This window comes from Syngnathus floridae, chromosome 2, assembly GCF_059516105.1.
Source record: "Syngnathus floridae isolate MCC-2025c chromosome 2, RoL_Sflo_1.0, whole genome shotgun sequence".
Lineage (NCBI taxonomy): Eukaryota > Metazoa > Chordata > Actinopteri > Syngnathiformes > Syngnathidae > Syngnathus > Syngnathus floridae.
Genome location: NC_142414.1, coordinates 24105218 through 24249396, shown reverse-complemented (window position 1 = coordinate 24249396; position 144179 = coordinate 24105218). Strand labels below are relative to the sequence as shown.

At 39.3% G+C, this 144179-nt stretch overlaps 7 protein-coding genes and 2 long non-coding RNA genes across 12 annotated transcripts; 6 read left to right on the top strand and 3 right to left on the bottom strand.

Moving 5' to 3' along the window:
• Window positions 1–5376: 5376 nt before the first annotated feature.
• On the top strand, window positions 5377–52696 carry cntn3a.2 (contactin 3a, tandem duplicate 2). 2 transcript variants are annotated; one of them, XM_088362167.1, is made up of 24 exons: window positions 5377–5637; window positions 5744–5927; window positions 10536–10672; window positions 13476–13611; window positions 18489–18664; window positions 20309–20404; window positions 20482–20685; window positions 21285–21387; window positions 21660–21844; window positions 22323–22459; window positions 24447–24576; window positions 24993–25143; window positions 25401–25528; window positions 35886–36055; window positions 38162–38279; window positions 41795–41953; window positions 43535–43684; window positions 45986–46056; window positions 46923–47157; window positions 47527–47636; window positions 49224–49410; window positions 49926–50038; window positions 51160–51328; window positions 52255–52696. In XM_088362167.1, the coding sequence occupies exons 3-24, from the start codon at window positions 10618–10620 to the stop codon at window positions 52350–52352; spliced, it is 3081 nt and encodes a 1026-aa protein (XP_088218293.1). In that variant the 5' UTR covers window positions 5377–5637; window positions 5744–5927; window positions 10536–10617; the 3' UTR covers window positions 52353–52696. The 2 variants fall into 2 exon arrangements, with proteins under 2 accessions (XP_088218293.1, XP_088218303.1); XM_088362177.1 differs by lacking the exons at window positions 5377–5637; window positions 5744–5927; window positions 10536–10672 and having other exon boundaries at window positions 13512–13611; window positions 17314–18664.
• A 38-nt stretch (window positions 52697–52734) lies between these two features.
• LOC148402707 (uncharacterized) lies at window positions 52735–58787 on the bottom strand. The gene is made up of 3 exons (XR_015854419.1): window positions 58573–58787; window positions 58340–58465; window positions 52735–52989 (listed from the first exon to the last, which is right to left on the bottom strand). It is a non-coding gene; the product is annotated as an uncharacterized LOC148402707 (long non-coding RNA).
• exosc10 (exosome component 10) lies at window positions 58701–66403 on the top strand. Its single transcript, XM_088362188.1, has 25 exons — window positions 58701–58892; window positions 59534–59670; window positions 60146–60269; window positions 60356–60460; window positions 60540–60699; window positions 60855–60963; window positions 61039–61114; window positions 61625–61735; window positions 61827–61970; window positions 62352–62542; window positions 62617–62773; window positions 62914–63062; window positions 63176–63226; window positions 63319–63430; window positions 63503–63550; window positions 63634–63691; window positions 64072–64181; window positions 64281–64373; window positions 64464–64532; window positions 64615–64720; window positions 65125–65198; window positions 65667–65841; window positions 65943–66007; window positions 66098–66174; window positions 66245–66403. Exons 1-25 carry the CDS (start codon window positions 58767–58769, stop codon window positions 66273–66275), a joined length of 2658 nt encoding a protein of 885 aa, XP_088218314.1. The 5' UTR covers window positions 58701–58766; the 3' UTR covers window positions 66276–66403.
• A 676-nt stretch (window positions 66404–67079) lies between these two features.
• Window positions 67080–71545, top strand: srm (spermidine synthase). The gene is made up of 8 exons (XM_088362199.1): window positions 67080–67315; window positions 67583–67703; window positions 67802–67894; window positions 68100–68253; window positions 68454–68537; window positions 70331–70476; window positions 70550–70672; window positions 70770–71545. Exons 1-8 carry the CDS (start codon window positions 67185–67187, stop codon window positions 70785–70787), a joined length of 870 nt encoding a protein of 289 aa, XP_088218325.1. The 5' UTR covers window positions 67080–67184; the 3' UTR covers window positions 70788–71545.
• Window positions 71546–72833: 1288 nt separating this feature from the next.
• Window positions 72834–74787, bottom strand: LOC148402704 (uncharacterized). The gene is made up of 3 exons (XR_015857239.1): window positions 74647–74787; window positions 74296–74456; window positions 72834–73358 (listed from the first exon to the last, which is right to left on the bottom strand). It is a non-coding gene; the product is annotated as an uncharacterized LOC148402704 (long non-coding RNA).
• A 104-nt stretch (window positions 74788–74891) lies between these two features.
• Window positions 74892–76903, top strand: sst6.1 (somatostatin family member 6.1). The gene is made up of 2 exons (XM_088369689.1): window positions 74892–75434; window positions 76360–76903. Exons 1-2 carry the CDS (start codon window positions 75327–75329, stop codon window positions 76591–76593), a joined length of 342 nt encoding a protein of 113 aa, XP_088225815.1. The 5' UTR covers window positions 74892–75326; the 3' UTR covers window positions 76594–76903.
• A 12097-nt stretch (window positions 76904–89000) lies between these two features.
• On the top strand, window positions 89001–92349 carry masp2 (MBL associated serine protease 2). Of its 3 annotated transcripts, none has more exons than XM_088362384.1 (6): window positions 89001–89127; window positions 89203–89422; window positions 89483–89660; window positions 90070–90201; window positions 91485–91681; window positions 91848–92349. In XM_088362384.1, exons 1-6 carry the CDS (start codon window positions 89120–89122, stop codon window positions 92004–92006), a joined length of 894 nt encoding a protein of 297 aa, XP_088218510.1. In that variant the 5' UTR covers window positions 89001–89119; the 3' UTR covers window positions 92007–92349. The 3 variants fall into 3 exon arrangements, with proteins under 3 accessions (XP_088218510.1, XP_088218499.1, XP_088218493.1); XM_088362373.1 differs by having other exon boundaries at window positions 89033–89127; window positions 89200–89422; XM_088362367.1 differs by lacking the exon at window positions 89001–89127 and having other exon boundaries at window positions 89134–89422.
• A 1902-nt stretch (window positions 92350–94251) lies between these two features.
• Window positions 94252–98767, bottom strand: dffa (DNA fragmentation factor, alpha polypeptide). Its single transcript, XM_088362360.1, has 6 exons — window positions 98153–98767; window positions 97432–97590; window positions 97155–97312; window positions 96677–96884; window positions 96110–96228; window positions 94252–95432 (listed from the first exon to the last, which is right to left on the bottom strand). The coding sequence occupies exons 1-6, from the start codon at window positions 98244–98246 to the stop codon at window positions 95205–95207; spliced, it is 966 nt and encodes a 321-aa protein (XP_088218486.1). The 5' UTR covers window positions 98247–98767; the 3' UTR covers window positions 94252–95204.
• Window positions 98465–142730, top strand: pex14 (peroxisomal biogenesis factor 14). Its single transcript, XM_088362348.1, has 9 exons — window positions 98465–98626; window positions 99728–99778; window positions 117267–117351; window positions 124514–124639; window positions 127278–127363; window positions 129022–129124; window positions 132328–132425; window positions 139537–139628; window positions 141885–142730. Exons 1-9 carry the CDS (start codon window positions 98504–98506, stop codon window positions 142318–142320), a joined length of 1200 nt encoding a protein of 399 aa, XP_088218474.1. The 5' UTR covers window positions 98465–98503; the 3' UTR covers window positions 142321–142730.
• The last annotated feature ends 1449 nt before the right edge of the window (window positions 142731–144179 follow it).

Sequence of the window (144179 nt, the reverse complement as noted above, 5' to 3'; positions counted from 1 at the left end):
GTGGTGATTGAGAAAATTGGGTCTATCATTGCCATGGCAACCCCACATCACCTACTCTAGTCGTCTACAACACAGGAGAACCAGCCAGGACACCCAATGTTGACTAAGATTAGCAATATTAGCACTGCTTGAGCAAAGACTGAATTAAAAAAAAAATAATCAATTGCAGCTCACACATTCAACCTTCTTTTCTTACCATTTTGGAGCATAAACTGGTAGTATGTGTGGCCAATTCCAATTTAAATCATTGCGTCAGAACATTGCAATCACATCAATTTGATGCACCTAACGCAGCATTTTTATGACATGAAACATGAATAAAAAGTGTCCTCTTACGTAGCCGCTCTCTTCTGCTTCCAGAGCAGGAATGTGGAGCTTAGAGGGGTTTGTTTGTCCAGTCAGATTTCATTGTGCTGTCATGTCAATTTAACCAGCCCAGGGCCTTCAGAATCAATAGTGCTGACTGATCTACATTAAAGACTTTCTTTGACCAATCAGATTCACTTTGGAGGGCCATGAAAGTAAAAAAGTAATGCATTTATTTGTCCTCTAATAGGTTATTCAGAGCAAGCCAAGTATGACAACAGCAAAACATGTCTGAAGCGATCTGCACACATTCATACATTTAATAAACAGTATGCCTGGTCAATATGATTTACCGTATTTATTCTAATTATCGCCCATATTCTAATGATCGCCCAGTGTGTGTTAGCGATGACATAAATAAAAAACATTGATACCTCTAATTATCGTCCATGCTGCTAAAAATTCCCCCCAAAACGTAATGTTTTCCCCCGCGACCGCATGCCGACGTTATTGCGCAAGTTTAAATATGACTGATTTGACAGAACGTCGCATGTCCCTTTTAAATTGTTTTTCTCCATAAACTATGATACAATTAGTTGTCACTCCGCTACAATATCCTCACACAATTACTTTATCGCGGCGTGCGCTTGAACAAAGCGATTGCGATAACATGACGTTGGCAACATGTGATGTGCGATGGTAACGTGTCGCATCCATGGAGCCTCAATTGACGCATCCCGCTGTTAGAGGTAGATCAAAACAGCTGCTGTTCTAGTGTTAAGAACACCAGTGAGATGCAGATATTGCATACTACATTAGGAAAACATACATATTATCGCCCATTTCAGTGCCCCTTGGCGATGGGACAAAAAGTGTTCTATATTAATCGCCCACCCTCCCTGTTGGACATAAACCTTCTCTAATTATCGCCATGAATAAATATGGTATGTATTGAAATGTTTTTCATTTCATGTTATTAGTTAAGTATTTACAGCATAACTGGCAGATTGCATTTTTGTAATATTTTGTAATGTATTGATGGTATAGTGGTAGTATTAGGAATATGATTGAATCAGGTAAGCCCCCATAGAAAGCCTGTGAGACATTTTTTATAGATTCGAACATCTATCAGATGTTTTAAGGGCGGTTGAAATAAGAACTGTTAACATCAATAACAAATGTGACACAATTAGAAAATTCTCGTAAAGATTAAAACATTCTACAGTGATGTTATAACAATTTCTTTGTGTGTTTGCACTTGTATATTCTTATTAATGGCAAAATACACGTGGTAACTTTCAGGGGGATCATTGCAGCAAAAAAAAAAAAAATTCCTGTTTGTACTTAAAAGGCACTGCATCTATTGGCAGCGAACACACCAGCACAGATAGCGGCACTCTCAGGGATGAAAATGATACCTTCAGGAGCTGCTATTAAGATGGTTACTCCACGGGGCTCAGGAGGAGAGTGATAAAGTATTCTGGGAGGAAGATTTTAACAACACGCGTCCAGGCTCAAGGGCATGAATAAATTACAGGTATAATTAACGGAAATGTCAGCTGGCGTCTGTATGGAGCTATAACAGCGCCCTGCTCACATAAAAGGATCCGGAGTCTGAGATGAAGATGATCAATGAAAGTTGATCAGGTTCACAATGTATTGATCCTGACAAGTGTGTCGGCATCAGAGGGGAAACAATCAGGTGATCATAAAGACAAGGGATTTAAGGAGGACTTACACAAGTCCAGACAAGGATGGGCAGGACAGTGGTGTATACAACAGACTGCTAATAAAGTGAGGGACAAAGGGACGGAGAGCTTCCTTTTTATTTTCTCTTTTTCTTTTTTTTTTTAAGTCGTGGGAAATAAGTTGTTTCACCCAAGCTATCAGCAGATGCTTGTCAAAAAACAGTGAACTGTGAGCTTTCTGTAACTCAGGGTTTCTTTAAGGCATGGTCCTGAAACTGCAATCAATTGAAGTGAAGTATATTTTCCTTACACAGTCCAGAATCCAGAAATCTGCTTAGCAAAGAATTTGAATTCTCTACAAAAAACATTCATCCCCAGATCTTCTGTCCTGATACAGCAGGAGAAAATAGAGATTAAAAGCAAAAAAGGAAACAATAGAAAAACCTCAGGACATAGCAAGGGTAGGATATTGCATGAAGGAAAGAAATACTCAAACTGATCTCGATTCGGAATGCTTTATTTTAACTTTGTGCCATATACTAATGAGTGCCAGTGTCACAGTATTGGCCATAACATTAGGTACACTAGCACGATCTAATAACATCCTCCACAAGAGTTGTGTCACGAATAACAAAGATAATATCAATGCCCAGTTTTGTTCAATGATACATTGAGTTATTGATTTGTTTTTGTAATCCACCGTATTCCTTCGCCCCATGACCCTTTGTGTAAAATGTGGGAGAACTTTCCGGACAGCAAAACCAGTGTTTTATTTCTGACTCCACTTTCTATGTCAGTGACAGACTTTGAATCATCCACCTGTGAAGCTAGTTCTGCAGTTACTTCTAAACATACTTTGCCTCAATCTTCTGCATGGACTCCATTGCTGTTTTCGCTTCCACAATGTCAAAGACTGTGCACCTCTAGCACATTGAGTTTAGAGGGCATGCGAGGAGCCGTTTCAATTGGCCACGTCACGATCGGAGTGTAAGTGGAGCAGGACGACCAAGTGCAGCTTGGACCAGGGTTTATTGAAGAACGCAAACTAACAGACTCGGCAACTGACATGACTTAACAAAACCTAACAACGAGACTGACCAAAAAGACGTGAAACAAAAAGACAGGGTAACATTACCAATGGCAGGAACAGGAACCAAAACGACACCATGACATGAACACACAACAATGATCCGACGGGGAATGAGGGGCAGACAGGACTTATATACACAACAGGTAACAAGCGGCAGGTGGGAATACTCATCATGGGCACACAGGAAGGGAGGGGCGATCACACAGACAGAAACCAAGACAACCGACACTTAGTGGAACAGCTGGGGCTAAGGCGTGACAGGCCAGGAAGCAAGTCTGCTCTTTAGGGATAGGGACCTGGTGATCCTGAAAGGGGGATCCTTCCATCTGTGGTCCCTTCTCAAGGTTTCTCATTTTCCCCTGGCAGGGGTTTTTTGAGTTTTTCCTTGCCCTTTTGGGAGCTTAAGATCAGGGGATGCTTTGAAAATAATTGTCAATTTTGGCTATGTGAAGCCCTTTGAGACTGTTTGTGATTTAGGGCTATACAAATAAACTTGACTTGACTTGACTTTTTGTTCACCGAGTTTGTCTGCGAAAATACCAAAAGAAAGTAAATCTCATGCATGCGCACAATTATATTGTGCTTTACGGTGGACTTGCGCTGGGGCACGACAATAGAGCCCATGTGATTCCACCCATGTCTTGGCTCTACTTGTCCGGAAAAAAAAAAGTGTTAATTTAAGGTGCAGCGCTTTCTTTTCCTCCCATTCATGTGGACATTAACCTGCAAATTAATTGTGGTAAGGTGTTCATTATAGTGGAGCGGGTACAGTGCAATTCTACACCGCTGAAAACTACAATCACAATAATAAACATATAGGTAAATGAATACCTCTTGGATATTCAAAGTTTTGATTTTAGGAAAGGCAAAATCCTCCAAATCCTCTCATTTGGTTGGGTTAAGAGTTATGGAGGTGTATTTTTAGTTGAGGCTCAACATTTGTGAGATGAGGGAAATAGGGTGAAATTAAGGCATAGCCTATTAGTGTGCTTTTTACGCGGGTTTGTCTGAATTCCCCACAAAAAAGCCTATTAAAATACCTTTATTATCAACTTCAACAGCATTGAGAGAGAGTTCCTAGTTTTTAAAATCCTGTGTATTGTTTGATAAATTTCACCACATCCAGATGGTCATACATGGAAGAATAGAACAGGTCCTCTTCAATCTCCTCTAAACAGAAACTAAATTTCCCTCGCCCCCTCCTATTCAGAACACGCTCTGCTTGCACACACACTAACGCACACGCGCGCGCCTGTACGCACACTCACTTATTGAGTAATTTTATCACCCACTGACGCTTTTGTGTTTTTAGTCACTTCCAGCTCATTATATTGGATTGCCAGTCCATGTACTGTATGCTCAGGTCCTGGTGGCGCTGTCTGACATCCCACATTATATCTGGTGGCTACTCACATCTCATAAATTCACATTTGATGTCACATTGACTGTGTGAAATGAAAGCTCGTTTTGAGTAAAGAGGGAGCGAAGAATAATAATGAAGAAATTCAGACTGTAACAAGCAAAATGGTCATAGATGACTAGAATGTAGCCTGCAAGAAATTTCCTCAGGAGCAAAGTGGATTTTATTTATTGGAGAATTTGGTAAATTGGTTTCTGCAATCCTTTTGAGTAAAAATATAAAAAATATATATTTTTATGATTATTTTGACCTCTATGCATTTTAGTTTGTCTCTGTGCTGTGTTTGATAAATTTCACTATTCCAAAAACCTCCTGTGAATCACAAAAGAGTTTCCCTCTTTATTAACCTAGACGGTCCTATTTTGGTGCATCTGGTGCAAAAACTTGCACAAATTTATTTTCGGGCTGGGGCAATTCTAGTTTACTACTGTGTGTGCGATTTTGGCACACCACTTTTCATCAGTTTGGGCATTCCAACACGGACAGATGCCGCTCCCCAACACACCTGACAATTTGGTGACATGGTGGAAACACGTAGACATACGTCACACTCCTGCACGGTAAAGTTTTTTTGTTCTGATATAAGTGTGTTTTATTGTCATGTGCACCTATAGGATTATCAATCAATATGAACCACCCCTCTTATTCTGAATAAAATCTTGATTGCAATGGGCTTGATCCAATCAGAATATTCAGAATGAGGTGTGTACATGACACATTTTGATTCCGATCAGGCTTTAAACTCGAATAAATGCGCCTGTGTAAACGTAGCCAGAGATTGGTGGTAATGATGTGATGTGGCGCCGGGAGGCGCAATTCCCTGCCAGGTGCCTTTCCCACCAGCACCTTTAAGTGGGTGCACATACATCCATGCTGCTGCTGCAGCTCCATTGCCTCGCCGCTGCTGTGCTGCCCACTTCTCCTTCCTTCGTTTCCTACTGCTCTTCCTCCTCCTTTTTGCAGTGGGAGCCGGCTTGATGCGCATAATAAATCACTTCTGCAAGATTACCCCTCCTCTTTTTGGTCTTTTCTCTCTTTTTTTTTTTTTCCTGGTCCAAGCCCGATTTGAAAGCTGCGCGCGTTGGATTGGAGACCGTGGAATCATTTCAATGTGATGCAGCGCCACAAGCAACGTGGGTGTAGTGCGTGTATGTGAGCTGTGCCTTTGCCTGTGTGTGTGCTGTTTTCCTTTTTATTTTGGGGGTGTTCATTTTTGTGTGTGTATGTGATGAGGAGTAGAGGAAGAGGCGGGAGCAGTAGCTATGAAGCGCGTGTCATCTCGACTCAATTTCACCTGTATGAACGACCTTGCCATTGTGACCGAAATATTCCTAAAAGGCTTTCCATGGAGGATACATGTGTCGCCCATTCCCTGAGAGCTGAATCTGCTCGCTGTTGGTCTCAAGACACTCAAAGATAAACGGTAAGACACGCACACACACGCACACGCGCGCAGAGAGAGAGAGAGAAAACAGTAAAATCTGTGAGCGCGCATGGCTATAATAAACGTGCATGTACGCTAAATTATTTAGTGTGGCATGTCTTTTAATATTTATTGCACCTAATAAGTCATACCAGCTCTCGTCTACTTTGTCGATTTGCCTCAGTCTAGTCATACTCACACGTATTGCATCATAATATAGTATAGAATAGTTTATTATAAACTAGAATATTGTGACATGCTCACATAAATGTAGCCAATTCCTCCACATAGGCTTCACCTTATTTTTGCTTGAGAAGGTCATGTTTTATACCATACATGTTTTAATGTGCATTCATTGCTATTATTTTATTTTTGGTTAGATAGTGATGTATGATGTTAAAATAGTCACAGTTGTTGAAGCTACAGGGGTGCCGATACCTGGTGTGATGCTTCACTGACTGCAGCCTCACTTGTGATCACTCTGTCAAATGCGTGGCAGGAACCCAACAGCAACACATTTCACGCCCAACTCGGTCTCAGTGGATTGCATTACGAATGATTTTATGCTCGGTACAATGAAGCACCACTTCCTCTAAAATCTAATGAGATGCAATGCAAGTGTTGGATATCTACAAGTCTGCCTTTACAAAGATAATATCCAATTTTGATTGAAGCTGACAGAAGTACTCCATAATAAGTTTAACGCCGTCACTCAGAGGAGGCAGTAAACAAATTATGGTTGAATAAAATTCCTTCTCATCTTAATTTTGTTCTTTCCTTTATATTTTTGAATCTAATAATGTCCATGATTTCATTGTCAATATTGCTAAATCTACATAGTTCATCTTCAATTACATGGTTGAGATGCAAAGTGTGGCAGCAAGCAGCTTCACCTCACCTCAGATTGTGCAATACCTCACCATCTGGGCCGGGGAGGCTCGTAATTGGCAAGTGCCTGTTTTTGTAGCTCTTTACGTCTCCATTAAAATATTTTCAGATACTTTTTATACACACTCCAATTTTCCATTTATTTAATATTAGTAGTTAATATTTAATTACTTTTGCTGCTTGTACAAAGAAGCAGATTAAAAAAAAGTGCAAGTTGGGGAAACAGTACTCTATACTGATGGGGCTCACGAAAGAACACAGTTTTATGTTCTACACAAAGATGAGACCCACTTAGCAGCTGCCTTTCTAAAATCAAGTGTACATTCTCATTCTAAAATGTTACAGTATATCCAAGCTCAAAGATTTCTCAAAATTGCAATATCAATAAAAATGGGGTCCAATTAATCAAGGAAGACCATCACTTGAGTTTAAATATCTGCTTTAAACATCAGGTCAGAAAATTACCTACTCTTTACAAATCAAATGGGACACCTATAAAGATGCTTATTAAAAAAAAGCACACTGCTAATTTGATGAGCAGACTATCGAATGAGTAATAAATTGTGATGGTACTCTTGAAAACTACTGGAAATTCAAGACTTGTTATGGAATGGAGGCTGATGTGTGAATGTGTGTGCATAATTGTTGTGCACAAATGAGATGTAATTCATTCACTTGTTCATTTGGCACATTAATAATCAATTTATTTAGAATTTGCAAACTTGGATGAAGTGGTGTGACATCACTGGAACTGCCGTTTTGTTGTTAGCGCGAGTCGACAGACCAGCTTGTGAGGGAAATGACAGTTGGGGTTAAAATCTATTTGCTACAAAGAAATCCCGTTGGCCGTCAACATAGATATCACTACATAGAGCTTTTTCTGCGGTGTTGAATAGTCAGTGGTTCAATGGTCTCTTTGTTAAACCCCGATTATAAAATGACGTGGCTTGTACCATAGCTGCATGTCTGATGTTTGTAACAACCCAATCCGCATCAAAATTGCAAAAGAATCAATGAGTTACAATGAACTGAGCCAAAACACTAGCTGTTGTACTTTTAGCTCCAGAGAAGAAGCATGCACGCTAATATCCATTGTTTGATCATTTATCACTATTTTGCATCACCAAATGTGTGCAATAACTGACCCACATTCTACCGTTGGCCACAATGCAATGTGAAATTCTACTTTTTAGAAACAAATTATCCCCACAACAATTCTCCAGTGAGAATAAAATGGCAGCAATGGGTCCGATTAATACGTTTTCAAATAAACCCCCACTCCAAGTGTACACATGCAAAATAGGCAGGGAGTGCATTACCCGGCGTGCCTTCCACACATCACTCCTCAGTCTCTAGGTGCCGTACATTGTGCTCCCATCACTGAGTTACGGAGTGCAGGAGTCTTTGCAGGAAGGAAAGAAGCATAAAAATCCAATTTGGCTGACTTGGAAGGGGGAGGGTTAAAAAAAAAAAAAAAAAAAAGGCCATAGCGCACATGAAAGGTGCTGAATAAAATCCTGGCTGAGACTCCACGTGTCTGACTTGACATCCAAGACAGCTGACAAACAATTAGACCCTCAACAAGTAGTGCTGTGAACCAGGTGCTCTCGGGATTAGACCACAAATGAGCCACATATCACAGCTTATGTCTTCTAAATGGAGAGTGAGTGCATGTGTGGAGGCACGGTGTTGTTGGGCGTATGTGTGTGTATGCGCGAGTGAGCATGTGTGTGTTCCTTGACATTTTAGCAGATTGGTGTTGATATCGGTCTGTGGGCCTTAATACATCATGAACCCCTCCCGAAGACTTTAATTCATTCTATGTATGTGTGCCATTGTGTCTATGTAGGTGCACACTTACGCCAGGGGTAGGTTACTCCGGTCCCTGGGAGCCGCTGTCTTCGATGTTCCCCTCCTCCAAGACACCTGATTCAAATGATCAGCTCATCAGCAATCGTTGTGGAAGCCCGATAATGATCCTAATCACTTGAATCAGCTGTCATGGAGGAGGGAAACTTTTCAAACAGGCAGGACAGCAGGAGTTGCCTAACCCTGCTTTATGCAATTGAAAAAATATATATATATGACTAAAAAAATCTTGTCTACTTGTTTATCAGATTATCAGTTTAGCAGATTCCATTATCAGTCATGGGAAGTTGAACTGTATGCATACAGACCCCTGTGGTTAAAACTCCTTCAAGTGACATTGTATGGCTTAAGCCAACATCTGCATTGGAGCATAGATAAAAAAAAAATTGGTTCCAAAGTAGGGTTTTAAAAGGTAGAGTTTCAATTTAGGGTTTCAAACTGGGTTTAAGATTTCAAAATAGAGTTTCAAATTAGGGTTAGGGTTTCAGTATAGGTTTACAAACAAGGGAAGGTTTTCAAAGTGGGGTTAGTTTCAATTTCGGGTGTTAAATCTGAACCGCTTCAGCGTGACTGAGATAATTTCCAGGTGTTGAATCATGCTTCGATACACGCAATCTTGACAGGAACAGGTGGATACACAGGTTAATTGTATCTTCTGCCATTTAGTGGAAAACAATTTCATTTTTCTACCTGTCACAATATGTCACTGATATTAATAGATAAACAAAGTTACATCATTTGTTGTAAAAATACATACTACATTTCTGACCAATCAAGTGAGCGTGGATCATTTCCAGCTGCACACCTGATGATGTTTCACAACACACTTGTTGGCTCAGGGGTTGCGAACCACTCTTTTAAAGGCACTGCTTTAAATCACACAGGCAATTCTAATCCATCATGAATTTGGCACAACATTCACATTAATTTGGCCTCTTCCTGCAAGGCAGAGTTCATAAGCCTATGAAAATGTTGCCATATGCCAGCCATGCCCTCTAAGGCTGTCTGAATCATGCTATTGGCACTACACTCCTGGAATAGGAACAGGGAACTCAGACAGGGAAAGACTCCAGAGGCATTACTATAATATTTTCAATGTTTTACTTGCACATATTAATGTCTCAATAAAATCATTGCCGTCCATAGAATATAAAATACATACTGGCAAAGCTGGCGGGTACCCCCAATGCAGTCGCCAATGTGCAAAAACAGAATGTCATGTCTGCGTGTACACCCCACTCACTCACCTTAATACAGTGTTGAGGATTTTTTGTTGTGTGTGTTTGACATTTTGTAATTGCATCAATACTCACTCCATCTGCCCCCACTCCCCTCCTGCCATAAGCAAGTGCATGGTAATTTGCAAACACATGCTCCAAGCAGACAGACACTTGTCCTTGATTACCGACCCAGGTGAAATGACTTCCACATGGGGACGTCCGGGTCCGCAGCAGAATGTGGAGAAGACGCATTCTGCCACTGCAGGTAGATCTAATTGATTGGATAGCACCCCATTGTAAGGGCCAAGTCTCCTCAGGCTGCCAGAAAGTGAACCCGTCCGAGTGACGGATGAGCTGTGTTGTGGATCGTTCCCCTAATAGTCTAACATTACCTAAGGTCCCATATACCTGCGGTATCTCCCTATGAGACACCTCTTGGTGCAACGTGAACACAACTGAGACAGAAACTGCAATGTGATGCATCGGTCCTCAAATTTGAAGTTCCATTTCATTTTGTCATTCTCTGCGCTTCCAGATTAGGTTATGACAACACATGAAACTGCAAGCATCACATAAAAATGATTGGTTGCTGAGTTTGGCATTTTAAGGGAAAATTATCTTTTTGAAACAGGTCAAACGCTGTCTCGCCAGGATCACAAGTGCCATTTCAAAGCTTATTGGATGAAAGTGTCCTTTGCCCTTGGTTGCCAAAGATGACGTTGCCATGGAAACAGATTCTACTGTTATCGATCATTGAGTGTTTGGCAGGTAAGCTGCACTTGTATTTTTTTTTTTATAGGTGCAATGATTCTCTCCCATTTAGACATTTACAGGTGCAGGATGCTCACTGAGGAGATGAAAATCATGTCATTGTTGGAGAGGATGGGCTGACTGTGGTTTAACTGGGGAAAAAGTCCTTTATATGAACATGTACTCACAAACACCCACTGCTCTTCACACTCCTCTTCATTCCATTTAGCTGATGAGCAGACATTTACCATTGTGCAGAAGCTCAACATATTGAGAAATAACTATAATATTTCTTCTGCTCAACATATAGAGCAATACAACTACTACTTCTTGTGCATGTTAATGACTGTTTTAGCGTAGTGAATAGTTGCTGTTCTTCACCACTCAACAACGATTTTTACGGTGAAATAGTCTATTTTAGAGCTCAGTGCAAGTCCAGCATGAGGAGTGGTCGAGCTCTGCGCTGAGGAGGGCTAGACCCTGTTATGGTATTTTCTAAGGGTGGTGAAATAAAATTTGAATTATGAAAAAGCCGGAGGTATTTTCTAAGGGTGGTGAAATAAAATTTGAATTATGAAAAAGCCACAATGAACAATAAGTCTGTGCAGATCGATCCAAGTGACGATACAATGGATACTAATGTGAGTATCGGTATTGCATCAATACCAAACGGCGAGTATATATTCTTTACATTTATTCCTATGATTTCAGTTATTTTCAAATAATTATTGCATTCAGTGACAGACATTTTACATTATGAGTAATATGCATTGTTTGAGCTTTTCTATCTACCAGATAGCTTCTTATTATTGTGGCACAATATAAAATATACTGTCTGAGTGAGAATAGCAAGTAAACTATGCTATGCAAGCAGCAGTGTGCGTAATTTCTCTCTCTGGCAGTACAAGGCCAGTGGAAAGGTAATGTTACATTTAGTATTGTTAGGTTAAAGCAGTGGTTCTTAACCTTGTTGTACCGAACCCCACCAGTTTCGTATGCGCATTCACCGAGCCCCTTGTTAGTGATTTATTTTTTTTGTTAAATTCTAGACATATTTTTTTTACTGGTGCACAAAATGAGCCATGCATGAACATCACCTTGTTCAAAGAACAAAACCAACACAATGCATGAACTCACAACAAATTACATACTGGTAAATCAGAATTTACACAATAAATCAGGTTCGTTCGGACCTCCTCAGTGGAGGCTCTGTCGAACCCCTGAGACCGTCTCACCGAACCCCTAGGGTTCAATCGAACCCAGGTTAAGAACCACTGGGTTAAAGTAATAAAAATACTCGTCTAATAATCTCCTAAATAAAAGCACCCGTTATTTAATTAGTTTAGAATGATGCACATACACTAGAGTCTCATAAGGACAGAAAATATGTGTATTGTTTGTATATTATATTATTTTATATATTATTATATATTAGTATACATTACATATATTATAATATATGTATTGTTTCTAGTATTTACCTGTTGATAGCCGCATGCTAGCGTCACATCTTCTCGGGTTAAACAAGTTTCCGTGGTAATCAGTACACCTCAGTCAACGACATAGCAATTTTTAGCAACTTGTAATTCCAAATTGACCGTTTTGTGTACCAGCAATCTTGCATTAGCGATATAAAGACTGTAGCGATGGATGTACCATGATGAGAGGCAGGGAGATATCGGAGGCAGGACGCACCCTGCTGAAATACGTTTTTCTGCCGTATGATGCACATGTTGTCATCTACTGTATCTATCTAGTAAGCTATCTTGTCTTATTGCTCCGAATGCACCGAACAGAACGCAGACAAATCGAGCCAAAACTGTTGAACTGAATGGTTTTGTCGGTTTTCAAAAGCAATCCCACCCCTAGAAAACACGCAGTAAGGCTATACTCAAGGACCAGAAGGTCAGGAACCCTCATAAAGGACTTAAATATATTGAATATATTTTACATATGCTGTTTACTATATTTTGCCCGACCACTAAAGCCAAATAAGCATCAGAATCATCTTTCAGTATGATGCAGTACAAAACCAAATACCTCTCTAACTCCGACAATCAAACAACTATTGTCTTTCTCAAGGTACATGTTTTGATAGAGCGACTGAATTTTTAATATTGAATTTTGTTGCCAGTCTGATTGTGTATTAACACAAAATCAATGATGCTTTTAAATAGCGACTTCATGAATATTTACCATCAGGGAGCAAATCTAGCATTTGAACCTCAGGGATACTCAGCCACCAGTCACAATGTTAATCATATAGCAATTTGCAATTTGTATTGTACTACAACAAAACAGAAATGCTTAAAGGTCAAGTGAGTTTGAATACAAAAAATATTTTCAAACAAACTCAATCATGGAAACATAGCCAGCTTTTGCACCTCTTCAAAGCTCAATTCCATTAGACACGTTTCATTATGGTACATGATTTAGACCATACCATTTATTTAATGAAACACTCTTTTGGCCATGAAGATTCCAAATGTTATTCATCTCAAACTCTGCTCACAGTATTTAATGTTACAGTTGAAATGCTGATTCTATTACTCATAACTCACAGTCAATACGAGCTCAAAGCTTTTCGACCTTTGAAGGCTACTGCACAATTTGAGATTTCACATTTACATAAATAGGCTCATAATTTTTACATTATTTTGTTTTACGCACGCATGCACGCACGCACGCACGCACGCACGCACACACGCACACACACACACACACGCCAATGGTCTCACATATTTATTAACTAAAACAAAAAAAAAAAACATACCCTGCAGAGCTACCTTAATTAGTTAATCAGTCTCACTGTTTCTCACAGATTGTCTAGACAGTGGGTTGTACCATGGTCCAAGATGGAGGATGGAGCCAGGTGATCTGTTTATTCCAATGGACTCGATTGAGGAAGAGGCTATTCTAACTTGTGACGCCAAGAGTACTCCACCTCCTCAGTACAGGTAGAAGTACATTCTATCCTTTCTATTTTGTCTACATTGCGCCTAACTATGTCATTTAAATCAGCGTCCTGTTGAAAACAGGATTAGAGCATTTTCATTTGCAGAGCACTCCGAGCTGTCAGTGCCACAAGAGGCTCGAGTTGAATGCTTCGTCTCTCAAAGCGCTATCGCAACACATCATGGAAGCGGTTCATCTACACTCGGCCGAGCGCGCCCAGAACTTAATTTGTGCTCTGTGCACCCAGGAATAATTTACAAGATAAACTCAAACCACAGATTCAATGTTGAGATATGTCACATAGGAATGTAATTATTCTAGACTGAAAGAAGACTCTCCTGAGTCTTCTCTCATTGTGCTCCATGTAATTGTTATTAAATAAGCTTTTCTGTTTTTCTTTTAACTTTATACCACTGATGGAATTTATTTTTGGACTTTTATATCCCAATATTGTGTTTCAATCCTGGCCACCATAGATATCATAAGATAAAAACAGTATGCAAAAAATATTTTAAATGATCAAATAGAGTTATTAGTTCAGACACACACACCAAGAATTTTTACAAAACAACAACAAGAAAACATCTCTTTAGACAGTACCCAATACCCAGCTATTGCCAGTTCCATGAAAGACAAGAAGGAAAATCAATGGGTTGTATCATGAAGGGATTCACTCTAACAACACCTGATGGGACAAGCCGGAGCACGCAGCAACACTTTTAGGCAGGACATTAATTTTGCAATTCAACCACTACTCTATGTTTAATATATGTTCTATTGTATACAGTTGGTGTCCCTTGTGCAGAGTCACCATCAGGTTGATTTACAGTACAGTAGGTACATTTATCTGACTGTGATGCTGGAAGTGTGGGTTCAGATCCCACTCGGTGACGCTGTGAATGGTTGTCTACTTCGATAAATGTGCCGTGTGACTGCCTGGTGATCAGTCAAGTGTCCCTTTCGCCTGAAGTCAGCTGGGATAGGCTTCAGTTCGCCCATCACACGGAGGAATGGGTGGATGGACGGACGGATGGATGGGTGGATTGGTTGGGAGAGCTGGGCAGGCGGTCGGACAAACGGATGGCTGGATAGATTGATAGGTAGATGCGTTTGAATGTATGAATGAATGTGTCAGCATCACATTAATACATTTCTGCTCAAAAATAGATGACTTTTAAATTCCTATGGCATTCAGGCATAGACATTGTAGTGATAAATTTGTGTAATGAACTATATATTTCCTAGGAAAAAAATTCTCCCCAGTAAGAGGATCCCTGGTTGCAAAATGCTTGATAACCACAGCGCTCGACTATGATAGACACCTGCACTGTGCGTTGAATTCTGAGCTGAATGATAGCGGAGCGCATTATGTAGGCTCATTATTTCTCACCGTGTGCCCAAGACCAGGTATCTCCATGTAGTGATTAAAGGTGAATGGAGCACGTTTCGTCGTAGTGTCTTGTCAAGCTGGCTGTGCAGGATTCTGCATGCCCTCAGCACCTCTCCACTTCTTCTCTTGAAGTGTAAATGGGCTCCTATTGCTCTGTCGCACAGCTTTCCTTTTTTTTCCTATCTCTTTCTATCTGATAGTCCTGTCACTCAAGCGGCAAGATGAAATTTACACAATAGGAAAACTGCAGCAGCAATCCTCTCTTGGGGGAAAAACAACTTGTACAAAAAGGCGTCTGTGTACTAGGTCTAAAAGTCATCCAAGATTGGTTCATTATTATAAAGGGACGAAACTGATCTCAAGATGACCCTGAATTTGACACACAGCTGTATAACTCACTTGAGCACTGTGAAGATGTTATTCAGTCTTCTGTCTACAATTGAAACATCCATTTAGTAAAAATTATTTTCATGTCCTCATATTCAAGTGAAGTATTTATGTTCAAAATGTGCACAATATTACGGTATCTAACAACCATACAGGTAGCCGATCATTTTTGGGAATAAAACCGATGACACACTTTTGATGTATAGGCACTTTGGCCTAAAACTAATAAAAATGTAGATTTTAGGCAATGTGTACCGCCTGAGAGGGTTTAATCTCTACAAATGATCCATAAAGTTCCACACCCCTCCATGCTGCCCAGCGACAGAAATTTAAAATGAATTATTGACTGCAAAGCATAATATTTTAAGGCCAATTTCTATGAAACAAGTTATGATCTTTACAATGCACTCTTCTAAATTACTAACACAGGACAATTAATGCTTTGTTCCGTTACTATTAACATGCAAATCTATGCTGGAGTTTATATTAGAAGAACTAGTTTTCATATAATAATATTGACTGTGATTTTTTTCGTCTATGTAGGGGGGCGGGGGGCTTTAGCATCTGCCTCTGGTGCCTAATGAGCTAGTTGGCTCTGCCTTCATCCCCTCACACCATTTGGGGTCTGGGGTCCTAAAGTTAATCTAAAAGCACACCAACATGCGACAGCTTTGACAGTGAGAACCCTTTGGCATTCAGTGGTTTGCATTTTTTCCCCAAGAATAAAGGAATGATTCAAGGTTATACCAGAAAGCTTTTGGAAGATTTGCCATCATGTCCTCCACATCTTTCTGGTCCAGGTGACAGAAACGAATAATGTGGCAAAGGAAAGGAACGTTTTTTATTTTACCGAGGGAACATTCTTGAATATGCTCTGTCCTTGAACTTATCCACAATTTGTTTTTGAATAGCATAAAAGACAGAAGATGCAGGGCCATAGTAGTAGAGATATTTTTTTAATATTATTTTGCAAGGAAATCACTAAATTAACATTTTTCTAGTTCAAATCAGTTAAAGTGCTCCCAGTAGCTCAGTTCGCATCTGTTGTATTATAGTTTTTACTTTACTGCTCTGTATGAAAGAGATGGCATGGACGATTAAAAGTAGTGCAAAGGCTATTTGTGTATGGTCATACCACAGTTGCCATTTGTTTTGGTCATGATGAGAGTTCAAAGGTGGAATAATATTGCTTTTTGTAAATCTAATATGGCGGAAAATAATTATTGGGGTTGATATTGATGATAATATCTGGTATGCCTTTTAGAAGTTAATGTTCTGCTCCCCATTAAAAAGCAGAGGACAGCTTTGTGTATGATACGCTAGGATTAAATATTAATGGTCCCTATTGGGAAACAGAGATTGCTGCCTCAGCAGGCCATGATAGTTGAAAGACACTGGATTAAAATTGATAGAAAGGGACTAAAACCGTATGCCTACTGTGTAAATAAAACATGTGTGCTATGGTTTTACATGAATTAACAAGAGTTGCAAATCTTTGGCCTAATTGAGAAATATCTCTATTGAATGGACTTGGATTAACACGAAGTAGTAAGTAGTAAACAATGTGTTTTATTCTGACTTTAAAAACAATAGGTGGTGCCGATTTGTAATACAGATAATATCTCTGTAATACTGAGAATAATGTCTCTGAAGTTGCCATGGTAACCCGGATCACCTTTATCAATGGTCCCTAAAGGTGCTATCAAGGCGAACTATTCAGACATTTTGCGGGGCACAAAGAAGACTCCTCAAGGGAAGTGGTCTTCTTGAGGGACTCAGGATCATTTTAGGAAAGGGGATATTATGTGAACAACTTATTTTCATACTTGTAATATTGCTTGACCAGTTGGGACACCTCTGAGCAATAGTGGTATTATTCATATAATTTCTTTAAATTTTTGACCATGCCTTTGTTCCCTTTTACCAGGTATTCCTGCAGACACCAACGAGAGTGCGAGTGCTCAGTCTACTGTGGAATAAATCCTATTTCACAGCAAAAGTGGGGAAGCCTGGAGCATTTTTTAATGCTTTAGCAAAATCGTTTTACTATTATAGAAGGTATTTAGGGAATATGGATGCCCATCAATTCTTATGGCAACCCTTATCCAATCTTCCAATTCAGCAAAACAATATGACTACGGCAATAAATCTGAAAAGAATGAAGTTTTAATGTTAAATAAAATAAAATTCTCTATGACATTAACATAGAGTACCTTGCTGTTGGTATCAGACGTTTACCTATATCCTTGGGGGATTTGAATGTTCTCCTTGTGCGTGTGTGTTTTTTTCCCTCGAAGGTTGGAAGACTCTAAATTATCCATAGAATGGAAGTGTGAACGGCCGTCTATGTGCCCCGTGATTGGCTGTTGAGCAGTTCAGGATGTACCTAACGCCCCAAATCAACTGTTCCCAACTCACTTTAGTAAGGATAAGCGTGATAGAAAAATCAATAAAAATGTGGCTTTTCTCTTAATTTCAGAACTGCCTTTTTTTTTTTAATCGCGGCCCCAATACTCCTGAAGTGGTGTAGAACTAGGATCATCAACTGGCGGATCCAGCCCACATAATCATCCAATCCAGCCTGCAACAGTATTCCATAATTATGAGGATGGGAACATGATTCATAAAGGCTAGAAATGACTTTGGTTTTGTAATGAATTGGAAAAAATATATTTAAAAAAAATAAACAAATGATAATGTTGTGCCAAAATTTGATTTTTGTTTAATTTTTATTCGATAGTCCAGCTCCCAAGGTGACTATCTGGTAGAATTCTGGCCCTCTGACAAATATAGTTGGTGACCCCTTGTCTAGACCATTTACAAAAAGAATAAATGTGCAGATAAAAAAAATGCAAAAAAGCTCAAAATATGTCTCTTCTGTTGTCATATTTATTAGATGTTTGCTTAAAAAGAAGCATTGAAACTGTGCTTGTAGAATTTATGAGAATACCTCGACCTTTCATTTCACATATTCACTATATTATTCAGAATTTAAATGACGTCTTTCCTACTCAACGTTTATGATAGCATCTTGCCTGGTTGTAGGAAGGAAGGTTGGATGGTGCATTTTGCCAGGGACGGCTTGTGTCTTTGCCCCCACAGATGGTCGCTGAATGGGACTTTCATAAATCTGAGCCTGGATCGACGGCGGCGTCTGTCAGGGGGCAACCTCATTATAAGCAGCCTGGACCGCTACGGGGATGTAGGCGTCTACCAGTGTATGGCCTACAACACTGCAGGAGCAATCCTCAGCAGGAGAGCACATCTCAAGTTTGCCTGTAAGTCACTCCCTGTCACTTTGTGTCAATCATCACTCAGCGGTGGCGTGGACATCGCACTCAGTCAGCAAATAATGCAGAGGTGCACGCAACAGGTATTTGCAATATTTATCAGACTGCCACTGCTTTAGTGTGAAGCTGCATTAAATGTTAAAAGTGTGTGAGGGGGCTTGAGTGTGACAACCTCTGACTCATCACTTTAAACTTCATGACTAGGAAACAACCCCAATGACTTGTTTACTGAAATCCAGGTGTGTCATGATATTGGATGATAGTCTGGGACAAAGTAAAGCACCAAGCAGACCATTTCTTTTGGAAAACAGTTACATGGTTTAGCAAATAGCATGTTTTACTAAATATATGGTATAATCCTATTTTTCACACAATGCGAATGTGTGACAATGACAGTGTTAGAAAAAAGGATTTCCACCACTCATTAGGGACTCTTTTCATGCAGATCACCTACGCTTCGAGCTGTATAGCCATGCACCAGTGGTTCCAATCAGCAAGCTTTCAACACATCTGCTGCTGAGTTTTGGTCTGATTTGTTGAAAAGATGACAAATAGATGTAAATGGTTTGATCCTTTTTGCAGAAATAATATTGGCCTTTACAACTTCTTTAAATTCACGATTGGAGCCAATGAAGAGAGCCTTCACTGTTTTTCAATGCAAACATACTGTGTTGCTACCATTAATCCACTGCGGCGAGCGTCAAGGATTATACAAAGCAAACTGTAGAAACTGTTTAACTTCCACGTGAGGTTCACAGACTTCAGAAGTAATGTTTTACTAAAACAAATTATTTGAAATGAATGTCCCTCTCATTGGACACCAAACCAGACATATTTGCACACCTACTACAGTCTACATATTTTTAGCCTGTGGCAAAGAAGTTAGGATGAAAATGAAGTTGCAGATTTTCTTCATGGTTATTTCAAACTTTAGACTTCCAACATGCCTGAAAATTTTATTTTAATCACAGGGTGACAAAAGACAGTGAGAACTGAATAGAAATCTGCATACTAAATGAATAAACTAGAAACATGGAAGCATAGAACCGTCACAGTAAAAGCTTTTATATTTGAAAGTGGGCAACCTCCAAAATCAGAATAAGTAAATTCTAACACGATTTGCAATGCAACATAAAACATGCCTTATAAAATGGCATAAGATGATTCATTGTGATGGTGCTGTCGAGTAGGCCTGTGGTATGGTATATATTATCATATTGCATGACATGCTATAGGAAATGATTGTGTCGTATAAAACTATATACAAGACAGCATGGTAGATTTTATTGTTTTAGTGTATGCCATGGGTTAGTATAGGATGACATATAGTATAAATTCCTATGATATAGCATTGTACTATTATTGTAAAGGATGGCAGTAGCTCTTGGTTACAATTTCAGGAAGGCAGTTTAAGTTTTCAGTTGGAGTGAAGTCTTTAGTGTGTCTATCTGTGTCACTCTTCCTCTTTGTGTTGCTCAGGCGTGGCTGAAGTGTAATTCCCCCAACAATCCTTTCTAATGGATTTGTGTCGGTGTGCTGCTCAAAGCTTTTACCCTGTCTCTGTTCCACTCACACTCAGTCTGTATGTCAGATCATGTCATCACGTCCCTTTTGTCTTCTCTTCCACCACAGACTTGGATCATTTCAAAGTCCACACCAGAAGCGCCGTATCCGTTCGAGAGGGACAAGGAGTGGTGTTGCTTTGTGGAACGCCCACGTCCTCAGGAGGTTAAAAGCAAATCATCAGATAAAATGAGCTCACCCGAAAAGTTCTATCATGACCAATTAATCCCCTCCCGTCACAGATCTTACATATGCATGGGTCTTTAACGAGTACCCATACTTTGTCCAGCAAGACAATCGCCGCTTCGTCTCTCAGCAGACAGGAAACCTTTACATCGCCAAGGTTGAGCCATCTGACGTGGGCAACTACACGTGTGTGGTGATGAACAGCATCACCAAGGGCAAAGTTCATAGCTCGCCTACATCGCTCATCCTCAGGACAGATGGTAAGAAATAACATCGGGTTCTGGTTTTGATGTGGCACGGTGTTATTCGTTGCACCTCCTTTCAGTATTCAGAACGTTTCGTGTTTCTGCAGTTGTTTGGCCCTTTGATAAATCACCAAGCACTCGTATGCCTTTAAATAAATAGTTGCTTGTCGCGTTTAGGGCAGGAAAACAATGGGCGGCAACTGGTTCCTGGTTCCTCACTTTACTGCTTGGTAGCGCGGTTTCCTTTTGGTGCACGTTCACAAAAGTAGTGACTAAACATGGGCTTTGAGATGAATTAAACATAACCCATACATCACTGGACCATTACATTGAGTGTTCCAGTGGCTCGACCAGTTACTTTCCACTCATTGCACAGTACATGTCTTCAATTCAGTCACAAGTTTAAAATAGACACACTGTCTAGCAGTCAAAATCTTTTTCACTCAAGACCAGATTAGAATTATTCCACACGACATTGTTGTGAATGCTCTCAAATGATTTTCTACAATGTGGTCATTCATGTGCTTTTTGCTTTTACGGCCTATAATTCAAACCATATTACTTGTAAATCCTGAATAATGAAAGAATGAGATCTTGTGCTTTCCTCTTCATAGGAGTGATGGGTGAATATGAGCCAAAAATAGAAGTTAATTTCCCAGACAATGTACCCGCCGCAAAAGGATCAACAGTTACGCTGGAGTGTTTCGCTCTCGGGAAGTAAGCTGGATTCCTCAACGCTTGTTTTCAATCCTTTGCCATTGGATGAGAAACTAGTGGATAAAGAAAAGTTACGGTGGCAATTAGATTTCTTAAAAGGTAGCATTTTCAACCTTGACAGGTCTGAAAACTTGTGATGTAAATCAGATTTATTTTGTTGACAGCTTCTGTCCCATCCCTTTCGGCTCCGTCAAGCACTTTAGTGCATTGCTATTAAACACTCTCAAACTTTCAGAGGAACTTAAATGAGAGTTTGTGTTGTCTCCTTGCAGTCCTGTCCCAGAGATCACTTGGAAGAGGGCCAATGGCGTTCCATTCCCCAGTAAAGTCAAAATGAAGTACGCCAACGCAGTGCTGGAGATACCCAGCTTCCAACAGGAAGATACAGGAGGATATGAGTGTGTGGTTGAGAACAAGATGGGCAAGAATACAGCCACAGGTCTCCTGACTTTCTTTGGTATACCACTTTTTAATTTCATATTAACTGTCAACCTTTCACCTTGTACAAGAGAGCTATATAAATGTACGGTTGTGTTTTGAAACCATGCTTTATAGCAGAGCTGGGAGTCTGTACTGTAAGTGTTACCCGTTCAAGATTCAAGCAAGTCCCAAGCGACTGTGGCAAAAATTAAGCTCGTCAATTGTCAACCCGTCAACTCATCATTACTTGAGCAAGTCTTAAGTCATACAAACTTGCTGAGTCACAACATACTGAAATACATTACATACCGAGTAGCTTTTATTGGTTCCAAAACCAGTCTCTGTATCATGTATATTGTCTTTTCAATTAAACGCATAACTCGGCCAGAGCTAACACAAATTGCAGGATGCGTATGCTCAAAATGAGCAGGCTTTCATTTGACCTGTTTTCAATTCAGTGGCACATTTTTGCCCCATCCAAATATCTACTAGGCCTTGTGTTTGTGTTCCTTCAGCCAAGCCTCAGTGGATTCAGACCATGAAGGACACAGCCCTGGCCATAGAAGAGAATTTGAACTGGGAGTGTCGCGCCAACGGCAAACCTAAACCTATTCACACATGGCTGAAGAACGGCCAGCAGCTGCTCTCCAGGGTAAATGTGCACTTGTCTTCACCAGTGATATATTCGCAAGATTTAATCTTCCCATTCAACCCACCCTTTGATTTTTTCTCCTCAATGTGTGCCATCAAATTGCTGCTTTTCCAAGTACAATTCAGGGTACGATGGAAAGAGAGTGTAAACATGTCACTGAGTGATGAGACATGGCTCACTGTCTACTCGGCAGATCACATAGAGTGCAGCACTGAGGTCCCTGTGGAGGTTGCTCCATTTCATCTGAATAGAGTCACTCGCAGCTCTTCATTATTAATGCCGCATATTTAAGACCCGCCTGATTAAGGGACAGTGAGCTTAATGTAGTCTGAAATACACCTTGCTACCGCAGCCTATGTTAGCCTATGTGAGAACCACAGCTTTTAGCTTGATTATCTAACATTACAGAGATTTATTCATGCGAGTCTTGAATAACGCCTAACCGCAGGCCTAATTCAATGAGATTGACCTCAACACAGCCTGTCTGACAAAAGCATTTATTTCAAGTGGACATGTTGTTTCATCATTCAACGGCATGTCTTTGAAGCTATTTACAAGACAAGCAAAAATGAAATGAGCTCACTGGACACATAATCAGTAGCAAAATTGTCAGCATAGGCGTTTAGAACTGCTCAGGAAGCATTATCTCATGGCTCATCTATGTGATGTTAACTTTACAACAGGAGAGAACATTATCGACAATGTAGTCGTGGATCAGGTAGACTTATGTATGTTAGGGCACCATTACACATACACTAACTGACACAACCGACAATTACTGGTGACGCTTTCAGGACTGACCAGTAAGGCTGTTGTCCAATCATGTAACATGAGCAGTTACAGAAATGTCAGCCCATCATGATACAGTAACACTCTTGCAGGAAGATGAAATCTCCGAAAATGCAAAACGGTAATCAAAATAATACGTAGTACATACTTTCATGAGGCGTTCATTCAATATTTGAATATGTTCGGTGTCACTATTGGAGAGGATTCCCCCCCAATAATTTTTTTACATCATTGAAAATATCAATATTTTACTTTACTATTTTATTACTATTATTTTTTTTCTTTTGTCCTTCTCTTCTTCCTTGTTATTCACGGGAAAGACAACAATAAGGAAAAGTAATGCTATTAGAGGTAACTACAAATCTTATTTTCTGTCTTAAATTTGATAGGGGGTGGGATTAAATAAATTTTACTTCTTCCCATTCCTTTTGAAAACAGGCAGGCTCTGCCTATTTGGTACAGTGGATTTTTTTTCTGTTTGTATTTGTTGTTTGTATAGAGTCATAGTTTTAATGACTTTCACCTTGCTTGTGCCTTTGAATGTATGTGTCTTCATTTGATTGGTTATGTGTGGTTTGCCTGTTTGAAACGAATTAATTCATCAAATTCATCATCATCAATATCTGAGTAACTGCATGTCCTAGGCAAAAGAAACTGATAGCCTTCAATTTGAAAAATAAAAGTTTTTATTCATCAAAAGTATTCCTTTTCCTTTCACCGACAGCCTTCGTTTTTGCATTTTTTTGTGGTTGCCCGAATCTGATCAGAGCTAGGTTTTTTTGTATTTTATTAAATTTCTGTGAAAATGAAAGCTTTTGACTCTTATTTGATCGTGATCAAGCATATTCTACCACACAAAATGCCTTTTTATCCCTAGTAAATGTTACGTGATCAAAATTAGACAAAGATTAAGAGACCATTTAATAGTCAACATAGAATATTTTTCATTTGAGTGAATAAGGCTGCTGGAAGAAAGATTGGCTTGCAAACTATAACTTGTGGTTTACATACTAATTAGCTTTTGCTGGGTTCTTTATTGCAACAAGAGATGTGATTTCTACCTGGATTAATTCATTTTTTATTTGTTAATCCAGTATTGATCTATGCCCAATCCGATGCCTATTCAAGTCCGTCCACTGAGCAAAGCTAAGGCTATCTTAAGTGTCAGGCAATAATTACTTTCTTTTATCCCTCACAGGACAGGATCCTTGTGAAGGACGGCGTTCTCTCCGTGTCTGTGCTAACACTTTCCGATGCCGGAATGTACCAGTGCGTGGCCGAGAATGAGCACAGCATTATATATTTTGCTGCTGAACTAATGGTTTTAGGTAGGGTGGCATTTATCTCTCCCTTAAATCATCAAATCATTATTGCTCCAGAATTTAAAGGTCATTTCACTGACGTTTTAAAAGGTTGCCTGGCTTGGTGGATAATGGGGTCAGTTAGGATGTTTTGTGGAGGTCAAACACATTTAAAATATATTTTCCGATATTTACCTGCCAAATGAGAAGTATGATAACAGTAATGATTAATCGTCAAAAAAAGCAAAATAATCGTCAGCCCGAATTCACAGTGGACACTGACGTTTAACACAATCCTTTCTGTGTGTTATAGACTTCAAAGTCTCTCTCATTTTAAAATATCTCCATGGAAAATAAAGTGTATTGATTAAGACTGTTATCGTTCTAAAAAGATTATTCAATGTAGAAAATGATTGACAAAAAGTATTTTTGTTCCTCATCAGCTTCTCCTCCAGACTTCACAGGGACTGTCCTCAGAGCTTTGCTTAAGGCCAAGGCAGGAAGCATGGTGACATTGGAGTGCAAACCCCAAGCATATCCCTTAGCGAGCATTTTATGGAAGAAAGGAAACCTTCCTATTCTCACCAACAACAGGTGAGAACTGAAGTCCTGATATTCATTCATTGTTTAGATCAGTGTAGATTCTTGAAAACATTCTTTTAGAGGACTCAATGAAATTCTCAGTTGAAACTTGAACAGCAAATTAAGCTCATTCGGTCATGCGTGAAGCGCTCATTGACAGAGCTCGGATCCTAGAGTCAAGTCATGACTCTTAACTTTATCACATGATAAAGTGACTTGGCATTAATGTTGGCTCAAAAACTGCTGTGTGTGTCATTGAAATCCTCTAGGATCACTCTTTCACCAGATGGAACGCTGAGGCTTGCCAATGTGAGCAAAGCTGATGCGGGCAGCTATACGTGCTTCGCCAGGAATAGATTTGGCATGTCGAGTACAACTGGAAGGCTCCTTGTCACAGGTAAACTCCGTTTAATCGCAAGATGTTGGTGCACTGCACAGCTCAGTGCCAATGACTTTTTCACTTTGACTTTTGGTTCATTTAGATATTCCCATGAGAAATTATCAACAAACCTTTAGCACAGCTAATGGAAAAAGGGTTGAAAAAACAAGGTAGCAAGTTACAGACAATTCTAATCACTATTGTTGTTAGGGTTTTACCACTAGAATGTGAATCATCAGCCACTGAGTTTTCATCTAGTGCAGGGGTGTGCAGACTCAGTCCTGGAGGACCACTGTCCTGCCTGTTTTCCAGGTTTCCTTTGCTGCAACTTAGCTGATTCAAATGCTCATGATCGTTATCAAGGTTCTTCAGAGCTTGCTGATGATGTCCAATTGAATCAGGTAGGTTGCAGCTAGGAGCTATGGAAAATGGGCAGGAAAGCGGCCAGAGCTGGACATACCTGATCTAGTATTACAATTTCCATCAATCAGTTAACTTTTCAGGACAGTAATGGGGCAATTTCTTATAGCATTAGATAATGACTATTTCAAAGAAATTAAATAAGTGTTTGCCAAAAGAGGGAAAAGAATCAGTTAACACATTTAAAAAAAAAAAAAATCTAAATAAAATGATGTATAGTTTTGAAAAATTAACCCTTAGAACATTGAAACTCCAAAGCTCAAAAACAAATATAGTAATAATACTGATGAATCATAAGCCTCCTATCATTGGGAGGATCACTGTTAAGATGTCCTTACATGATGGATACCTGTGCAAAAATTTGAATCTACATTTTGGCTCTATTGCTTTGTCAAGGTGGAGTCAATTCGCTCAACCCTCTCTGCAAATGGAAACAATCTATGGTCACTTTTAAATTTACATTGGTTGTTCTGTGTGGTTGCATTTTGTCACAGTTGCTATAAATCGCTTGGAAGGTGTTTGAGAAAAATACCCCCATCAAATGTTTCCCTTAGAGGAGGTGAAACAAGCCATTTTATACCTTGAATGGAGGCCATGAAAGTGTTGTGGGGAGTTGTTACAAATGTTATTGTTGAAGATGATATGTCATGATATCCGGATTCATTGGTTTGTCTATGTTCCCTGTTCCTCCACATTAGTAAACTTTTTCTATCATCCCTGATTAGGGTTACTGAGCTTAATCGGCTAATCATGACTATATCGCCAACCAACGGCATACGTACTTGGTAGTCGACATCATCATTTTTATTTTTGCAGTTTTGTTTTTCCTCTCGAAATTGCCTTGCCTCCTGCTGCTTTCTGTCTTGCCTGTCTGTGCGCAGTAGTGGTAATCCAGATCATCCGTGATGTAAACACTTCAATTTCATGGCTAATATCTAGCAACACTCTAAAGTTTCACCCAAAACAATGCAATGCAAGCTTGTCTTTTATGACAGCATGGCTGTGAAAGAAAAGAAAAGCAGATTGTGCCTGATGCATGATTACGTTTTTGACATAGGAACAAGTCGTGTCTGCAACATAGCCTCAACAAGGCCGGGGGAAACAAACAAAGCAACCGAACTTTACGACACGAACGCATGAACAAATGCATGGACCCTACAATTATTTCTGTTCTCGCAAAATCACTCACAGTTTCCTTTTATGAAAGAGCAGTAAAAGGTGTTTTGTGGATTTTTAGCTGGAAAATAGTTTTTTTTTTAACTTCCTAATTAGGATTTCCAATGCGGTGATTAGTGAAAACAAGTTTGGTAGCCTGCGCAAATTGCTACATCTACTGTGAAGAACTCCAAAGCATGATTAACGTATCAATTTGGTTTTATGCTGCACTGATCCCAAAACATGAACAGCACACATCCTCCCTCAACATCAAACCATCAACAGCAACACATAGCCCAGTTCATTACAATATACCGCATTTTAAAATGCTAAAAAATAGGTTTCTTCTAATCATTCAGGATTTTTTTTCATTTGACATGCGCAGCTCATTCTGATTTTGTAGATCAATTGAATACTTTTAAATTATGCAAACAAATGAACACGTTAGAAAGTAATGGGTTACCCGAATACTGTCTAAAAATCTTTTTGCAGTATAAGGACTGCTCAAACACATTGTTTTCTCAGCCTAGAAGTCTGTCTACAGTGCAAAGTCACAATTCACTACTGCTTAGCAGTTAACAATGCTGACAATCATCTCACAGAAAGCCAACTGTCACTCACCATTCACTATCAAGTGGTAGCGCCATTAACTGCCACTTGAGTTCAGTAGTGAGTGACATTTGACAATACTTGAACAGGAATCACATATTTTTCAGTCAGTTTTCCCTCATGTGTGAGCCTGGAACAAAACTAATAATTAACAGATAATAAAATACAGGAGGAGACCCCGTTCATTGGTCAAGACAGACAATAAACAACTCTACCCAATAGAACATATAGAAAGAGGAACATCAGTGCAAACGCTTTATTCTCACAAGGGCCGCAGGCATGCTGGAGCCTATCTGAGCAGTCTTTGGGAGGATATCTCTCTTAATATTTGTAAAGTGTGTTTCATCAGATTATTACATTGAACAACAAAAGTATTAAATAAATCATGAAAAAAAAATTACTAAGATACAAAATGGCCCTATAGCAGATGGATCCGGACATGGAAGCATTCCAATAATCAAATTGGGTGTAATATGTCTTGTCTCCACCTTGGGATAGTGGGAAACGCAATATCGATCTCTTTGTATGTATGTCTTGACATGTGAAGAAATTGACCATAAAGCAGACTTTGACTTTGATAAGATTGAATTTATAAACTGCACAGCTGTCCGATCAGTCGAAAATGTATGCACACACAAAACATCAATGCCTGCTTTGCGACTCCTCCTTGACTTAGCCAGTTAAGTTGTTTAAGTAGAGAATAAGAAATTGAAAATGGTGCGAGTGGGTACTATAGAGAGGGCGAGCTGTGAGGACAGTCAAAGGAAGGACATTCAATATAAACAATTGTAGCTTAATAGATCCTGTAGATAGATTGTTCACTTTTTCAGTTTTCATCACTGTCCATCATTTGTTTAGTTTTGCCTCTGTCTCTTTCGCACTCCCTTTTGTCACCCACAGATTTTTTTTAAATACTATATATATTGTTTTGCCCTTTTTGTGCAGCTGTGCCTTTAGTTCATTTGAAGCTCATTGATTATTACTAGCTTAAGTAGTAAGGGACAGCCTTTCAATGTCATTTTTTTTTAATCCTTTGGCAGACTCTTAAAGGTGCAGCATGAGAGCAAATCTTCTCTTTGTTCTTCAATTCTTTCCAGCAGAATTAACTTGCCTTTAAATGAAGACTCAAAAGCTAACTTTAAAGGAACAAGAAAGTAGAAAGTACTTTAGATGTTGCAGAACCTGGTAACAATAAGAGCAGCATCTGGGTTTCATCATGGTGAGGCTGGATTGGGGCAGAGACATTAATTAAGTAGATGAGACAAATTATTCTGGAGTAAGACAACTTGTACGGGTAAATCACCCTGTCCCTTTCAACTGCTCCTCTCTGTAAATTCCAAAGATGTAAATAACCAAAGCTTCCATTTTTTTTGCACATAAAACAATGACAGCAAAGAACAAAGTAGTCAGATAAATAAATTATTTTCATAATGAGTAGATTAAAATGCACAATAGCAAAACAGATCAAATAAGTAAATCATCCATGCAAGCAAGTACATTGCACATAAAATGGAAATTGAACTATTTTTGAACCGTTGTTATTATTATTTTAGCCCTGTCAAGTTCAATTCCTTTGATTCAAGGATATTGAGCGTGGATGAATACTCTGTAATATCTAAAAGATACTATGCTGTAGATAAAGACTTGTTTTGAATCAAACACTAACTCAGTCATTCCTACATTTTAAGAGTGCCACAGACCAATTAAAACATTCTCTGTGAGCCGACAATACTTTAAATAACTCCCAAATGTATTGTTTTTTTACACTATGTTCATCTACTATTTTTGGCAAGCAGTGAGCATTGATTCCAAGCAAAGACAAAAGAGTGTCTTTGTTTCTTGTATTAAAATCTATCAACCGAGACACCCACTGATAATCTGATACATGCGGTGACCCTGAAGTGCAAATCACAAACACAAAAAATCCAAGACAAGAAAAAAAGTAACTTATGATGAACTTTCAGTTACTAAATACACTGGCATTTGCGTCTCTTCATCTACCCTTAACACTCAATCATGCTTCTATTTCTCTTATCTTTAAAAAGCACAAAGACCTCTGTGCCTGCTTTTCCCACCACCTGTTAAAATTTTAAAAACTGTCCACCAACGTCATGTATTTATTACAGATCAGCACTTTTTTGTTTTTATTGAAGATGACTTTTTGATGTAATTTATCATCACCTTTCGGCCTCTCTGTTCAAAGGTATCATATCAATAAATGGAGAAATGGTGTTGAGGTATCCATTTTGGCGTTGGCAAGAACTTTGTCACATGGGTGAAACTACTGTATTCACACCCTCTAGCCTCAGTGAGGACAAACAATACACCCAGTCAGCATACTTTCCTCTTCATTGCGCTACTTGCCAAGGTTGCCTCCTGAGTTCACTTTTATTTGCCATTGCGATCAAGCCCCTCTCCGCTACGCTCCGTTGTGACCACGTCTTTTTTTTTTCTTCTTAAGAATAGGGTGGAACAAAGGTCCCTCTTTATGTGGACAATTTGCTCCTCAACACCTCTAATTTCCGTCTCTATCTCTGTGGCTCTGACCATATTTGTTTCAATTGGTACCATATTAGATAACCCCAATTTAAAAAGAAGTGAGTGATTTCCTCTGAATAATCCAGCACATGATAACCCTCTCCTGAGCTTGGCATTTAAAATCGCAGCGCACAACTTTACTTACTTTGGGATTCACGCGAATGACAATTTTAAAGACCTTAATAAAGCAAATTTTGTCCACCTTCTGAGCCGTTTAGAAGAGTAGATGGTTTATTGGTCACTGCTGAACATGTATTTAGCTGAAACTGTGTCAAATTGAAAAAAAAGTGTTCTCCTTAGCATGCCATTTCCAGGTACTGTACACTCATTAATCTCTGAGAAATTTTCTTTTGCAATCTCATGCCATCATTTTAGAATTTATCTGAAGTAAAATATTAATAAAATCAAACTCTTATTATCCGTAAGCAATTGATACAGGGACTAAAGACATTCAAGGAATAGCTGCAAAATGTATTAAGTAATTTGGGAAAAGGTATGCATGTACACTACCATTAAAAATTTTGGGATTACTTAGAAATGTCCTTTTTTTTAAAAAAATAAGATCTTTAATTAAACTAATCAGGAATAGACTCTATACATTGCTAATGTAGTAAAGGACTATTCCTGCTGCAAACATCTGGTATTTAATGCCATATCTACATAGGTGTATAAAGGCCCATTTTCAGCAACCATTCCTCCAGTGTTCTAATGCGCCATTGTATTTGCTAAACGTGTTAGAAGGCTAATGGATGATTAGAAACCCCTTGAAAACCCTTGTGCAATCATCGTAGTTTTCATGGAAAACACTACATTGTCTGGGTGACCTCAAACTTTTGAAGGGTAGTGTATGTGCACTGAGTTGTGTCAAAATTAACAGAATAATCACTGACACCTTTAGGGTGGAAAGATCCGTAAGGCAAGGGTGTCCAATGTCCGGGAAGGCGAGGCAACTTTATTCATACAGGTTAACATGTTTTCACACAACCAAAAGCGCAACATTTAAAACCATTAGGAGACAGAACAACTGAAGACTTTCATTGAGCAAGGAGAAGTAGGTTATTAAAATGCCCCTTGCCCCTCCCCCAAAAAATATTGACACTATTAAGGCACATTTACAACCAAAAGACTTAAAGATTTTTAAAAGCAAGGGGTTGCTGAATCACCAATCACCATGCTTTGAACTCCGGGCTCCACAAATTGACCTAAGTCTGCTGACCTCAGCCCTACTGGGCTTATATTGAATTAGCATCCTATTTATAATGTATCTAGAGCCTGAACCCTTCAGTGATTTATAGACCAGTAGCAGACTTTTAAAATAAAATCTGAGACCCACTGTAAAAAGCCTTTGGGACTGCTGTCATGTGTTCTGGTCTAAACCTGAGCTGCAGCATTTGGAATGAGCTGCAGCTGTTTGATGGTCTTTTAAGTGTGTCCAGTCAGAAGTCTGACGTATCCCATCAGTCTGGCCATGTTTTTCAGCACCGTTAAACTCCATACTCCAGCAGAACCTCTTACTGATCTGCTGTTAAACACTGGATAAATTGCAGGGATATTATATATTTCAGTATGCAGATAAGAATGGTGACAGTGAGGAATTGGGAGTGTCTAGTTGGCTGCTTTATTTTCCGGCAGCAGGGACAAACCTAAACAAATCATTTTGATTGGCAAAGATAGGATTGGTAGAGCAGAGTTGAAAGAGAGAGGACTAAACTCTTTGGTGTGTATTCACAAATAGAGGACAAGAAAAGAAGGGAAAGAGAGAGACAATATCAAGAATGACTAAACATAATTAGAAGAACAGCAGGATACTAGGAAAAAAAATGGGGATTGACACTAAGGGCGGTGGTATCATTTTACTTTAGCTGTCAAGAATGTTGCTAATATTGAAGTAATTTTGGTATTTGACAATTTCTTTCTTTGTTTCAGACCACGTCTGTAAATAAACAAATCCATTTGAGGAAAAAACATGTTTCCTCTCATGCCGCTTCAAAGCAACATTTGCCAAAGGAGCAATGACACAAATTGGGTTATTTAGATTTTAAAAGCTTTATGTCAGCCAAACAAGGACATATTTGTGTTGACAGGCTGGATGCCATTACATTATTTCTTTTTCAAAGAATTTCTGAACACTACCCTGCTTAAAGTATTACAAAGAGTGTCTTCAGCAGCGGTTACATCATCATTTTTTTCAGTCAACCAAACAAATCAAACGTTCAATGCAGGGGAAAGTCTTCTTAAAATACTGGACGCCAATTTAGCTTGAAACCACAAAATACTTTTTAACGTAAGTAGTCCAAAATGCTTCCAGCAAAATATGTTAATCACTTTTCAACCACCTCAATTTAAGTATAATGAAGTGGGATCAACATGAGTCATATTTCAAAATGCACATGTTTTCGGCAGGACAAATGATAGAATAAACAACGAATCAGTCATGAAGACTACACATTTCTCAATTAAGTTTAAGAGAGATTTACAGCTTATCTTCACGAGGGTCACAGGCGCACTGGAGCCAAATTTCTCGCCAGCCAATCACAGGGCACACAGACAACCAACCACTCGCAGTCACAGTCACACCTACGGGCAATTTGGAGTGGTCAATCGGCTTTCCAAGCATGTTTTTGGGATGTGGAAACCAGAGTACCTCGAGAAAATCCACGCAGGCACGGAGAGAATATGCAATGTATTGGCAACATTTCTTTGATAGATTTCATTAATTGAATAACTTCTTCATGCGGGAAGTTGAAGGTTTTCTGACTCGCATCCTTATTCAATGCATTTCCGTCGTGATTTCGGTGTACTCACGGATCAGTAGAGTTTCCTTTTGTTTTCTTGAAATCTTGAATGCCTTGGTTTTGTTAATACCTGTCCACGATTGTCTCGCGGTGCTCGTTGCGTGTGTGCCCACGACTGGCGCTTGCATGCGCGCGGTAGTTGGCGTCCTTGGCTGCTTTCCGACCAAGGTTTCACAGAATTTACGTTTCCTGCATTTTAGGATCGTTCACTGATGTACTTTCTGAGTGTCATGTTGATACAACACATGAGAAGGTTCCAATAATAATAATAATAATAATAATAATAATAATAATAACAAAAATAATAATAAAACAAATTCACTTCATCATACACGGTCAATCTCCTAAAGCACCGGATACAGACAAGGTTTAAAAAAAAAAAAAAAAAAAAGCTGTGCCTTGCTGCCGCTCCAGTGCTTTTCCGGGCGTCTTTTATACTAAATCATTTGTATCCATAGCAACGTAGTATAAAGAGTTACTAAACATTTCTCTGACATTAAACCTCCCCCAAAAAATCTAAACCACTTTCTAATAAATTGGCTCTATAATGCAAATTCCACACAGAAAGGCCATAGCTGGAATTAACCCCACAACCTACGCTCTGAGGCGGACGTACTAACCAGTGCACCACCATGCCTCATCCTCATTAGCAAAGTAACATGCGAGCTAACATTTTTTTTTTTAATCACAAGAGAACAATTATGCATAGCAGTGTTTCAAATTTGTAGTTTGCATCCTTTGAGTAATCCAATGACCTTTTAGACGTCTTTCAAATAAATGGTGCTAACGAGTGCAGTTACACTGATAACACAAGGGCCATGAAAATGGGCCAGAGCTACTTGCACTATGCAATTATCCATCCATCCATTTTCTATATCACTTGCTTGTCATTGACATGGTGGGTAAGCTGCAGCCTGTCCCTATTATTATTACCCTTATGAGCAATACTGTAGTCTTCAATGAACCTAACATGCATAAGTTTGGAATGTGGGAGGATGCCAGAGTATCTGGTGAAAATTTAATCAAGGGAGACAATGGGAATACAAGCAAAACTCAACACAAATTTGAATCAAGATCAAACCCATGCCTTCCCTGTGAGTCAAATAGTTTTTGTAATCGTTTTTATAATGGTCGGATAGTATGACAGTCGTCATTATATTGTGTTTTTATTAATATAATAATAATCATCATCATCTATTTTTAACAACTATTAAAATAAAGATTTATCAAATCAACTTTGGGGGATGTGTGATGGGCTGATACTGCTTGAAATGACAAGCTTGAGAAAATCAGATTACTTTGAATGGAGTTTTAACATGAATATTTTTTCTGTAAGAGGCACCACTGAAACAACTGTGAGTATAAAGACCACCCAACCAGGGAAATAATAATCCACCTTGAGTGGGAGAGGTCTGAGCGCTTCAGCAAAATTCATTGATTTGATATCAAAAGCTTCTTTTTGTCTTGTATTCCCTGCCTGAATTTGAAAGCAATCATATAAACCACTTTGAAGGAGAAGATTAATATATGATATTTGTTAATCTTTCCTAGTGACACTGTGACTAATTAAGCAAAGCGGTATCCTGAGGGCAGGGATTGAACTACACACGAGACGCTCGGTTCAACTTTACCTTGTGGATCAAGTTATTAGAGTATGATGAGTCATCAAACTCCATCACCATGCCACAGCTACATGCTGCAATGAAAATTAGGGGGGGGTTTTGGGGTTTTTTTGCAATATAGCACCATCGAACTATATGTGGTTTGACTTCTGTAGATGATAGACATGTTCGCAAAAAATGGATCACCAACTTCTTTGAAAGTGAGAGCTGCTTCTCGGGTACTGGTAAATGACTCGCACTTTGAAAATATTTTTTTTTCATATTACCTTTTAATCTTATTAATAACACTAACAAAATTAGGACTGTAAGTATCTGAAAACTTTTCAGATTCCAAATCTATATTTTTTCCTTTAACATATCCGGTTTTGTTCAAATTTCTTTATTAGGATTAACCTCGGTGGCACTGGTTAGTACGGCCGCCTCACAGTTAGGAGGGTGTGGGTTTGATTCCACCTCTAGCCCTCCCTGTATGGAGTTTGCATGTTCTCCCCGTGCCTGCATGGGTTTTCTCCGAGCACTCCGGTTTCCTCCCACATCCAAAAACATGCTTGGTAGGCTGATTGAGCACTCCAAATTACTCCTAGGTGTGAATGCAAGTGCGGATGGTTGTTCGTCTCAGCGTGCCCTGCAATTGGCTGGCAACCGGTTCAGGTTGATGACTGCTGGAATATGTTCCAGTACGCCCGCGATCCCCGTGGGGACAAGCGGTATAGAAAATGAATGGATGCAGAATTAACCCCTTGAGGTGTATCGCCTCGTTTTCAAGGGGGTGTCCCAGAAGAAATGTCAATAATAATATGAATAGAAATTACAGTAATAATAATAATTATCAATTATTATTATCTGTCATTCTGGAGTTTTCATGCATGTGTCAAATGCAAGACCCTAGTGAATGCTGAAAAAAAAAAAAATCTCACTTTTGTTTCACTTTAAATATTTTCGAGTCTTTTCTTATTTACATCTTACGTGACCAGATTATTTTGCTTTTGGTTATGTGACTACTGAATGTGAACTCAACCGTGAACTTAAACTCAAAGTATGCACGAGTCGTGATAACATCACACCCCGGCTTATGTACATTTATGTGGTTCAACCGCTATAACCGTCCACGTGCTGGCAACCACAGGGTCTGAGGTTTAGAACATGTGGATAAAAGGCACCAAACCCACTAATAGTTCTTTGTCATCCCAGCTGTCAAAAAAAATAGTGTTTTTTTTTTTTTCTTTTTTGTGCTAGATCCAACCAGATTTACCCAGGGCCCTGGAGACATGGAAATCATCGTAGGCGAGAGCATCGTGTTACCCTGTCAAGTAACCAGTGATCCAGTCCTCGACGTTTCCTTTTCTTGGGCCTTTAACGGACAGCTCATCGGCAATGATGACGGTCACTTCGAGCTGGTGGGCGGGGTGAGTGACCTTCTGCCGTCGTCCTCTTCAGAATGTGTGAATAGGCAGTTGGCACCTCTTTTCCACCCTTGCTTTCACTTCATCTGTGCTGTTCGTTTGAAGAGAGTGCTTGACATTGAAGTAGACCTTGAAAAAAAAGAGAGTGCAGCTCTTGTTTCTTCTAGAATAAAACCTATAGGCCGTGATGAGGGTCCTCAAATTTCATTTTACTTCCATGAATGGATTTGTGTCCCTTGCTCCGTCAAAATATATCTTTTGTTGCTCTTGTGTTCATTACTTTCTCAGTTCGGTTCCTCTTTTCCTTTCAGATGTTACTTTGTTGCATGCAACAGAAAGCGGATACACATAATTAAAGGTGTCTTTAAAAAGAACGAAAGCATGGCAAAGCCCCAAATGACAGTACACTTTGAGAACACCCTCACACGTTTTGAGATTAATCATTTTCTATGTGTGTATGTGTTTTCTTATCAGACTCCCTTCCCCAGAAATGCTTGAATGTCCCCCGCTCAGAGAGATTATCAACTTAACTTTGCTGCTTCAAGGAATTTAATTTCCATAATTAAACCATGTTGGCACAATTTACACATCTCCCTGCCAATGCCATGAGAACAATTCCCCCACTAATTTAACATTTGTTCTTACAAATGTACTCCCTCTTTTTTCCACTTCTCTCTATAAACCAGCAAACCTGCAAAAGTTCAAATATGAAAGTCCAATTGCTTGCAACAGACCTTTGAAATTCATGGGAATGACCCTGCAAAATGGAAAGGGGCACAGATAGCAGCAACATTGTCAAACATAAAAATTATATTCCTTTGCACATTTATAAATCTAGAAGTTTTATCTTTTTCATCTAAACCACAAGGTTATGTCTGGTTTGCCAATCCACAGGACTCTCTGGGCTCTCAATAGATGTGTGCAACGTAAATTACATTCTGTTAAGGCCAAAATGAGGGTGTTTTTTTTTTTATTTGGTGGCCTTTGGCTGGAAAAGACTGTAAAATACTGTGTGAGAATGTTTTTTAAAGGTGGTGTTTTCTGATTTTGATTAATTGTTTTGACCATATTGTTCATTAAACTACATTGTTGCAGTTTAATTTTCTGTCTGCTGCCTCTGCATACTATAGCAATGCTAAAAAAATGGATGGATGGATGGATGGATGGATGGATGGATGGATGGATGGATGGATGGATGGATGGATGGATGGATGGATGGATGGATGGATGGATGGATGGATGGATGGATGGATGGATGGTTGGATGGATGGATGGATGGATGGATGGATGGATGGATGGATGGATGGATGGATGGATGGATGGATGGATGGATGGATGGATGGATGGATGGATGGATGGATGGATGGATGGATGGAAAGATGCCAGATTTTTTTCATCAGCATATTAAACTATGTATTGGATGTATGATACAAATCCTATTTGCTCCAGATTATGTTACAATTTACCAGATCATTTAGAGCGGTGGCAAAGATTGCCATATCTCAATGGACAGAAGATAAAATATGTTATCATGTCTTTTTTCCACCTCCACCCAAAAGACACCTATTAACCAAATTACAATCGCTTTGAAATGGGCCTTTAAAGCAGCGGTCCCAAACCTTTTTAGGACCAAGTATCGGATAAATGTCAGGCAGTATTTTCACGGACCGGCTTTTAAGGCGTGTCGGATAAATACAACAAAACTAAAATGATCCGAATGGCATAAAAAGAATGGTATAATTTAATAATAAACGTGAATTCACTGTGTACTCTTATGCAACTTTACGAGCAGCGTCCTCATAATATCGCACAACCTAACATGATTAATTTGAATTTTTCCAAAATAAAAATCGCTCAGACTCAGATAAATAAAATGACAATAATGCAAGTTACTTATTCTTTCTTGTGTGGCCCGGTACCAAATGATCCACCGGTACCGGTCTACGGCCTGGGGATTGCTTTAAAGTATCTGCAGCATTTGCCAAAACTTTTTTGTCTTTCTTCATTTGGTTTACATCACCTTCAACTTGCCCAGCTTCAACCCTTAGTATGCTGTCACATGCTTTGTAATCTTTTCTGCAACATAAAGCTTCCTTTCCTCCTTGCCAGAGAGCTGCAGGAGATCTGATGATCAGGAATATTCAGCTCAACCACACGGGCAAATACATCTGCGTGGTGGACACGGATGTGGAAAGCCTCTCAGCCGTTGCCGTATTGATTGTGAAAGGTAAGAGAACCTCTCCACCGCTCTAGATGCGCTAATTAAAACGAGGCTCAGAGCACCGGGTCTCTTTGGAAGCTCTGGAAGGCAGATATTAAAAATCCCACCCAACTTTTATAGTTTCTGAAAGCCACAAATTGATCCAAAATACCATTTATGCCCTGCGTGTTGTCAAACTAAAACATACAGCACAATTTGCCTTAAGAGGCGCCATTATCCATGCATGCTCCTTTCTGGGTGTTCTTTGTTCACTCGGGCTCTTAATTTGAAATAGCCTTATTTTCAGCCGCTGAATGGAGGAAGGCTAATTTGCCCACCTTGTCACCAAGATCACTCCCCAGGTTTTATTTGCAGTTTTTGTTTGTAGTTTCACTTGATTACAACAGGCTTGTTTTTCTGCCAGAAGTTTTTCCTCAATTACAGCCAATTGTCCGCATGCATAACTATAAGGGCACCATTTATCATGAGCTACGTCAGGCTTTATCGGCATTTTTTTGTGTAATAGCTGAATTGTATGGCAGCTGGGTGAGAGGAGGTCGGCTTCTCGATTGGATCAATGTGCTAAATTACGGCGCAAATTGACACCACACAAATCTGTTAAATGCCAAATGAGTGAAGAGAAGATGTTCAGTATATGAAAAGGTTAGAGGCAAGCACCCACGGGCCACAATGTTGGGTATGTCCTTTGCCATATGTTTACCAAATTGTTCGTTTGTTTTTATCAAACATCTTGGAAAGGAAGAGCTGTCGTAGTTGAGGACTAAGTGGAAATAAATCTCAATCTTAATAGAAACAATGCAATTCATGTCAAGTGAAGTGAATCCTGCCTGTGACTCTGCATTATTTATACAGAACGTCCTGCTGATGGCAGCTGTCACCAATGTGTCATTCCACACGCATCAAACGGCTTCAAATGTTAGGCAGTAAACCATGAAGCTAGTGGCAACCAAGCGATGTGTCATTTCAGATATTACTTTCCGGTACAGCTGCCAGCCGATATGCTGTGCCGAAAGCTACCTTTCAACCTGTGGCCAATAATAATAAAAGAAAATAAGAAAATGCTCTTGAAAAAATATTAGAATACATACATGAATATAGAATAACCACAATTCTACTTTACAGGAAAGTCTCTTTCACAAAATAATATCATTTATCACACATACATGTCAAAAGAATATTTTATTTTCCAAATGAAGTCCAACCCGGGATGCACTTCAAATATTTTGCTGGCAGGCAAACTCACAGTTTACAGCAATAATTCAACTCCTTCATCAGCGACATAACCTGAATTTATTAATCATTTCAAGAATCAGTGTTTGTACGAAAATCCTTGCTAAATATAAAAAAAATCTTGTGCAGCATGACCATGTATTTTTCCACCGCTGTGTGAACAGTTTATTGCATGTCGTTCATAAACATATATAAATATAATACCTATAAATACCGTACTAAACAGTGCCCCCCCCAGAAATTTGTTACTCGATACCTGTTATTCATCTACAGCATGTACAGCAGCACCTATTTTGACCATCACATGCGATGAGTGAGAACAGTATATGTACCGAACAATAAATATTACTGTTATACTTGGAACAATATTCAGAATATGAATGGCAATCTGTACATGAATGGATACAGACGTTAGAAAAAAAACGATGCTTTGGATTAATAGTTTATATATAAAAAATAAATTATATATGAGAATGAAAGTGAAATCATTACACGGAAAGCAGCATGTAGTGACCAATACAGCAGTGTGTGATATCCTACATGCGCTATAAGCGGTTGTAAAAGGAACCAGCAATATTAACTGTAATCAGTGGAGTGACAACTATTCATGAATAAATCATACACAGAACAGTCATACAAGTCTGACAGCAGCAGGAAGCGGAGACATGCAAACTGGAAAATGTGCTTCTATGAGTACTGTAATTTAGGAGTGTGAGGATTTTTTATTTTTTTTTTTACACAGAGAAATGGTGCCAGAGAAAATAGTTTTTGTTATGTGAGTGGTGAAGCGGAGCACAGGCTCTGTACGTAGAGAGTGTCATCAAGAATTGAGGCACACTATATGGACATAAATATTGGGACACCTGTCCATTGCACCTAAAGAGTGTGAAAATTCTATGTGCCCTTTGTCACCTACAACAGCTGCTGTTCCTGATTGACTGATTCGATTGAAAGATGTGTCTGAAGGCTTTTGAGCAAAAAGTGTACATTGAACTGGGTATACAAGCAAAAGGAGGCTGGATCGTGAAGGTTTTAATTTTCATTGAACAGAGCACGAGGTAGATTTTTCAAATGTGATCATGGCACACAACACAAGGTCAATGATCTTGTCTCTTGGCACTCTGAAATGATCATCGCTCCCTCCCAAGCTCCTTCTAATTATACTTACCATGGGAGTGTTTTTGATCCCACTCTAGGTAGCACTTCACAACCACTACAGTGTGGCATGGTAGCCCTTGGGAAGGTCAGTGCTTAAAGGCGGTAATAATACCATGTGGATGAGTTCTAAAATGGTTGTCATTGTCCCTGTTCTCGCCACATGGTGATAATTTGATAATTTCACCCAGGTTGTAACATTTACCATGTCATTTCCATATTGCAAATTCCCATACCACATATGTTCACACACTTTTGAAATGAACAGTGTCAGCTTGCTTTCGCTTCATCCAACAAAATGTAATTAAGAAAATGAAGATTTGAGCGTTGATTGCTTTTGCTTCCTTATTATTTATTAGCAGGGTCGTACATTGTTATTTTTCATATCAGGAGCGACTAATGAGTTTTGCTTAGATCAATATCTGTTGTAGGTATAAGCGTATGCCAGCGTGGTGGAAAAAAACAGCGTCAATATAGAAATATTGTACCTCACTGAGGATGCATCTATTGTTTGCTTGTTAAAAAAGATTTTGCCCATTTGATAATTACAGTATATCATTTATATCATTTGCTTCTGTTTAAGAGCCACTAAAGTGGCTCTTAAACAAGCGGCATTGTTATTCTGCGGTGCACCTCATAGCTCTCCCGTGGTCTATTATTTCTGATGAGCTGACACCTTCATTAAGAACAGGAAACAGTAGATGACAATGAAACACTCCTCAAAAGTAGGCGTAATAGAAATAAACGATAAAATGCTGATCCTTCTCAATGATGAGACCCTTTTTAATCTTTAACTTTTTTTTTTCGTGACTCCCGGCATCCACTCGCATCTGCTCTTTCATCGATCAATTACCTGGAGGATGATGAAAGGGAAGTATTGCAGCTTGAGTGAATATTTGGGGATAAATTGTGAATTCAATTTTAATTCCTTGTGAAGGGCATCACCTCTCTTTGAACTTAAGAAATACTTCCTCTTGTTAATATCGATTCGAAGGTGTTAAGGCTTTTGGAAAAGGGCTGACAATCTCTGGTAGAAATATTTTATTCATACCAACATATTCCTTGGAGCTCTCTGAGTGCACGCATGTAAAGCCGTGTTGTGTAGGACTGCCTGTGCGTCTTTGTGCTCGAACTAGGCCCGCCCAGCCCACCGGACTCTGTGATGGTGGAGGAGGTGACAGACAGCACAGCCCAGCTGGTGTGGACCCCCGGACGGGACAACGGGAGCCCCCTCATCAATTACATCATTCAGACCAGGACACTTTTTACTGTGGGATGGCAAAGGGTTAACACGGGTAAGAAACCTTTCAAAGAAATATTCATTTAATTGCACACCTTCCCAGACATCTCGTGGCTCTCCGTAGGGAGAGTCAACTGTCGTGTGCAAAGTGTTAGAGGTCAGCTGCACAGTGGGGGATTCTTCGCTTAATCGATGTGGTGGTCAGTGGGGCTCACCAGAACCACTTCACACCTGTTTCAGTAGAACCAGCCCTCTCATCCTGTTTAGGTGAAAACGTTATTGTGCAAAGAGAACTAAAGTGGTGTTCAAAATCGGCTCTACACGCCTCACTAAAGTTAGGGAGGCACATACCAAAAAGCCGGGCCCAATTTGAGCATTTTCCCTCCCTCGCAATCAAAGTCAGCAAAGCCCCAATTGTCAGATATCCCTTTAAAACTGATCTGAGTTTATATCCTGTGGTGTGGGATATGTTAAGAAGGATTTTGTCTCCCAGATCTGCTCCGAGAACAGTCAGAGCAGATAATTGTAAATGATAAATCTCTTTATTATCTATGCTCTCAAATCAGTATGTGCTGTTTGTGGTCATTTCCAAGTTCCGCTGAAATGCAGACTCTGTGAGAAGGGTAGCTAATCAGAAGTGACATGAAGCTTGCACTGACACAAACAAATGAATAATTGGTTGTGTTGGTAGAGTGCATGTAGAATGTGTCTCACAAGTCATTCAGCACGATATAATTGCAAGGAGAAAAACAATAAAAGCACCATCCAGAGGACTGTATTAGAACTCATTTACATGTATGGCTGTACTGCAAAATGTGAAAATAATGGAAAAAAGGACCTTGAATCAGTGGTGAGTGCCATGACTGATTAAAAAAATGCGTTCCTAGTTCAATTGAATTATCCAATTCAGCATTCATTGTTGAGGGCCCCTAGGAGGCGGAAGACTCTCCTAGGTTATTTTGAGTGAGAAGCACCATACACTGTGGACTGATTCCCTGTTAATCACAGGGAACATCCTCTACAGTCCAACAGCCATACTTACTCAAAGCCACCCCTACAGGTAATTTAGAGATATTCAATTAATCACACTGGGTGGAAATGAAGTGCGCAAGCATGGAGGAGAACATGCTAACTCCATAAAGTGAAGACCAGGCCTCAAATGTGAATACATAAAGCCAAGAGCCTGTGAAACCAGTATGGTAGATTTTCCAACCATGTGCATCACAAGACTTGACTCTCCTTTCAATGCAAAACAACACTGCTGAGTCCCACAAGTGATTAGAAGTATCTCCTCAACAAACCTGGCAGTTTTGACACCAACAAGAGGGTCTTAGTACCACCATGAAGACACAAAAGAATACACACAACTCAAAAGAATGCCAAATATTCCAATCTGTATCCTTTTGAGAGGCTCCATGCTTTGCTAATCATTTTGCCCCACCATGCTCCCTGCAGTTTTGCAATATCAAAACAATCATATTATGTATTTTAGTTAATTCGGTACTCAGCTTTTCACTGTTAATTAATGTTATTTAACTGTTGTGAAATACCTCCTCTTGATTTGTCAGGTTTTCAGTATTCCGCCATTTCTTCTTTTCGTCTTGATAATGTTTTTTTTTTGTTTTGTTTTTTTTAGTTCCAGAGATCATTGATGGGAACACACTGACAGCCACTGTGGTGGATCTTAATGCCTGGGTGGAATATGAGTTTCGGGTGCTGGCTAGGAACAATGTTGGAGTTGGAGAACCCAGCCCAGTGTCAGTCAAGACAAGGACAGAAGATGCAGGTATACCGTGGCTTCAGTACATCGCAGATTCACCACCCCCCTACCCCCTAAAAAAAATAAAGAATTCCAAATAAATATTCTTAATTGAAGAATTATTGCACGAAAGTTGCCCGCTCGCCAGCAGAAGGCAGGGACTGCCCACACAATTGCAGTACGTACACGTGTACCTTGTTATAAAAGAAGTTATTATAATAAAACAGTTCTAAAAACATATTTACAGTATGTACACTTGTACCTTGTTATAAAAAAGTTGTTATAATAATAAAGGAGTTTTAAAAACATATTTACAGTATGTATAGTTTAGCTACATCAACATGTTACACTCACACACACACACACAAACACACACACACACACACACACACACACACACACATATCATATTTATATTATGTATACATTATTTTCTGTATGTCATTTATACTATTGATATAGTATTTACATGTTTGAAACTATTATTTAATGTTCTAATGACATATGCACTTATATGGTTTAATATACCGTAATTTTCGGACTAAAAGTCGCTCCGGAATATAGGTCGCATTAGCCATAAAATGCACAATGACGTAAAAAAAAACATATATAAGTCGCTCCAGAGCGTAAGTCGCATTTTGGGGGGAAATTTATTCGACAAAATCCAACACCAAGAACAGACATGAACGAGCAACAACAGGCTAAACAATAGGTATGCTAACGTGACATAAACACAAACGAAGAGCTGAGAACAGGCCTGACGTAACATTAAGAATTATTAAGAAAAACTATTACATAAATAACACGTTTATAAAACCATCTGTGTCACTCCAATTCATTAAATCCATCGATCGTCCTTTGTCAACAATAGGTGCGCGCCGCTGACGGCGCTTGCACTTCAAAATATTCCACAGGCCCATATAAGGATATATAATTTGGATATCAAATAACTATTATATGAACAATAATATTATCAAACCATCTGTGCGCTTTAAATCATTAAATCCATCGATCAAATTCCTCGTCCTTTGTCAACAACGCCGCGCGTGCACCCTGATGTCAGCCTCGCCGTTATTCCACAGATCTAGTATATAACTATATTGTAGCGTTAACAAAGTACAAGGAAAGACGTGGGTTTGGTAAACGGCTCTTTATTTAACAAAACAAACTTCCAGGCGTGTGGCGGCGTGGACTTCGAGCCACAGGGGTAGAAGAGAGATCCATTGAATAGGACCGGGCGTGCGTAAAAGCCAAGACCGAGCCCCATCCACCGTCCCCGGACCACCAACCGGCCAAGCGCTGGCCCCCGACTTCCATCCACGGAGGTGAAAGAGAGCTCCGTAGAGTAGGACCGGGCGTGTGTAAAAGCCATGTCCGGCCCCATCCACCGTCCCTGGACAGCCACCCGGCCGAACGCCGGCCCCGACTTCAATCCATGGAGGTGAAAGAGAGCTCCCTAGAGTAGGACCGGGCGTGCGTAAAAGCCATAATAGTTTTTCAAACCTTCTGTGTCACTCCAAATCCTTAAATTCTTCAAACTCTTCGTCCTCCGTGTCACTTAGAAACAAAGCCACTAATGATGCCGGTAGTACGTGGGGCCCTTCGTCATCTTCGTCATCCCGTGATCAACCTTTGTCCTTTTTGTAAACAACCGCCGCGCCACGCCACGTCGCGCTGCTGACATCACTTGAAAGTCAAATTACAGTAATCCCTTGCTACATCGCGGTTCGTTTATCGCGGTTTCACTTTTTTTTGGGGGGGTGAAAATTTTTGGAAAAAAAACACATATAAGTTGCTCCTTATTATAAGTCGCCCCCCCACCCAAACTATGAAAAAAACTGCGACTTATAGTGGTCTTGGAACCAATTATCCACGATAAACGAGGGATTACTGTGTTTTGTAATTATCTAAGATCATTTGGGAAGCGAACTCCACATCTTATTTGGGTGTAGTTTCCATTTCTGACATCATGAAAAAAAACATTTGCAATTTTTAAACATCTTTGTCAAATTTTATTTCATTTAAACTAAATTGGATATGTACCCAATAATGGCAAGCCAAGTTTAATCCAGACCTGTTACAGATAGTAGCAATCAAAACTCCACATTGAAAACCCCTTTAAGCATTTTCAGAGCCTAATAAAATTCATAGCAAATCATATCATGAGACTCTTATTAGGTTGTGTTCCTTTTAATCCAGAGAAAATTCTTATTCTGGTGAAATCTTTGCCTCCTTGAAGCCTTGGCATACGTCTTTACTCTCAGAGTGTTCTTGTTCTTTTTCAAAAGTTTTCTATGTGGAGGTGTTGACAAGTTCTCTGTTGTGCAGTCCCTGATGCCGCGCCAGGTGATGTGGGCGGAGGAGGCGGAAGCAGGTCAGAGTTGGTCATCACATGGGAGGTAAGTCATCGATCTTATGTTGTTCATTTTTAATACATCATAAATCCCAGAAGGGTGACACTAACAGCATAATAATTTCCGAGGTTTTGGTCAGTTTACTATTGCTCAGATAATTGCACAATGCAATAATCCAATGCAATGAAGTGGTGCAGGTAGTTTACAATCATTGTTGATTTTGAAGATACAGTAAGTTAACTGCATTAAGTGCAGCACACCAATGGATTGCACTATTGTATATTAAATACAGATCATTGATGAGGAAAATAATGTGCCTAATTAAATTGACGATATAATTGACCACACGCACAGTTCCATAAGACTGCCAGATTACCATTAAAAAAACAGTGGTCATAAAACATTTTCAGCGGTCTTTGTAACAATTATGATTGAGCCCTTTAAATTCTACCTAACACAAATGAGTCAGCCAAATGTGTCATTTTGTGTGGATGTTTGACATTCCTAAAATGTATTGCTGTTGTTTGACACTGGAAAAAAAATGGTATAGATTTTTTACTTTAATGACTAGACCCCAGTGAGGCGAACGTGGGTATAAAAAGGTGAAATCAGTTTATTAGGAAATTCCTCATTCCTGTTAAAATGTCGAGAGCTTCATTCTCTTTTTATGACATGGGTGCTCATAAATTTGTTAAGCACCGTGTATAGGGAGAAATAATGTTTTCATTTGAAAGATACACTGTTGTGAGCTTCGACACTTTTAAAGCCATTTCCTTCATTCCATATTGTCAGGTGGGTCTCTAAAGCAATTTGAGGGTCACACAAACCGATGGCGTCGGCCCAGGGGCGGGATGAACGTGAGTGGTTTGTATATGTTTTAATATCACTATAGTTTTGTGTTTCAATCTCAGCCTGTCCCCGAAGAACTACAGAATGGTGAAAGCTTTGGTTACATCATTGCTTTCCGCGCTTTTGGAGAAGTCAGCTGGACCCACGTGGCCACCTCTGCCCCGGGCGCATCTCACTATGTGTACCGCAACGAAAGCATCGCGCCCTTCTCCCCATTCCACGTCAAAGTTGGCACATATAACAGTAAAGGGCAGGGGCCCTTCAGCCCCGTGGTCACCATCTACTCTGCAGAGATAGGTAAGCCAAAGAGGACCAGAAAAAAATGTTTGCAAGGCTGCAAAACTTTCTGAATGCCACAAGAGGACAAAGATCACACAAGGGGTTTTGTTGAAAGCTGGAAGCACTTTGAGTAAACCGTACGGCGTGCTGTGCAACCAAATAAATATTTTTATCGAGGGTCGGAAAGTGTGAAAATATCATATATTGTTAACCTCAACATTCACTGACATTTACATCCACGCGCTGTGAAAGGTTTATTCTGCTGGATTATTGCCATCGTTTCGAGATGCTACCATCATTGCAATTCATGTTTGGAGATCAGATGTATTCTTTGTGCTGATATGAGAAGGCGGTGATGCTAAGTCCGTCTCCTATTGTCTGCTTCAGAGCCAAGTGGGGTGCCAGTGGGAATTTGGGCCAGAAGTGTCTCAGCCTATGAGATCGAAGTGAATTGGCAGGCTCTCTCCTTAACCCCCGAAAAGGTTCTCGGCTATGAGGTACATTTTAATCCATCCATCCATTTTTTGTACCACTTTGTCCCCATGGGGGTCGTGGGCGTGCTGGAGCCTATCCCAGCCGTCATCGGGCAGTAGGCGGGGGACACCCTGAACTGAATAATTATCATTTTAATTTTGAAAAGTAGAAATCACATGCAATACGATTCAGATGTTTATCTTCAACAAGGTCATTTGTTGCTAGGAAACGGTTGGTTCATTTTAGCTGCTTCTATAGCCCAAATTATATAGCGCTTTGTACCGTTGTGACAAGCAACATGACCGATTGTTTGCACAGGAACAAAAGTAAACTGCCTGACCACACTTTTCATGCTGGGTGTCAATTATGGGGTAACATAGTCAATACAGTGGCCGCACACAACACTGGATCACAGGTCAAAGTGCCATCAGCATGGATGAAAATCTTCATGCTCACAAAGCTTTGGATTTCAAAAACACTAAGAATTGGTTGCCCAAATATTTCCAGTTTATCACCCAAAATGAATTCTTGAAGTCTTGAATTCAAAAACATTTTTAAATCCATGCAAACAGAAGTGCAACATAGGCTGGGTAACATTATTATCATTTTTATTATTATTATTAAGGGTAACACTGCAATTTGATTTTCAAACCAAGTGTGCGTATGTTCTGCTTTCATGAATGTTAATAAATCAAATATTTTTACATTATGCACGTAATTTTTATCGCAGTTATTGCTCTCTGGAGCTTGGATTCAGAGGTCTGACTCAACAAATTGTGGCGATATGACGTTGTTCCCTAAAGAAGCCCAGCATGTTTGCTTAAAACTGTCCATCTCATAAAATTTCTTTTGGTGCCATTTCATATGTATCTGAGATGAGAGTATCAAGCGGGTAAATGGTAGTCTTATTACTTTCAGTGTTGTAGTCTGAACATGTGAAAATATCAATACATGCTTTGTGAACTAATTGTTACAATACCATATGAATGGACCGCGTTTATTAAAAAAAACATATGATTCGTTGAGCAATTGATGTAGTAGAGAATTTATTTCTAAAAAGGAAATAAAATGTACTTTACATGTGTCTGAAATTGTATATTTATTTTTATTGTTAATACATCTACTACACTAAAATGTATCTCTCTACATTCAAATGTCCAGCAGGTCACATTTCTGAGAATAAAAAATTATGTAGTTGAAATGTTGTGATTAAAAATATAATTTTGATAATTAAATTTGGTCCCTTCTGAGATATGGTGTGGTGATCCGATGCGACACAAGTAAACTGCTGCGTCCATCTTATTTAATGGTTGAATAGCTCTGAAAACCTCTTATATTCATCGCAGTCGTTTTCATTTCTGACATACTATTGCTCTTCTTTTTGCTGGCAAAATAAGCAAGTAAAATAAAATAAAGACCGCAAACCATCGGATACATCAATGCTGTGATCTCACTTCAGAGGATACAGTCAGAGCTGATCATTTAACAATAGCACATTCCGACACATCCCTAACAGTCCTGCTGGCTTTGAACCACATATAGAATGAGAATTTCTGTGACTTCAAGTCATGACAGTTTGTTTCAATCCATGTGAAATCGGTCGCACATAGGTGGTGTACTGGGAAGACGACACAAAACCAGAGACTATGGGAAAGGTTCGCGTTCCCTGGAACTACACCTCGGTTACAGTTAGCGGCTTGGCAGGGCACACGCAGTATTTCCTGACTGTCAGCGCCTTCAACACAGCGGGCACCGGCCCCTTCCTTCCTGCAATCAATGTCACCACAAAAAAAACCCGTAAGTCTTTGAGACCCCCTGCCGCTCTGCTGCTTAATTTTGTTTACACGAGGATGATTATCTCGAGGTACAAGCTATGGTGGCTGCTGTGTTCTGTTTTGTGCCTCTGTGTTGGTTTTTGATTTTCTCTGCTATGTCAAGGAAGACAAAGTCAATTACTGAGTACATGTAATTTATTCCCAGTGCAACAACAACCTATTCTGTGACCATTACAAAAAGTGACGGACACGGCCAAAATTTCCCTTCCAGAATATACATTTTGACTCCAGAATATTCCTAGTGTTGAATTATTTGTATTGTGAACGGTGGCAGTTAACATGAATAATATAATCATACATATATATATATATGATTATTATATTATATTATTATATTATTATTATTATTATTATATAAATATATATATTTATATACTATGACTACTACTCATAATAATAATTTGCTCATTCTTATTTGTTCCTTGCCTCACAGTGTTTCTTGTCAGTTTCTAACTTTGAAAATATATCATCTCACAGCACCATCCCAGCCGCCTATGGATATCGAATGGACCCTAATCGGCTCCCAACTTTCTCTCTACTGGGAGCCTGTGGTGGCACTGGAGTCTGAGTCAGAAGTTACAGGTTACCAGGTGAGTTATAGCATATTTTGACACTGCCATGTACGGTGCTTAACAATTTTGTTACATTGCCACCAAAGGTAAGGTTTACGACACAGTTTTGCTAAACTAGCAGCTTTGATTCAGTCCTTACTTTGGTGCAGGCCACGATGGTTCAGTTTGTTCTCAGTGATGGTGACAGAGTTACTGTGAAAACTTGTCTGTGCCTTGCCTGGCAACCTATGCAGGCTGCAGTCAGGCTTTTACCAGTAGTCAGCTGGGATTTGCGCCAGCTCCCCATGACACTGAACAAGATAAGAAGAAGAAAATGGATTGATTGCGGGTAATTAAAGTCCGATTCGCTAAAAAAATCAATTTCCGATGTTCTAATAAGCTTCTCTCCGCATTTTCTTCTTTCTCTTAGAAGCTTGGAGGTTTTGTGCAATCACTTAACTACTGCCATTTCAAATTGTTCTTAACTCCCTCCTTCATGTAGGTCCGTGTACCTTCTGTGCATTCTATTTTTACTTCTGAAACACAAATTAAAAAAAGAAAATTGTATTTTCCATTTCTTTTTTTAAACAAAAATAACAAGATAATCATTTTACTGACCCTTTTTCAACAAATTACATGGAGAAATATGGAAGGGCTTGAAGTTATGTGTTTATATTTTCATATTTCAATTTTGTGCTCTTTTACAATGCCTATTATTAGGGTATTACAAACTATTCAAAATCCATCCATCCATCCATCCATTTTCTATACAGCTTGTCCCCACGGGGCATATTCTGCTAATTTTATTCTTATGCTGTACGCAGTTTCAGTAATGTTGATAAGCTGTTTTGTTTCTTTACTTTGCTTTGCAATCGCTTTAACTCTATAGCTGCTTTTAAATGTACTCTCATTTACAGAAATTTAGCATTTGAAATGCGCTATAAATTAGAGAGTGTAGTATATTTTGTTTTACAACCTGTAGGTTTTTATTAAGCCCACTGTATAGTTGACCCCCTGATTTGATTTATTTTTTTTTTGCCTCCAAAAATGAGTTATAGTTTTATAACTATATATATATATATATATGTGTGTTATAATATTCACAGAGTTGTATAGTACATGATGGCCATGTTCATTTCATCCCATTTTTTCCTCTTCAGTTGTCATACAGGAGAAGTCAACTCAAAGAAGTAAATACGCTCACAACAACCAATTCAACAGCTGAGCTGACGCTCCCCGAGGTCGATGACGAGTACATCATTCACATTCAGTCCCTGAGTGAAGGAGGCCTGGGTCCTGCTTCTGATGCCATTCGAGTCCACCAGCTTAGTAAGCACCCGTTTCACCTTTGAATGGTTCAAGGGAACAGCTTTTGCTCTTGCATGAAAGCAAAACATGATTGCAACGCTTTTATTTACCCACAATAAGTGCAAAGTTATTACAATATTTTAATACTAAGCGCGCTGACCATGATTATTCTACTCTTCTTAAGTTTTTCTCAAAATTAAGTCACTTCACATTTTTTAAATCATTTTTTAAATAATTACATTTGATTTTAATATCAAACAACAATGCGCGAGTCCCCAGCGCACTCAGCGGGCCAAAGGGGTTTATATTTGGCTGAATATTGCTGGACAATTCTTCTGTCTCAGGGTGACTTCCTCTATTACCAAATGAAATGACTGTCGAGTGTGTGACTCCACGGGGGCTCGCCTTCAAGTGTAAACAATCATTTACACATAAAGCTACATTTTATGTTCAGACCCCCAAAAACACGTGTTGAGAGAGTCATAAGTCAAAATATTGTATGAAAAAAACGATTCCTTTAAGTGCTTTTATTTTTGATAAGTATGTGGCATGGGAAATGTGTTCATAGACACTCCTAAGCATGATGGGTTTTTCTTTTTATAAATCATATACTTCTCTTCATTATGAGCTCACTACATTTTAATTCTAGATGTTGGCAGTAATTTAAGCACGGATGGATTATTGGTAAAAAATGAGAAAAGAGTGTGAATAGTATTAAGAAAATAAAATATAAAATAAATCTTACCAGAACAAAGTTGTTGTAGTTTTCTGTGTATGGTGTTTTACACACAAAGCGCTTTTTTTGTCCCACCTCGCTCCATCAGCTGGGTCTGGCTGGGTTGTTTTAACCATCTGTATCTTCCAGTGCAATCACATTTAAACTAGCAAGCATTGATCAGCTCAGATAGCTTTTTAACATCAGTTTGTACCTTCTGTGTGTGCTCCAGGTATGAGTGCTCGCGGCTCGAGAGCCTCGAATGCGGACGCATCGCTGCCCTTCCTGCTCCTCGCCAGTGCAATATCAACATTCAGGTCGACACTGTGATGCATTTGCTCTGTCTTTTTGCTTTGGAAGTGTGCTATTTTAGCGGGGATGAGGTCGAAGAGGGGTCGAAGCACTGTCCTTCTCCATTTCAGCCTTTTGTTTTGTCTCTACTCTAGAATGATGCAGATGCCTTACTTCCATTCCGCAGTAGTTTTAGCCTTCCTATCATTTTGGTCCCAGACAAGGACTTTCATGATGATTTTTGTGTATTCCGGACAACGGCAATGAGAAGTGGCATTTTGTATTTAAGGGTTTTCCTCCCTTTGTCTCAATTGGCAAGCAGGAGCACAATCCTTCACGCGTCTGTGCCTTTCAAGCTCATTGACAGAGGAGAACGACACTCACAGCCATCTTCCTCTTTACTTGCTTGTTGGAGGTTCCGTCCCAGATTCCAACTCATAAAAGTCAATTTACCTTGTGTGATTTGATTATAGAGTGCTCCGTTTAGCATGAGGGTTCCTCAAGGATTTTATGCTTCAGAGCAGTCCTTGTACTTTCCTACAAACTGATGGATTGGACTTTTACTGTGCATCTGCAAGGAGATTGCGTCAAATGGATCTTCGAGTGCTTTTACTTCGGACTTGTACTGTAGCTTTGGTTGGAGGTGTGAGGATGAGGATCAATACATCACAGAGAACTGAAACAAATAGATGGCACTTTATATGACACCAGATCAGTAGATACATTCTGCCAAACTGATTTTCACAGTTAACACTGCGTTAACATTGACAATAAAGGAATTCAATTCAATTCAATTTTGAAAGATCACAAATGATGATGACCAAAATAATAGGTCATGTGCTGGTGTATTTTTGAGCTTGTGCACACGAGGGGTTGAAAACAAAAGGTTTATTGCTACAGTTTGTAAGCATTCAGTGTCCAGTAAACAGTCGTCAGTATCTTGTAACCATATGGAAGGTCTTGGTACTTCTGTGGGTATTCAGTACCATGTTTGGAATGCAATGGAAACAAAAGAATTATGGAGAAGTTAAGCATTTGGAAGTCATGTTTTTCTTTTTCTTTTTTTCCTTTTTTTTTTTATCACCGTAACACCATAATAACTTGGACAGTTTACACTTCCCATTACTGGCAAAAAAAATAATTAAGTTTAGCATAATTTGCAATTAACCAGATCTGTTTCACATGTCTTATTACCACCATTATTCCCTTCATTTTAACATTTCCTAATAACTTTTTGTTAATTGTTTTATTATTAACATGGCATAATCTTTTTGAAAAGCCAACTTTATTATTACTAGAGTTTGTCATTTCACCCTCGACAGTCTTTTAATGCATTTACTTACAGTATATTACCTTTTGTAATATTTTGATTGTTTCAGGTGAAATCCACGTATCTCCAAAGTTACATCTTTTCAGAAAAAAAAAGTTGTTTTGGTTGGGAAACGCTGCATCGTTGGTACAAAATTGGTATTGGACCTTATTGCAATCAAATGTCATTGGGCCTGACAGTGGTGATATCGGAAATAGTTTGTCATTTGCCCCTTTTTAATTTTGAAGGGTTGTAACGCTCCCAGAGTTGTCCCCAAACGCTTTATAAAATACAGCACAAAATGGCATTTCTTTTCTTTTCATTTAATGGTTTAAGTGCAACACTTTGGAGTATGGAGTGTGTCGTTAGCGGAATACAACTAATATTAGTCCATAAGCATAATGTCGGGCTGGACTTTTAGTGCATTGTTGTAGTAAATTATTGCAGGAACACATCACAGTATTTCATTATCCTGTCAATTTGCCAAAGCAATTTGAAAATGTCACTTTGAGTTCTGGGAAAACTGTTACAAGCCTTCTTTCTTTTCATCCCTGACATTTTTGTTCAATTAATAAGGCATACACTCAACACAGTAATCAATAGCGAAATCCATCTGGGCAATGCCATTGCCCAGCAACTCACTTGTTTGCAGTCAGCAGGGGAAGTTTCAAGAGCTGCCAAAACAACAAACAAAAAATACATGCCAGTCTGATCGTTGCCCTCTCGCCACCGGCTTATTTGGCAAAGTGTATGTTCAGCTGTGTTTATCACTTTGTGAATCTGTCCGTTGTTGTCTGTTGGATTGGCTTCTTTACAGTATGTGCAGTATTCGTCGTCATTGTTGGTTGTATTCAAGCCAGCCACATTTATTTCATGTGTTAAATGTCCTTTTAATGGCCAGTGGGGTTTACATCAACAACATGTGCCATGCGGCTCCGTTTAAACGCTGACTTGATAAATGGAGAATCCAGACAGACGCCATTATTGAGCAGACATCAAAGCATCTTAATAAATTTGAGCAGGACTGAGGGAAGTAATGTGCCAAGATTTGTCGCTCATTGTGATTTTAAAGGAAAGCGACATTGACGAACACAACTTAGAATGGCGTGTTTCTCTCAAACAACTGCAGGTGCGAAGGAAAGGGAGCTATTGAAAGGCTGCAGTGTTTGCATTAGAAAATAAAATGCTTCCTTCCATCATTCACATTTGTTGTTTTGACATCTTTGTACGCAGTTCTTTTGTGTACATGATTACATTAAGGAATGTCATTTTACCAATCTTTACACAGGAAACATATCCTTCAGTTTTGTATGATTGTATATTGAAAAATTAAAAAAATTATTCATTTCTAATGTGCGTTTTGGGTACAGCAAAGCAATGGCGACATCTCTGTTTTTGTAAATTATCACTGCAGTGGCGATGTTTAATGAATTAAGTGTTAGCGCTGCCAGGCTCTTGCACTCTTTGTTTTATTGACCTTGATTGTTTGGATTTTTGTTTTCTTTAGCAATTCTGCACAAAGGTCAAGTGTTGTTTTAAAAGAAATAAAGACATGCTGGCAAAATTATGTACTTAATTTGAAGCAGCGTCCGGCAAAGGGAAGACTAAGAACTGAGGTGGTGTCAATTCTCAGTGGAAACACATGAGCAGAAAGTAACAATTTCTAGGGTTGCAGACAGGCTTTCAATGCCTTTTATTTCAGATCAGACCCAAAAAAACGCAAAACTGATTACAATGCGACAGAATGACAAGCCGCGTGCCCTGAACATAACAACGCTTGGCCTTTCTGTTCTCTCTTTTATGTATTTTGCCATGCAAGTGATCTCTGTGAGATTGTGGCTGGAGGGTTTTCATATTGAAAAGTCATTTGCTGATCTTGATATGCTGAAGCCGTGCATGTATGATATTGTTTGGTGCATTTGTGTTTTCTAAATGAGGCAGTTAATAAAAACAAACAAAATCAACTGAGATTTTGGACTGCATTTGTCTACACTATACAGCACATAATGTGACTGTCATTTTCTGCATCAGCAGCTTTATTGTCTTTTACTGCAGGTCAAAAATATGTGGTGCCTTAGGGGAATAGAGAAGCTCTTAATTGCAAAATATTATGACATTTTTGCCATTTTTAATTAATTGGTAGTTGTCCTATTTGTTGAAATCCATCTCATAAAGGAATTTATGAAATGGAATCCAATGCCTCTGCACTGTAGCATCTTTCATTAACTGGTTATTCGTATTCTCTAAAAAGAGCATTTAAAAAATGAACACAAGTTCATCAGCTTCATGAATGTAAGGGTGCAAAATGATGGATGGAAGGAAACAATGGATTTCAAAGTTGAATATTGAGTTGTTGACTGAGCTTTCACAAGCATGTGGCATTGACTCAACTCAATTTAGAGTGCTTTAAAATAACCATTGTTCTATACAAACTGAATAAAAATCAGTCATACAATAACAAAAACTAAACAAACAACAATAAATCAATAACACAAATACAGCGAACAACATAAAACAATGAAACAAAGCTGAGTCAAAAATTATAGTCATGGACAAATAGAGGGGGCTTGCTTAACATTTAGCGGGAGGTCATACCAAAGAGAGGGACCCGCAATAGAAAAGGCTCGATCCCCTCTGGGTTGTTAGTCCTTGGGATCTGCTGTCACGTCTGTGAAGTACCAAGCAGGCGCATAGGGCTGGCTGGAAGAGCTCAGAGAGGGAAGATGGGACAAAACCATTTGAATGTATTTAAAGAGGAAGTCAACCCCCACATTTTCTTTGCAATAATATGTAGTATGTGCCTCCAGCTAGTCTAAACAGAACATTATTATAAATATCCTATTTGTGGAATATGAGTTAAGCAACAAAATTCACCCGTTTTTATCTATTTCAGTGGGCAGCCATTTCGACACTTGCTATCAACTGAAAATGACATCACAGTTGCCAGCCAGGTCACAATCAATTACGGCTCAGCGTCTGAAAACTGGTGGGCAGGTACTCCAAATACAACAATTTGCATACACATCATTTTAAATTCAATATTCACAAAATCTCTATGTCCCGTTTAACTCATAGTCTTGCAAGTGTACAATTCCGTTGAAGTTCACAATTGCTGGAGTCCACACCGTTAGCGCTAAAACAACAGAATGACATGCAAAGCTACTGTGAAATATCGATTCAGGCAGTGTTGCAGAGATGCTTTTAAGATAATAAGAGGCAGAGGAGCCTGTGGCGAGATCAATGCGGAGAGGAAGTGAGGAAAAGAGAGGTTTCTCCTCACACATCGCAGATCATCCATAACGACCTGGGGTGTCGATACTTTGCGATGGCTCTTCACCTCCATGTATTGACCATCGTGTCAGGAAACTGAAACTTTCTTTTGCAGTGCAGACAGCAGGAAATAGGTAACTTCTGCACACTCAACGTGCTCCCCTTTTGTACGTATGTGTATTGCTGAACTGCATCTTGTGTTGATTCGCTCTTCTATCTAAGGATATCGGCTGGGACGGCATACACTCCTCTCATCAGTGAAGATGTTGGCGGCAAATCACATCCATCTATTTTCCATGGTGCTTGTCCTCATTAGAGGATGTTGGTAAGCTAGAGCCTACAACAGCTGACTTTGGGTAAGAAGTGTAGTGCATGCTGGATTGTTGCCAGCCAGTAGCAAAAATGACATGTAGAATTAATCACAAACATTCATTATCACACAATGGCGAGTTGCCCATTTTGACCCTGGACCTTCAGTGGGGAACACTATCATGTCACAATCTTAGAGAATCAATACTGTACAAAAAAACAATTGAAGAGCATGTAACTGTGTAAAATACTTAATTTGGAAATGCTCAGGATAGATATCACTGGTAAAAAAAACACTTTAATTCCTATACATATTTTTATAGCTTTTATGATTTAATTATTTTTCACCACATCAGGTCTTTGAGATATTCTTTTTTTTGTTAAGTTCGACCCATAAAGGTTTGCACAGTATGGACTTTATCAGATTTCAGGAAAAAAAAAAATCCACCTGATGCTGAATCTAATTCTGAATTCACTAACGAAAATATGACAACATATATTACTTTATTATTGATATTATCATGGTTAATAGTATTATTTTCTTGATGATAATGACATGACAAAAACTAGAAAATGTAACATTGAATATATTACCATGCTCAGATTGCTACATCAATTTTGCTTGTTTTGGAGCTCGGCTTCATCTGAGCAACCAATTAGGACGGAAAATGCACTAATTTGTCTTTGAAGGATAAATTTTCATTTTAATTGGATTTGAGAACGTTCCATTGCTTCTGTCGTTTACGTTACATGGGCCAGCACTGCAACCATGGGCAATTTATCTTGGCACTGCATTACTTGTTCTCAAATCTGATTTGGAGTTTATGAAAAGGAAGAAAAGAATTACCACAAAATAAAGAGAATAGGTTGTTGGGAATAGGTTAACTTAATTTTTGGAATAAATATTAAAGTTTAGTTTAAACATATTTAATTTCTATATGGGTTAGGGTTAGGGTTAGGCTTAGGGTTAGGGTGCTTCTTGGTGGTTTAGGCCAACAGGGAAGCCAAGTTGGTGTTCATAAACGGCCTATCTTGCATTCAGGTCACCCACAGATAATTTGAAGAATTTTAATTACCACCGGACAAACTACACAAACTCCACACAGAAGGTTGGACACAGTGTGGCATACGTGCTTACCGCCATATCAATGTGACGCCACAGAAACAGATGGCAAATGTCAACACTGCCTCCCAGTGGGTCCAGCATCTTGGTGCAGTCAAAATTTTGTCCGAAGTGCCCCTGAGTAGAACGAGCGTGATAATTCTGTGAAAAACATTACCAATTACCCAAATGTCATGAAAGCCGAGCATATTTAAATGGTAAAAAAAAAACAAAAACAAAAAAAAACAACAAGAACAACAACAACGTACCATACTAATTACAGGGTTGCTACATACTGTTCATTCAAGATCATTTGAGACTGTAGTTGCGTTTTGTTGCCACTACCTGCCACATCGCTACCGAGCGTAAAATACACACTTGGGTCTGAATAGCGGCGTAAAAGAAGCGAACGAGGAAGCTAGCCAGTCAGTGTCTCACATGTACACAAAATACACACACCACGATGGCTTCTTTAAAAAATAAAAAGGCCGTCGCAAGCAGTAAGAAAGACGACACGAATTCCGACGTTCCAGAAGGAGAAGACAAAGAGTTCTGTCCTGGTTACAAAGACGTCGATGATTTCGTTAAAGTAAGTGTTTTGTCCGCGTGGGTTATAAGGAGCAAGGAATAATGAGACTAACAACGTGGATGCACGTTACTTCGTTTTGGTTTTGCTTCTATTTCAGTAATCGATATTTTAACTAAAACGAATAATATTGTGTTAAAATGTCTGTACGAGTGGTTATTGGCCGTCGTTGATTAATCGATTCAGTGTTATAAGACGTTAAAAGGACTAAAGACATGTCTTATTATAAATTCATTTTATTATTATAAACGATATTCTTTTACATCTAACAACACATTTTCAAGGGGCTTTCCGGGCTACCTACTGAGGATGAACTTGACAACTGCATCGACACAAATGAAAACGCTCTAATGAAACGTCACAATACACAAAATAGGACATCTTAATTTTACCTAATATCTTGGCACTGCTGTCTTGTTCGTCAAGTACCTTGGATACATATGTTTGATTTGAAAATGTATTTTTTGTTACCTAAAAACAGAATGAATATAAATGCATGTAGGCCTACCATTACACCCCAAGTAATATATAACATCTCCGATGCGTGACTGTTTAAAGAATATTTTGACAACTCTGACCTGGGATGCACATAAAAGCAAAAGCATCCTTGAATGTCTAACGTGACACCTGTCTCTTCTTTGCAGTATGGGTTGGGCTCAGTGTTGTTGGCCACCAAAGCATCTGGCGGCCTGCCTCAAGCTGGAGACGACTTTGATTTCTATCGGAGCTTCCCCGGTTTTCAGGAATTCTGTGAAGTTCAAGGAGATCAGCTCTTGCTTTGGTGAGTTCTTCAAGCATGATGATTCTCCCCTTGAGGCAATAAACCTCAACCTGTCAGAGACATTCCCTGTGGTATTTCCGCAGGCATTTACATCTGCATCTAATACACATTGTAGAAAATCATGTTTTTAATGAGACACCAATTTAATAGTTGTGCCAAGGTATTCCACCTGACAGACTTAGATAGATTAAAGTGCAAAATACTTAATATTTGATTCTAAATCATTTGCTTGCAAAAACTGCGTAACCGACATAGATTAAGCTTGATGCACTTACTGTCAGTAAAGGATTTTCTGAAGTCTTATTCACCTAAATTTATTTTATCTGTTCCAATACTTTTGCACATCTAATACGCTAGTACCAGATTCACACGTATATTACTGAATATGAAAGTGGAACTATTGATTCACATTCCTCTTTTGGATGTCTTTCGGAGAGGAGTCGGCTGTATCTCCTGACATGTATCTCTGTGTTAGCATGAGTCAGATCATGCAACATCACAGCTGCCGATCTCGCATGAGAGACTGCGATAAGCTCACCGGGCTGGAGGAGAGGTTTGACTTGGTTGTGGACTCCAACGATGTAATCCTGGAGAAAGTGGTATGTGCTACCATTTTTCAGTGTCACAGATTGTGTTACAAAATCATTGCTACAAAGCAACTTGAGAAATTGCATCCAAATCTCAGGGGATTCTTCTGGATGAGGCTGATGGCGTGAACAGGAGCCAGCAACCTGTCATGCCTGCAGGCTTTCAGCCTCCCAAGATTGTCGTCTCCAGCTGGAATCGCAAGGTTGGCCCATTCGCCTCCCATCGTCTAGATATGTTTGTCTGCCTCTCATCTGAGCTAAAATGGTCCTTGTATTGATCAGGGTTCGAGTTCTGGAAGTCGCTCTGAGACATTCAGGCTTCTCCAAGCCAAGAATATCCAAAGGCCTCAGCTGAAATTCAAGGAGAAAGTTGACAATAGCAACACACCATTTATTCCCAAAATTTTCATCAAGCCCAATGCGCTCAAACCACTTCCCTCATGTAAGATATTCTTTATATTCTGTATAGCTATTGTAATATGCGTGAGATGTTAGCACAAAATATTTCATATCTCTCAAGAGTTAAAATGTGGTTCCATTGAGTGTTGTTTTTCCATTGCTTACCAGTTCTCTTGCTCCTTTTTGTCCTGAGGACAGATTTCACCAACAAACACATGCGGAAAGAAAGACCGGAAGATCTTGATGTCCCGGCGGCGCTGGCTGACTTTATTCACCATCAGCGAACACAAGAACACATCGAAGACATGTAAGAAGTTTACCATCATGGACTGTTTTTGCCCTTTGCTGTTTTTTTAAAGTCACTTAATCTTTTCTCCAATAGGTTTGCACACCCTTACCAGTTTGAATTGGATCATCTTACAGTGCCTGATAGCCTTCTGTCCAAGACAGAGCCCAAGGTAGGTAAACTGAAGCCTTTCAGCCATGCCATCCTGTCATTATCTCATCATTGTGAGATGTAAATTTAAAAGTCGTTAATTAACTTGTTTTCCAGAATGAAAGCCTTTCAAAATGGCACCGTTCAATAGCCAGATTAAATGACAGTTAACAACATTCCCGCATTTTGTAAGGAAAACAAATTCAGAATTATTCTGGCAAAATTCTGGCACTCAAAAAAATTAAATATCTTAGTTTTTTGATATAGGATTAAACCCCAATTGTCCATTTCTGGTGGTCATGTTTATTGTGTGTGATGTCTTCGATTTGATGGAAGGTGCCTTACAAGAGTTTTTAAATATCATGTTTGCTTTCTTAAATTTGCAGGCCGGTTATAAAATAGAGCTTGACAGCACTTTGGTTGAAAATTCCACTTGTGTGAATTTCCAATTATATTAATTATATAATATATTTTTAAGCGCGTGTCCCTGCCAACAGATGTTGGTCCCACTCACATCTGTTTACAATTGTAGATGTACAAACCTATAGAAGAGACTCCCTGCTCGTTCATTGAGACACTGGAAGATCTAGTGGCTCTGAGTGAGAAGCTCAACAAGGTGTCTGAATTTGCAGTGGATCTCGAGGTACATACAATTTCAGTTTGACACAAAATTGATGCCAATGATCAAAGCCCGGTATTATTTGCCAGCTAACATCTCGCCAACTGCTTGACAGCACCATTCATACAGGAGCTTTCTGGGAGTTACCTGTCTGATGCAGATTTCCACCAGAGAGCAGGACTTCATCATTGACACCTTGGAGCTCCGCAGTGAGATGTACATCCTGAATGAGTCCTTCACCAACCCCTCTACAGTCAAAGTATTGCCATTGCTTTGCTAATTATATTTTTTTCTTTTTTTTTGAGGGGGGCGTTGTTTATATCAAGATGACGCTTTGTGGGGACATCATACTAATCATATAATTGATTACAATTGGTTCAGGATTATTTATCATTATTTGTGATTCAGCTCTTCAATCTATTTTTTTAAACTGATACTGATTGTTTTTGCCAGCGTTATCGTGTCTTATCATTACATTGAAATGCTTGCACAATGACGCATCGGTAAAGGTGGCAACCCGCCTACAGTTTATTTACTTCTTTGAGTGTTTTATGCAGGTGTAGTTTGGCCAGGTTTGTGTTAATTGAATGCAATGCAATCATTATGAATTCATGCGCTGTTTGCTGATTTCGACCGTCAGGTGTTTCACGGAGCAGACTCGGACATGGAGTGGCTCCAGAGGGACTTCGGCTTGTACGTGGTCAACTTGTTTGACACGCACCAGGCCAGTCGAGTGTTGAACCTGGCCAGAAATTCGCTTGACCACCTGCTCAAGCACTACTGTGGCACAGATGCGGATAAGCGCTATCAACTCGCTGATTGGAGGATCCGGTATTGTGCCTTTTTCGGTTTGATCTTGTTCTGTGGATGCTGTAGTCGCTCAAACCACGGCCTTGATTCCACAGGCCCCTGCCGGATGAGATGGTACACTATGCCCGCAGCGACACCCACTATCTCCTCTACATCTATGACTGTATGAAGGCGCAGCTCTTGGACTTCAACCATGGCCAGCCCGGTCTGCTGCAGAGTGTCTGGAACAAAAGCAAAGACATTTCCCTGAAAGTTTGTACAACTTTGACTTGCTGCTCCAAAGAAATTGAAACGCCACTTTGATATCGTCGTCTTTAGCGCTTGTCCTCTCTCTCTCGCGCTCACTCTCTCTAATATTTCTCTTAATTCTCACTGTTCCTTCTCCCACACAGAAATATGCAAAGCCAATATTCACTGAGGAATCTTATCTGGAGGTCCAGAAGAAGCAGAAAAGGTCTTTTAACACCCAACAGCTCGCTGCCTTCAGACTATTGTTCGCCTGGAGGGACAAGCTGGCTCGGCAGGAAGATGAAAGCACTGGGTAGGGTGTTTGGAGATGGCTCGCAACTGTTTCAGACAGGTTTTCACAGCCCACGCGTTCAGTGGAAGATCTTACTGTACTCTTCTCAACACAGTTGATGTTTTTTTTGGTAGATATGTCTTGCCCGCCCACATGATGATCAAAATATCTGAGGAGCTGCCCAAGTAAGTCGACTCAGTCTCCTCACTCATCTATTTGTTCAGTCACTTTTTTAATTCATAAACTCACCACCGTGTTTTTTTTCTTTTCTGCTCAGAGAGCCTCAGGGCATCATTGCCTGCTGTAACCCTGTCCCCCCGATGGTGAGGCAGCAGGTCAATGAGCTCCATTTATTAGTGCAGGAGGCTCGAGAAATGCCTCTCCTCAAGGTGAGAAGCATTCCTCCCCATCACCTCTTGCCCTGTTTGTCATTCGTCACCACTTTGGGTTTCTGCACGCAGGTTGAAATTGCGACGCCAAAAACAAAAGGACTCGCACCAACAAGGACGGTGAGAAACCTGTCAGTCGCAAAAGAGTAATCTGCATGCAGTACATGTTTGGAATTATTATAATTTTGCTGTTCATTTTTCAGACAAAGGTTACGTTGTTTGGCCCTCATGATACATCCAGGGTTCACATTGCTGATGATGGTGAGCTGTACTCTATATGCACACGTTTTTTATATATATATATATATATATATATATATATATATATATATATATATATATATATATATATATATATATATATATATATATATATATGAAAACAGGTTCCATCCATCACAAAACGTTAGCTGGCTGTGATGCACATGTTGAAGCAACAGTTTTTTCTACCTAATCAAATGATGATTAAAAATAAACAGTTCTTGAAGACTAGTGGCAAATGTATAGAACCTAAAAGTTACATGGAACCGAATTGTATTTGGGCACCAATTCTTACGTGAAGCAACAAAGGGGTTAGGACACTTTGAAGCACAGATTCCTTGGCTTTAGCCATTTATCTGTCACCTCTTTTTCCTCCTCAGAGCTGCCTGTTAAACAAGGAGTGCTCTTCTCTGATGACGACCACAAGTCTGACACGGATGTTGAGAAAATACGCAGTCTTGTGGCATCTGCCAAAATTACTTTGTTTGAGGTAACCTTAAGCTTTCCTCCAAATGTATTCATTATAAAGCTTTAGGTAGCTAGGTGAGCCACTAGTAGATAAGTAGTTTTTTTTTTTTCTTGTTTGCAGGAGCCCGAATTAAAAGAAATCCTAGAGTCCCTTTCTGTGGCTCAAATGAAAGCCAGACGAATTATCGAGTCCTTTGAAAACCCTTTTCGAATGGTAAGTGTTGACCAGACACCAACGCAGCAGACCACGTTGGTTATCATGTAAACCCAGGCAAAATATTTACTTGGTCTTCTGTGATTCCAGTACTTGCCTTCCAGTGGCGTGCACGTCAATGAGAATGCAAAGTTAGACCCTTCTTCAAAGATATTTGAGGTACAGCAAAGTAAATGCAGCAATAGCTTGAAGCAAATGCGGACTTAACACAGAAACTTAAGCAAGCTTTATGGTTTTTCAGATCAGTCAAAGATGGAAACTGCGGACTATGGAACAACAGCAGAGGGAGCTAGAGTTAGCAAAGAAAGCCAAGGAGGAAGCAAAGCAACAGGCAAAGAAGGCAGCAGGTAACATTGTCTTGAATTTCCGAGTAAGTGTGACCAATATGCTTATGATAGAAGCAAATTCAAATAAAATGTGAACCTAATCTGTAATGTTTATATACATGCGTGCGTCGTTGATTTATTTTATTTTTTTCCCCTCAACTATGCACCGATAGTAGGCAAGTACATGAATATGCAGTCAGAACTCGGTAACTTCCCCAAACAACCTGAGTTAACCTTGGGTCCTCCCTGACATTCAAAGATTGACTCCTCACCTCTACTCATTTGCTTTACACCAATTACTGAAGGGGCTCTGCTGCCATCTTGTAGCATCGTATACTATATATAGAACACAAAAGTCATTTGTCCATGCTTCCCCTTCAATACTAATGATTATCCAAATGCAATTTTATTGTTGCTTTCATTAGAGGAACGACGAAAGGCTAAAGAAAGCTACAAAGAGTCCCTGCAGAATGTGGCCACCGTACGCCAGCAAGCTGCTGTAAGTACTTTTCTCTTGTTTTTTGTCGATTTAGTTCTACTGCACTGTCGGTATCCCTTTTAGAAAACGTTCTAATCTACACCACCATGTTCCCGACACATGGCTTACTTAAATGTCCACTCTGACATTTGATGACTCACAAAAGTGTACTGTTCTGTTTTTGCCTGTCACATGATGCATCTGGGGCAGAACGCTCAAATTGGAAAGCGATATGTCCATCAAACACTTGTGTTTTAGTTCCTCCACTGATCCCCACCCAAGTTGTTCAGCTCGACAAGCACAAAAAAGATCCATCCGCTAATCTGTTTGTATATTGACAATAGTACGTGAATAGACATAATTTGTCGATGGTTTTGCTCGTAACTCGAATTGTTGGCAAACGCGTGTGTTCGTAAGTTGAGGTTTTGCTGCGCATTGTATCTCATACAAACTGTAGTGATGATAATAGTGGCGCACCCATTTGATCAGGAATGTGCAAAAGTGGATGGAAAGAAACGTGAGAGGGTCCCCAGTGAGCCTGGAGAGTCGACTCCCAAGCCGAGTAAGAAACTGAAATCAGCAGAGAAGAAAAAGACCAAAGCTTCTCCTCAAGAAAGCTTCAAGCCTTTTGACTACAGTCAGTCAGACCTCAAAGTGTTTTCCGGTATGGTGTTTCTCATTTTTTATTTAAATAGTAATAAGAATTTTACCACCGAGTTATGTTATTCAGTATATATAATTAACTAGTGGTTTTGTTTTGTACAGATACTAAAACAAAGGACAACTCACAGTTTGATCCAAGCAGGCAAGCCTGTGACCCTAAGAAAAAGGTAGTACATTTATTTATTATTATTTAAAACAGTTGTGCATAATTTACCTGTTTGTTAGTGCTTAGTAGATTGTTTTTTCTCATCTTACAGAAGATGGCGGGTGGGAAAAAGAGTCACTCAGGTGCTGGAAATAGAAGTATGTCATACCTAGCCGGAACTTCAAACAGGTAAATGTTATATTGTAAACATATATATTTTTAACCAGCCCATGACCATTATTTCCTATTTTTTAAACAGAGGATTTCGACACAACTGGCCCAAAAGATAGAGATGTTCTTTTATGCGCTGGGATTTTATCGTTTTTTTTTATTTCAATTTTTTTTCCTCATCTGTAGGAATGTTTTCCTTGTGAATACATATTAAAAAAATCTGTTAATAAAAATCGATTGGCTGTCACTTTGTTCCGAAAATATATTTAATAGAAACGTTTAAAAAGACTTCACAAATGCTGAGAGAACTCAAAGTTGTGACATTGTTCCCAAACTCAGCAGAATAATGCTTCTTGCCACACAGCTTGGTTGATCAAGGTGCAGATGAAGGAAGGACCACCAAGCCAAGAAGCTTGTCATGGTCATCCCAATTTGCAGATCTGAACACAATTAAAAACTTCTGCATTACTCGGGACTCGCCAAGACAGTCAAATAAGTATGCGCACATTGAAGACGGAATTAAAACGGATGGGCTGTATAGATGGCATATTGACAGTATTCTTTGCTACCTGAGTTGAGACAAGCCATTTGGACCGAGCTCCAAGGACCACGACAACTGTTTGGTATTCGGACTATGTGAGAAATTCTTCAACAGTGCTCGTGTATGTGTCATGGACCTGAGGATTGCATGAGAGAGAGCGAGGCAGAGGGACCTCCTCACACTCTCCCGAACCTTTGTCGTCCCTGTTCAGAACTGCGCAGGCGCACTGACTCCAACCTCGCTTCATCCTCACGTGGGTTTTGGGGCGTTGCCAGCGGTGAGAAGTCTAGCAAACTATGTTGCGTATACTCGTATGCCCGTACACCATTGGATGACTTAATTGTGCAGCGTGACGTCAGGCGTCTGCTATTCGTTCCGAAGGGAAGCAGCATGTATGGCTGTTAGTCATATCTAAGTGTCAAAACGTTGTCGCGTGTCACGTTGGCTGGTTTATAAACACGATTACCTGAGCTCGAGGGCGACCGGCATGGACAATATCACAGACGGCTGGTTTAAGGAGACGTGCACACTATGGCCCGGCCAAGCGACCAGTCTCCAAGTAGACGAAGTTCTCTATCACAAGAAATCCAAATTTCAAGATGTGCTGGTGTTCAAGAGGTGAGTTCTTTACTGTTTCTGCACTGTGCTAACGCTGCTAGCTCCAGTGGGCTACCTTCTGTATTTGTATCACCAAGCTATCTATTTAAGAAGTTTAAGATAATAATGCAACACCTTCCTAAAATAACTACGATCGGTAAACTTAGTTATCCTAAGGATGTGTACCTTCTGAAACGCATCGTTTTTGTGCAACGATGTGGAGAGGTTTTGAGATCTACTGTAAAGGACGCTTTTCTCTTACGGTTGACTGCAATTTGTTCTTTTCAGTAAAACGTACGGCAATGTGTTGGTACTGGATGGAGTGATCCAGTGCACGGAGAGGGATGAGTTTGCATATCAAGAAATGATTGCCAACCTTCCCCTGTACAGCCACCCTTGCCCCAAGAAGGTAGCAGTATCATTTAATCGGAAAATGACATCTATTTAATGTGATATTGTCTTTTGTCAATCCTTGAGCATTGTAAGACGTGTCTCACCTATTTACAGGTTCTCGTTATCGGTGGTGGGGATGGTGGCGTGCTGAGGGAAGTGGTGAAGAATCCACAGGTCGAATCTGTGGTTCTCTGTGAGATCGACGAGGTGAGGGACCATTTTGTGCTGAAATGGAAGGGTTGGTTTTTTTTTTTGCACAACTTACTGTTCTCTAACGTTGAGCTGAACAGCAAATTTCACAAAGTTATCAAAGATTTCATCTGTAAACTCCCTTGTTCATTTATGACTTATTTAAACCGTTGTCCCCATCATGCTATGTTCACAGCAAATGCCACATTTATCTCCTGTGTAGGACGTCATTGATGTCTCCAAGAAGTTCCTCCCGGGCATGGCAAAAGGTTTTTTCAGTCCAAAGCTCACACTCCATGTTGGAGACGGATTCGAGTTTATGAAGAAAAACCAAGATGCCTTTGACGTTATTATTACGGATTCTTCCGACCCTGTTGGTAAGTCTAATAAGATCTTACAAAGTGTGTTTGCGTCTATCCTGGAAGTGGTCCGTTCGCCATTGCCCTGTTTAGATCCGGGGATATTGGTAATATGTGTCAACCGTAGGCTCGCGGGGAGCCTCTTGTATAATTAAGAACTGTACAAACAAGTGTGACTTGACTTGAGTCTTAAGATTTTTATTGTGCTCATGTTGCAGGCCCCGCTGAGAGTTTATTCAAGGAGAGTTATTATCAACTGATGAAGACAGCATTGACAAAAGGCGGAATTCTCTGCTCTCAGGGTACATTTTATTGCATTTCTTCTAGGATTAACGTAAAAAAAAAAAAATTTTATCAGAAAATCTGTTTTGATTAAAAAAATAAAAGCGAGTCCATCCATCAAAATCATGCCACTTTAAAATACTTTTTATAAACATGTTTCAACTTTTCTTGGGGCGATGTCTGAAATTGGCTTATTGTAGTGTGGGAATAAACTCTTAGCACCAGACCCTCTCAAACTGACACATGAAACTAGATTGTAATCCTGCTGATCGGAATAGAAATGAATCATATCACAGCCCATGTATCGAGATTTATGTGTTGCATCAGTTTTTCTTGAGAAATACACACCCCTAATTTCTTCACTGTGTATTTCTCCAAAGAAATACACTCTCTTTCAGGGTTTCTCAACTAGCATGAGAGAGTGGGACTGACATTTTCCTATCTTAATGTTTTTGTTTTGTCTGGTGTGGTATTGTAACAAAAATGTAAACCAGTAAGTAAACAATAATGTGAACCAGTAAGCGAAAGGAAAAAGAACCCCCCCCCCCATGGTAACTTTAGTTCTAAACATTGTTTTCCAAAAATATGGAAAAACGACTTTGGCAAATATGCTACTATGTGGCTTCTTTCAGGGTTTCTCAAATAGCACGAGAGAGGGGGACCGACATTTTCCTATCTTAATGTTTGTGTTTTTTCTGGTGTGGTATTGTAACAAAAATTTAAACCAGACGGGCAAACGATATATATTTGGAGACTATATTTGGGAAAAACCCTTGCAAACTTCATTGACAACTTTTACAGGTGTGTTGCCAACAGCCTTGGCTCCGATTTATTCTATATTGCATGGATGTTTGTATTTATTAAATAACTGATTATTTTTCTTCTCCCCCGGATATTCCTTTCAAATATCCCTCATACTGATGAACAAATATTATGTGGATTCAAGAGACCAAGATAATATTCTATAGCCTGAAGCCACGTGCCTAAAAGTGTGTGCTGACTGCTTCGCTTATGTGACATACGCATGTTGCATAAGCCACACGTGCACACGGGGATCCTATAACCGTGCAGACATATGAGAACAGTGAGGGGCTAAAGCATTACTGCAGCAGTACATTTCTGCCAGCGGGAAGCACATAGGAAACTCTTAAGAGTGGTGCCTTCATCATCCACTACAAAATGGAATTGGGTTACACCTAATATGAGGAAGGCCTGTAATTCACCCACGTCACTTATATACTTGGTTCAAATTTTATTTCGGAAAATGACCAAAATGATCCTAAAATGGGTCCTAAAAGCCAAAATGGCTGACTGTTCATGTGTGTCTTTCTGTTACTTTTCAGGAATGGGTATTTTTTGTGTGTGCGTGTATGGGTCTCCCAATGAGAGCCATGCCATGGGCAAGGATTCCCGTGGGTGCGGTGTTTGCTGCCAGGGACATCAATTTTTACCATTGCAGACAGGGCTGCAAAATGTATGCATTTATTTCTACCGCTAAATTATCTGTCGACCAGGTATTTTCAAGGGTAATTGTGATGCAATTGCAATGATATTGTTTGCAATCATAGTTTAACGTTAGTGTCAATTTTTGGTTCATACTATGAATTTTGGCAGTTCAAAATATTTTTAGAGCGTTTTTGTCCTTAACACCTGAGAATGTCTTGGATTGACTGTAATGCAAAGGAAACAAAGCAATCTGAAGAGCCATTTGGCCAATTTATCCCTTCCATGTTTCAGTCTCTGTGTGAAATTTGACAAAATATATCCCACACGCACCAGTGCTCATTTTAGACTGTTCTTGTCATGTGTGCAGGAGAGTGTCAATGGCTACATTTGGACCTGATAAAGGAAATGCAAACCTTTTGCAAAACCTTGTTCCCAGTGGTGGACTACGCCTACGGTACCATCCCAACTTATCCCAGTGGCCAAATTGGATTCATGCTCTGCAGTAAAAATCCTGTGAGTGTCCCGCTTCCCTAGAAATAAACTTGCTCGCTTATTTCCCCTCGACTGATTTAAATGAGTATTTCAGGAAACGCAATTCCAGAAGCCGGTGAAAGAGCTGTCAAAGGGAGAACTGGAAAGCATGAACCTGAAATATTATAATACAGAGATTCACAAAGCAGCATTTGTCCTTCCTGAGTTTGCAAGAAAGGTCAGTGTGCTTAACAAAAGATGGAGGGAGGGCAGATACCATTTTCAAGAAAAGTAGGTCTGATCCTTTCCTACTTTCTTTCCACGGTGATTGACAGGTCCTCAAAGAAGCGTGATTGGCCACAGCAGAGCAGCGGGTTCATCCTCCCCCGGCTCCAAATACAGCTTCCCCTCCTCTTCTCAGCACCCGTTCCCTTTTAAGTGTAGTTTCCTCAAGGATGAGTTTGTAAAGTGGGGTCGGTCAGTCGCCCCCTGTTTCTCTCCACCCTTCCAGACTTAAACATCACCCGTGTTTATTTACTCATGCGTTGCATTACTCATGTTCATCATAAGCTCGTCTCATAAACAAATGATGACGATCCCATCCGACCCTGACCTCATGCTCAAGGACTGTACCGTTTCAAAATGTGTTCTAACATTGCATGTAATTGCAATGTATCGCTGCAGTTTCAATGGAAATATTCTGTGCTCATTGGAATGTCAGCGCATGCTGGCTGCGTATGTCGAGTATACAAACACACCCTCATATATTCAGAAAAGATTGCTCCTCAATAGGGTCTCAATCTGGTTGTGTACGTATTAAGGTATGAGATAGCATTTGCTGCCTTTAAAAACCCAATAACAGCTTCATACTCTCTTTTGGTATGAATGATACATTTCATTTTTAGAACAGAAGCTGCAACATTTGTTCAATAGCTAAGTTATGCAATTACTGGGGGTTTGGCTAATGGGGTTTGGACTATGTTAAACTTTACTGTGGAAAGCCATATTACAGTGTGGTTCCTTCGCTAACATCTGAAACCAATTACTGTGAATCTTATAGGATTTTTTTTTAAATAAAACTCATTAATTGTAATAAATCTGTTGAATCAAATCAATTGTGACTTTGAAATGTACAGTGACATACTTTTGCATAGTTCCGGCTGCAAAACTCAATCCATTTTCAAAGGTCTCTGCAATTCCCAACCACTGAGCCATCCAATTGGGTACAACAAATGTTATGTTTATAATGTCTATGTATGCCAGCAAAATATAGTGAAGGCAGTTGCAGAACATCTGAGTCCTCATCCACTGAACGACAGAAGCTTTGTTCACCTGTTACTATTTACCAAAATAATAGATTTTTTTCAATTAAACGGTGGCCAATCATAGGCCTGACAAAGACTACACTGAGCTTGTTAGTCTGGAATCATCTTTGCGTACAGTCAAGAGTATGAATGATTTTTAATGAGTTTTGTATTTAATTTCCGCCACTATATATGTAATTAAGATGTTGAGGTAATGTTACAAAATTATAACACAAAGAGATACATCTTTTGGGAGGGGGTTTCTGTCTCTGTTGCACTTTCATTTTCCAGACACTAGATGACAGCCTTTAATTTGATGTCGGTCCAAGTGAGGTTTCAATGTTTTTGCATTTCTCCACTTAACATTTATCACAAATGTTCTTAAATTATTATTTAATGTACTTGTTATTGGCTGTAATGTCAGTTATCGATTTCCTCGTGTTGATTTTACAGATGTAACATTTTTGTATTGTAGTTTTAGCTATGCCAGCAGATGACAGTAGTTATCTGAATTGCAGAGATTTGCAAAATGGAATCTCAGAAAGAATTTGTTCTCTTTGGAGAAAACGTTATATCTTCTGACATTTTTTTTTCATAACAAAAGAAAAGAAGTGTATTGTGAATATCATACCAAGACAAGCAAAGCCAGTCAAGCATAAAACGGAACTTCAAAAAAGTGCATAAGCAGAAATGCTGGTAAATAATACAGAAATAATAAATACATCAATAAATAAAAGCTGATGAATGTGTGTTGTATAATAAAGAAGCTGCAATCTTCAATTCAACAATAAGGAAGATTATGCACTATACGCAAATGTACGTAAGTAATCTCCAGTACAACTTCATTCTCTTTCTTTAGAAAACATGACATTTTTTTTCCCCTTGAAAAAGCTCCAGCTTTACTCTGAAAATATACAACACGTTTTAAGATATAGTCGACAAGAAGAGAAATAATAAATATAACAAAATATAACAAAATATAGTATTTTATAGAAAATACACATTTTCAATAAAAAACAAAAGCTATTTTTACCATTAGACTGACACTTTTCTAAAATATATTACTTTTTTCTCTCTTTCAAAAACATATACAACTTGCATGTCATTGTCTATTTATTTATTTTTACCAACATGGCCCTAATCCTCTTTCATAGCGCATGTGCTAGCACTGGACGTCATGAAGTCAGGTACATCACCCATAATTCATGCAGACAACATTGTCGGCCTCTGTGTCACCATTATTAAGGAGTGACATTAATACTAACATGCAAGACCTGAATAGCCAACATATTAACTGTAATAATCACATCAATTCACGCCATGCCAAGTGATGTCATCTCCTGCACGGTAGACAAACTTGATACGCTTGACACTTCACTTTATTTGTAGTTTTTTCATCTCTGGATTAATCTCCAAATTGGCTCGGGGACATCCAGACATCAAGTAGTGAGTGAGCCAACCATGTTAAAAACAGATCCGAAAGCATAGCCAATCAATTTTTACACAGCAACCAAGATGGACCGACTGGAATGGAAGGAGGCTCTGATCCCCGTAGGTGGCTTCGTCTGCACACGTCACGACATCTTAATTGTCAGGTGTCACACAATGAAGACATAGCTACTGCAAATGTTAGCAACTTTTAATCACTTTTCAAATGCACACATTTTTTCAAGCAAAATGTGTGCGTGTAGGTGCGTGTGGCGGCACCATTTACCTAGGAAAAAAGGATCTGCATCAAACTTTTGGAAAGAAAACATAACCACTGAATTTGCACTGAGAATTAATGATCATCAGCATGTCTTACTTACTAAGTTCATGTTTATTTATTTATATCCGCTCATGTTATGCTTTGTAAGAAACTATGCACTAAGCTAAAATACCATACCTACTGTTCATTGACAGAAGTATCGTCTTATAAGGGTATAGTGATTAAACATTTCATGTTACTTTATTTCTAAACAATGAGTTATTAGAGTAAATGATTCATTTAACACCAGACACTTTTGCATTAATAACTGGGTCTAAACTAAAACAATCAAAATGTGCCCTACAGTGTTCAAGCCCAGTAAAGCCCACAATAGAACAATTTGTTAAATTCACTCATGCAATGGTCTCCATGGACAACTTCAAACAAATGGTAAAAGATGTTTTGATAAATCATCAATTGAACTGCATCCCAATTGCTACCATTACCTGATGGCAACTTTTGTCCAAGCAAAATGCGACTTTTCTTAATTGATCAAATGGATGACAGAGTGGGTATGGTAATGTATGATCTAAAGTTATCTGCTGTTCCTACAATTTAAATAAGTGTCAAGAGTTGATGTGATGTGAACTGTTTTGTTTGAGTGGGAGGCCACATGTAATTAAGTCAGTATTTACGGCACGTCCATGGCACACCTGACGATTTGTCACGGCTGCAGCAAGTGGTATCTGATGAAGTTATGTAGTGCAGGGATAGAATGTTTGTTGTAGAGTGATCCCGTCCATATTTGTAATTTGGTATTTGTGAATTCGCCCATTTGTGTTTTTCCCCTCTCTCTCTGGAAAAATTCACCTATGTGCTGTTTTGGTGCTCCCTCTGGTGGCATCTTGGTGCCATGGAAGAATGTTGATGTGAGTTAAGGATTTTTCATTAAAAAAAAAAAAACATTTGCCACCATCTTGTGGGATCTATTGCTCTAAGTAGACCAATTTTTCTCTTCCTCTCCTCTCAGCCTAAAGTAGACAAAATAGATGGGATAAAAACTTGTTACAAAGGAAATGTTTTGTGATATAACTTATTCACTGCAATCAAAATAGACTGAATTGTAGTAGATAGCTACTGATTACACTAAAAGTTGCAAGATGACAGCGATTGACTGTCTCACTATGACAGCTGAAGTTCTTTTCAAAGCACACTCAGCACCTGTTAGAGCACCATTGTTCATGACAGTACATGGAAATTGGATCGTTAGATTGAAGTGTTAGGTTAAACCTCAACTCCGTCTCCTTGCTGAAGAAAATTGTCTCGGTCCTTCTTTCCAAACATTTTCTCGGGCCATATTTCGCCGTCTTGTTAGGTCCGGTGTAAGACCGTTCAATTGTCATTTGAAGGTGTCACACAGCCCATTAGAAGCTGTGTGACACAGACGCCACATCATTGACAACAAGTCAGCTTCTCATCATCTATGTTTGAGTGGTGCTTTGGAGGAAAATATGACCTTTGGATTGGCTATGTTTGCGGATCATCACCTAAGATTTTTTAAATCTTTTTTTTGTGGGGGTGGTGACGCATCCGCTACTGCAGATGAACCACATGGATGTGTCCACCTTGTCATGAAAGTTAACTGCTCTCTCTTTCCATTTGTTCTGCTCTGACCCTTCGCCTCCGCCCCCCCAAACTCACACACGCATACCCACTCCGTCATACTCCCACCACCTTCCACATCAGGCAGCCGTATAAAAAGAGTGAGGGGCTTAGAGGAAAAGCAGTACCTCTCCGACTTGTAAATCTTGGTGGCCATCGGCTGAGCTACTACTCTCACTGCTTCCATCTCCTGCTCTGGATTTCTGCCTGGTCCCAGCGGCTCTCTCCAAAGTCCCAGCATGCAGATCCTGGTGGTGTTAGCAGCTTTCATGGGGGTTCTGCTCAGTGTCAGAGCCGCTGCCGTGCTTCCTGTGGAGGACAGGAGCCCCATGCAGGGGCTGAACAGGGTGAGGATGAAACTCTTTTTCTTTTATTGACCAATTTTGGGTGAATTCACAGACTAGTCTGCAGACAACATTGGATACAGTACCCCTGCAAAATTATGTGTTTATGGAGCTAAAATGTTCCACTTTTGACTGACGCTGTCAGAGACATGGTTACTTAACAATATGTTTATTATTGTGGTTCATTTGTTCGGCAAGTGCATTACATTATAGCAAAGAGGCATACATACAACTTTTCTTCACAGCTAATGCAAGAAAAGCACAAAAGAAAATAGACAAAAAACAAATACAAATAACTTGAGTCTTAATGTTTTATATATGTATAGGCTATTTTGTATATGCGTATGCATTTACTATGCAAAGTAAATGAAAATATAAAATAAATACGTAAATATGTTTATTATTCTGGTTCATTTGTTTGACAAGTGCGTTACATAGTAATAGCAAAGAGGCATACATACAAATTTTCTTTACAGCTAATTCAAGAAAAACACAAATCAAACTAGATGAAACACAAATAAAAACAACTTGAGTCTCAATGGTTTATATATGTATAGGCTATGTTGTATATGCGTATGCATTTATGTATATACGTATGCATATGTATTTTTACATCAATAGACACATACAGCAATATTAAACATATATATATACAAAAACGAAATACATGTGTAACTAATGTACAACTGTACTCCAATAATGTTTTTATATTTAGAAGCAGTTTTCAACCAGAATAATTAATATATTGTTAAATAACTATAGGCGACACCAGAGAGCCAGGTGACAAATTGTGCCAGCATCTCTTGAATTGAAGATTATCATATTGAGCAGGTGTAGCTAATACCATGTCCAATATGGACAGACAGACAGTGATCAATAAATGGAAAAGGAAACTATCTGTAACTATGCGGTGCTACTCTTCCTATAGGGACTGGACCTAAGCAAACAGCGCAAAGAACTGATCCTGAAACTGGTGTCCAGCTTGCTAGAGGGGGCATTGGACACCAACGTGCTCCCAGAAGAGACGTCACCCGAGGAGCTTGAGGAGCCGCTGGAGTCGCGGCTGGAGGAGAGGGCTGTCTACAACAGGCTATCGCTGCCTCAGCGTGACCGCAAGGCACCCTGTAAAAACTTCTTCTGGAAAACTTTCACCTCCTGCTAACAGAAAAAAAAAAGAATCAGGCCAACCCACTGCCAGCCCCTCATGAACTGTAGTGGAACTCAGCTGTGCACATCACCTCCACTTGTCAGACACGCAGCATTGATGGACTTCACGGGACACACTGTCTCTTATTAACACGTGTACTGTATTTATGTACTTATTTATTTGTGTATACTATTTATGTATTTATCGATGTGTTTATTTTCTTTTTAGAGTTCTGAATAAATCTTGTAATATTTGGACATGGTAAAATAAATACATCTGTCTTTCCACCTGCATAGAAAATAGAAGTGTTGAATGGCAAAATGCATGACTTGGGCTTTATTGTTGCTTATAATTGTGAGACTGTCGTAAAAAGCTGGGGTCATGAACAAGAAAAGCAAAACCATTTAGAAGTATTCAAGAAAATATATATATACAGTTCTGCAAATACATTAAGGACTATTTAGAGGTACTGTACATGTTTGAGTAAAAACTCAATTTTTGAAATCACTCCCAAATTACAATCTTGTTATTTTAGAGCATTTGTTTTCAGAAGATGAATGGTTCAAATACACCCCCCCCACAGACACACACAAAACCTTAATGTTTTCTAGGCTCTTCATTTTTTCCCTAGAGCTGCATATTAATAATCAAGCAAAAGACAAAGAGATTGTGTCAGTATCACCAAATGTGATCTATCTGACTAATTTCATGAAATCAAAACATGCCCAGATTGCAGACGTAAAAGATAATCATCCTTTAGCAAACAACAAGGAATCTTTGCATTTATTGTCATTATGTCATCAATGCAGATCCCTTGTAGCTACCATCCAATCCTGACAGTATCAGGAATTATTCACGGCCATGTGCTCCTATGACTTATCATGGGTCATTAAGCCTGAGGAGAAGAATTCATTTTCCAGTTTACGGAATGCCGTCACATTTGAATTCCCGCCGTCAAGAAAGATAAAAAGAAGAAAGTTTCTGCCCCATCACCTTGCTATTAGTGCTTCATCAGACACACTATCCTACAAGCTCATTTCTCATGTACATGATTTGCTGGCAAAACATCTTAATGTTGATTTATGACTTGATATGTTGTGTGTAAATGGCCAATCTTGTTCCTCGTTATACAATGAACATTTAATAAACACACGAGCACTTTAAGTGGAATCATTCCGCAGAATAAAACCATCTGGCATTTTTGTTATTCTGTTCCAAGAAAGATTCATTTCCTGCATAATTGATTGTACAGCATTACTAATTTAATCTATAGTGAATTTAAAACTTTATTACTGTGGTTAAAGTTTGCGCCACCTAAAAATTAAATAAAAAATAGATAAATAAATAAGTAAATATATAAATAAATAGATCTGATTGTGCAGATATACCGTCTAATATAGTCAGTGATTGTCGGTCATGATTTGTACTAGTCTGTCGAAATACTAAATAATTGAATAAGTGAAAGTTTACACCTTAAGTGTGTGTGTGTGTGTGTGTGTGTGTGTGTGTGTGTGTGTGTGTGTGTGTGTGTGTGTGTGTGTGTGTGTGTGTGTGTGTGTGTGTGTGTGTGTTTGGAACGTGAGAGGAAGCTGGAATAGCAATATATGCCAACTCCACTGCATCGTCTGAGTCAAGATTTGAACACAGAATCTCATCACCGTGAGAGAGAGAGACACAAAATGTACGCTCCGGTGACAACTTTTTTAAAATGTTTATTTATTCATTTATTTCTATTTTATTTATTTTGAATTTGCTGCCAAGCAAGAAAGATGTTACACGACTGGATCACTTTCTCACTGCCCAGAACAGGATGAATAAGAGATAATGAGTCAGAAATGTGTTCGTTTCACAGGTGCAAAGGTTAGTTAACATTGTTCACAGCACTGACTGAATCATGACTAGAACATTAAAGGTTGGAGTGATCTAATTCTTCTCTTTGTGTAGTTTGGGCTTGCAAGAAAATCTCTTTAATGACCCATCTTGCAAAATCTAAGTCTCAAGATGATGAGTAAGTGTTCAAAGCCATGTAATTGCATCCTTTGACTGTTGCGTGGATCAAGGCATCTGTGGGATTATTATTCTTTCACAAAGTGGCATCCATCAGATAATAGCAAAACGAATTGATCGCAAACACGTGGGAGTTGCGGTGTTGAATCAAAGCGGCGATATCATTACTAAATAGAGATTCTTTTAGAAATGGAGTTTATAATATAGGAGATGTTGAGCCGAAGCGGATGTGAAGCAATTATATATACAGAACCAGTCAAACGTTTGGAAACACCTTCTAATACTCATCGCTGCATCTGCCTGGCTATGCAATGTTAACAAAATGGGCAAACAAAAAATAATCAGTTATGACCTCTTGACAAAGACACTCAAAAAGAGCAACCTGATCCTTGAGATTCTAAAAACGATACAATTTGAGGTGCTGGTCACTGCAGAGCTTCATTCAACGGAGCACAAATGAGCGTGCGCAGGACTAACATCAAAGAAGATGCCTGAAAGCCAAACATTTTGTTTGCCATCCTTTTGATCTTAAAGTGGCAGACAGGACATGGCAGCTTGAAAAGCGTTATTGGCAATCCTAACGGGGAAAAAAAACATCTTCAAAACTTTTAAACCAAAACATTAGGTCATTGTTTTAAGGAGTGAATTGTTCTATGTTTGCAGTGAAATTGCACAGGAATGGTACAAAGTATCAGGAACGGATGATCATCTGAAATATGTGCGTGCCAATTTGGAGCCATTACTAGAATCCGAGCCGATTGTCGGGAAGGGAAATTTGGGGCTAGAATCTGGTCGATAATCCTATCATGTGAACCAGGCTTTACACTTAAAACTTTCGTTCCTTGATAGTGTTGACTGCAGCAAATGACTTTCAGTTGGATTCAAAACTTTAGCTTCTACCTTTTTCTTTTTAGTTTAAAATGTCTTACCTTGACTACAATAAATTAGATGTAGAATCAATTAGAATCATGGTCGGTTATTGCGCCTTTTGTTGCTCCAAAATCCTTGTTGCGTCAATGATAACTGCAAAAAATATATTTTTTTGGTCATATGAGAAGGTGCTGCAAAATCCTTGTCTCAATGATAACTGCAAAAAACAACAACATTTTTTGTCAGATTAGACAGTGAATTTTGAAGACCAGAAGCTCACGTTGTTTAGGCTAATACAAGACAACGGATGTGCAACGAATTGTTGCATCTAGCCAGCATTATACAATTCTCCAGGCCAATTGAGAAATGGCTTGCTCCTTTGGTTGCTGTCATTGTTAATTTTCCCTTGTTCGAGTCCTCTCTGATGCTGGTGTCTGTGTTGTTTCTGCCTTACAAGATCCCCAGACCTCAATCAATGAGGATCTCAACCACGGTTGACTCTCGCTATTTATGTACTTTTTGCATTGTGTCCGCAGTAATCATAAAAAGTCCTCAGAAAAATAAAAACAGATTCCTAAACTTGGCTGAAGTTCAGCCACCACTGCATTTCACATTGTTTTCTGCCCTCTTGCTGTAATCAATTTAAATTAAGTGAAATTTATTTTATCAATCAGCATCCAGGATGCCATGCCCATAGAGCTGTTATCCATCTCTGTCACTTAGTTCATTTTCAAAATTTTCGATGGCTTCTATGCTTAACACTGAGTCGATGTGGAGTACAACACAAATAGAAATTCATCATTGAAGAAGGGCCATTACTAGTGCAAGTAAAGGGTGTGTATTTTTGTGTAACAGTAGCGCAGTTATTTGGTGACTTTTGGCCGACAATTACTCTCCACCTCCATTTAGCGGAGAGCATTTCACGGTCATGTCATCAAGAATAGCTCGGACTGAAAGCTCTCTGCATTCTCCCACACCGTGCTGAAGTACCTATGATGTATTTCGCTTTGGCTTCTTGTTTGGCTTTGGTGATGGGAATAGAGAGCTTGTTTTTTTTTTCCCAGCTGAGCAAAATGACGGCTGATGGCTTATTCAAGTGCACAATGCCCTCGCTAAGCTAAGCTGATCATGACAGGGCCCTGAGTGCTCTTTCGCCGCTAAAGCTTGGCCCCCAGAAAATGAGCTGCCTCCTACATGAGGAACAGGCATCTTAAATGCTAGGCACGTATGGTGACCCTGTTCCAATTTGGTTGCCAATTTGCAGGTCTGTGGCCTTAAGCACACAGAGTAAAGAACAGGTTGTCAAGATTTTTAAATTTTTTATTTTCATGAATAATGAAATTTTTAAAAAGTGCAATGTGTTATGGTCAAAATGTTACAAAAAAATGCACCTGGATGACCTGTTGTTGCTGCAACAGGAATGTTGACCTTGCGGGAATAACTGAATCCCCTCAAATTCAAATTTAAGTCAGAAATTATCAAATAAAAACATGAAGTAACTAAAACATTGTTTTCCTGTTCATGCACTGAAGTAAATGACTATATTTGATATATTGAGAAGCTTAAGTTGGTAGGTGTTGGTCTAATAGAGTTTCAATATGACTAATTACGGTCCTAACATTCAACACACACAAAAACACATACGACACGTACCATTTGAATAAAATAAACCGTAATTTCCGGACTATAAGTCGCGTTTTTTTTCATAGTTTGGGTGGGAGGGCGACTTATACTCAGGAGCGACTTATATAGCTTTTTTTTCACAAATTTTTACTTGATCATTAAGACATCACTTACTTACAAGTATAGTTGACCACTTCCCATGTTATTTCTAGTATAGTTGATTACTTCACATGCTTTTATATCGTTATCTTGAACATATTCAAAACATAAAAAAAAGAGAAAACATCAAATAAAGCAATTAACACTTTAAAGCACCATATCCAAGTCCACTGTCTGCTGTATGCTCCATTTTTGCTCCTCTTATATTTATTATTATTATTTATTATTATTTGTTTATTTATCATTTATTCAACACTCTTATTTATTCATTGTTTGTGCCTTCTTGTTTTTTTTGTGTTGCTTGTATGCATATGTGTACTATCTCACCGAGGGATAGTGGGAACGTAATTTCAATGTCTTTGTGTGTCTTGGTATATGAAAAAAAATCAACAATAAAGCAGACTTTGACTTTGATGAAACAACCAAATAAACAAAACAAAAAACTACATCTGAAAAAAAATTATATTTTCAGACGAAACTGGATGAGGGCGCTCTAAATTTCACCGTTGGCCGTGACTCATCAACTGGGTGGGCTTAAGAAAAATGGCACCAAAAAGAAACTCATATTTTGCAAGTTACAAACTTCAAGTTGTAAAATATGCAGCTGAAAACAGTAATCGAGCAGCAGAAAGAAAGTTTGGAGAACCGTGATGTACCAATGGATTACTATTTCAAGTGACGTCAGTGGCACGGCACGGCGCGGCGGTTGTTTACATAAAGGACAAACGTACCCACGTAAGGACTACCGGCATCATTCGTGGTGATCATTTCTAAGTGACACGGAGGACAAAGAGTTTGAAGGAATTAAGGATTTGGAGTGACATAGAAGGTTTGAAAAACTATTATGGCTTTTACGCACGCCCGGTCCTACTCTACTGAGTCGGGGGCCGGCACTCGGCCGAGTGGCTGTCCGCGAACGGTGCGCGGGGCTCGGACATGGCCATTACGCACGCCCGGTCCTCTGCCATGGAGCTCTCGTGTCTGGAAGTCCACGCAGCCACACGCTTGGAAGTTTTTTTTGTTTAATAAAGAGCCGTTTACCAAACCCACGTCTATCCTTGTACTTTGTTAACACTACAATATAGTTATATACTAGATCTGTGGAATAAAGACGACGCTGATGTCAGGGCGCACGCGCGGCGATGTTGACAACGGACGAGGAATTTGATCGATGGATTTAATGGATTTGAAGTGCACGGATGGTTTGATAATATTATTGCTTATATTATAGTTATTTGAAATATAGTTTATCTATCGTTATATGAGCCTGTGGAATATTTTGAAGTGCAAGCGCCCTCAGCCGCGCGCAGCCATTGTTGACAAAGAACGATCGATAGATTTAATGAATTGGAGGGACACCGATGGTTTTATAAACATGTTATTTGTGTAATGGTTGTCCTAAATCACTCTATAGTTTACGTCAGGCCTGTTCTCAGCTCTTTGTGTTTGTCACGTTAGCATACCTATCGTTTAGCCTGTTGTTGCTATCGTTTAGCCTGTTGTTGCTCGTTCATGACTGTTTTTGGTGTGGGATTTTGTCGAATAAATTGCCCCCCAAAATGCGACTTATACTCCGGAGCGACTTATACATGTTTTTTTTCACTTTTTGGGGCATTTTATGGCTGGTGCGACTTATACTCCGGAGCGACTTATAGTCAAGCTGTTATGGTCATTTGAAATTAGCTTGCGTTGCATGTCATTCAAGCAAACGTCATGTCAACTATATATTGTTTTCCTACTTGTTTTGCTGGTACATAAATTGAAACACAATATCTTGCAGGTATTATTTGTTTGTTCTATTTGTCAGAATGGGTTGTAGCCATACTGAGAAAGCTTGGTCATTGCTCCGTTCATTAGATTTTGCTAGATTTGGTTTTGTTTCTGTTCTGACTCATCTTAACAGAGTCATTAAAGAAATAAGAGTACAGAGGGGGAATAAAAAGCCACCAAAAGCTGCTTTTGAAGCACTGCAAAGTCCTGCGCAATGTGTACAATACGGCTGTCTAATCACACACCCTACCAAGTACTAGAACAGTCATCATCTGGCCTAGCCTTTGCACCTATAATAGATTTGTTGCCACGGCAGCCTATGAGGATCCTGCAATGGCTTGCTTAAGACTATTTTCAGGACAAATGGGCCCTTGTGGCATAGCAATACATCTGATTGAAGTTGCTGTAACAACATGAAATCCCATTTCGTTAAATGGTCAGGCCGCGACAATGCGCAACACAGACTTGCTTGTGCTCAAATGCACACACACACATGCACGCACACACACACGCGCTAACACATACACACATTTTAAACGAGGGTGACCACTGGGATCCTAAATGTCAGCGCACCATAGGTGACGGCTGCTGTGAATTAATGGCATGGGAAATCCTCACTGCCGTCAACACCATTGCTTATATTGGAAATCCATGTTTCATGTTAATACCATTTTTCTCCAGCCTAATAGACCAGAAAATGCCCCCCATCAATTATACTTGAAATAAACCATACCCCATCAGAGTTATTGAATCATGGTCTGTCGCAATTCATGTCTAATTTTATAACAATGATATCTGCTTTATTAATCGGCCTCTCACGGGTTTGTAGAGTACTTGTCCATTGTGGTCTTTCCCATTTAAAAGTCTTGTGTTGGCCCTGAATGATAAGCAGTTTGAGGAGTAATGGTGGCAAAGCAACATAATGGAGGAATCCGAGGCCAGCGCCGCACCTGGGCGACACTTCTCATCATTGCTGTCTGGCACCAAAGTCACGGTGTGAGCCTCCTGATGCTCAATACTTGCTCAACCTGAGACTGGATTTGAATTAACGAGGAAATGACCGTATTTGTTATGCGTGGCAAAAGGCACCTGAGGCGATCCAAATTGAAAGAGTAATGGGGCTGACGTCAGGAACGGGATCCAGCACAGAAAGCCTCAACATTAATTCATCAGGGATTGTTTTTGATCAATAGCACCGGAGGATGATCTGAAACAGGGTGGGCAATACATCATCAAGTCCAACTCATTGCGACTCTTGGAACAGTACCTATGCATCTATAACTTTTCATCAATTGCTGCAGCTATTGTTCACATCAAAGTTGATTTAAAAAATATATATATTCCTTGAGCAAGACAATGACTGACATGGACTGACATGACATGGGAATGTTTGCATCGTGGGACTAGCAACAATGAACTGGTAGTGTTTTCCACTTTTATGGTGTAAAGACACATTTTTTACATTACAAAAACTTGGAGATAAAAGTGATATTCTGCTCTTGATGAAATGTCAGGACAGGGCATCCTGACTCTGTCATTGTAAGGGACATCCAAGTCAGCGAAACAGAGGTTCAATATTTGCCAATAATTCCGAAATGTTTTTCCTCCACCCCAAGGGGAAGATACTATGTTAGGAGTCAATTCAAAGAATTTCATGGAACAAATATTACATTGTTATTTCGGTGGTAAATCGGCTCCTGATATGTTTAGGCTAGCAAAGGAGACTTTGCTGCAGTCAATCACTTCAATCAATCAAAGCTGTCGTTACTCAAGAAGAGTCATCTTCATTTGCAGCAGGGTATCTACTGTGTATAAGTGGCTTAAGTTTGCATTTCCTCAGTGTTCAGGTGACACAGCCCCACTTGCTCAAGTCCATAATTACGTGTACAATTTAGCATGCGGGTGGCTGAAGGGACCTTGATTGCAGCCTGTGCAAAGGAAAACGACAGAGATAGGTGGCGGTTGAGTGGAGGAGAGATGAAGATGGCAAAGGATTTGATGAATACAGGATCTTTCTTGTACAAGATGTTCAAACAGATAGCGCATCACGACAGGGTTGACGCCAGCAGAAGGAAATGACCAACATGCATAATAAAGCAAAAAGCTTTCAAAACCAGATTTTGTTTTATTCCAAGGCTCCGGTCTCATCTTTTGTGCACTCTGCAGACGCAAACAGTCACTGGCTCTTTCATCTTTTCATTTGGTTGCTGCGTGATTAATGACTGGCTGACTTCCTCTAAGAAAGCACTTTGTGTAAGGTACACTGGCGCGCACAAGCGTGAGCACAGGTCACAGACAGCCGACATCCTCCTTGCACCCCGCAAGTTTGGACTTGCTTGTGTGCGTGTGACTTGTTTCAATTATTAATGCAATGTGCACAAGCACGTGCAGCACCAATGTCCTGTAAATGCGCCTCACCTGTGACGCACGTGTAAACTGTCTAGCTACACTTCTTAGCAAATTTATTAGACCACCTGGCTTGAACAGATTGTCCAGCATCTGTAAATGTTTTAATGGACACTTTCATTGTGAAATTTATTGTGGGTCAGCCAAGCTTGTTCTCACTGTAAGCTATTAATCTTTACAATTATGTCAATAAAACATCTAAGCATTAAAATATGAAGGAGTAGTTCTCTGTCCTGGAATGTCTAATCATTGTGGCATTTGAGTGTCAAGCCCTCAAGTGATATTCAGTCACTTGGCAAAGGTCTAAAATTGAAATATTGCCTTGAGATATTATTTGATGCAAGAGTTGAGACATTTCGAGAACAAATGTGTTCTGACTTTGGGGGAATATAAAGCACATACAGAGTCAACAAACCCTTCAATAGGTACACATTAAAAGAACTATAGAAGAGCTACATTAAAACAAATGTTCATCCGGTCATGACCCACAGGTCGTGACTATAGGAAGGTGTGTCAGTGGAATTTGAAGTCATCTCCCCACCGACTCAAGCCAAGTTGGCAGCGCTCCATTCCCGTTATACAGAGTATTGATGGTGCAGTGATTCCCACTTCAGAGAAGCCAGACGGTGTACCAGAATTTCCTCAAAGCCTTAACTCATCCCATGCCTGAGTATTTATCTTTGTGACAGCCAAAGTGGCATTCCGCTTCACCAGCTGGTACCCATCAGATGCCTCTGGAGCCCCACAGGCCACAAAAACCAAATCGTACCTCTTTCTGAGCTTGACCCTTACTGCTGGTGGATTGTCCGAATCTGAGTCGTGCTTTGTCTGGTCCCTCACCTAGGACCCACAGTCATTCCCATGATCATTGGGACAGATAAACTATTAAAAAACTAATGATTAATTGAAGGAAACTTATTGTTTCAGAAATATGATCAAACTGATAGCGCTTTGCATTAATCAGTATGCAAAAAAAAGTCAGCTTCAGTAAAATTGGTGACCCCTGATATACATCATAAACCAGGCTATATTATTTGATACATTCGTTCAACCTTTGCTTGCCCTACAATTTAAATGTATTTCTTTGTTTGTTCTTTTTAGTTTTTTTTTAAGGGGGGGTCAATTATTTCATCACATAATTAGATATTTGAGTAAATAGTAAAATTGTGACTGTTAGGAAAATATTCTTTTGCCCTCTGATTGGTTGCTCGGAGCAAAACAAATTATAAAACATGTCTTTAGCAATCAGCATATATTAATACATTTCATAATCAGCATCTCTGGTCAGTATAAGATATTTCATTTCAATATTCTATGTTTATTGCATCTTATTAGATAAATATTAATTTTAAACTGTTTTGTATATTATTGATGGTTTTGATGGTTGCAACATATAGTAGTGATGGTGTTAAGAGATGGATTGCTTCAGATGAGTCCTCTTTGAAGGCCCAGGTACTAAATGCATGTACTAATGCTGCTATTTTCACTATAATTACTGCAATGAAAAAGTACCTGTATTTGTATAAAAGCATGGTTGATGAGCATGTCACAAGCAGGCGTGTGTGAAAGGGCTGACACAGATTATGATGTCACAAAAGTGCTAATTAGAACATCATGTCACCCAGCAGCAACTTTATAGTGTTGTCAAAAGCTGCAAATAATTTGAAAAACTGATGTAATCACTCTGACTGCAATGCACGACCATACAACCGGAGCTTAATGATAGACAAAAAAAGCTACATATTGAAACTTCTAAATGTAGTTTCCATACCACAGGAAACGAAAATGAGACGGCAGACCCGGATGACTAATAAGCCATAAAAGTCAAAGAAAAAAAGCATCAAGACGTAACTTGTGGTTTTAGTAGATATTTGTCGAGGAAGTATTTGTTTAGAGTCAGAGGGTGACATTCTAAAGCGTCAAAGGCAGACTGGCAGCTGGATAGCATTAAAAATATAGAAGAGAACATCTGCCATTAAATCGTGCCCAGGATTGCGGCTCAAAAAAATACGTTATGGCATCCTTTTGAAAGCGTGCCATCAGAGAGGTCACATGCAAAAGACAGTTAACAATCATGTTTATGTTCATAATTATAGTAATTCACTGTTGGCTGGAAAATATGCGCTTGGGTATCAAATGCTTACAAACTGCCCTACCCTTGCACCCATTGAATATTGTCAAAATGCATTTCATCAAAACAGACATCATTTATTATTCTGCTATTATATAATTTATTCTAACAAAGTCTTACATTTTAAGCATAGGACAGACACAAACAATCATCTGCGTTTCCAGGTTCCCCCGTCAAGTGTTGTTACTATGACTAACGGTATGCTGTGATTATGTCTTAACAAAAGGAGATCGTGTGCTGAAAGCAATGGGAGGGAAAAAAAGTGTCATCATTGTTCTGGGGCTTTTATTTAACCAGCTCACCATTTGATACCCAGAGCAGACTGAAATAATTATCTGTGCGAGTCTTTTCTGATTTGCATCAATGTCCAACCAGTCCTTTCGCATCTGAATAACAATTTAAACACCTTCTCCAAACCAATGTTGTCATCGCTGTTTGTTGATAACACTGGTGGTTAGTCTTAACATGTCATTCCAGTCTTTCTTTTCTCTTTTGTTGTATCATTTCCTTATCAAGGATTTCTGCAAAATTGGCAATTGTAGTAGCGGAGTAGTAACATTTTACTACACTCTTAAAACTGCTGGGTCAAAAATAACCCAATTTGGGTGAAAAATTGGGCCTACAACCTTGGACAAAACAACCCCATTTTTTTTTCTTTTTATATCCCATTTTTAACCTAAGAGGTTTAAGGGTGTATGTTGAGCATTTTTAAACTCATTTAGTAAAAAATTGACAAATTCTGAATACTCTCTTTGTGTCTTAGTAGGTGTTATCATGTTAATGGGCATCCAATTATAGGTTGTCACTGGCACCAAACGTTTCCTAGCCAGAAAATAATGTCAGCTGAATTCCAAGAACTTCAACACTAAGCTTGATAATGATAATAGCGTGTTGATCGTGGTTATAGTATATGTATGTTTCACATATTATGTTTTAAACCATGTACACCATGACTGTATAGGCAGCGTATTATTCTGCTCAGAGGTGTTGTAGTTTTGTTTTTAATGTATACACAGTGTTTTGTATTGTATGGTTAGATACTTTGCTAGCTTGCTTAAAAAGGACAATAGAGAAATGAATGAATGAACGGATGGATGGATGACAATTTTGGGAGCTACTAGGATTCAATTTAGGGATGGTTGAGCACACCCGAAAATGGGATAGACGCATGTGTGTAGCACAACAAATATACAGTAAATTTGACCAGCATTACCATTTGGCGCTTTTTGGTGCTGAGTCATTGCAAAAAGTGACATTTAACTTCTGCCGTCATTTCTTTTTATAAAGGTGTTGTATGTTTTATAAAGTCGGTGATGAGCCATCAGTCCTCCTTCCCACTTGTAAAGCTCCAATGAAGCAGCAAGATTTGAACTTTCACCACATTATTGATGTGTAGCTCCTCTGACATCTGTGACCAGGGGAGGTGGGTGATGATGACGCTGATCATGTGCCTGTCGCACTTTGTTTACCTAACTGTCAGCTGGGAGGGACACAAAGGTTCAATTACCCAAAGAGCACTGAGCTGAGGGGGGCACAATTCCAAAAGAGAGAACATATTTGACGACCGATGTCAATATGACCAGGTGAGTATCCGTGTTTTTTACCCCCTAACAGATATTCCTTAAAATGGTTGCACTCACCCATAAATGTGATAGTAGCGGCTGCGTATTTGTCCTATTCTGCTTTTTCCATGTGTCGCTGAGTGTGGAATTGACAGACTTATACGGCAACTTTACCACCCCAAACTTCCCCCAGCCATACCCTGACAACACATACACGGAGTGGAACATCACTGTCCCACAGGGCCACAGGGTCAAACTCTATTTCACCCACTTCAGCATTGAACCCTCAAATCTGTGCGAATACGACTACACCCAGGTACGACCTTCTTACTCTATTTGATTGTTGGTTACAAGTGCCTTGACCCTGTCCAAACAGGTTTTGGCAGAGGGCAATGATACCGTGAGGTTTTGTGGAGAAGAAGAGAAGAACGATGAAAGTACCCCGAGGAACACCGTCATCCTGTCAGCCGGCAACCGCATGTCAGTGGTCTTTAGGAGTGACTACTCTAACGAGGAGCGATTCACTGGCTTTCAAGCATTTTACACCTCTGAAGGTGATGTAGAATCGTGACACCTTTTTTTTTTTTTGCATGCTTGTTACTTGTTTGAACCTGGCTGTTTTCTTTATCCTCGTCAAATTATAAATTGTAAAATAGCCTCTTGAAAAATTATAACTTCGATTTAGTAACACACACACACGCACGCACACACACACACACAGTCTCAAAGAATAATTGATCTATTTGATGTCCTGTCTTGCTATCGAGCTCAGGTTTAAGATTCTTCAGTCCAATTTAAATTTCCTTTTTAACTGGACATCTAAAAAAAATGCCGATATACGACCTGGGGGCTTGCTGAAGCCTAGAACATCAAACTCCAATTAAGACCAATCATATGCAATCAGCTGACAACCATGAAGAAAAAGAGTCACCCAGCATGATTCTTCTTTTGCGTCTTCTGCAGATATCAACGAGTGCCAGTCCAGTATGCATGAGGGGAGAACTTGTGACCATTTCTGCCACAATTATATTGGTGGCTATTACTGCACATGCAAGCCAGGATATCTTCTTCATGTCAATAAAAGATCTTGTACAGGTGAGCCAGATGATGTTTGACTTAATGCAACAATAGTAGACCAAAACCCTAAAAAAATTATATTATAAAAATTATATTACATACTATAATATATCATATAATCTATCTATCTATCTATCTATCTATCTATCTATCTATCTATCTATCTATCTATCTATCTATCTATCTATCTATCTATCTATCTATCTATCTATCTATCTATCTATCTATCTATTATATTATGTTATATTGTATTATATTATATTATATTATATTATAATTATCTATGAGATGTAGATTTCATTCCAGCTGGCATGTGTTGAGAAATTTTACAGTCAAATTGCATAAAGCATTCGATCTCTGCCAACTGCCAAAAGACGAGGCTAATTACTGTTGATTCTCCAGTGAGAAGCTACATGAAATTGGTACTAAAAATTGATACCTGTATGCAACACTAATATTGTGCTGACATCAGGTAATGCATCACAATTACTGATTTGTCGTGCCTTGACTTGATCATTATTTGCTGGGGGAGGATGAATGGAGACAAAATAAATCATGCAATGAATAGGCAAAAAAAGATTATCTGCCCACAGATTTTACTAATTATATAAATGACAACTTTTGTGCAACCATCATTTGCATTGTCTGGAACATCTGCACACTTGCTGCGTCAGTAATGCAAACTTAATGAATGCCATTAATTATGGCGCCAAAAGGAGTCGATTAAAATATGTACTACTCTTTATAATAAAAAAAAAAACCTCTTTTGTTTTTCCAAACAACTTCAGTCAAAGAAACCATTTGAAGATGCTTCTAAATTAAAAGTTGAAACGCTATCGTTCTGTGCATAATTGGTTGGCTACATATTAAATTAAGATCATAGCTAGCCAATGCTCACTTACTGTCTAATGTACGGTATATGTTCCTTTGTTCTCCAAAGGCAATGTTAGGCATATTTTAATACCGCCATCATTTGGGTGATGCAGAGAGCGGCAAAAGTAGTCACACTTTTTTAAGTATTCAGTAAAAATACTTTACAGATCGGTGAACTATGACAATAATTAAAAAGCAATACACTATTTTTTTTCAGATTAGATGAAAAAAATTGGAATGCCGGCACCTGCTGGTTGTTGGGTTTTTTTTTGGCAGGCAAAAAAACCAAAATACATTGTTGAAACATTCTTGGAGCCCTCAAAATTAAATAAGGCCATGGATGACTTTGGTGCGATGGGTTGCAGCAACGTTTTGTGAACACAACTGAAACTAACACAACAGTATGTTTGAATGTTGTATCCCAACAGTGCCATGCCTCAGCCAAATGTTGACCAACCTGTCAGGACATCTGACAAGTCCAGGCTACCCGAACCCATATCCGGCCATGAGTCACTGCAACCACACCATCCGTCTTCCGGTGGGCTACAAAATAATCCTGGACTTTATGGAGCCTTTTGACATAGAGGGGCATCCAGACGTCCCCTGTCCATACGATATGTTGAAGGTTAGTCATGTGACTTGCGAGTAGTGACCCAACAATGTATTCGTCCTCATGTGTGTCGCTGCCTTCACTCTGCTAAATTGATGTACTGTTGGGTCATGTGGTTTGCTGCATATTCACCGCCAGTAGTATGTTTTATAAATCACCCTCACTGATTGTTATTTGCAAGATTTCGACAGCGGTACGAGAATACGGACCGTACTGCGGAGCGACAAAACCAGACAGCATCCAAGACGGAAGTCATCAAGTAAATGTTGCATTCAGGTCTGATTCGAGTGGGAAAAACACAGGATGGATGATCAAGTACACGAGTATGAAGTCGAACTGAAACTTGAATCTGTCGAGCGCAGGTGACAAACCTAAGGCAGACGCGCCAAATCTGGCCCACCACATCATGTTATATGGCCCACGAGAGCAAATTATCTGCATCGATTTTATTTTTCTTGCTAAAATATCCAAGTTACCCAAATTGTCTTCTCTTTTTAAAACCTCAAGGTATTTAGTCATGATGTAGCCAGTAACAAAAATTTGTTTGACACCCATGGTTATGTATTGTAGGCAAAACAATATTTGGTGTAGAGGTATTTTTATTGAATTGTATATTTTATGGGAATGAAGAATGCCCTTGGTTTCACAATTGAGACCATATTTAAAATAAAACGTTTTATGATAATCTGTGATCGGACTGGGTCTTTGACATACCGTGGTATTTCTTCAGTGTGAATGAGCTGATCAAATAGTGCTTTGTTTTAGTTGCAACACAGAGGCATTTAATGCCCATCAGTTTACTTTCAGTGAGAGAGAAGGGGTAAAAAAGCAGCATATGATCTGTGAAAGCCACTTCTTTAACCTTCATCCATTATGCCGTTTCCTCCTACCTAATTTCAGCTTTTCTTCTCTGCCAAAACAGTTATTATAGGGTGCTCCACTATAATGAAATTGCTTCTAATTTGGCACTTTGCACTTGCTCACTAACATTTAATCCGTCTCCATCGAGCAAATAGGGCAAAGGAGCAAATGTAGAGTAAGTGTTGAGGTGCCAGAGAAGCACCCTTGTATTAATTTAGTCATTTCTTTTTATGACTTCCTCTGTGAATCATGTGGAATTTGGCTGACATTTTGACAAATCAGCATATAGTAACCGTTACATTTATTCATTCTGTATAATTTTGGTTTCAAAGAAATTACTGGTGTTGCGTCCACCAGTTTGTGACAAGAACTATCGCTGACTTAAGATGCAGACTACGACAATATACTAGCGACTGATTGGATACTTCCTTATGCTTATCGCTTGTTAACACAAGGAGTTCAAAATAATTCAGAATCAAGCATGACTTAACCAGTTACAAACAGTGGACCAAATAGTTCCAAATACTGTTGATCTCAATAGGAAATGTTTTTAGAAAGTGAACAGAAATGATTTTTTTTTCAATGCAAACATTGTTGACAGTTTCAGACTACACAGTATGATTGAAAAATGCACTCGTGACACAATCGGCTGCTCCCACAGCAGCCCAGTTGGATCTAATTCCACAGGAATTACGCCCACCATGACACCCATTACGGTGTCTAGCAGTAGCATGCTGCCTGCCAAGTTACTTCTAGTCTGCATCATATGCATGAATTTATTGACAGAATACAGCCACTGATTATAAATGACTTATTCTTTTTGACAGAAACAGTAGTATTTTTCTCCCAGACAAATATATTCTACTCTTATGTAGGTTGACATTCAAGACATTACAATGTATTTAAAATGTTACCCATAGAAAATACTATCAAGTGAATTGGCTGAAATGGCCAGCATCATAAAAATGTGTTCATGAAATATTTTAAGTCAACAATTGTATATGCCATGTTAACAAAAAGAATTAGTATGTCCAGAGTGATGCTTCCATTTTGTGACGTTTAATAGGAAATCCAGGAATGAAAAACGCCTTGAGGTTTTTACTGGAAATTACTAATTCTGTTTATAACTCGTACTGATTTACACTACATTCTGATTTTCACAATGAGTACCATGTCCATTCAGTGTCTGTTGCTATCTCTTCACACTTTTCGTCATAGCTGGTTCACTTCAATGGTCTCCTGTGCTATCACCCATGATGGCTTGAACTCTCAAATTTTATTTTACTTCTTGGAGTATTTGTTGAAGTGTCCCACTGTATAAAGATGTGATGAGTTTTTTTTTTTTTTTGCAATAATGTCCAAAATACAAACAGTACTGTACATGTGTTGCAGCGGGCATGTGAGGGGAAGTCAAGTGAGAGTTCCAGCTTTAACGGACCGTGTTGTTTACGTCACACATATCGTAAATACTTACGAACAAGCTCATGGAGACCTCGGTGTGCGCAAGCCTCATCCTTGTGGATAAATCGAACGCATGTGTATTAGCTGGAGAAAAGATCATGTCGTACATGACTCACATGGACCTGCATTTTGTAAGTTTCATAATAATGGTATTGTAGACCGCTGGCTTGACATAATTCAAGGATGAAGCAGAATCTTTGTTACCCACACATGTTGGCTGGGTGTGTGCAATGAAGCTTAACATATACAAAGTGATGAACATCTTATCTTGTCTAACTCTTTATTAGGAAAATGATAAATTAGTCTGCGCACTCGACCATAACGCGATATCAAGCAAGGTCGTGCTCTACGCAAATGTACAGTCACTATTTGCATACTGTATATCTTGAAAATCATTTTGCTCCCCCCCAGAGCTTGATGCATTTCTGTCACTCAATCAATCAGCCGTAACACAGAAACCCGACAAGATAAAAAAACATCATTACTGTACTTAGAAATCAAACGTGCAACATAGGAGTGGTCACGCCCATCCATGCTCTGATTACAAATATTAAGTACTGCCACAAAAGCACGAAATTGTTTGGAAAGTTAAGCGGAAAAGTGTTGTCTGCGTCACGGTCTACATTCTGAGCTGGATTCTCGTCTCTGTTGACCAGTCGAAGTTGGTACACCACATCTTGCCTTAAGTCAGCTAGAATAGACTCCAGATCACTCTATTGATGACAGAATAGAAGAGATAACTTGCATGGAGCACTTTATGGACAGATGGGAAACATATCAGGCAGTTACCAGGATATGTCAAGGAAGATTCCGTATTTAAAAAAAATGACTGGCCTCAATCAAGAAATTAAGAAAAAAAACACATCAGCATCTGATTCTCTGAGGTCAATTTCTTCACATTAAAGTCAACTGTAATGTTCCCTCTCATCAGCAGACATTAAATTGCACACAAAAGCTTGTGATGTTCTTTTCACATCTAAATAGGGAATATCTGTGATTGTTGGCAGACTTGTGCATAGCCCTCCACTTCTGCTTGAGGCAAAAGCATTGAAGTGGTTTGAAAGTTGTACCAAATGCTACAAACACCAACCTTGTTGACATTTATACGAGATCCGACTGTAAAAATAGTATCAGTAACGCAGTGCGAATTCATTCTGCTGGCCCTGAAGCAGTCCACGTAAGCAGTTATGAGTCTGTGCTCAAGTAAGGTAAGAGACTATTTCCCCTGTTGAGGCGGCGTTGCTTGGCTCTCCTCGTCGTTCTTCTCAGGAGGCGGCTGGCTGCTGCCCCCTTGCGGCACGTTGCCCCTCATAGATTGCACGGCCTGGACCTGCTGAAGACGTCGTTTTAGCTCCGATTCACAGTCTTGAAGCAGGGTCGATGTCCTGACTTTGTCCCAGCCTAGCACCTGCTGCATAGCTTGCTCCCCTTTGGACACCACCATCTTTAAACACAAAGTGTTTCATTTTAATAGAAATACCTCACAAAAATACAAAGCGGCCTCTTAGGTTGGACATGCCTCAAGTTGTACAATTCATAATTTTAACCCGTTTGTATAAATAAATAACCCGTTCGTATAAATAAAATACAAATAAAGTGTGTATTTGTGTATAAATAAAATACACACATTTTATTTAAGGTCAAACCTAAAATACGTTGGATTTAGCCCTACCCAACATAATTTGAATTGGTCCAACCGTTTTCCACTACAAAGAAAGACTACCTTGCTTGAAAATGTACTGTAGCAACTAGTTTGAAGTTGCACTTGATGATTCAGTGGAGTGAGAAAATCCGGCCAAGAAGGGGAATGAGGACTTAACGTGTGAAAACCTATTAAGGACATGGCACTGAAGAACCTGCAGCTCCTGCGATCAACGAGACATGTTTTAGGGTATTCATAATTTATCGCTTCAGCCTGCATGGAAACACGACTGACCAACTCCAACAAAATGTACCTCGTATCACATTTATTTTTGAAAATCGGAAAATGTCATTGTACCAAAGAAAAAACAAGGGTGGGCAGGGAACATTATAAACTTATTATGAACTAGAAAGAACTTGAGTTATACCAACACACACATAATGCTCAAGAAAGTGCCAAGAACTGCATAATGTTGTTACCTGGAGATCTTCAGTGCACAGCCTGGTTTCTGGGCTTGTTTTGCCTTTCAGGACCATCAAAGTCCTGGAAGTGAATCCTGATGCTTGATCCACCTCCATCGCATCAGGCACATCAGCACCTACAGTATTTGCAACATAAACAGAAGAAATGGTTGCTCGCAGAGATTCTTAGACAATGAGTCAATCGCTTCGCGGAGATCAGACTATTCAACTGTGACAATAGTTCCACCTAGTGGCATCAGGGTGACTTTTCTAAAATAAATGCCGCACAACTAAGGTTCGAGCTAAACCTGCCACAAGTCTCACATCTACAGAGAGTTAAAAGCTCTCAATCAATTGAACATGCATGTTTTCGAAATGTGGCAGGAAGCTACAGTAGCTGGGAAAAACCCACGCAAGTACAGGGAGAACATGCAGACCTTCCAACGGGAAGGCCTTAGCCGAGATTTGCACCGACTGTGGGGCTGTTGTGTTTGCCACAACACCAATGTGATGCCCAGTTGTTACGATTTTGATTCGTGTAAGATTACGATTTTTCATTTTAAAAAGAAGCTGCTTTCAACCTACCTCCCTCACTGGGCTGCCTTGTCTCTTCCTGTGGCTGTCCGTCTTCTTTCTCCACTGCTTTGATGAAGAGTTGGAGCAAATCCTTTGATTGCCTCTCCTCCTCCCGACGGTCTAAAACCATCTGTAGCGTTTCCTGTAGGTTCTCAGTCTTCTTTTCTTGGAAGCCGAGAGCAGAAGATAGCTCAGGGCGGGGGACATCCACCAAGCACTGGAACATGTGACACAGATTTTACACAAAGTACTCATTTAGATGACACATAATGGAAGACAGTGTTTGTATTGGCTTGTGCAGATACCGTACCTCAGAGAGAGGGTATCTCTCGCTCTCTCTCTCTACGCGCACGCACGCACGCACGCACGCACGCACGCACGCACGCACGCACGCACGCACGCACGCACGCACGCACGCACACACACGCACACACACACACACACACACACACACACACACACACAGAGTGACAAACAGGACTGGCACCTGTAAGTCTTCCTCACACATGAGGATGATGCTGGCCAGGTCTTGTTTCAGCTGCAAGGCCAAGTCCAACCATGGTGTAGTTCCATCAGTTTTGTCCACAGTGTCGTTGCTCTCAAGTATCACGGAATCCCTTGCCATCCACGCTGTGCCACCATCAACTGCAATGGAAGGCACAAAGAGGTGCACAGGTTGCCATTCAAATTAAAAAAGCATAACAAAAATCAAAATAAAAAGATAACATAGTATATAATTCTAAGGCCGAATCAAATAGGCTTACCTCTGCGAAGTGGCGACCACGTTTCCTTTTCATGCAGCAACATGAACTTTGTGTTTAAGGGTAAACACCAAAAATAGGCTTCGTCCTCAACTATTGTCCCATCATCTTCTAAGACCACTGTGACTGGATCATGTGGTGTGAAACCAAGAAACTCACTTCCTGAAATGAAGCAATTTAAATTTGATGATATCACAAGAACAATGATCACAGCTCACTAACATCTTTTAATGCTTCTCTCAGCTGTGGACAACCTGATCACAAATGCGTGTGTGTTGAGTTGTTTATTTGAAAAGAAAAAAAATAGTCTCAATATCACTACAATAATATATTGAATCCCGGCAAAGCTTTTGGCCAACGCCTGGTGGTGACTAGCATTTAAGGAATGAGAGGACAGGAGGGAAGTATGTTTTTCACTCGTTTCACGTTCAGCTTCAGCAAGTTTCAGCACGTTAGAAATGTAATGAGACAAATAGCCAGCTCTTGATCATGGATAAGATTCTGCAGTGCTGAGACGACTGTTAGTAACAAGTCAATGTAGGATTCATTACTGCTCTACACATTATAAATAAAAAAGACGAATGCGGACCACAGAGTCGTTCATATGAAACAGTTTTAACATTAAATTCGATGTGAGCCTTGTTTTTTTGTGCACGGGCTTTACAACGTTTTTAAATCAAGCGAGGCATCAACAAAGTTGTGTTTAAAATGTGCATCATCTCACCTTTAACCTTCAGCTCCTCAAGCGAAGGAACGACCAGGCCATATGACTTCTGGCGTGTAAAATTGCACACCTTACACGGCTTGCGATCCGCCATTGTGCGCAGAAACGTAGAACTATTATGGTTATTAAGAATCCAGGAGCGCTCTCGGTAGTTGGCAGTTTCGAATACAGGAACGCTGTTGCCGAAAAGAATTGTGGGATATGTAGTCTCTTTTGCGTACACATCACTTTCCCCTAAAAGTACAGTAGCTACTTTCCAAAAGAAGCTATATGTTTAAACTGTGGGTGGAATGCATGCCCCGTTTCAAATGCAAACTATATCTATATATTTATGGAGCCAATTCAAATTTAATGTTGGGTTTCGGTCAGCGAGTGCGCTCGACTTTGAGCTCAGACAAAAGCAATCAAACACCGAGCAGCCTTATTGCTAAGTGCAAGATGGCATCCACGGACCAGTCTGATCCACCAGCACAGGTCAATAATGTCACTTGTCTGTTAATATCAATAGGCACGAGTATGCGCTCTTGCAGCGTGCACTTTGTTCTTTAAATGCCACTACATTTGGTCTCGTCTGGCTGCTTTCATTCTGGAATTATTAGCATAATAGCTAGCTAGCAATGTGCGGTAGCTCTGGAAAGCGTTCAAAAGTTGCAACGCCATAAATGTCATCAAACCATTTTTGCGTATTATTTCGTCATTAGAGCAGAGGGACTCTGTCATGAACTGTGTCATGGACTGTGTTGATGTACAGTTAACAAGTTGACCTCGTCAAGATGGCAAGGTTTGCTGTCTTTGTGATTGTTTATTAACTTCTGTACCCCGTCGACTACGAAATCAAATTAACACAAGCACCTTACCTTTTTTTTGTGGTGCAGTAAAACGTTAAAACATGGTGCACCATCCAAGACTGGAAGTTATTACACCCAGATTCACAATGTTGACATTTTCGATGTCACGTGCATGGAGCAGGAAAGCAAAGGTGTTGTCATTGGCCTTTTCCAGAAGTCCAATATTTAATATAAATGCTCAGTCGTGACACTTGTCCATTTACCATGAGTGATAAACACGCTTTGGCATATTACATAGTCCATATAATCCATTCCGCATTCAACGTGATAACACATTGTTTCTGTTTTAATGAAAGTGCAGATGATCTGTACTTGGGAGGCGCTGATTTGATTCTTTCAAACAGAATTCAGTACAATCTCTTTTTCATCTTATACTATTTTTTGGTATTTAATTTTTTTTTAGTTTTCCTATTCACTGTATTCTATTCATTCCATTAATTTCTCACTCATTATTACACATTTCAGCATTCACACACAATTTCTACAGAAACTCTACATTTTGTGGTCTTAATCATTAACAGCCTGTCAGCTACTGGTCAACACTGTAGGTTGGGAAACAATATCCTCTTAACAAATCTATAACTGTTAAGGTCAGGTAAGTATCTGTGATTAATAATTAAGTACAAAGACTTTGGTTCTGCGGCATCAAACATGACCAAGTTGACACATGCACTTCATCAGTTATCCAGCAGATGGCACTCTAACACTGTTTCTTGTTTATACCCAGGCCGCCCTTCCTCCTGGTAACGATGCGCCGGCTCCCCTCAGAGAAGCACTGGTAAGAAGTAAACTTTTCACTCATTAAAAATAACTGACTAGAATCTCTAGCAGAAATTCAGTTTACTGTTTCTTTAAAGCAAGCACGTATAAGTGAGAGCATAGTCGATATTATTTTTAATCTCATGTCATCAGGAAACCGTGTTGTGATGAATATGTTTTAATAAATAATGGGCGTTAAACTGTTATTTATATGGTATATACTGCATTTGCAGTATCTCATCAGAAAGGAAATCAGTGGTAGTGATTTGCAGAAAAATACACATGGAGCAAAGTTTTAAACAAAGTTTCAATACATCGCTTACATATAGGCGGTAATGCCACAATGCATGAGTGTAGATGTTGCAAATGTCTTAATTTGTGGATTAGTGAATTAAAACAGAGCCAATCATAAAATGTGCATGAAATGGTAAATATTGGTAGACGTGATATAGCCTAGATTAGATCAGTGGAAAGTTTAATTTGTACACAAGCAAATGTAAGCTCTGTTTTCTGATCCCCATTAATGTTTTAAGTTTTTATTTTTTATAAGCTTCAAGATTAACTTGTGTTTCCTTATTATTAAAACCAGGTAAAACCTACCATCTGCTCAGAAAGTTGCAACGTGCTTTATAGCACCTCCTACTCGTTACATTGAAATAAATTGGACACATATCCACTGTATTTCACATTTGCCAATATAAACTTTCCACCGGCTGAATACGGAATTTCTAAAAAGTAAAACTTCTCTTACGGTATAGCAACCCCACGGCTGAGCAATAGAGAGAGTGACTGCATCATATCAACTCATTTAATGCAAGAGGTGAATGCAAGGTTGGCAACATTTAAAGTCGTATCATCATTTTTCAGTGGCGATGTGTAAAGTGTTTAAATGTACACATAAGCAAGTTTACATGATTAAAGACACTGAATTGTTGTTGCCAAGCAGTGTCCTGTACATTAAATGTCCTTGTATGGATGCAGCATAGCATCCAGGTTAGGAGTTGGGTATTGTTTAGCCAACATGTCTCAATGTCATTCACCATCATTCACATCCCCTCGCAGCCCCCCCACCACATCATGCCTTCATGCCAAGGCTAATTTAATCCTGGGGTTATTGATTGTGGGAGCATTCTCTGAGGCTTTCTTTCAATTTACTTCAATTTCATCATCCCATATCGCTTCAAGACGGCCTTCTCAAAAAGGGGCAGAAATTCTTGTTAGGAGGGTTCTGATTCGAGACTGGTTGACAAGCAGAAACCCACCCACCGCACTCCATACACATGCATGCACGCACATGTACACGCACGTGTACACGCACGCACACGCACGCACACACACACGCGCGCACACACACACACACACTCACACACACACGCGACTGCCCTCACTTGCGGTCCCTTTTCTCCTTTCTCTTTTTGATGAGCTGCTCTTTCCCAGTTAAGTGGATTATTACAGTAGGGATAATTCTTGTCACATGACATTATTTGGATGAGGTGAATAATTGAAATTTGTGTCTGAAAGGATTTTATCTGGATGAGAGGAAAGGGAGTGCCGGCAGGGTTGGGAGGGCATTGAGTGAGCGAGCTGGCAAGAGAGTGAGAGACCGAGAGCGAGAGACCATGTGCACATTTATATAACATTTACGTGCACGCGCATGTCAGACTGGGGGTACCAGTTCAGCTTAGGGGTTCGGATTTAGCCTCAACCATATCAGTAGGCCCGAGCACACTGCACCACGTGGGCTTTCCTTTGTGGTAACGGATGTCCAGCTGAGTTTAAGTATTGCCAAAGAGCGAGAGAGAGAGAGAGAGAGAGAGAGAGAGAGAGAGAGAGAGAGAGAGAGAGAAAGAGAGAGAGCACGAGGGCGAGGATGGGAGAGACTGGGACAACCATGTTTAACTGGTGTACCCGTTGCTGCCAGCCGCTCGTGTTGCCTCCAGCGCTGCTCTTTACCGACTACTCAGCCCGACTTTCTCTGCCCCCCCCCTTCCTACCGCTCGCCACCTACCGCTCAATGGTGTCGCGCCGCCGACCCTCCCTAGCTTCTTCTTGTCTTTCATACCTCTGTGCTAAGAGGTTTTTCTTCTCTGCCATTAAAGTATCTCAAATGTAATTTTCTTGAATTTAACAGGCCAATAAATACCGGGATCAAAATAAAATAGCGTGAAGTGGGCCAATGGAAGAATTTGTAAAATTTTGGTGGAAACCATATTCATGGCTAAGTAGTAAAGTGGGACAATCCCTGTTTTGTCATTATTTATTTTTAAAGTTTAACTTTTGCTCTAAGGACAACATAGTGAAACTACACTCAACAAGATGTTTGGCAGTTATGTATTATTGTTTTTGTATTCTTATATTTTCAAAGGTGAGTCTATAAATATTTGCATCACTAAGCAAAACGTTGATACAACTTATGAAGTCTTTATAGTGACTGTGTGAGGATGTATGAAATATAAACTGAGGATGTTTTTTTTTAAAATTTATTTTTAGAGCAGGACAAAGCATTGTAGAAACATCTTTGCTCTCGCTGCAACTTCAAAAGCCCCTCTTCCCCAGGATATTTAGCGACTATGATGAAAAATTTAGTGAGCGTTAAATAAGCTGCTTTGAAGTGATCAGTTGCAGCTCAGCAGTCTCCAAATTTCTGTCGCCCTTCCGCAGCCGCCGTCATACTACAGAGGTTGGGTGTTAAGCACTGGAGTTGGCGGGGGGGCACCTGAATGTGTGTGCCAGCAATAATCAGTACAGCCACAAACATGAAGGCACCTCTGCCAGTGCTCTCTCCTTTTGACTCTGAAGCCTTTATTCAGCAGAATAGTTTACTGCTCTTCCCCCGCCAGCTGTGCAGGCTGATGTTCTTTATGTCACCCCCAAAAAGAGATGTTTCTATTCTTTGTGTGTGCGTTATGTAAAATTGTATCACATGCTAAGTCTGAGGTCATGACAATTCTTTAGTCTCTCCTCCTTCTTGACAGTAGTGGGACAGTAAGACAACAATAATTTTACAGTTTTTCACACAAGAGTACACTCTCTTAATGTCTGATGGGTTTAAAATACTCAAATTTTAAAACTGACACAAGTAAAAAAACGAAAGAAAATTTATGCTTTTGAATCGTGGACCAGCCGAATTAAAAGGAATCTTTAGAATAAACCAGTGTTTTGTTTTGAGCTATTTGTGGGACTTTTTAGCTCTGTTTTGGGGCCTTTATCCTTTGAAAAAACTGATGATTTGCATCTTGAACTGAGTTTTCTGACACTGGCAATCACGTTTTGTTCCAGTGTCTTAATTGTCGTTAAGAGTTTATTGTACAGTCATACATTCCATTCATTGTGTAGCAAAGCACCCCCAGAGCACAAATAAACCTCCTCCATGTTTCACAACGGGCACAACATTATTTCGTGTTTCTTTTTTTTTTTTTTTGCACCCGTATTTCTCAAAAAATGACCATTGTGGATTTTCTTTTAATTTTTGCCGGCAGAGTACCAAAAACTTTGTTTTCATGCACAAGCAAACAGGTGTTTGTCTTTTTGCACACATATCAGGCCTAGCAAAAATAATCTATATTTTAGAGAGTTATTATACCCTTTACAATAAATGCCTCAGTAACGCCCCATATAATGTTCCCCTGTAACAGCCCAAGACCTACTGAAAAAGTCTTTTGACCCATACCTTAAAACCAACCCGGAAGTTGGCCATTTTGAATTTCAAAATTTCAAGCTGTGGTTGTTTAGCATGAAGATGTAAAATGATTATTATTTTTCCTTTATTTTGTGATGTGCCATTACTCCATTTTGCAATTTCCCCAATGTGCCAGGACCCCAAAGTTGCCAGTTTTTCAAGGGGCCCTTTATGGCTACTCGCAGCTCTTGTAATTTTCTTCTCCTAATATTCTGATTTGTCAAAAGAAAAGTTTCAAAAAAATACCGTGGAAGTTCGCATCTCTGTTAATTCATACTTCACATTCATCATTTTTTTTAATATTCATTATTTCCAATTTTAGGGCTTGCAAGTTGCAGCACTCTCCAAATTAATTATTTGGGAGTCACTGATGATTCTGCTATGTTAACTCAATTCTGTCAGGAAACTAGGCTACCATTTAGTTAGTCAAGGGAACCTTCAGAGATCTTTCCTTTTTCCTCTTTGCTCATTACTTTAATTGTAATTGTAATCCTTTATTGGAGTTGTCTGCCGTAAAGGAGAGTTATGGTCCGAGCGGGGGCAAGAGGCTCAGAGATATTTCATGATTATTGAGGAAGATGGTCACTAGGTGGCAGGCACTAGTTTGGCCTCTGTGTAATTACTGGGTGTGGAAGTGAAAGTGGGGAATTGCCTGATTTCCGACACGCGACTTAAATAAATGGCATTACCTATGACCGCACTTTGAGTAGATTCTGACATATTACTCGAGCGTAATCCTCTGAGTGCGGGATAAAAGCCAAGTCTGTCTTTGAAAAGTATGAGTTGTTTTTGCAGCACAACAGTCTTGGTGCATCATGCGCTGCTTGTTTCAGTGGTTAATGATACAGGAAGGGCCCTCCATTTTATTGTTGCTGTGTTGCACTACCCCACCCCACCGCTCCCCACTCCACCCCACCCCACTCAACCCCGCAGCCAGCATCCTTAGAGGACTCTGAATGAATTCTCACTGTCATGTCCAAGGACGAGTGGCACAGGGTCAGCTAATTGCTTTTATGATTATGATTTCACGTCAGATTTATCGTGCATGCTCAGAGCACATCTTGCTGCCGACATTGCTGCCTTGAATGAGGGAAAATGAGTTTACAGCTTCTGGCTGGGACTTTGTGTTGAAGCGCAGGTCACACTTTTTGACTCATTAGGGTTGAACGCAGGAGGTGAATCACACTTGCTTTTCCTGTTTAGCCTTTCTTTTTCATGCGCTTGATTTGTATACCATCGGAAGAGAATTTCTTTAGATATGAGCTGACTTTGAAGGCATTGAAGGAGGAATGACACAGACAAGGCTTTTTTTTTATTTCTAAGAACTTGTTTTTATAAACCATAAATCTTTTCTTTGTCTCTGTTTGCAGATGAAATCATTTAGCTTATTCCCCTAATAGTGTGCCAAAATTACCAGTTGACTTCTTTTTGAAGTTGGCAACTCCTTTCTGTTGGTTCCACCCACATCATTCAAATTGATGAGGCCAGATGATTCTAGCCCAGTTTATGAATTTGATCTATTTTGTGGTTTCTGCTTTTGGAGATCTGGACTTGGATCTGCTTTACCAACACAGCCTTTTATCTTGCCTTTTTATTGAGTGAATTGGGGATCCTTTAATTCACTAAAAAGTACCAAAGCTGTTTGTGTGGATTGTGTCATCTTTTGTGGCTCTTTGGTTTCAGCAATTATTTTTGACCCGGTTTTGACCTTGCTGGTTAGGCCACATAGTGACTTGTTACAGATGTATCTCAGGAAAATGTTTTTGTCAAAGCTAATTTTACACAAAAGTCTGTTGGGCAACCATGTGTTTGGTCTGTGACCAAGCCAAATTCAATGTTTGCTTGGAAATGCGTTTGTCAATTTAACGTTTGCTTAGAAATGCGTTTGTCGTGTTTTGTCTCAGCAAGATGAGGAATGTAAACAGTCTGGGAACAGTGTTGTAATTTCTCATTCTCCCACAATTTAGTGAACTGTCATAGTGTATTTATTTGAGAAATTATAGAAGACTGATTTAATTGCACATCGTCATTTTGCTCCAGTACTGTGGGGAAAGTGGCCTCACCGAGCCGAGGCTTCGTTCCTCTTCTGCTTTGTAATTACTTCCGCTTGATTTATCATCTTTTCTTTGTGTTTACGGTCGCAAACTGCCAGAGTGAGCGACTTGGTCGGCGAGTGGCTCGTCTCCTTGCAGCGAGGTTGGAAATCTCCTGATGAATCGGAGACGTCTCCGCTGTCAAGACTGTTCACATCGCTCTCAGCCTCCAATGTCACTTTCAAGGCATAATTACACAAGTTGTGTTGATTAGTATGAGAAGCAATTACGTCTGCTTTCCGCCACAAAATGAGAATGTGATGGCTGTTGATTGACAGGAAGCAGCCTCACTTTAATAGGTAAATGACTGTGGTAATTCAAGTACTGAGACCTTTTTATTTGTCAGCATATTTCTCACTTTTTTGGGATGTCTTCTTGAGTGTGATTTAACATAGCAAACGTAATCCTCCCCTCCGCCATCTTTTTTGTCTCTACTAAACTTCAAAGCTGATACCACTTTAAACCTGCTGCTTTTGGTCTCATATCCAGAGATGTAATAACAGTTGCTGCATATCTACTCAGTGTGGAACTACTCAGACAGGAGTGCCATGTGGTATAAGTACTCTGTTAAACTAACCCCCACTCCCATTTCATCTGTCTCCACTATAAGTTATCTGATAATTTGTATGCGAGCACCCCCACAGTGCCCGATATTTTGTCTAAATGCTGGCTTTCCCTCAGTGCATTTTGCAAACCACACTTCTTAACAGGCTGCTTAGACTAATTATGTAATTAAAAAAAACTGCCTTTTGGGAAAATTTTTAATTAAAGAACCATAGTTCTTGCTAAGGGTGTATAGCTATAGATGAGCTCTGTGCTAAAATAAGTATTTATCATACATATGCATAAGGTTTTACGCCGTGTAATTTAGATGTTTGAACTAAGAGTGACCATTTTAATCATGTTGACATTTGATTGGCCCAGCGACCAGTTGTATTTCTTCCTTTGTTAACTGAACTTAGGCCAATCAAGTAATTCCTTGTTTGCCTTGGTAGCCCCTTGTATAGTCATACATGCATAAATAATCAAATAATTTGCTCTTGCAATCCCAGCTGTAATTCATATAGATGGAACACAGACTGCATAGTGGAAAAGCACGTGTTGACAAAAGACTCGTATGTCACCTCGAAGAAATGTTCGAATGTAAATTATGGATTTATGCTTACGTGAATGCACTTTATACAAAAGGAGGGTAGGGGAGGTTTAAAGGAGATTCAACTTGGTGTTTTTGACTCTTTCTCAGTCAGTAATAAAGGTCCTAGATGTGCAACAATCGACTTGTTTGAAAGCAAATGAATGCACTGTTGCAGAAAGCAAGCTTGTACACTAATAATGTACTATACAACAGCATATTAACGTAGTGACTAATAGTTCCGTCAAGACTGTAATAGCAGTTTAATGGAATATGACAACTAGAATATATTGCACATCTTACTTTTATAGGGCCTACAGTATAAAGACATTTATTAGTTTTTTTTCTTCCCCCCCCCTTTTTTTCATTATTTTGTGAAGTTAATTGCTTCCCCCCAACAATGTTTTCTCTGAGAGAGTGGCAAAAGTGGTAATGGCTATTAATTAATGTGTCAGTTTTCTGTTTTTGATTAAAAATAATGAAAGCAAAATGCTAATGGGATTTCATCATTTCTCTGTGTATGGTTTCCTGAGATTGCGGCTTTATCTGGGGAATCTAAAATAGCGATAGTGAGTGCTAATAAATTAGGGTAACAAAAAATGAAACTCATAATCATCTTAAAATAAATCATCTTAAAACTAAACAGCACATCACTCTGACTTATGCTGTCTAATTAGCCTCACTTCAAAGCGTTGAGTCTAGTTAAAACTCCTTTGTGTAGAGTATAAAAATGTTTTCAACCCCCCACACCGCGTTTTCCCCAAAGTGGGATTTTAAAGCATTTTTAAAGGCGGCCACCTCAGACTGCATGATAAACACACTTTTCAACTTGTGTGGTGAAACTTTATCCGTTTGTAGCACAAGTGGAAATCCGGAGTGAAACGGCATGGAACACTGGAAAAAACAACCATCCCCTCTGGCTCGCCTAACAATTATTCAACATCTAGGCGTCCCCATCATTGCTCGATTGTCAAGACTGTCAACGTCGTGTTAATGCAGTGATTAACATGAATATTGCATTTGTTTTCTACTGCCGCTCTCCTGGCACCGGTATTTTGCTTTCTCTTTGATTAGAATCATAGATGGCTGTGTGTATTGTTGCCACCATGAACTGAAGCAATCCACATTGTATTTATTGCAGTAGCTCTGCAATAAATACAACCTGGATACTTTTTTATAGGTGGCTCTGGCAGACTGATGAAAAGAGTGAAGTCCTCTTTGGTTGTCCCCAAAGCCCAAACATGACTTGCAACACAACGCTGTTGGTATGTCGCTTCATTTGAGTTGTCCTTGTTCATGTCGTCTGTCTGAAAGGATGTTCTACTCTATTGAAAGTGGTTTTGAGTATCACCGCAATGGGGAAAAGGGAAGTGAGTCAAATGTAGAGACAGGGCATTGACATTTCTTTTTGGTCTTGTCAACTTTGCTCTTTTGGTGTAACACAACACCCTGGATTTTGCCATTCTTGAGCCTGCACATGTCTTTCTTCTCTTCTCGTCAATCAGTTTTGCCTTCTTTAATTTTGTGTAAATCTACTGTCTGCAGCTTCATAAAGCATTAAATTAGATTTTTCACAACTACCACTAGGACTTAACTTATTAGTAAAGAAAAAAAAATTAAATCCGTCATTTAATGAGGGTAGAAACAAATTTCACTGTACCTTATGCGCTGAGATAGCTATTTGGAAGCTAGCTGCGGATTTTGTAAAAACTTAATTTCCACAAAGTTGCCTTTACCCAAAAAAGTAAAATGTATGTAGAATAATACAATATTTTGAGATTTATCCACTTGGATTGATCAATTTTTTACACGTGAGGTAAATCATTCTGTATGGAATGGCTTCAATCGAGATTTCAAGCCCGGTAAATGTTAGAAGTAATAAAGAAATATAGTACAAAGATATGAAATCATAATTGAAACTTATCATATCATGAATACAATAGGGCCAGTGCTAGTTCTGGCACTCATCCCTATTCATCACTCTTTTTCCAATCTTCTCCACAACTTAAAACTTGGCTCTGAACTTCTGAGAAAAGGTGTATCATGCTAAGGTGTGTCATGTATAAACAAAACGCCACGCATGTGACTTCATGCCATTTTACAACTATGAGATCATCAGTGCGGAGTCTGACCGGTTCAGATAGGTTGAAATGAAGAATGATTATTCAATGTGACGGGCTGTCGCGTTGGTGCAGTCCGGCAGGGACTTAAATAGATGAAAGATAACTTCTAATTCTGCGAGCCTGAAGATTGTTACTTTCCTATGCAGTCAGCACCACACTCCTTTATTGCTTATCTTACTCCCATAGGTCAGATCCTCATAAATAGCTGGAGGCCTCCAGTAAAGGAATTTACCAACATTTTTCTCGAGTCTGTACTCTTTGTTTTCTCCCCCCCCCCACCCCCCTCCCCATGGCAATTGCATTGTGACTTATCTGCCGCTGTAGATATGCCATTGTTTGGCAAGTGTGTCTAAATGTTTTTGACAGGTCTATGTCAAAGACAGGCCACAAGGGTACCGCCATCCTTTCCCTCACCCCTTGGAAGCGCATGTACCACCCCTAACCAGTAGATGGTGATGTTAATCCTCTCTGGATCTACTCTGGCCTCAGCATGCATCTCCTGACACTATCCTCGCCTTGTATCCTCCGAGAGGAAAGGGAGCTCTCATCCATGTGTGGAGGGTCATGCCACCAATTCCTGCCCCTGCATCCCCCCCTTTGAAGACCATGAAATTGGTGATCCAGGACACACAATTAGCGCGCTCGGCCTATTGACTGGCGAGGGGGTTGACGTGTGATTATAATGTCACGGGAATGTCACAATCTGTCTGGTTGTCTTTGTTAGCACTATGTTGCCAGGTTGGCATGGTGTACTCAAGAAATAATAATTTGATCAATAAAAGGATGCTTCTATCTGCTGTCACTTGCCTCGCCATTGTAGTTTTATTAGTTAATTTGGCAGGTGACAGGATGCCACGCACAAGCCAGCTTGAGTCTGTGGACGATAGGCTTGTCACAGCAATTTGCCTGTGACGAAGGCCTCGGTCATCCCGACAGGGCGACACAACTTCTGTGGTGTGTCCGTTGGACACAAGCGTCACAATGTTTGCTGCTGGTGCCGCTTACATTTTGCCTCAATCAGCTAATTGAATGCGAAAGCCCGCCGGTCCTTCATGATGTGAAGGACAACACACGGTGCAGGGTCGGTCTCAAGAAACGCAGTTGTGGTTTACTCTACCTGGCTGCTCTACCACTCGATTTTCAAAATCACACCTGATCACAATGGTTTTCACCAGTTTGTTTTTGTGTGTGAAAACACATGGCTTCAAAAGCATCTCAACATGAATGTCTTTGACGATGTTGGCCTACGATCGTTCTATTGCGGATTTATCTTTACCAGCGAACACAGAAATCAGAGAAATGTACATGATGTACCAAATGATTTTAGTATGCTTTTTGAAATTTAAAACAATTATTCGAACTGGTGAAATATCTGTTTTTACGGAGGTAACCAAACGAAATGTTTTAGTCACCTTTATGCAAAGCTTTCCTCTTGTAGTGCATGCGTGCACAAAATAACAAAACATTTAATCCCTACAATTGACCTTAGTTTTCCTAAGCTTTGTTAATGCATTCAAACTTTGAGGTTTTTCATCTGTTGCACACGTGTGTTCAAGTTGTATTTTGGGTGCATTCCACTGATCTAAAGTTGCATTGGTATGTCTGTTCCCTTTGCTGAGCACATTCTGTTTGTCACAGAATGTCATCATTGACTGTTTGGAGGGGGGTTGGAGGAAAAAAAAGAAAAAGGAAAGCTTCAAATTACAGGAAAGCGGCACTGCATTAAAGAACAAAAGAGATCGATGGCAGTACATTAAATTTTACGCGAATGAAAAAAAAATCAACTAATTAAAATTGATTACTCCTGCTTTGTAAATGTGTTTCTGAATTAAATTATTGTATGAAAACATTTTGACCAATTGAGGATCTGAGGAAGTATCCATTACTGGATTGCAGCTAAGAAGAGGCTGGAATGTTTTGTGGTGGCTAAGTAGTTTGTTGTGCTCCACTGTGACTCCTCTACTGCCCCCCTGACTGCTAAAGTGAAAAGGGTTCATATAGGATGACCCTCATATCTTAGAGCAGCACCCGGATCATGGTTTTGGCCTTTTACCTGAATTAAACAGCATTTGTGGTCCATTTTAGCATTTTTGTTCAAATCTCTTCCCTCTTTATCCATCGATCCTCTGTGAGCTCCTTTTTAAAACTAAACATTCACATCTCACCACATTGCATTTGCGCACTAAGAAATGTCAGACCCTTGTTAAACAAGACTGTTTTGGGACTGTTTGAATAAAAACAAATACAAATTGAGCCACTTAGCCTTTCGGTATAAGAGCAATGTTGAAACCTGAACAATTTTGAAAATGCCAGGCTTACATTTTCCATTGCCAAATGGTCTTACTTATGTCCTGTGTCGAGTGCTCAGATTGTGTATTTTGTTAATCCGATTTTTGTGTGTGGTTGTTCACATTACTTTTCAAATGTGATGACTGTGTGGCCAAAAGTGACTTGCATGTGCAGATGTTTAAAGCCACATTGTCACTAATAAGCAGCAACTGTAAAGGTGGATGCTGATGCTTATCGAAACTGCTTATGGATCCTGTACTTCAACATTGTTTTATCAGTGCTATTTTTGTTTGGAAAAACAGCAAAGCAAGAATTTGAATTTTTTTTTATTTTATTTTTTTTTAATAATGAATGTACTTGTCTTCCTACTATGACATCCATGTAAAATAAGTAAAACTAATTATACACAGAAAAAGAAATTAGCCTTTGTTGCAGCAGAACGAAATGGCTCATCTCTAGTTGTGAAAATGCATACTTGATGAATATAATAATGTAATTGCTAGTGAGAAAGGAGATCAAAGAGATATAAGGTGCAAAATATGTTGTCTCAACTTTTTTTTTTTTTTTAAAGAGTCATTTTTCCAAAACCATTAACAAAACTGTTAAGGGTGGAGCTCATCAATACTCCAGTTGTCAATAATCAAGCTCTGGGGCCAAGTTAGTAACATGGATTGGTACCCGTCCGTAATGAGGGGGTTTGCAAATGTTCATACTTCTTATATGTTGTGCTGTGCAGTTTATCGGAATCACATTCTAATGAATGATAAGCAACCTCATCCTTTACTGATGTCCACAAATCACTCAGGACCAGAGTTGGGCATCGTTTGAATTTGGACGATTCCGGTTACGATTCCGGGTCTTTGGTTGAAATCAGGTGCCTAATGGTTCTCGATTTCGACCCGATCAATATATCAGTTCCAAGTAAATGCACCTATAACTAACGTAAAACTTGAATGTCAAACCATCATCCTAGGTGTTGAGGCACAAGCTTAGTAGAAAAAAACCTTGGTCATCGGATAACTTGACCCAAGATAAATCATTAAATGTGCGGGTAAACTGTATTTTTTGTTAATTATAGTTAACATGACCTCTATTTTCATTTTTGGGAGAAATCAACAGTATGATACATTCAGTTTTATTATGTTGTATTAGACTTTGTAGTTTTACTGTTTCATAGTCCGTGGTGAAGAATCAAATGTACTTTACCCTTCATTTTTCTTCTCACCACTCAACCTTTTCATATTTGTGGTGATAGAGTGCTGATTTCCAAACTAAGCTAAATGGAAAGTTTGGTCAGTATATGCAGTATGAAAAGACGGAACATAACTCAGATTTCCGTTTAGGTCCTCTTTGGAAAAATTGCGTAATCCCGCTTTGATATCTTGAGCGTAGCCTTGCCAGTGGCTGTCACTGATAAACTGTTACACACGTTATTTTTAAACCTAAATGTCAATTGGGTTTTCCATTGTGTGTTTCATGTGTTGAGATGTTGACTTTGACCTTTTAATTTTCAAACGTTGGGCATCATTCAATAAAAATTGACCACATTCTAAGAGCACAGGACACAGACATTCTGCCAAGGTTATTTACCCTTTTCCTTTCCACCCCTGTTAGAAAGTCTATAATAAAACCAGTTGATTTGACCCGTTTTCACATAATTGTTATATAAGCAGGTGTTGTAGTTTTTGTGAAGTGTTCCATTTTTGTCCCCCCCAAAAAAGTACTCAAAGTGAAACCAAGTACCTACTGGTGTTTTGCTGTGACAGATATTGTTCAGCAGCAGTCACACTGTTGAGGTAAGGTACAATCATGGATAAAATCTTAGATCGCATCTGTTTCCTCAGTTTCTTGTTCATTTTTAATGCCTGGTACAACTAAAGATATTTCTATTTGGACAAATATGTCAAGAAAAAATAGCTCTTAATATATGCAGCTATTTTCCATGCTTTTCTTGATAATAACCAAAAACAGTACAGTACAGTACAGTACAGTACAGTACAGTACAGTACAGTACAGTACAGTACAGTACAGTACAGTACAGTACAATATATCTTGTATAGTGTCTAAGAGAAGCATGCATGCGCCTCATTTCCTGATCTCTAACAGGGTCAATAATTTTCTATAGCTGCTCCCATGAGGCTTTGCTTCCTCTGCTAAAGGTCATATTAAGGTGGGAACCATGTCACAATTAGAAGGGCATTTAAAAACCCCTCTTTTAAAAAGATTGTATGGCTAAAAAGCGCTGTTGGTCACATCACCCAGTCAGGCGAGTAAAGGAAATACAGTAATTATTAAAGCTTCATTTTTGTTAGATGTGCTCTTGTATCAGGATGATATTTGGTTTAGTCATATGACATCCTCTAAAGAAAGCATAAAATTAATAGCTTCATTTTTTGCTGTTTCACGTTCTCATGCTTTTGATTTTCCAAATATGTGTTTAAAGGCGGAAATGTGAGATGATTCTAATACAATTTTTGTCCATGGCGATTAGTGTGTCATCATATCAGGGGCACTTTAACATGAATATACAGGCCAGGGTAATTGGGAATGAATTGATTCACACTGAGACTGAATCCTATACTTGCTGACTTCCTTTGAGCCCCCTCCATTACACCTCCTACCTAAATTCTACTTGTTTCATGGCTTCCAAATAGAGAAAAAGTATAGTAGTTGTTGTGGGGAAGTTGTTAGAGCTTATTAATAATTATCTAGGTGTGCCTTAATAATTCTTCATATTAGTATTCATCCAAAAGGTTTTTGTTCATTTTTTTGATAATTTTTGTTGGCAATACAAGAATGCTCTCAGGGGTTAATTCATCCCAATAACTGTTCTTTATAGCCAATCTGTTGTCACTATTTCATTTTGAGATTCATGCTTTTTTCAAAGTTACAGTATTTATGAAATCATACATGTTATATCTCTTTTAATACTTGAATGTTTTTACTAGCTGGTATAGCGAAAATACTTAAAATTCCAGGACTGATATCACAAAAGTATACATTTTCAACCCAAACTACAACTTTCCCTCAGTCAGTGTGGGCCAGACGATTGACCAGCACGTCTTCTGTTGCGTTCTTCAGTGTTGAAAAGAGGTGAGCGTTGTGGCAGAACAACTCATGGTTGCAAAGCACCTGCTCACAATGTACTGAGCATCTAGCAGTTCCTGGGTGAGAACATTGCCCATTTTGAAAAAGTGGATTACATCAACATGGCCGCTGCTAATTAAGCTACGGAGGGCCGCCAACCCTTCAAGGAGTGCATGGAATGTGGAGCATAGAAAGCTGAAAACATGTTTTACAACAAGTTGATCGATATATTTTGTGAGAACAGTCCTGGAACGTTTCTGACACACCTTATTATATATACAACCGCTTACATGTATTCCCCAACCATGTGGTCTGAGCATAAATATATTTTATTCTCATTTAGCACAAATCAACGCATTACATTTCTAATTTTGTGCAGTGTAGCGCAAGTCTTGTCCAATTCAAACTCAATAACATGGCAGTAATCCTGTTCGCTCATCAACTTCACTCTCAGTAAGTGTGTTGGTTAATGGTCTCGGCTCTTCTGATTGAGTTTTTGCCTCTTTTTCAGCTTCACCTCACACTTTAATGGATATCTGGTTTGTAATGATTATTGCCCTTAACGTGAAGCACTTAGCACATGAGAAAGTAGAGCTTGATTTTTGTTTTTTAATAGTTATAAAGATAAAATCAAAGGAAATTTACTAGTTTTTTTTACCAGTAGAAATTGTTATTATTTTTGTCTTAAATTGTGACAGAGGTAAAGATATCTTGTCATGTTATCCACCCCACCCCCCTGAAAGCTCAGTTGTGCTACCCAACACTATAACTGAGATGATCTATAAGTCAATAACAAGACAAGACTAAAATCTGTGCAATGTGGTTATAATTGATTGAGATGTCTGGGTGGAACTTGTTTAAAGCTTCTATGTCATCTGCTAAGAAGTGCACTTTTCCTTTCCCTAAAGATCTACCGCTAAACAAATGGACATGTGCCTCATTAGTTTGGTGCTGAGCTGGACATGGGCTTTCCAAGATGTTGTCCTTATGCTGTTAACATGACCACAATATTTTATTTGTAATATCAGGTATAATAGGTGTTTTCAAAATATTGGCGTAAGAGTAAAAAAAACTCGTAACCTTGTTCAAAAGCCATTAGGCATGTTTTTTTAAAAATAAAATGTTCTCAAATTTGCAGCATGTTGAAGGTTTATTCAATTTTTTGTCTTTTTAATTTTTGACGTAGACGTCATCAGCATGTCTTAAGTTGAATGAAAACCGAAACGAGTAAATAGCTCCCATAATATTTTGACAGTAAATAAAGTTTTCCCCAAATTTCAATTTACCTGAAATGTTAACACATTTTGGTTTTAAATTTAAACAAATTTACGGTAAGGTGACAATATTCTCTCACTCTGCACACATTTTCATAATACACCGCCATTGAGCGTTTCTGTTTTTAGATTTTCATTTTTGTTGTTCTGATGTAATTCTGTCGAAGAGCTGAATTTCTTTGTCTCGCTCTCAAAGCTGCATTTCTGCATGGCCCAAAAGTTTTATTGTTTTCCGTGTGGTAGGGGCTTTGCGGATAAGTATTGCCCTTTCATTTACTTGCCTCTGAAGTGCTTTCCCTGGGAACCTAAAAGTGTCTTAAATTTAATTTTATTAAATGAAGGCCTTAATTATCCTTAAAGGTGACACTTAATCCTTAAATCTGTCGTTCAAAGGTCACAGACACAATAAACCAGAAAAGAATTTGTCGAATTTGTAATTAGTGTAGAATCACTATAAAAAGTTTCATAGATTGATAATATGTTGAGATATCGTTAAAATGAAATTGAAATATAAAGATTCCATTCTTCACAACCCTAGTTGTCAGTGAATGTGGGTAAAAGTGTAAATCCCTTAGCCAGATAGTAGTTATTATTTTTTGTATCCTTTTTGTGACCCTCATGTACATCAAGACCACTTAATTGTTACAACTGTAGTGTTTATCTGTTCACTAACACATTTTTACTGGCAAATTTGGTTAGTTTTGATAAATGTCCTCCATTGACTGCCTGGAAATATTTTATGTACTACCATCTTAGAATAAAGTGTACTTAATTTGGTTTCACCTTAATTGCGATCTGCACGCGCTAATGAAAAGTCAAATCCACTTGAATAAGAAACATGAATTTGCTTTGACACGATAGCCTTGTGTGTGTTTGCGCTGCTTCTCCAACACCCATCGGACATGTTTAAACGGTCGCGCGTTTGCATCGAAATGGGTGCGCAGTATATGCAATGCATTAGCCAAAATGAATTACTCCTGGCAAGGCGCTCAATCACTTTGTATCTTTCAACACTAAAAGAAAAGAAGAGTAATCAAAACCTTTCAACCTATTAGAGGGATGACTTCTCCATTGAATCACGGGGACCACAGGTGTGATGATAAGTCATTGAAACCTCCTCTCCAGTTATTTCCCCCTTTCTCTGACTTCTTACATATTTATTCATTTTCCGAGGCCACCCACTTCAAATGTATTGTTTAATGCAGTTTGATGGATAATTCCTCCACTTCCCTTCCAATTCTTGGAAATGCATACTCGGATGGAAAATTAAAGTTCACCTCAAAGGAAAACATAATAGAATCGATGAAAGCGGTGCACTTAAAACTTTTGATGTTCTGATGCTATTTAACTTTGTAGTGCATTAACGTTTCAAGTCATTACAACATTTAGGCTGTGTGATTTGATCACGACAGGTTTTTAACTGGAAGAATTACAGAGGTTTTCAGCCTCGGATTCTGAAGTTATTAGATACAAATGATCACCTCCGCAATAAGTATAGATTTTCTTTCAGAGCGCACTTAGCAATGGAAGTTTGTCTTTAAGAGGGTAATAGCAAATTAAGCTCCTTACTCCATTTGTCCACCACTCTTGATGGGCTAATTTTATAACTGCTGATTTGGTCATTCTCTCCATTTACAGTGGCTTGAAAGTAGTCAGGTGGGCTCCGTTATTAGCAGTCTCCATTAAATGGATTCTTTATTGTCCTTTTTCTTTCCCCTCAAACCAACTTGCAATGAATACTTGCCTTTACTGACAGTGTTGGCTTTTAAAAGTCTCACTTTCCTGCGCATCTCATGTTTTGTCGTTTGTCTGCCTTTTGTCTCTTCCTAGGTTTCTACAGCTATAAAATTTCTTCAAAATCCAAAAGTACATCAGAGTCCCTTGGCCACCAGAAAAGCCTTCCTAAAGAAAAAAGGTAAGGGGTTAGATTCTGCAAACGGAATATAGAATTTAAATGAAATAAGTAACATAATTTTATTCCAACTAAGTGTTGTATGAAAGCTATACAATACAGATGATGTGTAAATGGTTAGTCATTTGTATTGAAAAATGCAGCAGGGTAGGCTTCCGTTCATAGTCGGTTGTTTGAGTCAGAGGTTGGGGCTGTAGCTCTGGGGGATCTAATAGGGTCGATTTTTAGCCACAGAGTGCGTGATTCAGGCCCTGTGAATAGATGACACAACAGTTGGGATGCTCCTTTGGGTTCAGGAAAATTAATATTGACAAACTCCCTCTGCATTTTCAATGGAATTTTCAATATTGGCCTCCAGCATTTGAACCCTTTTACTTAACTTTGTTGTTACTGTAACTTTGAAACCTAGCAGATAGGACTTTTGTTGCCATTCAGAGAGATTGCTTTTAAAACATGGTGCATAATATTTATTTGACTTACCACAATGAACTTGTTTTGGCTTGTTTTACTATATGCATATATATAATATATATAATATAATAGTCTAAACACAGGCATTATTAAAGTTGGGTTTGAAAACAATAGTGTAAAAACTCCATAACTGAGTAAGTAACCTACTACAACCTACTCTTTGTCGTACACTTTTCCTAGCTCTTGATATATTTTCTTTGTGGTTGTCGCAGCGAAGATTGTTTGGTGAAATAAAAAATAAAACTAAGAGCCTGTCACCAAATGTTTATACTATCATACACTACATTCTTTTCTCTTTGTTTTAAACTATTTGCTGCACTTGAAAAACGGTTTGCTCTCACTGCACTTCCAGTCCATGAAATATGTATGATGTTTTAATGCAGATTTATTTTGGAAAGTTAGTTCCACTGTAGATCTGAACAAGAAGCCTCAATTTGCATGTGGACATCGATCTCAGTGAAAGACATTGTAAAGATGAGAGAAACTCAAGCAATGAAACACTAAGCACAGAGTACATTACCGTTTTGAGAGGATAACTTTTCAGCCACTCAACAGTAAAGCTCGGAATCAAATAATTTATTTTGGGAAAGTGCATCCACACACTGACTTATAAGATTTATTTATTTATTTATTTATTTAGTCTTGACAAGGCTACTTCGCCTTAATTTCTGGGGTGTACGTTTTTTATTTATCGTACATGCTCGAGGAGGATGACATGGGTTGGGTTTTTTCTTGTTTTAGTTCACCACTTTTCATTTATTGATTATAGAAAGAAAACCATTCAAGTTTCAAGTGGCACAATCCCAATTATTTTTTGCTCCCCAATGTTATGTTTATGTTAAAAAAAATCAAAATGAAATCAAATGCCCCCAGATCAAAATGAGTTCTCTTTCAAATTTGAATTAAAAACTGAACTGAATTTGCTCTCTGGTTTATGACTGCAATGTAAACCAACAGATTGCATCCATGCATGTCTGAAGTCATTAAAATACTCTGATCGGTGATGCACACACACTCATCTACCCCAACATCTTAGACATAAAAAAAAAAAAAAAAAAAAAAAACAGCCCAGGTTGTACCCCACTCTTTGTCAGCTGTGCACCCAGCCACCCACCTAACTCAGGTTAAATGATACACATTTGATAAATAAATGTGATGGATATTTTTGCATACTTTGTTTTGTTAAGAAAATGTTATCTGCACAATCATCTCTAAAAACCTAAATATTAAGAAACATGACAGGAGTGTACTTTTTGTTACATCTAATTATTATAATCATTGGCCCATCTTAACAATACAAAATCTCATCAGTGGGCTTTGAGCTGCCAGTATTAATAGTCATAGAATGTCAAATATTTTATCAATTATATTTTTTAATACCCCCCCAAGGAAAAAAATACAATAAACTACCAACACAGAAGCAAGCTTAAAAACACATATGTGGGGACTGATCAATTCTGATTAAAATCTTAGATTGAGGGAATCGTGGTATGTGAGGAATGGGCCCAGTGCCAGCAATATACAGGGCCCCCGCTGGTTGGGGGGCACCACAGTTTGGTTGGGCCACCATGCAAAAATACTTAGTGTAGAACTGGGGAAATGAAGGTTGCGAGTGGAGTCAGCCAATAAAATGACACATTTCATATTTCAATTAGCTATTTGTGTGTATTTTGTTATGGTGTCAAAACCTGTAATATTTTGAACGTCATGCAAAGTGAGTTAGCAAATGTAAATACAATTAAATCATATACAGTATGTGCCACATGAAACGCTTGTGTACAGGTAAACAGACAAATCACAGATGGACACTAAGTGAGAACTTGGTCTTTGTGAGCTGCAGTATAAATGCAGCTCCAGTCTTCTTCACCATTTGATCTAGAAACTAAATCATCCTGCTTCTTCTACTGCAAACGCGTCAGTCTTAATTTCTAATACAGTTTAATGTCATATTTATGTAAATACCTCTGGATTTTACTTTATATTAACGACCAGAAATGTCAAAGCACACATAAAATGAAACAATACTATCTCCCGGTAGAGTGGAATTTAAATTGGATTCCTCTTGCTGGCAATATTTACGCAGGAGTCTGGACAGCTGATGAAGGGGAAAATAGGACCCACTTTGATTGCATGTTGCAGAATCTTTACACAATAATCTTGCTCGTGCATATTATTTCACTGCACATTTGTGCCCTAATCTGCGCTGAAGGATGCCTCCGTGGTCATATCTCTCCCTTTTCAAAGGCATCGTAATAGTTTGGTTTATTTCAATATTCATTGAAAAATACAATTTCTGTTTTGCCTCAACTGTCAATTCCCGGATATGAATTGGCAATTACGCAGTCTGATATTTGTAGCTGCCCTCTCAGTGTCCTCGTTGAATGAACTGTCTGAAATATTGAAAGTTTGTCAGCTAATGTAATATGAATCATGATATAAAACAGATAAATACGTTTTTCTTTGCAAAAGGAGTTGGGAAATAAATTGTATGTAGACGCTACTCCAGCTGAGCAATTTTGCCTTACTTGTTCCTTGCCAACATTAAATATGTTTGACGGTTTGAATGAAGTATAATGAGATGCTGTCTCATTTTGTGGATTGTGCTGTCTTTGTTCTCGACAATCAACACATGCAGTATACTAGACAGAGTGCTGAAACCCATTTTGGAGCCACAATTTAGCCTAGACAATTAGTAGTTACACACATAATTACTAAAAAAGAAAAAAAAAAAATCCATCTTGTTACATGTCACTTTGACCGAAGCTCCAAAGGCGAAAAGCTCGATTGTACGGACTTTGTTTGGGAACTGTTTCTTTGCATATAAAATAGGAAGAGTTCATTTTCTGTCAATTATACTTAATTGACGTCTTGCTTTCTTTCTTTCTTTTTTTATGGTGTCGTCATTGCTGTGAGTTTACAGAATAAAAATGGATTTCACCCTGAGTAGAGGGCCATCGAGTGAGGGTCAGAGAGAACATCGGTAGGCTGTTGGGCTATTACTGTGCCTGGTATGAAGGTAAGGGTAAGGATAAGGTTCATCATCCCACATATTAATGGGATGCTATATGTAAGTGGCGTTATGTGACTCACCTCTCGGACAAAAATGACAATGACCAAGGCCTGCAAAGAAGGTAAAGGGATTGATGTGGTTATAAATTACTCCACGGCGCCACCTAGTCGAGGCCTTGCCTACTTTGTCATCAGTAGGGCGATAAAAGTGGGGAAATGAGAGCAGTCTCCCCGTTTTTTTAATACATAAATGAATACTCTATGAGAGTGTATGCCATTTTCTAGCAGTTGTATCAAACTAAAAGGACGTGAGGGACCATCACCACAACGTATTCAGTGTCTTGATGTCACGCTCCTCTTCTTAATGCCCCATTGACCTTCTTATATTTGACATAACCTGTGCGGTTGTTTTAAAAATGATATCCAAAATCTAATTGCTCTGAAGGACGCTTAGAAAATATGTTCACCTTTTACCCAAAATATTTCACTGCGCAATTTTTGTAATTGACCGTCCTGCTGAGGTCTTGACCCATAAAGTCCAGGAGTGCCAGAATTGGAGAAATTCATTTGATAAAAGAGGCCGACTGCCTCTTTGCCCTTAAAAATGCCGAGAGAATATGAGGCTCCGGAAATAGAGCTGTAAATAACCTGACGAGCAATGGGTTTTCCTTTAAATAAATACCGATCAGGTTTATGTTGAAAGACAATAGAAAACGTAGTCCAGATATGCAGTTTACAGTATTTATAGCTGTAATATCGAGGTGCCAGCACCGTAATTTCATGCCCCAATGAGAATGGCAAGGTCAAAGCAAATGCTTTGGCTGAGCATCTGCTAATACTGTGACTCATAAACAGGCTCTGTGTGTATCAGGTGCACCAAATAATACAGTATAATGAAATACACAATAGCTTTCCATTATTGTTCTTTTTTTATGGTGTTGTCATTAGGTGTAATTTATGTCTTAAAAATTCATCACCCCATGGGTCGATCTGAAATGGGGTCCAGGGGTCATTCTACAGGTTTTGGAACCTCTAATAAATTTCCTCAACCCTTTTTTTGTCTGTCCTTTTATATGGAAAATCTTGTCCTCTTCTTTTGGATCTGAGGCTGCTTTCATTTGTTTGCTGCTGTGTTCAAATAGATCAGCACCAACTTTGTACCTGTACTTGGACCCGAGAACAGCCTAAGAGCTACTTACTATTTGACTTTCATTTTTCTGTATAAAGGTTACACCGAGTTCATCAACAATCAATCGTCTATTAAGAAGTGCAACTTGTTAGCTGACATCGACCTATACTTTTACATTTCAAGGTATCAGGAATAAGCCAAGTGTCTTGTGCTGAAGCCGAGTTGCTTGCTCATCTCACTCAATACCACCATGTAGTCTGCTGTGGTCAGAAGAATCTGGAGTGCCTAGAGACATTATTGCTTATTTGACAGTGCAATGTGACTGACTATACAAACTCAGCACGCAGTGCACGCCACTTCCCAGCACTCAGGACCTTCTGTATACTAAAGGACATTTGTTGTCAGTTATTTTAATGTTTTCATGTACGTTCGAAGTTCTTGTGGGGTCGGCCGGGACCTAGCAACGAGTTGTTGCACCATTCATACATTCTGACAATATAGTCTGTTTGGAGATACTGACAAGTGACCAAGTTAGTCTTTTCAGATTTCTTATTTGCATAGTTACATGAAATTAGCTCAGATCCACACGATATGCTCTTAGATTGGGGCAAAGAAACAGTTATATATGATCAAGGCTCAAATTCCAAATAAAATCCTACTCTTTAATTTCTTTGACCAATACTGAATTTATTCTAGGTATTATATTTCCTTTATTGTCTTCTCTGTCCCTCGAGTTGAGTACCTTGTTGCACTTTGAAAAACACCATGACCATGACGATCTTTTTCTCAAATCTAAAGGCTTAGGAGCCAGATGATATGGAATCAAGGACTGTTGCAAGCCTTCGTCTGCCTTCGCAGTCGTTGGGTTGCTGAGGTAGCACCTATTCAACCTGATCCACTGCTAACGGGCCTAGACCAGATAAGGACCGGTCTTTGGCCCACGTTCGACAGGTTCCAATTTTAGTTCTACACTGTGGCCATCCACCCGCATTAGTTGATGGCTAGCAAACTGTAACCTGGGAGGGCCGTGTTTAAAATTGTTAGACGTTCCAACCCCATTGACTTATGAGTAACCTGACTTTCAGGTTTTTTGATTGTTTTTTTTTTTCCCCGAGATATGAGCTATTACTTAGCTGTGAGACCACCAGACCGTAAAAGTAAAACATCTAAAGAGCGGGAACAATAGGAAACTGTTTGGCAAATACGTCATTTTTGTTTTTAAAAAAGAAAAGAGCTTGCTTCATTCTGCTTATTGCCACACCCAGTTGAACTTTACTTAAAAACTAAGACTTCAAACAAAGAGAGTTACATGTTGTGTATTTAACCACAGCACATTATCTTTGTCTTATGCACTTCTTTCATTAAAGGCCATTGGCAGGCAAAAAAAAAAAAACTGGCATCGATGTTGTCATTATTAAATACTTTAAAACATATTTCTGTATTTTTAAAACATAGTATCAGTACATACAGGCGGAGGACACAACACTATTCGCTAGCATATATTCTTTGTATTCTGTGAAACAAATACGTGTATACCGTAATATGGCTATGTATTATGCTCGCCCCCCTGGTAGCCAAGAAGACATGCACATTAGAAATGCAGCACAATGCCTATTTAATTGTCTTGATATACACACTGTTCTATTCATTACATGATTTTAAAATTTATAATTCTATATAAAGTATAATCCTTTAGAGTCCTATTTTTCATATTAAGAGCATGTGAAATTGTTTTTATGTTTTTTGGGATTCTGGGACACTTTTGGTCACGGAATGAATTAAAGTCAAGGTAGGAGCGAGCACTGTATTTTAAAATACAAGTTGTCATTATCATGTACCCTTCCAGGATTTTTGGTCACCCTAATCAGTTATTTCATAAGATAGAGGTAATCATACATTCATGAAATTATGTTATTCTGTGTTTCAACTCAAATGTTCATTGAATTTAGAGCCACATCAAGGGTAACATGCAGCCTGGACGGCAGCCCTTTCTTCCCACAAAAGAGGATGTTCATATTGGACTTTTTTTTTCTTCCTCCTCCCTTCTGATTCTCCATCAGGGAGCCCTTTGCAATTTAATCAAAACTAAAATCATTAAAAAGATCTGAAGATTAAATTATATTGGCATTTGCAAATTTATGTAATACATTTACATTACAATGAAGAAATTAAAATAATGCATTTTAGCTGTCGAGGGTGTATGAAATTTCCACATGGGAAATATAACAAGGAGAAGTGGACAGACTTATTTTCTTTGCCTTTGGTGACAGTTAATAGGCTTGCAGAGTTTCAAATTTCATTGCAGGGAAGCGTTGCACTTTGTATCCCTTGATGGGCATTCCTTAAATTTAAGATATCCCGAAAACTCTCTCAGGATTTATTTGAATTATGAATTGAAAATATATTCTTAAGGCTTACGGTTGGGGACATTAAATGAGTTCATATTAGAAAGTATTAATGTATGCATTATGATAGCAAAGGAGCCATTGTGTTTTGAACATGTACAGTAAGTCACCAAAACCTCAGGAGTTTCTTAAATGTCGTAACCGATTGCAGGCTTGACGGATGAGGAGGTTGAGCTAGCCATTCGGCGTTCAGGCAGCACGGATGACGTCCTACCTTTGAGAACTGGAGGCCCACCGCAACTTCTGGACTCTCCTTCCTACGCTGTTGCTCCACACAGTGAGTGCGGAACTCATTTTTGTACCTCATAATGACATGATTACAATACGCAGAATGTGGAAAGTAAACCTATTAATTCATTAGTTAAATGTTTGTTCTTTCTTCTCATTCCCATTAAAGAGTGTTTCATAGGAAGTTTCAACTTATACTGCAGTCATCCTAATGATTCTGGTCATATGCAAGACGTGGTGGAGGTGTTTGATGGTATATGATTGGAAAATTACAGTTAGTATTTGTCTTGGGTTGTGCTAGACTGAGTGCTACTCCAGACAACTCACTGAATTTATTTTTTACTTTATTCCATGTATTAGAGCAATATACGTAGTTGATAGTGATTTCAGACCTTTGGAGTATGGCATTGTGCTGTACGGCCCCATGACATCTACTCTTGTCACAGAGTTTCAAACAGTTCCACCACGGCAAGACCCCACAAGGCAACTTGTGTCTTTATTACCTCAAGGGGTTATGAGTGCTGTCCACTGATTTAGCAATTCAGAATGAAGTCTGTGTAATACTTAACCCATATGACAATGATTCCGGATGTATTCCACCCTCATTTATTACCACACTGTCCTTGACTCCCTCGGCATCTCATGTTTTGTAATGAAAGTGATGTTGATGGGATGGCCATGTAGTTAGGGGGACTCGTGGCTCTCCGTCCATAGTGGGGGGTTTTATATCAAAATGGCTATAAGGAAGCTGCATAATGAGGTGAGAGCAGGAAGTCTTATATGGGGGGGTCATGCCGAAAAGAGAGGGCTACCTCCCTTTGATGTCCTTGTTATAGGGACCGTACATGGGGACCCGCATCCATCTCTGTCGAAGTAATGGATACTCTGATCTCTATTTCCATGTGGTAGAAGGACAGGAAGGCCTCCACTGAACCCAATAAATTTGAGAGTAGATTGGAAAACTGGGGGATGGACTCCACTGTTCCCCAGCCTAAGTGACCAAATAAAAAAAAAGGAAGATGGCAGAGTGGCAGTGCTAGAGAAAAAGAAAGCGACAGAAAGAATGAAAGGTCCAAAGAGGGAGGGGGAGCAGGTGAAGACCCAATGTGATGCCGAGAGTCTTGTCCAGGGTCAACCGCCCATACCAAGGACTGTGAGGCCTTTCAGAAGCATACGATTGTTGGACAGGTGACAGTCTATCGCAGCCATAATGTTGATGAAGACCCAAATTTATGTGGTTACCATATAAATGTTGGGGAATGATTCAAAAATTCTCGATAGGGAAGGTTACAGGTTCATCCCCGAATGCTGCAGCAGCGATAAAAGGTGCCCTTGTATGAAACGAATACCATCCACCTTGAAATTATATACCACATAGACTATAACAGTCCATGTTTCATTTGATTTGCATGCAAAATCATATGAAGGCACTAGAAAATGTCACATTACATCAGATCAGACTGCCACTAGAATGCGGTATCTGTCTGCTGATTCAGAGCCACGTGTTCTTATCATTTGAGCATCAGTGAGTTAAAGAAAAGAAAAACACTAACAAGACCTGTTTTGTTGTTTAATGACATTATCAGGTCACTTCCTTTCTTAAGTGGGGAATTTCCAGTTTGACAGATAGTTGGCTCATGACAGCTTAGAAAATGACATACTTCCACAGTATCTGTCACTCAGCCGAACATCGATAAATGACTAGATGTGTTTCAGTTTTTGGTTTGTTCACATGGGGTATAAACAGTCTACACTGCCACATTGTCACATTGCCAGGTTTTTGTGGTATGAGAAAAATGAGGCCAAGGAAAAAAAAAGCATTTCTAAACTTTTTCCTCCATTTAATCACAACTCAACAATAAAAAAAATGTATATTTTTTAAGAGGACAATTAAAAAACAAAAGACAATCATCTGGTTGCATAAATATGCAAACACTCTAAAACAGGGGTGTCAAATTCATTTTTTTCGCGGGCCGCATTGTAGTCATAGCTTCTTTCGGAGGGCCATTATCAACCCAAATAAATGTATGAGCGCCTCATATTATACAGTAAAAGCTACAAAACAAACTGACAAATAACTCGTTTTCAAGTCAGACGAGTAAAAACTGGTCAAATATTAAAAAAAAAAAAAGATATTGAAGTGAAGACAATTTGCAATTCTAGTAATGACACACGAATTTGATGCACAATTTGTCTTTGCGGGCCACATAGAATGATGTGGCGGGCCGTATCTGGGCCCCCGGGCCTTGAGTTTGACACCTGTGCTCTAAAACGTTTTTATAGCACTATTGACTTTTATTACAGATTTGAAAATATCTTAGATAGGTGGTGCTGGATTGTGTGTTAACGCTAACAAATGAAGCGTCTTGCTGGCAAGTGAGTTGCGCCTCATCCATGGTCTGAAATTGCGGGTGCTAAATTTTGCGTTCACTCACTTACACAGATTGTGTTTGCTGTTATTAGCAGGTGTAAAAGTGGTAGACGCTGCTGTATTCCAAAGATAACAATAAAAAACAAAGTTCAGCAAATCATATTGCACATGCTAAATCAGGCAAATTTTGTTTAGTTTTTCCAGAATGCACGAAGTGAACTTGTGAACAGTGAACACTAAACAATGCACCCGGTTGGTATTATTTACAGTATGTGGTGCTTCTATTGACATGAAAATATTTTTTGCTGTTGTCAAGGTCCAAAAGGCTACAGATGGAGGAACTACGGTGCCTTCGCTATCATGATGGTGGGCATAGCCTACAGCTGTCATCAACTTTACAAGGTGCAGTAGGCCACTTCTCTTTGGACTATTCTCAAACTCACTTTGCGTTCACATATTTTTCTGATTGGTTGTAAGTTGTGTTTTATATGTGCAGATCTGTCAGTATTGTCTCGCTCTGATATTGCATTTAAATTGGTGGCGAGCACATCAGTTTGATGAATTATACTGTTGCAGTAGCCACCATCTTTGCAGCATAGCATTGCTGTTTGCTCTGTAGTCAACTTATTAAAGCGATCCTGCTTCACGTCAAGAGTTCATTTTGACCCTCCTCTTCATGGTAGTACTTTTCCTTCCCCACAGTTATGTTTTTCTCTTTAAAACATATCGTGCCATGCCTCAAACCCTTTTTAGACCATCTAAAAATAATCACCCTGGTTAGTATCAGGCTTAACGGCATTGAACATGAGCTCATAAGGCCCCTTGTCCTCAGTGCGATTAAATCCCACGGGTGGCATGTGGAAGCCATTACGCTCATTTTGGAGTGGGTGGAAGCTTCAGCACTCGATCTCGCGCTTGATGATGCACCTTCCCTCTTTGAGTGTGTGAACATATGTAACTTTAAGTTTTCAGTGGGTCCTGTTATCCAATCATTATTTCCACAGTTTTCGGATCACCTCATCATTTTTTTTTTGCAACAGACTTTAGCTTGAAAAAATACACAGGCGCGCAAGGTTAAGCAGCCCCCAGTCACGAGTATTGGATCCCCCTGCGGGACGGCACAGGTTGCAGTCATGTCACACGAGGATCTCGCCAGCCGTACCATATGTTCTGGCTTCTGCCCATACTTTATTGTGCACCTTGTAAACACCTCAGTCTCAGCAACCCATTTATTAATTACCGTGTGTTAACACTCATTTATTTTTTTACCCCCCTAAAAAGTGTTTATTACTTGCGCTGCTGTGCCCTGGTGTCAATTGAGCGAGACAGAAAATTAATTCTGAAGAGGCTAGTCCTCCATATTTTTAAGACATCCACCAAAATGAAGATTCAACTGAAAACACTAAAAGAAATGTTAATATATTACATAAGGCATTAATTGCTACTGTTCCATTTACCGACTGGATCATTCTCAGATTTTTAACAGATTTCTCTACGAGTTCCTTCCGAGCGATGTGCATACTTTCACGGCTGCAGAAATGCCAACTCCTATCATAATTTCTCAGCAACATTCTGAATATTTTGATTTTGTCAGGAATGTTTGCATCTCAGCCAACAACAAACACGGACCATCAGAAAGTTATCATTAGTGATTGAGCTGATGAATTTTTGTCACCCCTCATTATCATTTACCTTATAAATAAATGTAATTGCAAGTGGAATGCATCTAAATCTCAAATAATCGACAACCCTAAATCAAATGCTCCAACTTGAAGGCAGAATCAGTTTGATAGATTACTAAAATGTTAAAGCAATAATAACAACAGCTGTGAAGGCATTTTCTAATCTACTAATGGCTTCAACACCTGATACTCGAATCACTTGCTTGGACACGGAAATGTGCACTTAATCAGCCATAGTTTACACAATGATGCACTAGTACAATAAAACAATGTCTTTGACCCTCCACTGCCGCGTCTTGGTGGCACTGTCTTCTACTCATCTTTCTTCCACTTCCCACCAGAGAGAAGTCTAATGTGGTGCCACGCTTTTAATTGCAGAAATACATCCTTCCCCTCATTATGGACAGCCGAGAGGACAAGAAGCATCTGCAGAAGATGGAGAGCAACATCGCAGCAATGAGTGGCACGCTGACACAGACAGGTGAAGATTAATATCTTCATCAGTTTCTCCCTCCTTAACATTTTCCCTCATTTATCTGTTGCCAAAATTGGGAGGCCCTGCGTGTTTTTAACAAATGATGCTGCTGTCATTTCAATTTAATTTGAAATTGCTTGTTTACTGTCAGGCTCGAGCTCAATTAATTACGTTTCGCTGAAAAGCTCTTAACCTCAGAATATTAATGAGGAGTCAGGAAATGACAACTTTTTCCCCTCCTCCTCCACCAACCCACCTTCTCTCATCCCCCACCTTCCATCGCTCTTCCATCCCTGCACCGACTCTATCCGGTGCTTCACTGTCATCATCATCAGCCACGCTCTGCCCCGTAGGTGGCGAGAAAGTTCATTTTAATTTGGTGTGTTGCTTGTGTACATGTTGGTTGGATGTTCATACAGCATGGCACTGTGTGGCGCCTGGGCCCAGCATTGGCCCTTGTGGGTGATTAAGTACACAGTGGCAGGTGCAGCTCCCATCTTGGACAGGTGGGGAATCTCAAGCTAGCTGTCAGACATGCAGAGAGAGAGCGAGAGAGATGCTTCCCATCCTCTTCCTCAGTATAATTAAAAATCCAGGATGGTGTAAATAAGAGGCCTTTTGACAAAGCTTCAACTCGATGACCCGCTTCCACTGATGGTACCTACCATCTTCTCTTGGTTCAGGAACTTAATTTATTGTGATTCTCTATTTGCGCACACAAATGTTTGTAAATTGAAGCAATTTGTTTTCCATTTAAATGGATGGAATAGAATCGGTTCATTCCAGCCCCAGAACCAACCATCAAACGGCCCATTCGCAATGTACAGAAGCTCAGGCCACGGGGAGGGGAGTCGGGAGAGCAGCAGAGGCCTGTGCCCAGCCCCACCAGATAAAGTTTACTGGATGCTTCTAGAGCAGCTACGCTTTTCAGCGCTTCCTAATTGCAGAAACACATGCTTTTTTTTATTTTCGTGTGAGCCACGCCAAGGGATAAGTTCCAAAAAAATATTCTATTTGTGAAATACATGCCGCTTCAAGTGAACGACGTTCATTTTCTGTTAACAGAACTCTATTGATGGTCATTTTGGCCTGTCTCGTTCTAACTCTGAATTGTTGAGTCTAACGCGCTCACCTTTTGCTCTCATGCAGTCGATATACATGCATACGAGTCCCAAAAATAAATCCATGACTAAATAAATGTTGCCAACACGCTCCTCCGCAGCCAGTGTTGGAACTAATTTGCTATGACTTGCAGTAGCCAAACGGCCATTCTAGTTAATGACTGTTGTAGTCGACAATTGGGGTGGGGGGTGGGGCTTGCAATTACTGTACATTACTCCCACTGCTTGCGCTTTGTTTGCCTCCACCTCTCGCAGAGTCCCTCCTTGCTGCACTGAATAATAGCGACCACACGTCCCACTGCTGCCAACTGCTTGAACCCTCTTTTGTTAAAGTTCATATGTTTCTTGACTGCCAGTTGCAACAAGGTGATGTATCTAGTTCAACGGTGGACTACATTAGTCTCTCTCGCCAACACCAGCACCAGCTCGAGTGGAGGGGCCTTGACTCCCATTATGATCTGCCTGCAACTTCACATGGACAATTAATGAATGGATCTTGGAACAACTTCAGTGCACTGAGGCTGTAATGGAATTGTGCGGCTGTTTGGGCTCGCTGTGTCTTTGGGCACCATATTGGTGACCAGCTGGCCATTAAGATATACAGAACCGGACATATGTAGTGTACATTATATTGAGGTATTTACTGAATAATTTACTGAATGGACAATATGAACCCTCCGCACACCAGCTGCAAGCCTCACATGTCATCGTGTCTCATCTTTCTGTCACGCGCTCACAAGCCCACTGACGCACACATACACAAACACACACACGTGTGTGTCCAAGCTACAGCTGCCTTCTGATTCATGTTTTGCCAAAGTCATTGACTTCATTATTCTTGCTTCATATCTGTGATGACTAGGGATAAGAAGTTATGCATTTTTGTCAGTACAAAGGAGTCAAAGGTTGGATTGTGGACAGTTTGGCTGCAGTTGTTTAAAACTTAGGCCAATGTTAATGCGGAAGTCAGCAACACAAGCTGGTAGACTGACTTAATACTCATATGTAAAAGCCATTGTGGAGTAAGGCGTCATTAGAATTCAAAAGGGCAACCCTTGAGTTTAGTGACACCTTTTTTAAGAGGGCTGTTGCATTAACTTTTATTACAACCCTGTGAGTGATTGGTCACGTTCAGCTTCCCAAATTCAATAACCAGCTTTAATCTGGTTTTTGCCATCAGCTATCCTGCTCTAACTTGTATTTTGTTGGATTCTGCAAGCATGGAAAGATCAAACATGTCAGCACCCTACCTAAATTAAACATAACCCCACCCATTTTAAATACAGGTGCTACCTTTTTATAAGATCAAATATTTTGTCTGTGCTGCTTTTCTACTTCACATCCTGGCTCAAGCTTTTTTGTCCCAGCCTACGTTTCCCTGGTTCCATGTATCCCATCCAGCCGGCTGCAGATCAGGCTTTTAAGCATTGGCCTGACAACCTCAGCAGTGGACCGCCACAATAACTGTTGATGTTAATCCTATTAGGCTTGATTTAACACTTTACACGCCCATGATTTATATGAATGTTTATTGGTTTTCTATAATATAATCAGCTCAGGGAAACTTAATGCATTGTTTGGTAATACATGCGTGACTGGAAGCAGGGGCCAACAAACTGTGCCCGCTGTTATTTGAAATCATACACCCGCATCCAACACCAACACTTGAACTAATTCAATCTTCAAAGTCAATGGAAAAAAAGCACATTATTTATTCGGATTAGGAGGACATTTTGTCTGGCAGCCTCCTCCTAAATGAGAGCTTTGTTTTTTTTTCTTTGTTGATCGTTTGAGGGTTTAAGATGCATTAGGAGGCAAGTGTCTGGATGGATAATGGAAGGTTAGAGACTGTTATTTGATTTAAGTTCAGACACTAGAGATTAATATCTTCATCCTATGTGCAGCCCCATGTCCACAAGCCACCCCAGTGACTGACCAAATAGCGTCTTGCTATTGCCTGTACAATAATAGCGATACTCGGATCTGCGACAAAAGTTGAACTTTTTGGGGATGTAACCTTAAAAATGTCCAATACAGTCTTTTGTACGTGCTGTGTCAAATAACTTTTTTTCTTTTCTGTTTTATCAGTTGGACAACTACAGCAAACCATGACTTCGCTCCAAGAGCTCCTGGTCCAACAGCAGCAGAAAATCCAGGAGCTCTGCCAGGAGCTGACTGCAGCAGAGGTAGTTGTCGTCTCATCGTCGTCATCATCTCAACATTGTTCACAATTGCCAGCAATAAACAATGAATCATGCTAGTATGACTTTATACACGGTATTATTAAAATAATCCCCAAACTGGATTTTGGCCCTTAATCATACTGTAATGTATTCCAGGTCCTGCACATGGTAGACCTTGCTTTATAACCTGCGATTAGGAGTTTTATGCTGGGGTTTTAAGCCTATATTTGTCTAATAGCGAAGGCCACTCTCTTCATAACTACTTAATCATTCCTGCAATCATAATCCCACAATTTACAGTATTTTTTTGTTCTATAAAGGAAAATCCTAGCAAGTATGAGACAACATAACGTGGACAATTCTATAAAGGTTTTCCTGTAATCTCGTAATGACTCACTGTGATGATTGTTGGACAAGCAATAACTTTGAAATTGCAAAGGAGCCCAGTAAAGGTGCTCATCTGAACTCTCCAGATTGATTAGGAGAGGCGCGAAGAGTTTTCTCCAGGCTTCTATGCACTAAAACTTCCCATGCTGCCCTTGCTCATAACTGCCATAGATATAGACAGCCTTATTATACAGTTTATCATCAGAACTAAAGCTGCTCAACACACAAGTACGGTTCATCTCATTATGGGGCCATAATGTTAAACTATACTGTCGTTTGTCTTTGCCTTGATTTTTATAGACAGTGTTGGTAATCTTTTCGAAATTTTAAGTGTTTAGATGAAGTGGCTGTGTTCTAAAAAGTGATGTGCTGGCATGAAATGTTGCTCGCTGTTTTTATAACACGGCTCGTAATTTACTTTATGATCTCTGGGCTCTAAAAAGTGTCTTGGAAGTAGACAATCCTAGACAATGTTTTATGTCCACAGCTTGTTAAGCACATGGCGAGCATCTGGATATTGCAGGGAAACATATGTGGACACATCTGCTTCAACTCAAAAGAGGGGAAAAAGTATAAGTGCTTCCCCAGGACAAGTTTGATTCAAAGATTCGTAGCTCATTTTGTGGCATTTCAAGTTTTCAACTGCTTATTCTGTCATTCGCAATAGCAGAAACATGTTTTTGAAATGGAAAAAAATGCATTAATATTACCAGTATAATAAATGATACGTTTTGTTTACTTGATAAATAACGTGACTCTGCTTTTCTGCCTGTGCCACTCTTTTTTAATAATGACAATTGTCCTTGAAGTGGAATCGTACTGATAAAATAGTGGTGATAATAAGCTCCAGCCACATCACAGGTGGATAGAGGAATGCTTTTTTTTCCATTTTCATTTGTCATTTTCAAATCACACATTGCATTAAAATGTGTCTACTTCATTTGCTGTGAGTACCTTGCTGGAGCGCACTAGTGTATAAAAAGTATATTTCACATCAAAATACCCATTAAACAAATCGTAAACTCAGCTTTACAGTTACAGCGTAGATCTTAAATTTTCCCCCGCAGGAAGACTCATTGACCGTGGAGGAAATTGGTAAATTGTTTTCAGGTCTAGGACTTGAGATTACAAACACATGTTCATGAGCTACTTCTTATTCACCGTTTGCGGCTTTTAGGGTTTGCCTCACTGCCACGCTGCTCAAAGTGTGCCACGCTTAGCAATTATACCTCTCAACACGGAAATGTGACTTTAAGCCAAAACACATGGAGCTTTCGGTTTCCTCGGCTGCTGAGTAAACATTTCTTGTAGTTTGGAAACCACTCATTTGTAGAGGGCATGTAGTGACCCCAAATTGGAAACTAAAGAAAACCATAACGGAAACATTTGTGTTTAAAAAAAAATCTGTTGAGCTTGTTGCTAGCAAAGGTTGATATTTGTGTATTTGTGTATTTACTCTATTGTTAGGCGTGCGCATGCACAATGTTTCAGACGTTAAGTAGAAACAGGGACTTGTGCACTAATTTGAAATCGAGCCCTTCGACCTGCAGTTGAAATGCAGCCTTTGATGCACATTTTTTTACCTCATGGCATGAGATCATTTAGACCTTTTTTCACTATTCTGTCTTGGTTCATTTGCTGTATTCCAGCAGCTTTACTGTAGTATAGATTTGCCCCTTGATGATTCATCCCTGATGTTAAACAGACTGTTATATTTCTGGCCCATTATCGTTACAAATCTGCCTGTTAACCATGTTTGCCCTGCTGTCTCACCTCACTGATCGTTCTCTTTATTAGTGGGTACAGCATTGAAGATTAGAGAAACCGCCTCCTAGCTTGTGCGAGACTAACTGCCAGTGGGAAATAGCATAAATAGAGTGAAATCAATTGCACTCTACCAATGTTTCCACTCAAAACCTCTCCTCTGGGGACTTCCGTTTGAAACTAATTTCATCTTAAATATACATGCGTTACTTGAAAATGTAGTGTCTGCCGGCAGTGCAACTCTGAATTAATTTGCCTTCAGACACTCTTAAACAAGGCTTGTTAAAGATCTTTTTGCTAATGGGCCAGAGGCGTTTATCTTCATTTAGCCAGATGAGCTGTTAGTTGTCCTTGAGTGCTGCTACAGTTGATATGTCTTATTTTCCAGCCAGCAAATACATTGTGTTTAATCTGTCTTCTTACAAATAATAGAGAATATCTCTATTTATAGTATTTATACAATCAAGACACAGTGTGCAAAGTGTTGGTTCATGTAATACGCATATCATTTTTGGGGTATATTTGGTATAATTAGTATTGTTTGCAGGTCTGTACATTTGCCTGTGCAGCTTTTTGCAATATGCTGAGCGAAATGAGTTCACAATTAAATTCTACATTACAGATGACTAGAATCGTGACAAGTGAAAATACATATGTAGGTTGCAAAGAATGCTTTGATACTATTGTTTTAACCAATGTTTTTCATGGAGTTAGTAAAGTTTGTAAGTATTCTTAAACAAGTAGGGTACTGTACAAATAAATCAAGTATATAAGAGTAAATATGGTTTTGGTACTTCTGTGTATATTCCACCTTGATAAATAAGTTTATCCATTAAACCATCGCTTTTCAAGTAGCGGCCCATGGCCCACGTGCATGCCAGAACTAACCCCATAGTGGCCCAGTCTGCGGTCCAGCCTGCCTGAATTGAATTGTATTCAAGATATGCAAAGATTTCAAAAATTCCTACAGTGTTTGATGTCGTTGTTTGATATTGTGAATGTATCACTTGCGTAGCCTCACCATATTGACCTCAACAATACACAGTCTTGTTTTGCTAAAGACAGCAGTAGTGGCAAGATACTGGGGAAAACATGTCCATTTACTGTGCGCCTAATGTGTATGGCCCGGCTACATTTCTTGATTTGAAAATTTGGCCCAACTGATGTCATAATTGAATAGCCCTCCATCAAACTATCTTTAAGTGGTGCAGCTTCAATGCTGACTCGTATCCTGTACACGTGTTGTAAATATGAAACAACTTTGCATCAGAAATTCCAAGATTATGTATAGGTCTCAGCAATTAATGCCGACAAATAATTTCATTAATAATTAAAAATCCAGGTCACCATGCATTTCAAAGTAAACTTTCAGATCTGGGGGGATTTTAGTGCCGATGCCATAAAATAGATTGCTGATAATTATCTTGATCAGCAGTTTGTGCAAACATCAGATCTTACAAGCTTTTGCGGTGTGTGAGATATGTCAGCACTTGAGGTTGAGCGCACTTTCAGTCTCAACGGACATTGATACGCCAACACTTAGCCTGCATCCAAGCACTTAACACTGAAGTTCCACACAATGTGTGTGTATACACGCAAACATAATGTATCTCAAGGCTGAAATTCAGCACGGGCTCAACGTTTGATTAGGTTTCTTTGAATTTAATAAGACATGTATGAGATAGTGTTGCTCGACAGCATCGATGTAAGATAATACATGTTATGTATGTAGCCAGAAGTTAACGGTTTCATTGTTAAGTCTTCTTTTTTCATATGAAGTGATAGAATCCAGTTCTTCTCAAATGGTCTCACCCTGGGACCCGCAATTTCCCATAGCCAGTCAAGTAGCAACCCAACTAAGCTACAGTACGTATCTTTGTTTTCATCTTCCCAATCTACGATCAAGAGTTGAAGAGTAAAGCCTTTTCACTCATAGATTCGTTTTCTTAGCGCTTGCCTTCATCAGTGTCGTGTGGGTTGGAGCCTATTCCAGCTGACTTTGGGCAAGAGGCTTAGTGTAATTGGAGAAAAAAGCATGTGGACATTGGGAATTTCTAAAAATTGCTCCTGAAAAGTCATCTGATCGTTCAAATCACAAGAATAAAACCACTGATTCACATACTGTTTCCTCCCATTGCATATCCTGGCCATAAAATTGGATTCTGTTTATCTCTCTGCTTTCAGTGCATAAATTGGTGAAGAAATGACAACAGCACGTGTCAAACTCAGTACAATTTGATTAAATGTCAACACTGAACAAAATGGGAAAATGTTTTCACTCATGATTTGTCTCTCTTAATAAAATGTCACTGGAAGGGTCTTAAAAGTTGCTACTTGATCAAATGTCGTTAGAAGGGTCTTAAAATGTGGTACATATGGAGACCTTGGGCCCTCTTTGCGTACTCAGGTGTCCGTACGTTTAGTGTAAAAAGGGGCGCATCCTCATTTTCAGGCCAGGGCAAGTCCAGCGAATGGAGCTGCATCTGGCCATTTGGTGACGAAAAGTAGACTAGATTTTAGACTTGCTAAAAGCAGGTCTAAGTGGCAGTTTAGGTGGTATAGTGCGATTTTAGTGGATTTGATAGAGTTGCAGGCAGACAGATTTAGTGCTCTGTGGACATCTGTAGTGAATGTCATTGTATTTCATTCATAAAACCGCGTTGGCCAATCTCTCTGAATTACTGTAGGAATCAATTCATTGAAGTAATTATCATCATCATCTCAAAAATATTTTTAATAACACTCCCTGACCATGTGGCACAACTACGGGTGGGTGTGGGAGGGGGTGAAATCACACACAAAGTAACGATCGGCAGTGCAAGGCAGTCTCTAATTTGCACGACACATGCACGGCAGATTGTATCATCCCAAAGAGGAGATCTTTACATTTACCTTTATAAACGCAGTTTGCACGCACCAATCTCACGCATGGACAAGTCAGTATCTGCTTCTGCAACGTCAAGCACTGAGTGTGCTTCAACCACCCTGATTTTAAATGAAGGGCGCTGCTTCAGTTGGCTGGGAGTTAATTTCCAGCCTATAACAATGACACAAACAGCCTCTTCTATCTGCTCTAGTCAAGAAAAATAAAACAAGAAAAGAAAGAAAGAAAGAAGAACGAAAGAAAGAAAACTCCAATCACGTTGTCCACACAAATTGGTCCCCAAATTTCCTATTACAGTATACCTTTGTGAACTTGTTATTAAGCAAGCAATGCAAATAGCTGTAAGTGGGTACCTCTTAAAAACAATGAAAATAAAACAAATTGTGACAAATAAATTTATTGATTAAAATCGATTAGTCTCACAGCTTAATTTGGAAGTCCATAAGTCATGTCAAGTCAAAAGAGTCATGCTTTCCCATATTGAATCCTCAGGGAGGGAAGGGCTTAAGATACTTCTAATTAGGTGACGACTGTAATAAGAATGTTTTCAGTTAGCTCCAAAACATGGCTTCTTATCATCAGGTTTTGGAGCTGATAACCGCTACCACTGAGAAAATATATTTCATCTCCTCCTTTTCTTTAGCCCTTCACTTTTCCTCCTCGGCCTCCTCCTGGCTCAGTAAATGAGTGTGATCCCTTTCAGATGTGATTCAATTAATTTCTCTTAGATTTAATTACAAGCGATAGAGTCCAAATTATCACTCTTTCTCTGATAGGGGGTCCACAATTCCTAACAAGCGTCCTCTGGTGGGTTAGGAGAGATTTAATTACAGTTTTAGTCCGGTTTCTCCGTGACTTTGCTCCTTCTCAATTGAGTAGCCTAAATAATCTCTTCTCTCCATGGAGGTCTTGCTAAAATTCAAGTCTCTAATTGTAAGAACAGGCACCATCTATCCATCCATCGATTTACAGTTGAACTTAAAATTGTTTAACCTCCAACCCAAAGTATTTGAAGATTTAGAACAAACTAACTAAACAGGACTAATGGGATTTCCCCCACATTTGGAGGTGATCCACCGCGTCTATTGAGATTTCTAACTTGACTTTTAACGTTAATGCCTGTAGTCCAAAGCAGTAGCCTTACTGATTTTATGATTATGTAACAAGATCCCTGAGGTAACTGAGGTTAAAGATCAAGTCATTGCATGTTCTTTTTTATGCTCCACTACACACTATTTGGTCTTCTATAAACCTTCAAGGATTGCTTGTGTGTTTCAAAGCAAGATATGTCATAATAATTTGAAATCTGCTTCTCGAATCTGGTCAAATATAATTTTAAGATGCATTTTCAGATGTCAATACAAACAAAGCTGAGCTCATTAGTTCAAGTTGGCTTTAGTCAAGCCTTTTGAATGACCCTTTGTAAACTCATTCACTTTCAATATCCCAGAGTGAAGATAATTGCGTGTGGCCCTTTTAAGAAATGAGAGTGGCAAAAAAAGGAATGAGCATTAGGTACTATATGAGACAGGTTGAGCTGGGTTCACATTGCATGAAATCCCAACCAAATATACTTTAATCCCTTTTATTCTTCCTGTATCACGAACCTGTGTATTTTCTATGCATTATTGTTTTTAATTAAGTTTCTAGTTTTATTGTGTGCATCAAGACACCAAACACATTTGATATACTGTAAAGCAGTGGTAAGCGCACATGAACTTGGCCACTATCTAAAACACTGAACTCTGCCTGAACCTTTTCAGAATAGTCAGGAGATTTGTGTTAAAACAGCATGATTCCCTCTGTGAGAGGCCATGAATATACCTGTCGTGGGACTGTTTGTCCCAAGTCACAAGCTATGGAGAGGTTGCCGAGGTGACAGATGATTGTCATGACAACCTACACAAGTAGTGAGGCTTTTTGTGTTTGCCATGTTTGTTTACTCAATAGCTGATGTGTCTTTTTTGAACAAAGCTGTTTTTGAAATGATTTCCTATTGTATTAAGTGACAATGGAGGGGTTGATGAAAAAGGCATGTTGACTTTGGCTGTATGCATTGTGTGTCATATTTTCCTATAGGCGGCATCTGCAACCACTCGCATCCTGGACAACCAAACAGTTGGAGAGCTGAAAGCTGAGATAGTCTCTTTGAAGGGTTTACTGCTCAGCAGGTAACAAAGTTTTTCAGTTCCTACACACATGTGCCCACATCCACACACACGCGCACACATCCACATCCACATGCACACACACACACGCACGCACACACACACACACACACACACACACACACGCACACACACACACACACATATAACCCATGACTGTATTGAACAGGAGCCTCCCTTTTGAATCGCTTGTACACACATCTGAATACATTTTAATCACAATAATATTTGTACTTAATCCTCTATCCTCATCAAGTATGTGTTAAAATATTTTTACGCCATTCACTGCCATTGATGGCTATACGTAGATGTCAGAGATCCATTTTAACTGGGCTGGCAGTGAATTAGTTAATGTGCAGTTCATAGTTGCAAATGTGAAACACGTCACAATCATCATGTTCAAATTTAGTAATTGTGATAGATCACAACATGGCCCACAATGGTATCTTATTTTTCAATAGGTTCAATAGTTAACTGTTTTTTTTTTTTTAATTTGTATGGCACATACATTTTATAAATATTAACTTTTGGAGGATCCCTAGTGAGGTGCAGTGTGGTTATTTCCATCATGCATTATTAGTTTTATAATTTTCTAGTAAGATGGTAGCTTTCAAATGTTACTTTAAAAATGGAAGCATGCAAAATGTTCATGTTGACATCACTGGTCGCATAGATGGTCATCTTGTGAACAATTATCATGCAGCAGTCTTAAGCCCGTTTTTAACTTGTTGTACTGCTCCAGGAATCACACAAACATTTGCGTTTAGGTATGAATTAATAAAAGATTATATGGTCTTCCAAATTACTTGCACACTTAGACAACCATAAATGTCAAAAGTGGTTTTGGGGTATCGTCTCACTGTGGCATTAGAGGTTACAGATTGCACCATTGCTTTTATTTCACAACTAGCTGTCCCCCATTAGCATACTGCAGTCATCAGCATTTCAGCACCGGCTTCTTTATTTTCATACTTTTATGGGTAAACAAGACACCTATTACTCCTATGATCTTACTTTCACTTTCACTCATTTGTTAGAGTAAAGGATAAGTGAAGGGAAACACTCGCTGGAAAACAAAGGCTGATCAAAAGTGTTTTCTCTTGTACTGTAACTGCAACACAGAATCTTTCCAATAATCATAATACAGCCAAGATCAATTTGTCCATTTAAGAGGATTACATATCCATAGATGCCCCTTATGAACTAATTGCATTGTTTTTCGTCATATACTGAAAACATTTGAGTATGATGAATGTGGGCCAACGTTTCATCTTTCATTCCCAGATATTTACATCTGGATCTGATACACTACTTACAAGACGGTACTTTTTTGTTTGAATCATCCCATTTTTCATCTAGGTGAACAATTGTGAAGATATGATGAAAAATTCAAAAAACCTTATTGTACAAACATTGGCTATAGCCTCTCCAACCGTTTTGAAGAAACCACTTGTGTTCTTACAAACGTTGAATGGAGCGAGTAAAGAAAAAAGCAGTAATTGATGAAAGAAACAGTTTTGATTGTATTAAAGGCCTGAAAAGAATTGTGACATCAGCAGCAACTACCACAGGTGAATGAATGTCACAAACAAAAGTACAGCTTCTGCACAAGAAGAATAGAGGGCCTGGCTGGAATGTGCAATGAAGAGATGTGATATCATCATGCAGCAAAATAATTAGCCAAAATAACAAAGGAGTTCATCACAGACAAGATGCAGAAAGTTGTAGCGCATGAATTTTACCTGTTAAAAAAGAGACTGTTGGTCGAAACAACACGTCCAAAATAAACAAACACCTGATCAAAATTGCAGTAAACGCATAGAACAACATTACAAAAAGAAAACAAAAGGTTGTCAATGCCAATGGGTTACAGGATTAATGCAGTTTTTAAATTCAGATGATGATGAAGTGAATCCAAAGTCTTCTTCACTTCTGTTGCAATACTTGTGCTCACCTATAAATGTTATGTGATTACAAATCTTACATCACCAGCCAATCACAGGACTGTGTGCAGAACAGTGGTATCTCGGAATTTGATTACAATCTGTTGCATGACGTTTGAGCGTTGCCGCAGACTTTTCTTTGGATATGAATGTGATCACTAGAGAGAGTTTTAAGTCTTGCATGCTTTTGCGGAAGTTTCGCATGATATGATGCCAAATGCTAAGTCTTGGCCCAACGATCTAGATTAAACAATCATACTTCCTTTTAATATGAAACAAGTGTATAAGTGATATTTTTTTCAATTCTCTGTCACAGGAGGCAATTTCCGTCCACCCCTTCTGTTTCTAAGATCCCCTCATGGCAGATTCCCTTGAAAGAACCCTCAGCATCCAGCTCCCAGTCAGGCAACCACAGCAGCAGCGACATATCTCCCGTCAGTAACGAGTCAGCCGACTCGTCCCCTGTGAAAGATGGACTCCTCAGCCCGCGGGATGTGCTGAATGGGTCAGTCGGTGTCAATGGTGATGTCGCAGGCCTCGACGCGGCAGCGCCCTTGGCCTTGAAACACCAGGTTCACATAGAGGTGCAGAGAGAGGAAGAAGAGAATGACCATGTTAGAAAGGAAAAGGAAGAAGTGGAGGGTCGAAGCATGCAGACTGAGGATCATCAAGGTGGAGATGGACAGATCCACAAACAAGATGACAAATTGAAGCGGCCAGAGGGTGCTGGCAATGAAAGTGAGGTGGATTAGACACCTGTTAAGTTCTCTTCTTCACCTGCCTGTTTGTGACACTCCTAATGCTTCTGTCATATTTCCTGTGGGCTTCTGCTTTATTCGGTCACACTTCAAATTCAGTGGAACCTCGACACTGCAGTATAAATGCTTTTAGATGAAACAATTCCATCATCTCATTCACAGTTTAGTGCGTGGTGCAGCTGTGGGTTAGGAATCATGTTCATTTCTTCACTTCAAAAGTTACTGTCCTGCTTGCAGAGAAGCATTAGCTGGGTTTCTTTTGATGGCAATTGGAAAGGACAATCCCGACCAGGGACGTAGCTTTTAGCCTCTTTTATTTGTGCTTCCGCATTGTTGTCAGTCTGTCAATAATTCACAAGGCCAACGCGGTTGCATTTGGGTGAAATAAAAGCCTTGAAATTCAAGATTACAATGTGATGAGTGGCTTTGTTCTATGCAAGTGTCAGGGTGCTCAGAGGAGAATGGTAGATAAATGTTTTTTTCCGTTGCTTTTCTTTCACTGAGGGCGGAATTACGAATCATGGAAGGTGTTTGTTTGTGCTTGGCAGGTGAGGGGGAAGTGTGGGGGGGCTCATGTGCTGTACTCGATCTGCATCTCCAGCAGAGCATCTGATTTGGTTTGTGAAGTATGTTAATAATCAAATGATCAACAAATAACAGATGTATTAGTTCATGCTGCTTGAAATGTCAAGCAGGCTAAAAACGCAAATCTAATACAGAAAGCCCGGTTGCATTGTGTTATTTTCCGTAACAAGCCCCCCGGTCCAAATTAAGCAGGCCCTCCTACAGTGACTAATGTTTACTGAAAACTGCGCCTGTATTTTGATATTATGATGCAGTAAGACACCAAAGGCTGCCACAGATGGAAGTTGCAGAATTTGTGTCACTTGTTTTCTCAGCATATGTGTGTGTGTGTGCGTGCGTGCGTGCGTGTGTGTGTGTGTGGAGGTGGATGCCGGAAGCTTATAAAAATGTCCTGTGATTGAAAAGGAAAGTAATAAATGAATACTTGACTTATTGAATTAGTTACTGTCTGCAACTCAAGACGGGTCTGTGAGTGAGAAAACAGGATAAATCTCGGCTCTTGTACCACATTCATTTCCCATCACATACCCTTCGTAGCAACGCACAGCACGTGTGATAGCTCTTCTGACCAACCACTGTTATGTTTGAATGTCTGGCTCTATCTAAAGCTTATAAGAAATCTCATGCTGCAATGTAAATTAACATTCATGGTAATTTCTTTAAAAGGATGTGTAATAATACAAATGATTTTCAATTATTTAAAAAAGTGTGTTCATTCCCGTGCTGTTTTGCTAATCTGTACTTTTTGGGCTACTACACTCTGGACCGAATTGCGTCGCCTTTGCTTGCCGCTAACTGGTAAAAATGGAAACAGATAGCATGTTAGTACGCGCAGATGTTGAAAATGCGACATGAACTGCGATGCAAAGTAGAATGCGTCTCGGTGCACCCGTGGCATTTGGGTATATCTAAATGAGGTAATCGGAGGAAAACTTGCCCACCTCTATGCAAATGAGCCTCACAGATAAACAAAATTTATCGAATCTATTTCGCTGAGCACTATTTAGTTTCAATTTCTGTCATTTGTCATTTTACTCTGCCAGGTAGGATGACCCTCTGACTGCGAGGCTCACTTTTTTTTGCCTATAAGTTGCATTCTCAACATTACTACGCATGCTCAAGAGTATGAATTTAATTTATCGGAGTCTCAATGATCAATAGTGTTTCATGTATCAATGAGTTATGTAAACTTCTCTGTGGTTCGATACTGCATCCCTTTGTAATCCATTAACCTCTCCCTGGAGCTGAAGCCAACCTGAAATTTATAG

What these genes read in the sequence shown, in the direction of transcription:
- cntn3a.2 (XM_088362167.1), top strand. Translation starts at nt 10,618, where the DNA reads ATGACGTTGCCATGGAAACAGATTCTACTGTTATCGATCATTGAGTGT. An exon ending in AGGTCTCCTGACTTTCTTTG is followed by an intron (nt 21,845 to 22,322) that starts GTATACCACTTT and finishes GTGTTCCTTCAG; the next exon opens with CCAAGCCTCAGTGGATTCAG. An exon ending in TGCCGTATTGATTGTGAAAG is followed by an intron (nt 38,280 to 41,794) that starts GTAAGAGAACCT and finishes TGCTCGAACTAG; the next exon opens with GCCCGCCCAGCCCACCGGAC.
- exosc10 (XM_088362188.1), top strand. Translation starts at nt 58,767, where the DNA reads ATGGCTTCTTTAAAAAATAAAAAGGCCGTCGCAAGCAGTAAGAAAGAC. An exon ending in TGTCCAAGACAGAGCCCAAG is followed by an intron (nt 61,115 to 61,624) that starts GTAGGTAAACTG and finishes TTACAATTGTAG; the next exon opens with ATGTACAAACCTATAGAAGA. An exon ending in CTAGCCGGAACTTCAAACAG is followed by an intron (nt 66,175 to 66,244) that starts GTAAATGTTATA and finishes TTTTTTAAACAG; the next exon opens with AGGATTTCGACACAACTGGC.
- srm (XM_088362199.1), top strand. Translation starts at nt 67,185, where the DNA reads ATGGACAATATCACAGACGGCTGGTTTAAGGAGACGTGCACACTATGG. An exon ending in GCCACCCTTGCCCCAAGAAG is followed by an intron (nt 67,704 to 67,801) that starts GTAGCAGTATCA and finishes ACCTATTTACAG; the next exon opens with GTTCTCGTTATCGGTGGTGG. An exon ending in GGATTCTTCCGACCCTGTTG is followed by an intron (nt 68,254 to 68,453) that starts GTAAGTCTAATA and finishes CTCATGTTGCAG; the next exon opens with GCCCCGCTGAGAGTTTATTC.
- sst6.1 (XM_088369689.1), top strand. Translation starts at nt 75,327, where the DNA reads ATGCAGATCCTGGTGGTGTTAGCAGCTTTCATGGGGGTTCTGCTCAGT. An exon ending in CCATGCAGGGGCTGAACAGG is followed by an intron (nt 75,435 to 76,359) that starts GTGAGGATGAAA and finishes CTCTTCCTATAG; the next exon opens with GGACTGGACCTAAGCAAACA.
- masp2 (XM_088362367.1), top strand. Translation starts at nt 89,171, where the DNA reads ATGGTTGCACTCACCCATAAATGTGATAGTAGCGGCTGCGTATTTGTC. An exon ending in GCGAATACGACTACACCCAG is followed by an intron (nt 89,423 to 89,482) that starts GTACGACCTTCT and finishes CTGTCCAAACAG; the next exon opens with GTTTTGGCAGAGGGCAATGA. An exon ending in AGCATTTTACACCTCTGAAG is followed by an intron (nt 89,661 to 90,069) that starts GTGATGTAGAAT and finishes CGTCTTCTGCAG; the next exon opens with ATATCAACGAGTGCCAGTCC.
- dffa (XM_088362360.1), bottom strand. Translation starts at nt 98,246, where the DNA reads ATGGCGGATCGCAAGCCGTGTAAGGTGTGCAATTTTACACGCCAGAAG. An exon ending in GTGGTCGCCACTTCGCAGAG is followed by an intron (nt 97,313 to 97,431) that starts GTAAGCCTATTT and finishes CTTCCATTGCAG; the next exon opens with TTGATGGTGGCACAGCGTGG. An exon ending in TGTGTGAGGAAGACTTACAG is followed by an intron (nt 96,885 to 97,154) that starts GTGCCAGTCCTG and finishes CACATGTTCCAG; the next exon opens with TGCTTGGTGGATGTCCCCCG.
- pex14 (XM_088362348.1), top strand. Translation starts at nt 98,504, where the DNA reads ATGTTGGGTTTCGGTCAGCGAGTGCGCTCGACTTTGAGCTCAGACAAA. An exon ending in AGCCTTCCTAAAGAAAAAAG is followed by an intron (nt 117,352 to 124,513) that starts GTAAGGGGTTAG and finishes AACCGATTGCAG; the next exon opens with GCTTGACGGATGAGGAGGTT. An exon ending in GCTGTCATCAACTTTACAAG is followed by an intron (nt 127,364 to 129,021) that starts GTGCAGTAGGCC and finishes TTTTAATTGCAG; the next exon opens with AAATACATCCTTCCCCTCAT.